At 37.7% G+C, this 133,966-nt stretch overlaps 8 protein-coding genes across 11 annotated transcripts in view; 3 read left to right on the plus strand and 5 right to left on the minus strand.

Moving 5' to 3' along the window:
- chrna4b (cholinergic receptor, nicotinic, alpha 4b) overlaps window positions 1-5,393 on the plus strand; it is a 7,051-nt gene extending 1,658 nt beyond the window's left edge. For both annotated transcript variants that reach the window (XM_079596808.1, XM_079596807.1), the window contains exons 3-7: window positions 1-151; window positions 358-402; window positions 545-654; window positions 2,211-3,597; window positions 5,065-5,393. The exon at window positions 1-151 is cut by the window's left edge and continues 1 nt beyond it. In XM_079596808.1, the coding sequence (XP_079452934.1) occupies window positions 1-151; window positions 358-402; window positions 545-654; window positions 2,211-3,597; window positions 5,065-5,190 (1,819 nt within the window). In that variant the 3' untranslated portion in view covers window positions 5,191-5,393. The remainder of the gene's footprint in view (window positions 152-357; window positions 403-544; window positions 655-2,210; window positions 3,598-5,064) is intronic.
- A 7,999-nt stretch (window positions 5,394-13,392) lies between these two features.
- dnhd1 (dynein heavy chain domain 1) lies at window positions 13,393-43,807 on the minus strand. The gene is made up of 41 exons (XM_079597350.1): window positions 43,697-43,807; window positions 43,411-43,614; window positions 41,178-41,288; window positions 40,960-41,068; window positions 39,527-39,778; window positions 39,286-39,429; window positions 38,002-38,077; window positions 37,663-37,892; window positions 37,276-37,519; window positions 36,428-36,585; window positions 36,272-36,343; window positions 35,866-36,142; window positions 35,648-35,775; window positions 35,373-35,571; window positions 35,124-35,215; window positions 34,788-35,016; window positions 34,555-34,680; window positions 34,366-34,457; window positions 31,173-34,278; window positions 30,879-31,005; window positions 30,456-30,642; window positions 30,074-30,353; window positions 28,030-29,752; window positions 27,137-27,369; window positions 26,853-27,039; window positions 26,189-26,291; window positions 25,085-25,234; window positions 24,820-25,011; window positions 24,308-24,739; window positions 23,788-24,196; window positions 23,597-23,707; window positions 23,326-23,496; window positions 22,403-22,581; window positions 21,295-22,302; window positions 19,701-19,878; window positions 19,504-19,617; window positions 18,449-18,644; window positions 18,283-18,374; window positions 18,052-18,201; window positions 16,711-17,333; window positions 13,393-14,129 (listed from the first exon to the last, which is right to left on the minus strand). The coding sequence occupies exons 2-41, from the start codon at window positions 43,533-43,535 to the stop codon at window positions 13,752-13,754; spliced, it is 12,993 nt and encodes a 4,330-aa protein (XP_079453476.1). The 5' UTR covers window positions 43,536-43,614; window positions 43,697-43,807; the 3' UTR covers window positions 13,393-13,751.
- Window positions 43,808-52,601: 8,794 nt separating this feature from the next.
- On the minus strand, window positions 52,602-59,221 carry zgpat (zinc finger, CCCH-type with G patch domain). The gene is made up of 7 exons (XM_079598351.1): window positions 59,065-59,221; window positions 58,176-58,777; window positions 57,359-57,492; window positions 56,926-57,093; window positions 55,220-55,336; window positions 54,722-55,127; window positions 52,602-53,245 (listed from the first exon to the last, which is right to left on the minus strand). The coding sequence occupies exons 2-7, from the start codon at window positions 58,730-58,732 to the stop codon at window positions 53,107-53,109; spliced, it is 1,521 nt and encodes a 506-aa protein (XP_079454477.1). The 5' UTR covers window positions 58,733-58,777; window positions 59,065-59,221; the 3' UTR covers window positions 52,602-53,106.
- Window positions 59,222-59,805: 584 nt separating this feature from the next.
- rtel1 (regulator of telomere elongation helicase 1) lies at window positions 59,806-76,025 on the minus strand. Its single transcript, XM_079596776.1, has 33 exons — window positions 75,666-76,025; window positions 75,084-75,282; window positions 74,788-74,881; window positions 74,075-74,156; window positions 73,911-73,971; window positions 73,702-73,777; window positions 73,462-73,546; window positions 72,761-72,826; window positions 72,518-72,671; window positions 71,786-71,824; window positions 71,580-71,658; window positions 71,346-71,443; window positions 71,201-71,256; window positions 71,043-71,114; window positions 70,376-70,457; window positions 69,705-69,837; window positions 69,505-69,618; window positions 67,901-67,941; window positions 67,717-67,802; window positions 67,303-67,380; window positions 67,088-67,165; window positions 66,844-66,990; window positions 65,464-65,579; window positions 65,255-65,378; window positions 64,996-65,167; window positions 64,461-64,615; window positions 63,199-63,294; window positions 62,291-62,486; window positions 60,950-61,087; window positions 60,732-60,854; window positions 60,403-60,624; window positions 60,178-60,300; window positions 59,806-60,075 (listed from the first exon to the last, which is right to left on the minus strand). The coding sequence occupies exons 1-33, from the start codon at window positions 75,765-75,767 to the stop codon at window positions 60,020-60,022; spliced, it is 3,543 nt and encodes a 1,180-aa protein (XP_079452902.1). The 5' UTR covers window positions 75,768-76,025; the 3' UTR covers window positions 59,806-60,019.
- Window positions 75,399-91,298, plus strand: txlng (taxilin gamma). 2 transcript variants are annotated; one of them, XM_079596778.1, is made up of 10 exons: window positions 75,399-75,417; window positions 77,157-77,221; window positions 78,353-78,590; window positions 78,737-78,828; window positions 79,570-79,740; window positions 82,019-82,213; window positions 83,516-83,635; window positions 84,941-85,108; window positions 85,611-85,706; window positions 88,565-91,298. In XM_079596778.1, exons 2-10 carry the CDS (start codon window positions 77,171-77,173, stop codon window positions 88,871-88,873), a joined length of 1,440 nt encoding a protein of 479 aa, XP_079452904.1. In that variant the 5' UTR covers window positions 75,399-75,417; window positions 77,157-77,170; the 3' UTR covers window positions 88,874-91,298. The 2 variants fall into 2 exon arrangements, with proteins under 2 accessions (XP_079452904.1, XP_079452903.1); XM_079596777.1 differs by lacking the exons at window positions 75,399-75,417; window positions 77,157-77,221 and adding an exon at window positions 77,229-77,499.
- Window positions 91,299-91,440: 142 nt separating this feature from the next.
- On the minus strand, window positions 91,441-105,922 carry rbbp7 (RB binding protein 7, chromatin remodeling factor). Of its 2 annotated transcripts, none has more exons than XM_079596780.1 (12): window positions 105,667-105,922; window positions 105,069-105,213; window positions 104,838-104,983; window positions 103,806-103,979; window positions 97,792-97,907; window positions 96,329-96,489; window positions 96,119-96,245; window positions 94,075-94,152; window positions 93,915-93,991; window positions 93,695-93,752; window positions 92,140-92,250; window positions 91,441-92,044 (listed from the first exon to the last, which is right to left on the minus strand). In XM_079596780.1, exons 1-12 carry the CDS (start codon window positions 105,680-105,682, stop codon window positions 91,976-91,978), a joined length of 1,278 nt encoding a protein of 425 aa, XP_079452906.1. In that variant the 5' UTR covers window positions 105,683-105,922; the 3' UTR covers window positions 91,441-91,975. The 2 variants fall into 2 exon arrangements, with proteins under 2 accessions (XP_079452906.1, XP_079452905.1); XM_079596779.1 differs by having other exon boundaries at window positions 91,514-92,044; window positions 103,806-103,982; window positions 105,667-105,816.
- A 428-nt stretch (window positions 105,923-106,350) lies between these two features.
- On the plus strand, window positions 106,351-113,641 carry zrsr2 (zinc finger (CCCH type), RNA-binding motif and serine/arginine rich 2). The gene is made up of 11 exons (XM_079596781.1): window positions 106,351-106,591; window positions 106,701-106,780; window positions 107,028-107,106; window positions 107,188-107,296; window positions 107,434-107,520; window positions 108,002-108,040; window positions 108,133-108,248; window positions 108,350-108,563; window positions 112,208-112,263; window positions 112,353-112,462; window positions 112,557-113,641. Exons 1-11 carry the CDS (start codon window positions 106,491-106,493, stop codon window positions 113,426-113,428), a joined length of 1,863 nt encoding a protein of 620 aa, XP_079452907.1. The 5' UTR covers window positions 106,351-106,490; the 3' UTR covers window positions 113,429-113,641.
- A 209-nt stretch (window positions 113,642-113,850) lies between these two features.
- Window positions 113,851-117,599, minus strand: ap1s2 (adaptor related protein complex 1 subunit sigma 2). Its single transcript, XM_079596782.1, has 5 exons — window positions 117,386-117,599; window positions 116,841-117,019; window positions 115,660-115,768; window positions 114,869-115,006; window positions 113,851-114,768 (listed from the first exon to the last, which is right to left on the minus strand). The coding sequence occupies exons 2-5, from the start codon at window positions 117,017-117,019 to the stop codon at window positions 114,721-114,723; spliced, it is 474 nt and encodes a 157-aa protein (XP_079452908.1). The 5' UTR covers window positions 117,386-117,599; the 3' UTR covers window positions 113,851-114,720.
- Between the last annotated feature and the right edge of the window lie 16,367 nt (window positions 117,600-133,966).

Raw genomic sequence — 133,966 nt, forward strand, 5'->3', positions numbered from 1 at the left:
GTTTTCCATCAGTCCAGCTCGTGCCCATGCGGAAGAAAGACTCCTCCAATCTTTGTTCAGCAACTACAACAAGCTCTCTCGTCCCGTAGCAAACATCTCAGACGTGGTTCTGGTCCACTTTGGCCTGTCCATTGCTCAGCTCATTGATGTGGTGAGTCTCAGATGCACTCCATTGCAGCAACATCTTGATTTTACAAAAATGTATGGACATCTGTCAATCAACTATAATGCTTGAGGCAGTGAAAGATGTTGTAATTTCTTTCAAAAATGTGCAAGCATTTGCTTAATGCCGAGTCACCCCCTTCTCGTATTACTCTCTTACACATGGGTATCCCACTTTGCTTCATAATAAACCAGGATGAGAAGAATCAGATGATGACCACAAATGTCTGGGTGAAACAGGTATGTTTTTATAAATAAAAAACAGCCCATAATTGGGCATTAATGAGATTTTTAATTGGAACTGGGCTCTTGTTGCTTCGCTCTCCACCCCTGTCATACCTGCTGGTTGTGAGCGGTGATGAGCGCACATGTTTCCCTGCAGGAGTGGAACGATTACAAGCTGCGCTGGAACCCAGAGGAGTATGAGAATGTCACCTCCATCAGGATCCCCTCCGAGATCATCTGGAGACCGGATATTGTGCTCTATAACAAGTGTGTAAGGCTTTTAACAATCCGGAATTCAGCCAAATCCATTTCTAAAAATCTATATCTTCAAAACACAGTTAACCTCCCACTGTTCCAGTATTGTAATGCGGTATTCTGTTTGATGGCAAGCTGCACTTTGGGTAACTGTTAATGGCGCTCAATTAGCTCTTTTCCTCGGGTTGATGTTGTGGTTCTTATATAGAGGAAATTGGTGCATGATATTTGTAATCTTTAATTATATCGTAATCTTAATTCTATCTTCTTGTTATCACTAAATGAACAGAACACATGCATTAAGCTGTCCTCCCTTATGAGGGTTCATATGAGTATTGATCTGCGTTGTCTCATAATAGACAAGGTTGAAGTCAGTGAAATTACAGACCATTCCGTTCAAGGTGCATTGCTTATTGTCTTTGCAGTAAAATAAACAATAGATCTAAAAGAGAGTCAAATTACAATTATTGATCAGAGATTGAGCATAATCGGTTGCCAGGTTTTAAATTTACAGCTAAAACATACTTTTACCGCTAAAAAATTTTTTGTCAATATACAAATGTAACATTTCTGGTAAAATAAGGATGTTTTATTTTATTTTCATAAAAGTACTACAATTATTACTTAGCTTAATCCACTTTGGCTTTTGTTCACACAAAATTGAAAATGCTGTCATTGTTTACTTGTGTATGGAGTTTTATTGAATTTCATCAACATGAGATAACATATACAGTAGGCTACTGTATAATGATCAGTCCAATTCACAAGCAAATGTCTTCTACTGTATGAGCCATTTACTTTAAGGAATCTTTCAAAAAGAAAAAAGATCAGTGTGATGAATTAACTCACTGAATCTTCCTGAATAAACATCTGCCTCACTTCAAGTTAGCAATACTTTCATTGGTTATCGTGATTTTGCCAAGTAAGATGTCATGTTTTTTTCCTGTCCAGAAATGTTGTCCTAACCGTATACCTACCCCTTAACCTAACCCTACCACCTAACCTTGGTTGATCTTGACATAAACTGTAAACTTGTCCTTCAATTCTGATTGGTTGATTTGAATGTTGATCCAGGAACATGTTGTACTTGGTGAAATCATGTTTACCACTTTGGTCGATGTCTGTATTGTACTTGAGGTTTGTGAAACTTAAAAATGTATCATTAATGGTTGATGTATTTTAATAATTTATTTTTATAAACAATATTTTAATAAAAACATTTTCAGTGACTAACAACTCCTAAGATTAGGATATTTTTTTGTAAGTAGTAAACAATGACAACATTTTTGGTTTAATTTTTTCTTATATATGACCTCTGATTGCACAATTGCATTTTAAGTCAATGCTTAAACATTATAAGTTCTCTACCATTCTCTTGATTCAAGAGACTTGCTCTCTCGGGAATGAAGGTTCTGAGAGTTGCGAGGTTCTCTAAACCCAAGCGTGTCAAAGACGACACGGGTTATTGATGGCTTGGCTCACACTGACACCACTTAAGCTGTCTTTCACGTTGCTTCACAGATATTTCATTGCAGGCACTGTCTGACAGAATTGTGTTTGATCTGCAGTGCGGACGGAGACTTCGCCGTGACTCACTTGACTAAAGCCCAGGTGTTTTACAACGGCAGGATAAAATGGAAACCACCTGCCATTTATAAAAGCTCCTGCAGCATCGATGTCACCTTCTTCCCCTTCGACCAGCAAAACTGCAAGATGAAATTCGGCTCTTGGACGTACGATCAGGCCAAGATTGACCTGGTCAGTATGGCCAGCGATGTAGACCAGATGGACTACTGGGAAAGCGGGGAATGGGTCATAATGAACGCCGTTGGCACTTACAACATCAAGAAGTACGAGTGCTGTACGGAAATATACCCAGACATCACCTACTACTTCATCATCAGACGTCTTCCACTGTTCTACACCATCAATCTAATCATCCCCTGCCTGCTTATATCCTGCCTGACGGTGCTGGTCTTCTACCTTCCCTCAGAGTGTGCAGAGAAAATCACGCTGTGTATCTCCGTCCTGCTCTCTTTAACCGTTTTCCTCTTGCTAATCACTGAAATAATCCCCTCAACTTCACTGGTCATCCCGCTTATTGGCGAGTACCTACTCTTCACCATGATCTTCGTCACTCTCTCCATCATCATCACGGTGTTTGTGCTCAACGTACACCACCGCTCGTCCCGCACGCACAGTATGCCACACTGGGTCCGCCAGCTTTTTCTTCACCTGGTTCCCCGTTACCTGTTCATGAAGCGTCCACCTGCCTCAGGTAAGAGGAACTGTGGGAAACTTATTGAGATGATGCACAAGCCGATGGAGGCACAGTCCATGTTTCTACGGACCAACATTCTGGATATCTCCCCGCAAAGTCCGCTCCATCATTTGGTCACTTCGGTTGACAAGTTGGATCAAATTCGGCAGGACTCTTCCCCCAAACCCATGTTTTTCTGCAGTTCTCCCAGCAGCGAGTATTCCATCCTGCAAGAAGAAACTTCCCAAACACCTCAAACGCCGGTCATCGGTTACACGTGCACATACACAAACAGCATATTCGCCTCCAGCACATCTTCATTTCCAGATACTATCATCGGTACTCTGCTGCACACTATCCCGAAGGATGGAGCCGAGTGTACAGACTGTGATATCCAAGGCCACAGTGCTGAGAATGTCTTCATGGAAGCCAAAGAGAGTGTTCAGGGAGCTGGGAGCTGTCAACACTGTCTGACTTCTGAGGGGACGAGTCTGCAGAAGCTTGATCACGATGAAGTAGGCAGGTGTATCAGACATAACATGCCCAACGCTCAGATCTTCAGCTCTAGCAGTGGTGGCACTATTGATCTGAATGCCGTGGAGCCGATGAGCAATCTGTCACAGTCGCTTCTCAAAGCCTTAGAAGGAGTTCAGTACATTGCTGACCATCTCAGAGCAGAAGATTCAGACTTTTCAGTAAGTTTTAAAGGAGTGGAAATCATTTACTCACCCTAATGTCATTCCAAACCCAAATTACTTTTTTTTTTTTCATTGGTGGAAGACAAAAAGAGATGTTCTAAAAAATGTTTCACGCTGCCTTTTCAACACAATAAAAGCAAATGGTTACCAAAGGCGGTAAAGACACAAAAATTACATCATAAAAGTAGTTCATGACTGAAGATTGTTTGACAAAAAGACCAAAATGTAAGTAATTTTTACATTTATCATAAAGATTTTTATATTTATCACTGGAAGTAACTTGATATGATCAATGAGTTATGATTATTGAATCCCCATATGGAGAAAAAAAATCATAACATTTATGCATTTGGCAGACGCTTTTATCCAAAACGACTTAAATTGCATTTCAAGCTACACATTTACATTCTTATCACATTTCAGAACACATGTAGTTCTTGCTTTCCCTGGGAATCAAACCCATGACCTTGGCGTTGCAAGCGCCAGCGCTCTACTGTTTGAGCTACAAGAAAGCATAAGATCAATAAGTTATGACAACATGTTTTTGCATTGCTTTTACTCATCAATTGTCAACTTTTTTATTTTATAAAAGATTCAACTGTTTTTAAGTCAGTTTAATGTCATTTAAGTTAAAATTACTTAAATATCCAAGTTGATTGTACTTAATTTAAGGAACCAACTTTTTTTTCTTTCTTTTTTTTCAGTTTAATGATTTATTGATGTAATGCAGGGTAATGGATTTAATTATGGTAACTCCTCTTAACTAATAATTTAAAAAATGATTCATTAATTTGCACTGTATATAATAACCAGCTCATAAGAATTTGCTTTTGAATTGGTGTAATGCTCGCACAGAATGTTTGCGTGCGCACAGGCCGTCAGGACAACTAAATAAAATACCTTTTTATTTCATGGTATGCTGTCTATTTAACAACACACACTACAAACCCACATTAACAACTTAGTATTTAGTATTTAGTATTTAGTCGTCACGCTGAAGATTGGCGAACATTATTTTGAATTCCTCAGTTTGTGTTTCTCGAAAGAAATGAATAAAGTAATGGGTTTGGAATGACATGAGGTTAAGTAGGTTACAGTTTTGTCTTTGGATGAAGTATCCCGGCAAAGACACAGTAGGCTACAGATGAAAGTAAAAAATAAAAACAAAGAGCTCCAAAGATAAACAGACTACAACTGTAAAAGAAATATGTTTACTTGCAATACGAACTTTAGATTCCTCTTTAGCAAGTGATTCTCAAGTTCTTCTGAGGCACTTTGAACTGCCCTTTGATACTGGTATTATTTTTTTATCACTGTTCTTGCTATACTACAAAAAAACAGAAAACACTGTGGTCTCACAGGAAAGTAGTCATCCAAAAAAAATCAATTCTGAGAGGGAAAGACATGAGTGGAAAAATATCATGATATCTGAAACGAATGAATCTCTTTTTTTTCCCCCACCAGGTGAGGGAAGACTGGAAATATGTTGCCATGGTGATTGATAGAATATTCCTCTGGATGTTTGTGCTGGTGTGCATTCTGGGGACGGTCGGGCTGTTCCTCCCACCGTGGCTGGCTGGAATGATCTAGAACGTCGTGCGGAGTCTTTGATTGGCTCTGAGTGGGTGGGGAATGGCCTTGTCTATCACACTTGACTTCAGTGACCTCATTAAACATCCGCTGTCATGGAAATTAAGTGATGTTTAATGTCAGTGCTTCTGAGTGCAACAGGAAGTTAGTATTGGGATTCTGTAGATTTAAAGACTGTTTTGGGTTAAATGGAAGTTAATTACAAATAAAATAAAATAAAATGAAACTGTGTTCGTTTACTCACCCTCATTTCTTTTGAAATATCATTTTCTTTCATCTGTGGAATAAGGAAAAAGTTTGATGATGGTCGCTCTTTTCAATCCAAATCTAAGTTAAGACTTAAAAAAAGGACACAAAAGTGTCATAAAAGTGGGACATACGAGTCGTGTGCTATATTCCGAGTCTTTTGAGGTCATACGAGGTCATCAGTCTGTGTGCAGTAACTTAACTTGTACTTGTAACTTTAAACCCGGAATATTCCTTTAAAGAAAGCTGGGTGAGTTGATTCAGTGTGTCATCTAAAGTACTACAAGTGCAACTTAATGCTTAACACTGAACAGATTTAAATTATTTGCATGAATAATTTTCACTTTTCTAAGTATTGCATCACAGCACATGGATTTCAGTATGTGAGAATGGCTTACAGGACATTTCAGCTGTGAAAGGTAACACAGGTGACAGCAGATAGTGTGTTCAAGTCTGTCTAGAATGAGATAAGAATTCATAAAGAATTCATAATTTCTCAAGGTCTGCTTGCATTTCAGTTAATCACATTTACAAACAATGAAATATATCAAATTGAAGATGGCAAAAGAATCGGGTCCATCTTACGCTATTTATGTCCAATAAAGTTTATTTTCAATAAATCAAATGTTTTGCAGGGGCTATTTACAGCAAGCGAAAGATGATGGTGTTTAAGATATTTACTAAACATCAGTGATGATTTAGTACAGTAACTGAATGTTAGGATTTCAATTGAAAAGCCATATGGACGAGTGATGAAACATCTTCAGATGAAAATAAATATATGCAAGTCATGTTATTGCAAATAAAAACCACATGAGATTTGTGTATTAAATCTGCCTTTCAAGTATTCTGTGGATTTAATATTTTGCTATAAATGCTGAAATTTCCCATTGACAGGTGTAGTAAGATATGCTCTGTTACTTTCCGAAATACCTGTCAGGGAAAAATCTGCTATAATAGCCTTCTCTCCTCTCATGTGGTGGATGAGATGACCTACAAGAGTAGAGGTCACAGGTTGAGTTGAATCAGTGGCTCAGGACAGATGGAAAGCTCAGGCTGTCAGAGTGAACCAATGCCGTCGTCCACTTCAAGAGCATCACCTCACCAATCACACGCTTAAAGCACCGATATTGGATTTCAGCATCCACAACAAAATGAAACCTGTCAAAAAGTTTTGGTTACCTTTGAAACATGTACCATTTATTATTCCTTTGTCTGTCTTTGTAAATAAATATTTGTTTTGTTTCAACACGCACACGCACACGCACACGCGCACGCGCACACACACACACACACACACACACACACACACACACACACACACACACACACACACACACACACACGTAAATATGCTTGGGTTCATATTTAAACAAATACCCACCAGCCAAATATAAATAGTCTGCAGAGTATTTCCAATAAAAAACCCATTAATTGTATATATTTGGTATAAAATAAAAATGTAATGATTTTATTTTCATTTCATGAAACAACTGGAAGTATGTGGCAAAATGCTGAGATGCTCTGAATGTTGTTATGCATTTTGGAAACAACCTCTCAGATCTGATTCTAGGAGATCACCACCTGTAGCTAGGACTGGGCTGGATAATTCTCAATTTTAAGAGAGGAATACCCTTTACCCTGCTGACCAGTCTGCTCTCTGTCATGTTTTGGATGAGGGTGTGCTGGTGTCTGACTTTTAGCTTGGCCAAGTTTCACTGTTTTAACCAATGGCACTGCTGGTCAAGGTTATAGAATAATTAAAAAATGTGAAACCATATTTAGAAGATGTTACAAAAAAGTGGTATGCAATATTTCAAAAGCAATTTATCATAGAAGAGCCAACAGCACTACTGTGATCATAAGGTAAAGAAGGGCATAAATTAGAGAGATTTATGCTTAAATTATATAACATTATTTTGCTATTTTGCTTAAATTAAATGCATGAATTAGAGAAAAGTGGGAACAGGAAATTAGTAAAAGCTACACACTGTAACTTTTGACCCTAGTGTCTTTCAGAAGAATATTGTTGGCTGTGATTCTACTCTGCTCTTCTATACACATAAATGAGGTTTGAGGCGCAGATGTACACAAATACGGGACAGAGCACATGAACAAATAAATAGCAGTTTATTTTTACAACAAATTCCATGGAGGTTTGCCATTTTGAATGTCCCATGGTCACATTTTTTTTGTTTGTGACTACCATATTTACATTTAATCATTAATCATATGTTTTTATCCAAAGCGGCTTACAAACGAGGAGAGCAATAGAAGCAATTAAACTGACAATAGGAGGACAACAATATGCAAGTGCTGTGGCCCTTCCCAGTTTAATCTAATTTATGCAGTATACATAATAAAAAAATAATAATAATAGATGTAGAATAGAAGAGAAAAGAATATGCCTATATTCCCACACCATGTACGTGCTGACATGTACTGGCGAATTAAGTACTGTAGTGTAGGCTATTTAAATTTTCAATTAAATCTGTCCCAACAGCTCTAAAATATAAATCATTACAGGTTTTTGAAAGTGTATTTGTTTTGTTAGATAGATTTGAACACTGGCTGGTTACGTACTTGCTAAATTTTTTATTTTGGATCATTTTTAACCCAAAAAAATTATGGACTGGAGCTGTAACATTACGCTGATAATAAAATATTAATTAATGAAAGAGTGCAAAAAAATCTATCTTCCGAAAACATGAACATGGAGCTTACAAACAGTGGTTACACAAAACAATACTTGACAAAGACACATAGCAAACATGAGGGCTTAAATACACAGACTAATGACAAGACAAGGGACACCTGTGAACAATGATCCGACAATTAACCAATGACAAGACACATGGCAGGATCACATGACAAACAAGGAATAACATGACAAGACACAGAAACATGATATGAACAAAACCAAAACGTGACACAATGCTGGTGTTGTTAACATTAACAATTTGAGAAAAAAGTATAATTTGCACGGTTTGACGTGATATGATAAGCGATCCTTAGATTTAATCGGCGTGATTTACTGCAATGCTTCCCCCCCCCTTAGTTGGTCAGAACAAAAGTGGATGTTACTTACTTGTTCATATGACATTTTCCGGTGAAAATTATTATGTTGGTCATACTTCCAAAAAGAATCTGTGATTCTGAATGACAGTATCCACACCGGTGCGGTGACATAAATAATATAGCCTAACGCTACAGCCGTACATCCTCCTCAAAACATTGGATTCATCCGCGCTGTTGGTAAGTTGAGAATTCCGCGAATAACTGCAATTGCAGATTTCAAACAGAGATGGCGACAAAGAGGAAAAGCTACAGACTGCAGCTTTAAATAAAAAAATGAAAAAAGCATTAAGGTCAGCATGAAATAAAAGTTGTGATGGCTGCGTCTGAAAGGCAGCTGCAGCTGACTTATCAGGCAATGAATTGTCTTCAGAGGCAGGGTTTGCGTATGAAGGTGCCTCGCGAAACTGATTTCGGACAGACTTCAGAGGCAGCATAAACAGGATAAAATAAGTGAGCTTTGGTGAAAACTAAGAGAATATTCAATTACTATAAAAGTAATTTCTCGATAGAAATAACATAAAAAGTGGAAAAAGTGGCCAAAAAACACATACACAAAAAAAAACACGGACTGAAACTGAAAACCAACAGCAATGTTCAGATGCCTTTTTTTTTTTTTTTTAGCATAACTGTGGACAGAACGGCACACAAAGTGGGATATCATAGGAAGCGACGCCGACGGATACATCTATGCTGCCAAAAATCAATCAGATGAAGGTATATCTCAGGAGACAGGAAGTGAAGATAATATAGGATTTGGACGTGCCTTCATATCTCTGAAGGCAGCAGTTTTCAGCTTTCAGAATCAGCCTGCGTCCCAATTCACCTACTTACTATGCCCTTACTGTTTTTGTGAAGAAAAAGTATATAGGCCTACTTTGTACTACACATAGACTGTGTAGCTGTAGCAGAAGAGTAGTCAAGATTTGGGACATAGCCTTCATCATAATTGTGTCTTTAATAGAAAGCTCTGTTGCTCAGTTACGTGCATCCTGTCACCGTTTAAACTGCCCGGTTAATCCTCTTGTCAGTTTAAATCCTACCAAAGTCCCTTTAAGAGAAGTTATTTAACTCGGCGGCCATCTTTGAAACGCTGCTCGGGTGCAAGTGCAGCTCCTATCTCTTTGAATGGGGAAACATCAAATTCTCCAAAACTGTTCGCCAAGATTACGATTAAGTTTCATACTTGAAATCACCAATGAAATCTGACAACAACTGTCTCAAATCAAATAAAAAAAACTCAAATCATGACAGAAAACTAAATTGTTCATGCTGGATAAAGCTAATGCGACTGTTTCTATCAGGTTTCTATAGGAACCGAAGCTTCTAACGGCAGCTGCAGAGACGTGATGACTTTACCCGTCGGCGATTGGCTCTTATTTACAAGGCGGGACTCAAAACAATACAATCTTGTGTAAATAGTCTTTGATCGTACACATTCCATTTAATTTAATTTAATTTCCTACTGTTTTGGAGAGAAATGTAGTAAGCCTAGCACGTTGATCTGCCAGTCGTGGATCTTTCATGCGGAGACTCTCCTCGTGTTTGCATAATGATGCATTTAAAAGTTAATGACCAAACGTATCATTACAAAAGGTCACAATCGGATAACATAAAAAAAATACATCTTTATCTTTTTAGAGACTGATAATGAATCACTCATAACCCTTTATCTAAACCTCTGTACTTAACCGTCAGTCTCGCACATCTGCCATGTTTGTAGTTTTGAAACACTTTTTATTTGTATTTGTAGTTCTAATGGAATCCTCCTCCAAAGCACATGGTTGTGGACAATATAAGCTGTTTGAGTGCGCACGGATCTGCACTTCAGATTCTAACTGGAAAAAGTAGACATACGGGATGCAGCAATAGTCTTTTCTCCCTATTGTGACGTATATCCGAGTGAAACGACTTCTCGAACAAGAAAAATTTAGGGCAGGACTTGATTTTGTCGGGAATTGATTGGATCTTGTTTGCTATTTCTGCGATCTCATGTGAGTGACAGCTTGTGCCCTCACGCCAGTAAACAGGTCATAAGAGATTTTTCTGCAATAAGGAGATGTTGTTTTGATTAAAGGTTATGAGGGCACATGACATTTTTTTTTAATATATATATATGTATATATAATTATGTGCATGGATAAATCATTTATTATATAATGGTGACTTTAAATCTAAAAATATTTTTCAGCTGTTTTCTTTAAGTTCTTTAAGTGTGATATAGTCTCTTATATAAGCTTGTTCTACCACAGAGATTGAAAAGTGTAGAAAGCTACAGTAACCAAATAACACACACACAGCCAAATATTTGTTATTCTGGGAGCCTGTTCTTACCGAAATGCTTTGATAATACAAATAGAGGTAGTGTGATAATCATTTTTCAGCATGCAAAAAAAGGAAAGCCCGTGAGACTCTAATGTCTGCGGAAGGACAATGCTCTAGGTCGGTGTGAAAAAAGAGGGCAGTGGTTCATTATTTTCGCTCATTCACAGAGACTGTTATCATTTCGAATTCAGTCGTCTTCTGCTCCTGAGCCTTCAGCCTGCAAACACAGCAGAATCCCAAAGGAGGAAAAAGAGGGAGCACAACTCATTCTATAGTGTGAAAAGGAACAGGAGACTGAAGAGGGACTGGAAGAAATAATGAGAGAGTGATAAAGAGAGAGAAAGAGAGGGGAAAAGGAGGAGAGGTGTAATGAAGAAGGTGAAAGTCTACCTTTCGTTCCATCTGCTCAGGGACTCGGTGAGCGGCAGGACTCTCTCCACATGAGCGACCTGGAGGAGTCGAGTGTTCAGGGAGCGTCTGGTGTTGCTCCTGCAGGTGTCCGAGAAAGTAACGGGTGAGTTTAATGAGTAGGAAAAATCTGCTTGAGCTTGCAAGTTCAAGTCACTGGGTCTCATTCTAATCTCACACTAATAATTGTGTGGATTATTCTTATACTATGAACATTTATTAGCACTAATTCGCCACATGTACATACATACTGTATGAGCGATTGCTAATTTGATAAATAAAACATGCCCAAACTATCATATAGGGCTTTCCGCAAAACCTTTCCCAGTTCCCCAGCTAACATTCTCAGAACTTGATGTTCTGGAAAGGTTCTCTCAAAAGTTATGAACAAACCTTCTCTCAGTAACATTAATAGAATGTTCGTTAAAAGTTATCTGGTCTTTAATAATGTTCTCAAAACGGTAGCACAAAAACGATATTCACACATTTCCTAAAATGTTTTATTTGGAGGCTGGTCCAGCGGTTTTTAATGTTACTGCTTAAGAAAGTTCAGAGAAAATTCAAAAGTAACGTTATGTTTACACGTTTTTAAAAACTGGACGTTTATAATGTTCAGAGAACATTTAAATTATGATTTCACTTTTCTAACTTTAGTTAGTGTGTAATGTTGCTGTTTGAGCATAACGTTAAACAACATCTGCAAAGTTATGACGCTCAAAGTTCAAGCAAGTTTGTTCAAAGTACAAACGGCTTGTAGGGACTAATGAGCTTTTTCAAAGGTTAGTGACATTACTAACCCTAAAATACATAAATCCTGCCCCCGGGAGCCCGATTTAGATTATAATGACAGAATATGCTAATTAATGATGACTAGAAGAGTTAACTCCACATCAGCAGCTACATAAATTCATCAACTAACCATTCAGAAATGTCCTGTCTCCTGTTGCATTCTACATGTTGTCACTTCTTCTTGAGTCTCTCCATCTTTGTGCCCAACTCCGGTTTGAACATAAAAGGCTAAAAGTTTTTTTTAAATTTCAGTGCTGTCTGTGTGAGGTAATCAAAGCTGCTAACAACACACACACGCGGCGAGCTCTTGAAGCTCCGCCCTCTGTCCCGGGAGCAGCAGCTCATTTGCATTTAAAGGGGTGGTATAATGCTCTTTTCACAATATGTAAAATAAGTATTTGATGTCCCCAGAGTGTGTAATGTAGCTTATGTGTAGTTATCTTCTAGTCATTGATTAGTATATTCTCTCTTGATAATCTATAAATCGTGTTCTGGGGGCGGGTTTATGTAAATTCTAGGTTTGGTGATGTCACTAACCCTGGAGGAATGTTGTGTAGTCCTTACCAGCCGTTTGTTGTAGTCCTTAAAAAAGCAATTTATTTAAAAGCAAATATCTCCCTTTGCTTTGAGCGTTGTAACTTTGCAGATGTTGTTTATGCTCAAACAGGAACATTACACACTAACTAAAGTTAGAAAAGTGAAATCATAATCAACCACCCCTTTAAAAGAACACACAATTTTCTTTAACATGCTATAACAAATATCTGTGGGGTATTTTGAGCTAAAACTTCACATACACACTCTGGGGACAAAATACATATTTTACATCTTGTGAAAAGGGCAATAGACCTCTTTAATGGTTATAGTTAATAACAAAACATCACATATATTTTTGTTTGGTTGGTTACAGCCTTTCAGCAAACATATGATAAAGCAAAATCAAGTGTGGAATCTCCTCAAAACCAGTTCAAACACAATAAACACCTCTTATACAGACCCGGATTGCAGACCATGATTAGCCAGCTATATATATATATATATATATATATATGCATTTTTATGCAATTTTTAATGCAGCTCTAGCTATAACACAGCTTTTCTTACTCGTTTACTATAGTGAATGAGACTCTCTATTATGTCAGTGTAAAGCTTTAAAGGTGCACATTGTAATATGTATGTTGCACTGGCCGATGTGTTCATCTAAATAACATTCACAAATCCCAACTGGACACAAGACCTGCAATAACTATAAGACTTTGATCAGGTTTGAATGTGTACTAGCATAAATGAAATTTGAGACATACAGGAGACGTACAACATCCCAACACTTTTAAGGTTTACTTTTTTTATTTTGTGGTGAAACATGACATGGACACTCTCTTGACAGGCTTTGTAAGCTTCGCCCACACAGATCTGTAAGGTGTTGAGGTGTTATGAACACAAGTGTCAGAGTCTTGAATTTGATGATTTGAACTAAGCTCTACGCACATGTCCAAAAGTGAGCAACCTTGGTTTAAGCCAACTATAGTTAATTTCTTGCTTTATTTCGTGGTTAATTTAACACACAAAACAATTACAGAAAAAGTTAATACTACAACAACCAAAATATAGACATTTTCACTTTTTCTCTAAAAGATTATTACATTTCTTTCCCCATCTGGTATTTATTTGCTATAACGTTGTTTTTTTCATAGAGCATAAGCCATTCCTTACAGGGTTTATTGTAAGAAAGTACTGGTTAACCTAACACGTCTCATTGTGCAGAGCATTGGATCTAGCCTTGTTGCAAGTGGAACATGTGTGATAATATTCTCATCAGAGAGACCCTGACCTTCATTTGCAGTTTGTCTGTCTACATACAGGGGGCAGTAGTACAGGGACGAGGAATTACAGCGTGAGCTTTTAGAAGAACAGATCCTGTCACGTTTGCTCTCTACAACACTGACCCAGAGGGGTGGGAAAGGTGAAGGTTTAGGGGACTGAGTGTCTGTAAGAACTCCAGAACCTGGATCCCACAGCGCCCCCTGCAGCTCCAGTCCAGACAGACATAAAGCACTTGGATGGATGGTGGATGGTGATACCGTATCATGTAGCACCTGTGTGAAAAAAAGGAGAAACAAGGTAGGCAAATCATATGGCACTTTCCATGAATACAGTATACTTCGGTGTCCCTTCATTTTTTAGCATTTGCGAAAAAGTTCCATGTTTGTTTGTTTTTTTAGTCTTGAAAGAACTACACTAACCGGTCACTTTATTAGGTACAATTGTTCAACTGCTCGTAAACGCAAATATCAAATAAGTTAATCACATGGCAGCAATTCAATGCATCATCAGATTAGGTATGTAGACATGGTCAAGACGATCTCCTGAAGTTCTAACTGAGCATCAGAATGGGGAAGAAAGGGGATTTATGGATGTGCAATCGAAACTTCCTACTTCCCACTTCTGAATTTGTGATTACAAGCTTTGTTGTCGGAAAGAGCAGGGATCACCAGGTTTATTCTTGCCTATTTATTTGGAAAATATATTAAAGACAAAATTATATTTTCGTCCCATTCATAGACAACCATATAAATATTCCGTGCAATCTTGAAAGTCAGCTTGCTGACAACAATCAAATTTCGGTCAAATACATACTATTTTCGGTGTATAAAACATACAATACGTTTCAAATGATTATTCATATATGTAAATATGCACTACTTAAACGACAAAACCAGGCGATGTAACTGATACCAGTAACAGCATGCAGCAATTGTTCTCTCCCCTGTCATATTTAAAGTTTATGGCCCACCCAACTTGGGAACTTTGATTCCTGAGCTGAGCTTCCCAGTGGTAAATACGACTTGAGAGGGCATTAAAGCAGAACTCGGCAACTCTAGTAATTTCTGATTTTCACTTTTGTTGTTGCATGTTTTCCCCTCGAGCTCCCCCTACAGCTGTGGGGCGTATATTTCACAATACTGTCTTAAAAAACTCACTTGCGGCACCCTCCTCCCCCTTTCAACCGCTGCTCATGTGCATTTGTAATGATCGGAGCAAGCCAACTTTATCGTGTGGAGCTATGTCTACCGAGGTGGGTAATACATCATTTACATTATCATAGAACATTGACATGTACATTTTGTATTCTGTTATCAACCATAAAGAAGTTTGTGTTTCTCGCTCGTTCTCGCTTCTCACGAGACTTCCAATTTCTATCTTGCCGGGACGGTAGTCCCCAAGTTGCAAGGTTGGTTTTCCGCCTGGGAATGCTGGGGGGAGCGGGGAAAGTAACCAATATCACCAGAACAGGTTGTTTAACCATCCAAATGATTTATAGACAGTTTTATTAAGTTAAAAAAGTTGTCAAGTTCTCCCTTTAATGGCAAAATTTTCCCTATGAAATGCATTTACGATAATTCCAATAGCACGTGAAGGCATTAGTGAGTGACTATGAACGTGGCATGGTTGTTGATGAGAATGGTCCAAACTAGAGTAAATATCCTGAAAATGCCTTGTTGATGCTGAATGATCAGACTGGTTTGAGCTGATAGAAAGTCAACAGTAACTCAAATAACCACTCATTACTGAGGTCTGCAGAAACATAACATGTCATGCTCTGACGCAGATGAGCTACAGCAACAGAAGACACACCGGTGACACTCCTGTCAGCTAAGAACAGGACACTGAGGCTACAATCGCACTGGCTCAACCAAGGTTGGACAATTGAAGATTGGAAAAACATTGCCTGAACATCAGTCTAGATTTCAGCTGAAACTCCAATGGAATTTGGCGTAAACAACATGAAAGCATGGATCCATTCTGCCTTGTATCAATGGTTCAGGCACCTGGTGGTGGTGTAATGGTGTGGGGGATATTTTCTTGGCACTTTGTACCAATTGGTGCCACTTAGTATGGTATTCACATCATGCAGCAACTGTGTGATGCCATCATGTCAATATGGGCCAAAATCTCTGAGGAATGTTTCCAGCACCTTGCTGAATCTATGCCACGAATAAGTAAGGCAGTTCTAAAGGAAAAAGAGGGTTCAACTCGGTTCTAGCAAGCTCTACATAATAAAGTGTACAGTTTATGTTTGATAAACTATTAAATAACGTGAAATTAACCTAGCATAGAGTTTCCAAATCCAATGTCTGTATTTTGCCATTCTCCATTATATTTTGTTCCATTTTTACACAAATTGAAGTGCTGACTCTATTCGTCAAAGTCATCAGTTACTTTAGTAACAACCCTTTTACTAAATTAACTGTGAGAAAAATGATAAAACAAATATTTGTATTCAATTCATGGTAAATTTAAGTATCAATAATTAAAAACCCTTATTGAGTGACAGCTTAATTTATGATACATTTGTAACCCTGTTGTTTTAACCATGTTATCCATTTACTATTAATAATAGTAAATGCCGTTTTTTATTAATAATATTTTAATTTGATAAATTTTTCTATTTTATTTTGAAAATCAGAGTAACAGAGTTGCAAAGATTGCTTACCTAATAAAAAATAAATTAATATTTAAGACAATCAACATTTTAATCTCTAGGTTAAGCACCTCTGTTTACTGACAAATAACAAAAAAACTATTTATAAAGAGTTTCAGATTATATTTTGTACCCTATTTGTGAAATTTATCTGGCTGAATTTTCCAGGATGTGTTTGAAAAACTGAGATTTACCTTGAAATGCAAAGAGTAGAGACTGATGTCCTTCTTTTGGATGTGGGCTGCATCTCTGATCAGCGCTACCAGAAAGCCTCTGGGATTGAGAAAGCCAGCCAGTCGATAAACATGAGGTGCAATACTGGATGACTTCTCCCACAGGTATGACCGGAGCAGGTCTGCTTGAGTCTCCAGACATGAGAGAGCTGATGATGTTAGATATGCAGCAGTGGAGCTTGTCATGTTATATTTAACTGGCTGAAAATTATTTAAAAGGAGGGAAGACACCAGCGAATCCAGACGCTCCCACTCTGCCAGGAAGAAACAACGCAACGGACCAAGAGAAGCAGATTCCATTCCCATGTCGATGTCCATTTTCCTCAGCTTGTCTTGTAAAGATAGCAAGCTTTCCCAAGCCGTTCTATAGTCTGGATGTTCTTGGGGTTGCATTAAAAGACTGGTGTCTCCTCTGACATCAGCATAAATGTTCTGTGACTGATGCAGTAGAATGTTGAGGGCATGACTTTTTAGCTTCACCAGTTCACCTGCCATACCTGGACTAAAGCCCAGAATTAATCCGTCCGTACTGCTAGTGATACTTTGAATATGATGTCTCAAGTCTTTCAATAGGCCTCCATTTTCTGGAAAAAATAAATAAAAAATAAATATGTGTGTGATAAATAAGTGATGCATTTAAGAACCAATTAAATGTTTAATTATTACAGGAAACCTAAAAAGTACTATATAACAGTGGTTCTCATTTAAACGTTTGACTCCAAGTCAAGTGTCCACAACAATATTCAAAGACCCCCTTCCCCTTTAGGCTAATAGGTTTCCTCTGGTACATCTGTAGTATTGACAAAGTTTTGTTTTAAAAAACTTTTTTTATTTTTTTATTTACAGAATCTTAAGAGATCCATAGATAACAATTAGTAACTTAAATAAGTATAATTAAAATAATATAATTATAATTAGCAATTCAGAATAAGCAATGTTTTAAGAGCTAAATATTAACAAATAAATGTTAATCAGTTTTTTAGCCAATTAATTTGCATTCCTTTTTCAGCTGTCTGCGATTTATTATACAAGAATTAAGGATTTAAAAATATATATTGTTTAACAATTCAGGGGGGGGGGGGGGGTAATTTCAAGGAGTTCAGAAATAGTGCTTACTGATATAGAGAATAACTCCCTTTGGAATTGAAAAAGGGTCCTCTTTAAAGCTTGTTTTCCCTTTTTTTTCATTTTTTTTTTTCATTTTGGACCACTTGGAAGTTTGCTAAGTGGGTCCCAGGCCCCCTGGCTAATAACCACTGCTATATAGTTTTTGGAAATTTAAGTGAGTGTGTGCTTGCATACCAAATCGTCCTGTTAAGTTAATGATATCTGAAAGAATGTGTTGGCCACGTCCCCATGATGTAGACGGCTGACTTAGACATGCCCTAACCACACTCTGCACAGCTGATAGATCAGCATGGTCTGACATGTGGTTCCCATAGACCAGGTGACCTGTTGAGAGAACAGATCAACCAACATAATTTGTATTGAACCAAGAAAATGATTTTAAAGCATTTCATGTGCAGGCCGTACCTGCTATGTACTCCAATGCTTCAGTGGGATCATTACAGTGTTTGGCTATGCGGTGATGTGCATCAATCAGAGCAAGTAGATCTTCCTGAGTCCTATGAAATGGAAGAAAGATTGAGTTAGAAAAATGTATAATGTATTGTACAGTGATGTGAGTTCAAATCCTCACCAAAGGTAAAGCTGTCCTTGACCCAGGTGTTTGAATGTTTGTCTCTGCAGCAGGACAGAGTGCAGGATGGCACACTGAATGTGCACAGTGTCTTCAGGAGAGAAGAAGAGTGTCTGTTTTACTGAGGACCACAATTCATCCTTCAGGTCCCAGGAGGAATCGCACACCACGTGCAGAGCGCTAATCCTAACAGCAGCTGTATCAGATAATAGATGATGTACATCAGAGATCATTTGTATGCTGTAGACTCCAGAACTGCAATCAACCCATTTACTTTCTCTGAAAAGGAACACATGCTTCTTTTTTTTCTTTGGACCTCGCTTAATACATCTGAGACGATTTGACAGATGCCAGATCTTCTAATCGTGATAATTGATCTCTGGTTAATTTGGTTCTTTAAACAAATTTGATTAAAATATCTGGATTAAGTTGTGTGATATTTCTGCGTGTTCTTGTGTTCATTGGAAAGGTCAGATACTATATCGATACTAGAAACCATGATCACCATTGACATCACATAATACAAAATCATTATTCAAAACAAAGGCGTAGCTTGATAACGCTATTAATAAGCTTGGATTCATGGAAGCTGTCAAATCCACAGGCGATGGAAAGGAATCCAACGGACTCTCTACATGAGCTAATGTATTAGATTTGAACGAGGTCGCAGGAGCGAATACTAATGAAAGAAAGACACGATCTCTCAGATTATGCTATGTAAGCCACTTGACAAAACTGTGAGGCATGGTAAAAACATGGTACTCGCGGTAAATCAAGAAAACAACTGATTCAAACAATAAGACTATATAACACTGATTAGTTTTCTGTTGATAAATGTATCCAAAGAGTTGCTTGCCTGTTTAATAAAACACGTAATATATTAAAGTGTCTTTGGTGATTCCATGGTTTCTATACATGGTAAAACTGGAAATAGAGGTAAACGCTTAAAAGCACATATTGTGCTTTTAAGAAAATACATTTTTCTAGTTTTATTTTATGTCGACCTTTTCATTACACCATGGTGCATTTTACTGATAATGATGTGTAATGCCTACCTGGGACTGAGTGAGGTCTGTCACCTTTAGTTATGAGCCACAGTCTGAACTGGGGATGCACAAGTTTTTCTACACTTCCACCGCTACGAAGAAGCCCACCATCTGTCTCCAAATCTGTCAAATGCACAGGTGGTTTACAATGAGATAATGAAGTTTGTGTACTTTGTAGGTGTAGTTTGAATGGTTATTAGAGTGACCTTTTGTAGTGCAGGACACTACTTGTGTTAACTTGTTCACAACTCTGGCATCCCAACAGTCCAGCAGATGACAGTTGTTCAGGACTAACCAGTGGCCATTTTGGACAGCGCTGTCCAGTGCCAAAAGAACAGCCTCTCGATGACAACCAGATCCAAAAGAAATAACACTCAGCTTCACCTGTTGACAATAATGACAGGCTGCTACATCATTTAAAGGCATAGTTATGTTCATTATAAAATAATGATCACCCCTTCGGCCATGATATCCTAAACATATTTTTCATGAGCCATTTTTCCACCGTCAACGAATCTAAGAACAGCAAGGAACGATTCCAGTTATTTTTCTACTTGAGCTTGAGCCCGTAATTCTCAGCACGGTATGTCACTTTTCTGTTGCCTGGCTACCAGTTTCTCTGTAACTGGCCAAGTGCACTATTTGCACTATTTGAGCAAAATAGACGCAAGTTAATAATAAAATTAAAAGAAATAACTGACCATCCTCCATAACGCGGTCGCTATAGTATAGACCTTATTCAGAGCAGGGCCATGACAGGTATGAAAGCGAGGCTGTGAGGGAGAAAACTTGTGTTTTCAATGGTATCCACTGTAAAAAGCTGTATAAAGCTTCTAGATCACTTTTAATTCTCCACAGCTCATGTTGTCTTGAGTTTTTTTGTCGATTGAAATTTCTTGGAAAGATATCTTTGCAGTGTTCCTTCAGCAGAACAATCCAAAATCACATTAAATAATAGTACAACCCACTGAAGAGACGGATGTCTATCCCTCACAGCCTCGCTTTCATTCAAAGGTGCTGCTGCTGTGAATGAAGTCTATTTACATCTCATACCATCTGTAAACTCTTGCGTTAACAAGGCAACAACTGACGCAATTGTATTACATTCCAAAGATCTCTGTTATCAGCCCCACACTGGATAATGAAACTATACAGCACGGAATGGAACGGTTAAGCAATGAGAATGGTTTGGATCGACTGTAGAAATGGATAGGGAGAGAGAAAGGTCATGAACTGATGAGGTGAGGAGGGGAAATGTCACAAGTTGGATTGAGCAGCACAGAGCACATGTACTAACCACTAGGCCAAAGCTCTGACTTTTAAAAATAGATATTTTTTTTATTTCCACATGACTACGCCAGTGAGATTTGTTTCCACAACATTCATAGAACAGTGCCATGACCTTATTAGATTGACAATCCCCCTGGAGTAAGTACCTTGCTCAAGGACACAATGGTGGCTCCTTGAAGGAATCGAACCAGAAACCTTTTGGCTATCAGCCATGAGCCTAAACCACTACACCATCCATGCTCATTTCTACTATTATTTTTAGTAGTGCCTAGTTTTAGTGCCTAGCCTTTAGTAGTGCCTAAATTAACCTAACCCTAAATGAAGTAACATTTTAATTTGTTTTTGTTCTTATTTATATTATTTATTATGATTTGATTTTATTAATTGTTTTTTGTCATTTTAGTACTTTAGTTAGTAAGTTGGTTAACGTTAGTTGCCAAAGCATTTTCAAAATAAATTTTTAATAATTTTTTCAGATATTTATATTTAATTTTATTTCACATAACTTACCCCTTTGTTGTCCGCTTGACACTGAGCAACTTGTTTAATCAAGTGGAGAGGGTAGATGCTTACTGGCACTTCATTTTTATCTGGTAAATGTACAACTACAGGACCTTCATTCTTGGACAAAAGGTTGGAGATCATTTCCACAGAGCCCATTGGAGGGTCTTCAGCAAATGAATGCAGCATATGTCCTTGCGCACAGGCTGTAAGGTCCTCTTCCACTGCTGCTAGCCAATGAGGACACAGCGTCTTCCAGAGAATAGCCCGCTGCATTGTGGACAAATGAGAGTGAGACTGACAAGGGACTGGTCCAATCACTGTGGATGAAGGAAACCGCACGTATTCCCGCCATAGCTTGGACGAATTTACCAGAGATGACACGAGACCCCTGAAGGGTGCAATCGTCTCTAATAGATAGACATCATCTCGAGAGTGTGTTTGAATCCAGCTCGGCAGCTTGGGGATAGACTGTGTGGATGGTGATAAAAAACACTCTGAAGATTTCCAACTGCTTAATCCTCTGAGGAAAGTGACTCGTTCTACTTCAGGGCAGCCCTCATTGTGCACAATAACGGCAACAGATATTAACAATCTGAATAAAGCAGAATGGGTCTGGAACAAGCGGGGTTTATACTGAGAAAAGACATGAGACACAATCCTGCAGGTAATCTCTGATATGACAGCTCTGGGCACCATCTCTCTGTGAAACCTCACGTCTGGGCTCTCCAGAGCTAAAGCTGACCGTAATGTGTGCAGGAATCCGCGAAGAGTGAAAAGATAACACGGTGAAAGTCGGGCCACGTCCTGGAGAGCGTTGTAAAGGGATAAGGTGAGCTCTGCTATTTGATAAAAATCATCCATCAGGGGTTTGTGCTGATCTATCTCTTGAGATAGCTCCTTGATTTCTGTCTCAAGTTCAATAGAGACACTCTGACATGTATACACGTGTGGAAGGAACTCAGGGTCCTGGAGAAGTGGTGCAGATGCATGCATGACATACTCCATCAAGGAAATCTGCAATCATAATAAAATTGAAGTTAGGACATGTGCTGTTAAGAATATTTCATAAAGCTTAGCTTTCCAAAAAAAAATCTAAACTTCTTGACCAGCCAACCTTGTTTTGAAAAAGTTTATGCTGAAGCATCTGTTTTTTTGTCTGTATTTGGTGATGCTGTTTCCACAGTTCTGAATACTCAGTCTGCATCAGTTCTGTCAAAATAAGGTCCCGAACTTCAGATGTGCTTGGAGAAAGATCAATCATTTGAACCTCCTCCAGGAAAGAAGGGTGAATTTCTAGCAGAAAATGTGTAAAAGAGTTGATTAAAAGGCAACACCTTACAGCAGGGGTTTTAAAACTAGTTAATTGGAAACCCAAATAGGTGCTGGGGGTCTATGTAAATATGTGAATGGGGGAAAAAAACTTTTTTTGTTAGGGCTGTCAAGGTTAACATTTTCACTTAAGGTATTAAAATACATGATTAACACATTTTTTTTTTAAAGAAGAGATTATTTATTTCCATTGAGAATACTAGTTACTTAATAGTAAGAAATACATTTTGTGAAAAAAATATTGCAACTATGGGATGAAAGGGAATATTCTCTGTAGAACTAATTTTTGTACTATATTTATTGTGAAAACACTACACAAATCATTCTGAATTCATCTAAATAAATTGCTTTTCAATAATCTATCTATGTAATATAATTACTATAACATAAGGTTTCACTTTATTTTGATGGTCCCATTAAACATTCAGGTGACTATAAGTAACATTGCACCTACATGTCTACTAACTCCCATTAGAGTATTAGTAGACTGGTAGGGTTAGGGTTAGAATAAGTTGACATGCAGTTGCAAAGTTTCTTATAGTCTGTAGAATGTCTGTTGGGGGAGCATCACAATATATACTGTAGTTAGCATACTACTAATACTCTAATGAGAGTTAGTTGACACGTAGTTGCAAAGTTACTTGTAGTCAACAGAATATTCAAAAGGGACCATAAAAATAAGTGTTACCCACATCCTTAATCACTCACCATGTATCAGAGTTCGGACTGGAAGGGAAGTGCTCATCACAAGGGGAAAGTCAGGATAAGCAGTTTTAACTGGGTGGCTCTGACCAGGAGAACTGGCTGGTGTAACAAACTCCTGAAGGATTTGTAGGTTTGATATTGCTCGTTCAAAATGTGTCACCAATAGTCTTAGACCTGCAGTGGATGAAAGCAAGGTGAGATTAAAATTATTCACAGTGTAGATTTAAAAATGAAACTGAAGATCAAAACAAAGAAGACAACGCAGATGACATACCTTTTTTTGCTCCGTGATTTAGTTTATCAAGTAACTCTGGATCATCAGCAGAAACTATAAGTCCATATTTATCCTCCTTATAGCCTTTTTCTTCACCTCTTGTATATGGACCTAAAAAGAAATTTCACTACAACTGAAAGATATTTCTAAGCAGTAAGACATATAAAAAAAGGACAGATTTTCATACTGACCAGGAGGAAACCGTGTCTGAGGTTCCTCATCTTTATGATGATCTGCTAGTAGAGGGCAGCGCTGAGCCCAAGCAACTTTATTCCCCCAGTGAAGAACTCTTCGGACCAGATCAGAGGAATCTCCATGGATGCGATGCAGACCTAGTCCAAGTATTCGATTTAAAGCAATTTGAAATGTCTTACTGATGGGAATGGCCACGTAGTGTTCACAAGTTGTGATTGGGGCATCATTGAAAAGTGCTGCACTTGGGTATTCCCGTTTCATTTGAATTTCACCAGTTAGACAAAGTTTGTGCCACTTCTGGAGCAGCTCTTGACGAACATCAGGCCCGAACGGACCCAAGTAAGTAACAGCAGCTGCCAAAATCAGGGCGTCACCTGCAATGCATTGTTTAGCCAACTCTGCTTCCTGTAATACACCAAAATATTGAGTCAAATAATGTCTTGTCTAGTTTCATTTGATCAATATGCACATTGCTTGAAAAATTCTGCTGAAATACCCATCAACAACTTTAGCTACCTTTCCTTCTGATGTCCAATCTTTAATGTGATGTTCAACCAGTTTGACTGCAGCACACGACTCTCTCTCTTGAGCCTCTGCGGTACTAAGCTGGGCCTTCAGCAACTCCATGTCTCGTCTGTTGAGCTCCTGTTGTCTCACCAATTCAACTAGTCTTTCCCGCTCTGACTCCTCCTGCAGCCTCGTAACCTTCAACCGCGCTAGACTCTCAGCCATGAGCTCATCTAAATTGCACTTTTTAGCCTTTTGAGGTGCCATGTGGCGCTGTACGCAAGCATACTTGTATACTGCTGTCACCCAGCGACACAAAGATTCACAAGCCTGGCTCACATCTCGCACAGAGCCTGGCTGAAAGGCTGGTGCCTGTGTTATATGACCCAACTTTTGAATCGTCTCATCATTTAATTTAGAGCAGTCGAAAAATTCCAGTTCCTGTTGGAGCACAAGAGGGAAATTATACAAATCTCAAAACAAGTATGGCTTCAACGGGTTCAGTAAGGGATTCTTTTTACCTGAAAGAAGCTGGATTGCACCAAAAGTTGTCTGCTACTGTCCCAGCCAGATGGACGGTTAAATAACATGCATATAATGTCCATGACCATGACGACTCCATCAGGCGGCATCCTGTAATGCCGCATCTCATCCAAGTCAGACTGGCTCAAAGCCTGCAGTGCATCCACAGCTGCTCGGTACAGCGGACTCACCTGCACACAACCAGCAACAGTGAAAATCCCATTTCAGTGTGTCCAATGGGTGATCATAATAATCAAACCAGACCTGTTTAAAGGCATCTTGAACTTGTTGCTGAACTCGATGTGACTGGTTCTCTAGATTGGAAAGCCACTCTTCTTCCCGCAAACTTTGGTGACGGGTTTGCTTCCAGATTTTTTGTGACGCATCCACCGATCTCTGCAGCTGGTCTAGACACTGCAATGATACACGAATGCATACTTTACAATAGTGAGGGGAAAAAACGACATTAGGATTATTTTGGATCTGAGCTATTGACACAAATGTTTCAGGTCCAACCACTGCTCCATTTTCTTCGAGAGCCTGAACAAAGTGAAGGGTTGGTCAAAATCTCTTGTCTCTTCAGTCAGTTATACATATATAGTTCATTCTATATCCTTTTGAATGCTTACATTACTTTTATACAAATCAATAATCAAATATATGCATTATCACATAATCATTTCTATATTCTTTTGTAAGCTATACAGTGCTTTACATGTGTTTTAAATGTATTCTGTCATGTATATTTTCTCTAGAGAGCAATGCCATTTCTCTGCCTTTCTTCCTGAGGAGCTATGTTTTGGCTAACTGATAATGCAGAGCTCAAGCACTCTTCGGCCTTGGTGATGTTATTTGGTGGTTTTCTGTGTGTGTGTTTGACTTTCTACATAGGCACTTGGGACACAACGCTCAGCCGCATCGGCGCTCTCCTCTAACCTGCGAGGTCAACGCTGACCTAAATCTAAGGATTGGCGACAGCTATCCTAACTAATGGCGATAGGCACCTTTTATCTGCTCACATGTGTGAAATTGTTTATGGTTTTATGTTCTCTTAGCCAATCAGATGTATGATGATGCTATGCTTGCCCTTGCAAAATGGTATAATTGGTGTATGATTTTGTGTAAGGTAGAGTTGGCTTGCGACCTCCCTCGTGAGACTTTGACGCTCGCTCTACCGATGAAACTGCAAACTATTCTTCAGTAAATTTTTATCTTTTTGATTGAACCTCACGACTCCTGGTCTTCTTTCATCATATCTGGTCTCGGGTCTTATAACTGTTACCCCCCTAACAAAAGTAAAATCACTTTTTGAACATAATTTACAACTACATACTGCTCCTCCATTTAACCATTGCCGCTGATATGTACCTTCTGTTTTTCTTCACATTTGGCCCTAAAGCTCAGAACGTCCTGAGTGTCCCTTGCAGCTGTGTCGGTCATGACCTTCAAATCTGCTAGCACTTTTGCCAACCTAATAAGTAAATAAAAAAACAAGAAACAAACACAATAATTGTTTTTCAAACATTTCATACATGCATATAATGTTAAAAAGTTGTATAATGGTTTAAAAGAAGTCCATTATGGTCATGGCTGCATTTATTTAATAAAAATACATTAATATTGTGAAATATTACATTTGAATGTATTTTAACATTTTAATTTATTCATGTGATGGCAATGCTGAATTTTCAGAAGGCATTACTCCAGTCTTTAGTGTCACATGACATTATCCTTCAAAAATAATTCTGTTTTGGTGATCAATATACATCTGGTTATTATTCTTATCTTATCATTATCACAGTTGAAAAGAGTTGAGCTAATATTTAGGTGGAAACCATTATATTTTTTTCCAGGATTATTTTATAAATAGAAAGCTCAAAAGAACAGCATTTATTTGAAATATTATAAATGTCTTTACTGTTACATTTGATCAATTTAACGCAGCCTTGCTGAAGAAAAACAAACTGACCCCAAACTTTTGAACGGTAGTGTATGTGTTTAAATACAATAGCTGTACTAGCAGTCCTCTCACCGGCTGTACTGAACTCCGCTTTGCTCAAAGAGGTGGCGGCAGAGAAAGAAGAAGTGATCCATCAGCTCTATGTAGGACCGAGGGCCAAACGGTTGAAAATGAAGCAGTGTGACAGCGTATTTTGTAGCCGATAGATGTATTCCTGCCATCGCCTTAGAAATACTATAAGCTAAGCTATCCTTGGCAACTAGAAATGCAATAAAAAAAACACAAACTCTTTTTTAAAAAATCACAAAATGACCCATTTGTTAAAATTTAAATATGATTATATTCAATAGATTCACCTGTACTTTCTGTCTCGGGTATCTGCTCACTGGCTTTTAAATGATACAAGGCACTTTCAGCTAAAGACTTAGAGGTCCATGGTTGATACACTTCTACACAACAGCAGAGACTCACAGCCTTGGTGACATGCATCTCTAAATCTGAAGATTTTCCGGTTTGTCTTTCACGATTGTCCGGGAGGAGAGGGTAAAGAAGGAATACGTGCGTATTTCTTTGGATGTTTTTGAAATACCTGCAAAAAAGGAAATTATATTACAATAACTTTACTTTCAATTAGGAATAAACGCAACATTTCAGTAGCCTACTATATCAGTTATCAGCCAATATTAAATAATTAATTGATCGGTATTGCTTGATACTGAATATTTAATTGTGCTTGTTCATTTCCCCTATTTTTACATTAAGATTACCTTTGCCGTTGTCAAATAATACATTGAGATTACTTTTGATGTCAACTAATTGAAAGGTATCTTTGAAAAAACATTTTTAGAAGATCTCAAATTAAAATTTTCATATGGTATATTATAATGTACTGAAAATGTGAGGCCTAAATTCACCTGTAGCATTTAAAATGATTGATTTTTTTTGTGATTTTTTTATTTAAACAAAATAGCATATAACATAAACTTTGATACCAGTCATTTACTGGTTATCAGCCACGACATTAAAATAAGTATTAATTTATCAGTGTCTTCATGAATTTTAATATTGGTTCATCTTTACTTTCAATGTCTTGATCTGCTTCAAAATCACAAGAAATCCAAGTATAAAAATGCAAAAAGATTTAAATAATGAGATACAAAATAATGAACAAATAAATAAGCTTAATTAAAGAATAAATTCAAACAACATCAGTATCTCAAATAAATATGAAATTATACTTATACCCTACATTTCAAGAGCTTGGTCATCCCTCAAATGACTCCATGTTTTCATCCTTAGCTTCACATTCTTCAGTTCTTCATCTGAATACAGTCCAGGAAAGATTCCATTTGCCATCATTACCAGAAGTTCATCCTTAACAGCCTGGCTGGTGTTCTCGTGAACCAGTAAAACCAAATTTCCACCATCCGCTCCAGTTTGGCTCCAAACCTCTTTCATCATTTCCCACAACTTGGTCTCATTTCCAGGATGAACCTCAATTAGTTGGTATCCTGTCAGAGCAGCTGCTAGACGAACAGTGGTCTTTCTGCCTGCTTTCTTTGTTGCTCCAAACAGAGCCCCGTGTCCACCAGGAATAAGAAAAGCTCGGATGACATGCACAAGCTGATGTATGTTCTGGTGATGCACAGCCCATTTAGGACTATAATAAGTGTCATCAGACTTTTCCATTTTATTTTCCTCTCTGCTTTCAATAGTATGAACCAGTTGGTCCATCAACATATCTACATCTCTTTCCAGATACACACAGTTGCGTTTAAAATTATGATGCTGAAGAATGTTGTTCAACGGCTCACAAAGTTCTGGACTGAAGATCACATTCTGGATGGAAGAAGTTGTTTCCTGTAGAAAATGCAGAAACTCTTCATGTGCAGCTGGTTTTTGGTTTATGTAGTCATACATGTTTTCACCAGATTCAGAATGAGAAGAAAACATCATTTGAAATGAACAACTAGATGATTCAGTTGCAGATTCAGATTTACACTCTGATGTTCCTGGTTCTCTCTCAACATGTCCATCATCTTTGACTTCATCTTTACTGTATGAGGATCCATTAACACCAATTCCTGGGCTATACAAGCTGGAGTTGTTCTCTACAACATAGCTCTCTTCCCTCTCTGTTTGAACTTCTGTCATTCCCAGCAAGGGAATCACATTCTCTTCCAATTCGGAAGGGGTTGAATCCAGTTGCTGGTTTACATTATGTGTGTTTGATACAGATGATTGATCTGTAGGGCTTGATATATCTGCTGAAGTTGTTTGGGAATCAGCTGACAATCTAGTGCCAAAATTCTTCTCAGAAACCTCAGCTATAATTGAGATACATTTTCGGCATGCCTCTTCTGAAGCTAGGCGATCACCAAAAGTACGCCAACACTCATGCATCCACAGACGGGCAATGTTGAGATCAAGAGCTACATGACCAACAACAGATGGAAAAAATACTTTTTTCTCAGCTGAAGAGAAACTCCTAAAACCCACATTACTCTGAAGAGACTGCTGGACATCAAGCCTTGGCCTCCAAAGGTACATCCCTTGAAACACTTTATGAATATCATGCAAAGAAAAGATGAAGTTTGAACTATGTGAAGCAGCAGTAAAACATGCACGCACTGAAAAATACATGTCAAGAGTTGAGGTTATGATGCAGTTTGCTATATCTGCAATCCTCTGCATGGGTTGTATTTCTTTCAGCCATGTTTGCAATTTCGAGGAATGAATAGAAAACAGGATTTCAGAAGTCATGCTTGGGAGAGACAACGTGGTGAAGAGTCGAGAGAGCCGTGGAGACATCCGACTGTTCTTGCCTGCATTAGGAGCACTGCAAGTGCCTAGAAAATAAATTGCTCTTGATTGAAACAGCTTGAAGTGAGTGCCTTCGGATATCAACACTTCACCTCTAGAAATACATTGACGCAATGTCTCTAGAGTCATTGATGTCTTTTCATAAGCATCTGCAAAAAAGAACAGAGGCGCAAGGTTAAGTGCATATATGTTTACCTTTTGTTAAAGGTTTTTTTTGTCAATGAAGTTGGAAAATGTGCATAATGATAATTAATTGATGATGTCTGAAATCAGATGAGAAGTACTACTAATTATGTTTTTCAAGAAGAAAATCTTTCAAGAATACAATATATGATATGATTACCATATTGTACTCGTTTATAAGTAAATAAATAGAAAATAATGAAAGATATATATGGATGATTGAGATTTTGGTTTATTAAAACAGATGTTCCAGCAGCTGACTCAATGTAACTTTTTTAAAGACTCACCAAATGGTGCTTCATTAAGGTCATCAATGAACAGAAGAAGGTCTTGCTGCTTTAAGACCTTCATGTTGTTTATTTGAGTCTCCTGATATCTAAGTTTCTTGAGTGCCTTGCACAAGTCAGAACTGTGAAGGCCTGGACTGGCTTGTAAATGCATGTGTGGTCTTGCTCGTGATATTAAAGACTTGCACAGCATTGTTTTGCCAGAGCCAGACTCTCCCACAAGAAGTGCAGGCTGTTGAGCATCCAGAAGCATGTCCAGTAGATATGCATGTATTCCGTACTACATCATGGGCAAGAAGTACAGATACAATTGAATCACCCGCTGAATGAGGAAAAATATAATTTTGATGTTAATATGTACTCTATGGGATAAAAGGCAAACCTGAGGCACAGACGTGAAGAAGAGCTGTGGACTCTTACGCCTACTGCAGTTGATGAAATTGGTCGTGTCTCTCATTTCACTGAATTCAAAGAAATGCTCAAATACTGTGCCTTCTGGTGGAGTCTCAACTTCACAATGGCTCTTATGTAGGGCCTCACGTGCAAAAAGATCAAAATGTGGCCAGTGTCTATAATGAGAACAGGCATATTATTTTACATTCACTGTAACAAAACAAGTATTATTGGAGAATGGAACAGGAAAATACTATTTCAGTCTTTCACTTCAAAATGTCTCCTTTAAGTTTGTGTTACTTTACTTTTCTTTGTAATTATTTGTGAAATTTTCTAAGTAAATCCTACACCATTTCAGTATATATCATAACTTCTAGAAAGTAGTATCTTCACACATGAATTACATGTATACCTAGGGTGCAAATGTCCTCCAAATCCCCAAATGTAAGCTACAATGAAAAGGTTTCTTGCTTGCAAGCCCCATTGAGTAGAGGGAGCCATGGCATCACTGCACGGTGGCTGGACAACTTGTGCATTATCTAGTGAACAGAGAATGTGAAAAGTACATTTATATGCATTGTTAACAAAAAATATTTATACAAATGTGATTATCAGTGTCTTTTTAATAAAAATCCAAAGCTGAAGAATCAACCATAATGCATAGATTTGTACAACTGATGAGATGGTATTGTGTGTGGAATTTTACCTGTTGTTTCCGTTTTCTTTGAAGTGTATTTCAAGTTTTCAGATTTTCCAGAATGCTCCAAAAGTACACGAAGAATTTTAATAAAGGACATTATTTCCTGCAAACCATCAGTAATCCTAGATGAATGTCTGCCTTCATATCCATCACTGGCCAGAGCTGGAGAAAGTGCTTTGTTTTTGAGAAATGCTAGTGTGTCAGAGAAAAGGTCTTCAGCAAGGTGACTCCACATTTCCAGAGTAATCTGGTCCATAATATGCTCACTAGAGAGCACATCCATCTCACACTTCCACACAGATCTCCACAGGTTATCTCCAGAAACATATACCAGACTACAATGTGTCACTACAGAGGGGGTTGAATTACCAAGGTTTGTGACCTCAGCTAGTATTTTCAGTTTTGATGGCTCAATTTTCTCTCCTGATGAAAGGTAAAGATAAGGATGTTCAAGATTGCAAAGAGTAGTCAAAGAGTCCAACCAAGCAGGTCTGCCAAATGGATCACCATCCAGCACAATCCATTTCACATGCTGTATTTGCAAAGTTTTGTTTTTTTTGAAAGGGTAGATGGGAAATGGCTGCTCTGAGTGTCTTAATGCTTTAGTGAAAGCTCCATCAGACCAGGAGTTATCCATGCCAAAATAACCACCAAAAAACTGTTTGTGGGACAAGGTATTGGGGAATATGACCTCGGTGCTCACAGAGGTCCAACATGACATAGACAGATCTCCTTTAGGATCACCAGCAGATGCAACCTCCAGACCCATAGAAAGTTTTTGAAATGCACTTACAAGGGCTTGATACAAAGTTGTTTTGCCACTACCTGCTGGTCCAACAAGCACTACAACATTGGAGAGCTTCAGAGCTTGATGCAGGATAAACACATTGTGAAGCATTTGTGTGTCTGCATAAAATCCTTTTTTATGCAACTCCTCTTTCACTGCATTTCTAAGCACACTTTGTTCCCCTTCATCAATGAACTGTTGTAGATTTGGAATGGACCTCACTTTTGGATAGATTTCCTCAAATATGGTATAAAACTGTGATGCTCTCTTTGGATCTGACACAGTATACTGCATAACTGACAGAACTCCTTTGATTGCTGCTTGCTCCTCTAACTTCACATTCATAATTGCATTGGACTTGACCTTCTCTGGCACTGTTTCAAGATTTGTATTTGTAGATCCGGTTTCATTTTGACAAAAAAATGTACGTTTATCACTTTCTTTCAAATGACGAGAGAGATGTAAATGTGCTCCAGAGGCAACAATCACGTTTTTGAGAAGGACAAGCCAAGAGGTCTGATTTCCACTGACAAAATCAGGGAGGCAATGTGAATCTTTAGCAAGGCTAAAGAGAGAATCAAGGCGGCGACTTATTGTAGCTGCTTCAGAGAATCCGAATGACACCAACATCACTTCTGCAATGATTCTGTAGTGTGGCTGCATCATTGCGACAGGCCTCATTGCAGCTCTCAAATTTTCTGGTATCTCGGTTGAGTAGCCATTTGCTGAGATTGTGATACATCCATAAGTTAGCTTGGCCCAAATATTTTTTCCAGCAATTTGACATTCCACCTCACTCACTGAACTGTTGAACTTTTTGATGAATTCTCCACTGCTACACTTTCCAACTGTGGAGGACAACTCAGGTCCTTTCTCTTGTGCTTGTCTTTGAACTGCTGATAAATGTTGATGAATTTCGGTCAAATGTTGTCCCAGCTCAGACAATGTCCCTTGTCCCAACAAATCCACAGAATCAAGCACGAGCCAAGCCCCAGTTTGTAAAGCACCTAGAAGCATTTGGAAAACAACTGAGGAACCAGTGCTTGAACAACACTTTAAGATAACCACTTGTCGTCCCAAAGCATAACCCAATTGCACAGCGGCATGCTGTTTGCCTGACATGTGGGGTCCACTGATGAAAGCACACTTGAAGCTTGATAGGGCAAGAATTATGCTCATATAAGCTTGCTCAGTTGAAGGGGTAGTCACCATCGTCCAGTTCTCAGGTCCAATGTATTCATAGCCATATGGCAATTGTGTGTTCAGAATATCAACACAGACAGACTGATCCTCTTGAGGTGGAAGTAAATCAGAAGTCGTTGCATTAGGATTTGGGATGATGCAATATTTCATAAGCTTGTTCCATTCAAAAGAGGAGTCCAAATCTCCTTTTACTTCAACAAGCCCATCGGTTTGGCCAGAGTGCTTCATGGTTAGCACAACCAAGACACGCAGAGCTGTCAAAGTGCGTTGGGATGGTTTCTCATTTGAATTTGCAGCTTGTTCTTTTATAAGCTGGCACAAATACTGCAGTTTTGCTGCATTTTGGCACTTGATTCTCATCCACATGTCAGTAGTAGTACAATGTGATGACTTCTGGACCATATTACACCACAAAACCTCCTCTGCCACCAAAATACATTGCAAAGGAAACTGTGATATTAGATTCAAAAGTGAAGGAGGATCATGAGCAACTTCTGAACTGTTACCCTTGCTATTCCCAATCAGGTCTGGGGTGCCAGGAAGCTTTTCGAGCTTTGAATTTTGCTGGACAGCTAAGCATTTCAGAAATGTCTTTCTCACTGCTTGATATAATTTTTGCTCAAAGAGACTAAGCCAAGCCACAGGACTGAGGTTTGACTCAAGAGGACAGACGAAGGGAACGTGTTCACCAAATTCTCCATATACACCATGAACCCACATTCGTTCATTACTTAGAACTGATAAATAATTTTCTCTGCAAACATCACCTTCAACTTGAACATCAAGCTGCTTCACTCCCTTGAAGCATTTCTGCACCAGAGGTAATAGGGAGGAAGGTGCTGGGAGCTGTAAAGAGAGAAGTTTCATCACTTGTCCATCACTGAGATAGTAGAGTCTAGGAAACTGGCTTCGTTGTGACTCTAAGACGTAGAGTAAGTGACTGGAAATCTCCTCCATTGTTGTGAGTCCATTCATTAAGGTAACATATAGACTCTGTCCTTGTAAACTGTCACTGGCCTTTGTTGTTTCATTCAGTCGAACAAAACTGGACACATTTGGGTCATTAACTGTGATCTCAATGATTTCACGAAATGCCTTATCCAGCGGGTGAAACTTCTCTTGCTACAATAGAAGAAAGTTTGATTAGTTAGAGAAAATCGTTTCACTTAAACTGCATTAAACAAACTAAGCATTACATCAAAAACATACCAAATCAGAGTTTTGGGAGCGCATTTCATTGAATGTTCTGTTTAAAAAGATCCATTTCTGCTGATATCGCTCAAATATATCAAGCAATTCATCTGTAGTTAAAGGCAAAAAGAAAACAAGAAATTAACATTTCCTTAACACCCTCTACTGTAAAAATTGTTGACCCCTATGTTGATCTCACAAATATACCTAGCTTTTGTAAAAGCAGCAGCCAGTGTTCAACCTCTTTCTGAAACTCAGCAACATGTGGAGAATGCAGCATATCAGAAAGGGTCAGAACACTTTCCTTAGTCTGAGCCAAAAGCATCTCTAAACCTGAACGGAAAAGTGAGGAAAAATATAAAAAAATTGCATGTATGTAACTGTACGATCTGTAATAATAGTTGAGATTAGCTGTATATATGGGAGTCTATATAACTTACCAATAATGGTGAAGGTTCCACCATCACTAATGTGATGCTTTGGTGCATTTTGAGGTGAGACATGGGAATTGAAATCATTTTTATCCTTTACGTCACCTAGTGAAGGACTCTGCTGTTGCTGGACAGTAATAATGAACCTGGTATGATGGAATTCTACCACTTCCCAGTGTCTCTGAAGTGCTCTGAATGTCTGTTCCATGTCTGCCTCAGCATTGGCATCTAAGTAGATCTGAAAGCAAATGCACATCCACACTCCATAGCTTATAATGATCGAAAAGCAGTTAATGTTAAGTCTTCACATTACATGTTTACCAGTGTAAACAAATGTTACTGAACCTTGTTGATTTTACTTTGATGCCTCTGTAGCTCTTTGGACATGAGATCAGCCAACGTTACTTTCCATTCCCGGTTATACGGCAGACCAACTCCTACAGATACAATTATATTGATGGTTGGTTCCTAATATATATATATATATATATATATATATATATATATATATATGTATATATGATATTACAGGTCCCTACTAATTATAAACTATTTAAAACTAACCTGACACTTATGTGTGTTTATGTCATTTACCCTTTGAAATATTTCTCCAGTGCTTCTGCTTCAGTGTGGGGCTACTCAGCGTACTCAATACAGGGAGTAGCTGGTTGAACCCCTGCAAAATCTGTAGGGTTTTCTGCAGCAAAGGATCATCGGAGGGTATAACTTTTGCAAATGCGTCTGCCTGTTGTAGCCATTCACTAACCTTGTCTTGGGTTTTAGCAACCACAAACTGCAAAGATAAAAATGCAGGAGAAGTTATAAATATGCAGGATCAAAATAACTGTTTGGTGTTAATAACTACATACCTTTCTGAACTTTAGGAGCTTCCACTCTTGGATTTTTGAGGACGACATGCTCATCAGCTCCCAGAGCCCTTTCCTTGCTTCAATATTCTGCTGTGCTACAGTCACAAAAGTGAGATCCAGTAGGTGACCTGAAAGAATAAATGAAACCCAAGACATGAAACCATTGCATTAAAACTACTGGAAGAGAGGCGTTTTAGATCCTGAGCGCATTATCTTACCTCTCAGAATATCACTGGCTCTGCTCTGATCATTCAACTGCTCAGCAATCATACAGAATTGACTGCACAATGGTTTCAGCTGGACAAGCATTTCTTTGCCATTCTGGTCAGGATCGAGATATAGTCCAGAGGTGGCTCTGGAAACCAGGTTGTCTAATTTGTTCACTAATGAGGAAACATTACTGTCCAGTGTATCAAGCATAGACGGAAGCTGCTGGGTAACTATGTCTGCAGCTTGTTTCAGGAGTGGAACAAACTGATTCCACAAGTGAACTACCTGAAGAAATAGTTGGTTGTTAGATTTTGCAACTCTGTGAAATCAATTAAATCAATTACATATTTTCACATGTACCTGCTTCAATGAGAGAATGTTGTTTGAAGCTATTTGAGTATAATTCCTTCTCACAGTTTCTTGTAGAGAGTGGAGGTCTTCCAGCCTCTGCTGCATATCTCCTGACATTCTCTCACTGTGCTTTACCTGCATAAATATAATCATGTTGAATGATTACTCCACAGTTTACACTGATTGACCAGTACGACAGCAGTATGTCAAAGTCAATACCATGTTTGTAAAAACTGTGAACTTGTGAAAAGTATTTGGCTCAGATTCCATGACTTCCACAGCTCTTTTCAGCTGAGAAGTGAGATTCTCAGAGCGTATCTGCAAATCTTCACACAGTAGCTTTAGCACATCCTCGTCAATGGTGATTAACATGGAACCTTAACACAAAAACAACAAATGAACATATATATACCTGATACCCATACATAATCACTTTGTTTTTTAAACTGCACAAGAGACTACCACTTCTATATAGAAAAATCCCATTTTCTTCATTGAGAAATACTTTTACATATGACCCATTTGAGACAAACCTACCATAAGCTCTGAGGATGTAAAGAAATGGTATATGCTCCTTACCAAGCATACCAACCATGATCTTTTTTTAAATCAATGATTTATAGTTAGTAATTTTATTAGTAGGCTATTATTGTGCTATTTACTATGCTTTGTGGAATAAGTAGCTAATTCTTAAAAATAATCTTCAAACACTTTTTTGCTACAGATAAACTTTTGTGATTGTGGTGAAATTATGTTGTGAAGTTTTAAGATAGTTTTATAGACTTTCCACTACTTTTTTTTTTCTTTTCTTTTCTGAGCACTCTCAATGAATCCTGTGATTGTCTAATGTAACAGCTGTAACTCATTCATCTAGCTGTTTTATCATTACTTAACAAAAAATGATGCACAGAGATCACAAATTTCATTATATTATTGCAGATGTTTTGCAAATGCCTGATTTTTAAAAGCATACATTTGACAAGCCTATGATGCAGTAGGCATCTCAATTTGGTAAAAAGAGAAAAAAAGAGAACACATCATTGGAATTTAGACACTTGAAAACACACCGATATCCTTTTGGATGTTGGAGAACTCGACAGTGAACAACTTATTTGATGTAGTAAAGAGCTGAGGCATGCTCTGAACTTCGTCCATCCAAAAATGAAGTTTCTTGATTAGCTCCTCATATTTCAGAGGGGAACATCCACGCAAGGTCTCTAGAGAGGCTGAACCCCACTGACTGGTGAACAAATGAACACCTATCAACCAAGAGTGGCTCTCACACAGCTGGTGCACCTCTGTCATGGCGTCCTACACAAGAAAATCATGGCATCAGAACTGCAATGTTTGTTTTGTGGAGTAGTAAAGCTTCTGGACATATTTGTACTCTTCTAGGCATGGTATTTATTTGAATTTAAAGCATACACAATGTCAAGATGGAAAAGTCAGAATACCTGTGCAATCTTTTCCTGCTCATTCTGGATCTCTTGTGCTCCGACGTGAGCTTTTAAGTTCCACTCCAGCAGTCTCTGTGGCAGAGGCTGATAATGGCCTTGCACTCTTTGTGCCTGAACTCTGAGAGAGTTCATTTTGACTGGCACTACAGTTTGGGGTGACATATAACGCTTCATTTCGGAGGAAAGACTGTAAGGACCTGTTACTTTACAACCTTTGGCTTTAAATTCTGAAAAGAGAATGCAAAATATGATAATGTTATGCTATATTCGTCGTACATGCTGATTGTTAAAGAAGAATGTTATTTTTTATTTAATAGTACATGCTCTGCTGAGTACCTGAAATGAGGTCTTCAACACAACTGTTGAGAAAACAGCCTTTAGAGTCACATGACAAACTGCAGGAGTCAAATACCTGTGTGGGTAACATCAACAGTTTAGCATACCCTTGTGAAAAAGAAATGTGCTTAATTGTATTGAATATGCACTTAGTGTACTTCAAATTATTAAAAAATGGCTCCACAGGCTCCACAAACGGCAACAAAAACAAACTGGGCCAACCCGCACCACGAAACATAACAGTGTTCCAGCCAATGACCGACAAGAATGATTTTGGGGTGGGGGTTGGTGGGTTAGTGCACGTGCACATGAAGGGTGGTGTGGGGAGTGGAGGAGAGAAAACCATGAAGAGGGAAGTTTCATCGGAAACTAGGACATCTCTCCTCTAGCTAGAGGAGTTAAAACGTAAAAAAATTATATTCTTTAGAATTTTTATATTATACGACACACGACCAAAGAGACGACGTTCCGATGAACAAATAGCAAAGAAGAGGGAAAAGGAGAAGGAACGCGCAAAGTCCTGAATTTACATCGGGAAAGCGGTCAAAAGGTGGCGAGAACTCCGCTGGCAGAAGAGCTTCCAATCCGACATTCAGGTGGCTCTGTTTTTGCTGGACAGGTGGGAAAATCATGACTGTTTCAGGAAGCACGGAAGGGAGGGGGAGGGGACGGGATGAGGAGGAGGGAGGGTCGAGCTAGCCTCCGCTTTGTTTGACAATACTTCGAACGTCAACAGGGGGGGCTTCAAATATTGCTGTGGACAATGGGGGCCCTTGAAGTCAAAAAGGTGGAGATCCACTGCCTTAAATGCTTGTCAGTATATTCAGTTGTACACTTTGACCATATTTTATAGAGGTAATTATGAAATAATATATAAAGATGTACTGTACTTACGTCCTATTTAAGTGGGTCAAAAAAAACTCTAAATTCAGCTAATTGCATTTGATATAAGTTTAAACTACAATACATTTTCATTGAATTGCAATTAACATTTGTCAACTAATTGTACGAAAACATTACATTCAGTTGACCCTAAAGAATATTCTTATAAAGTATATCACATTAAGCACTTCTTTTTTACATCAATGTGGTGAAAATAGCCCTTATTTGTAGCAGAGTAGATTAATACTAATAAAAAGGATTAACACTGCTAGCACAACGGTTACAGATAAATGAATAAGAATGGGTATGAAAAACATTGGTAGAATGATAAATAAGTGAGTGTAAAATATGAGTTCTTTCCACATTATAGCATTTTTCTTTGACCAGCTGGTGACATCTCACCTGCAGGACAGAGTCTGCTACTGATAACACCGCTCCAAGCAAAACCTCTTGAAACAAGTGCAATGGAGGAAAAACAGTAAGCTGATCGTCTGCTCCAAATATAATCTCTGCCTGGAAGAGACCACCCTGTTGCTCCCGTTCTCTCTGAAAGTTTTTAAAAAAAAGAACATTTGTAAAGGAGAAAATTAACTCCTAAAAAAAAGACTACATTTATTTCCCATATTAAATCCTTGTCACATACTTTTAAAACATTGTGTAGGAATGCTGTGATCTCACGCTTTGAGATGGTGACAAGGTTTTGAATAGTCATGTGGTCAGCTAGAGCAGCGAGGTTTCCCAGCGACTGTATGGCTTGCTCTGCCTTACTGAGCTCTTTCTGTAGGGTTTTAAAGTATGTGAGCTGAAGGTATAGCGATGGACTGCTCTGGTAGAGCTTTATTTGTTCCACTTCCATCTGGAGCTCCTGATGTGCTTGGTAATTCTTATCCTTCACCTGCAAGTAAATAATCATGTTAAGTGCATATTGTATATTTATTACATTAAACAGGGATAGTTCACCCAAAAATGAAAATTATTTATTTATTCACTCACCCTCATGTCGTTACAAACCCATAAGACTTTCGTTAATCTTTGGAACACAAATGAAGATATTTTTTATGAAATCTGAGAGATTTCTGTCCATCCATTGACAGTCTACGCAACAACCGATTTGACACTTAAAAAAGTTCATAAAGAGATTGTAAAACTAATCCATATGAATAAGGCAGTTTAGTCTAAATTTATATTGATGAATGTTTAAGTGATTAAACTTTTAATTTAAATCTGTTCATCATATAAAGCAATCGTGTCTATTCAGAGAATTTGGACTAAACCGCTCAATTCACATGGCTTAGTTTTTGAACTTTTTGAAGAGGTAGTTGCATAGACTGTCAATGTAGGGATGAAAATATCTCAGATTTCATAAAAAATATCCTTCATGTGTTCCGAAGACAAAAGACTTATGGGATTGGAATGAGCAATTAATAACAGATTTTTTTATTTTTGGTTGAACTGAAATTAAAATTCTGTCCTCAATTCTGTCATTCTGAACTTGTGTGACTTTCTTTCATTTGGATAAAGGCATGTGTACGCCAAGAACGGTAACTATACCATAACGATAACTATATTAGTGAACACAACCAATGCACGATATTGTTATGTTTATTCTAAGCGTTTACTGCAGTTACTAACTGTCGTCTACTGTTTTAAATGCTCAAGCTCTTTAAAGCAGGATGGATTCTGACTGGCTGTCACTGTTTTTATCAATCATCAGCAGGGAAAAAATAGTTCTGAAAGTGATAACGATATTGTTGTTATCTTTATAGTTGTAGTGTGGACTCGATTTTTAGAACTATATTTTTATCATTATCGTTATAGTCCTTGGCGTGAATGGGCCTTAACACAAATGGTTCTAAAGAATGTCCAATGACACATAACAAATTTGTTGTTCACAAGTGTGAAAACAATTTTAAATCATTATTTAAAGAATATCTTACTTGACAGTTATGGGGTTAAGGCTAGTTTAAGTTAAGGTTTTGAATGACATGAGGAAGAGTAAATTAGTGAAGTGCAACTGTTGTACCATACCATATCAAGTATTGCAGCACGGCAATGTAGAAAACTATGTAAAGAAACTTGAGCTGTCCGATTCTTTTCCAGAAGTGCACTTTGGAAATCTAGGAGTGTGTAAGTCCTTAAATCATCTTGTGGCAGCCAATTGACTTGCTTTAGCTCTTCAATTAATCTAGGAAAAATAAAAGGCTTTAGAGATAAACAAAATGCTAATATTTATAGCAACACAAATCTTTAATTGATTTTAATTTCACTTTTAACATATTTTGGGGGGCAAAAACCTGGAGATATGTAATAAGGCATCCCTGAACTGGGGCACTGCTATCAGCAGCTGTGACGGAAGGAAGTCAATCCTGCGTTCGACAGTAACCTTGTGTACATTTCTGTGCCATCTGAAAAAGTTGTCAAGTATACAGTTATATAACCGCTTTTATATAGGCCTATATAATCAGACATTCCAAACTTAACATAACATTAAAGGGATAGTTCACCCAAAAATTAAAATTCATTAATTACTCACCCTCAAGTCATTCCAAACCCGTAAGACTTTCGTTCATCTTTCTGATGAAATCTGGGAGCTTTCTGTCCCTCCATTGACAGCTACGCAACTACCACTTTGACACTTTAAAAAGTTAATAAAGAGATTGTAAAACAAATTCATATGAATTAAGCGTTTTAGTAAAAAGATTTAAGAGACTTGATCGCTTTACAGTATATGATGAACAGATTTCATTTTAATCACATTTAAACTGATCAGCGAACATAAACAGAAGCTCAACCGAACCATGCGAGAACAAACCTCAATGGTTCTTGTGGAAGCTCAAACATGCTGCGTAACATGAGAATGAACCCCATTGGTTCTTGCTGAAGCTCAAACGTGCTGCGTAACATGAGAATGAACCTCATTGGTTCTTGCTGAAGCTCAAACGTGCTGCGTAACATGAGAATGAACCCCATTGGTTCTTGCTGAAGCTCAAATGTGCTGCGTAACATGAGAATGAACCCCATTGGTTCTTGCTGAAGCTCAAACGTGCTGCGTAACATGAGAATGAACCCCATTGGTTCTTGCTGAAGCTCAAACGTGCTGCGTAACATGAGAATGAACCCCATTGGTTCTTGCTGAAGCTCAAACGTGCTGCTTAACATGAGAATGAACCCCATTGGTTCTTGCAGAAGCTCAAACGTGCTGCGTAACATGAGAATGAACCCCATTGGTTCTTGCTGAAGCTCAAACGTGCTGCGTAACATGAGAATGAACCCCATTGGTTCTTGCTGAAGCTCAAACTTGCTGCTTAACATGAGAATGAACCCCATTGGTTCTTGCTGAAGCTCAAACGTGCTGCGTAACATGAGAATGAACCCCATTGGTTCTTGCAGAAGCTCAAACATGCTGCGTAACATGAGAATGAACCCCATTGGTTCTTGCTGAAGCTCAAACGTGCTGCGTTACATGAGAATGAACCCCATTGGTTCTTGCTGAAGCTCAAACTTGCTGGGTAACACAAGAATGAACCTCATTGGTTCTTGCTGAAGCTCAAACGTGCTGCGTAACATGAGAATGAACCTCATTGGTTCTTGCTGAAGCTCAAACGTGCTGCGTAACACAAGAATGAACCCCATTGGTTCTTGCTGAAGCTCAAACGTGCTGCGTTACATGAGAATGAACCCCATTGGTTCTTGCTGAAGCTCAAACGTGCTGCGTAACATGAGAATGAACCTCATTGGTTCTTGCTGAAGCTCAAACGTGCTGCGTAACACAAGAATGAACCTCATTGGTTCTTGCTGAAGCTGAAACGTGCTGCGTAACATGAGAATGAACCCCATTGGTTCTTGCTGAAGCTCAAACTTGCTGCTTAACATGAGAATGAACCCCATTGGTTCTTGCAGAAGCTCAAACGTGCTGCGTAACATGAGAATGAACCCCATTGGTTCTGGCTGAAGCTGAAACGTGCTGCGTAACATGAGAATGAACCCCATTGGTTCTTGCTGAAGCTCAAACTTGCTGCTTAACATGAGAATGAACCCCATTGGTTCTTGCAGAAGCTCAAACGTGCTGCGTAACATGAGAATGAACCCCATTGGTTCTTGCTGAAGCTCAAACTTGCTGCTTAACATGAGAATGAACCCCATTGGTTCTTGCAGAAGCTCAAACGTGCTGCGTAACATGAGAATGAACCCCATTGGTTCTGGCTGAAGCTCAAACGTGCTGCGTAACACAATAATGAATCTCATTGAGCTTCTGTTTACCACAACTGTGTGAGTTAATGACTGTTTATGTGAATAAAAAATAAATTCAATCTGTTCATCATATAAAGCTGTCGTAATTAGTTTTACAACCCTTTTATGAGCCAGAAATCTCTCAGATTTCATTAAAAAGATTTCATTTGTGTTCTGAAGATTGAACAAAAGTCTTACAGGTTTGAAACGACATGAGGGCGAGTAATTAATGTTAAGTAATGAATTAAAATTTTCGTTTTGGGGTGAACTAACCCTTTAAGACTAAAGTTAAGTCACCGTTTGAAGGTCTTGCGCAGTAAAGAATCTCGGAAAAATGGGATGTCTCTCAAAGCTCCCCAAAGCACAGACTCTCGATACCACTCTGCCAAGGTCCAGATTTCAATGCAGAAGCCATCCTGCATATGTATTATAGTTGTGGGGGAGAAGGTGTAGTAATCTGCGCCCGCCGCACTGCGTGAGACCACTCGCAAGTCATATGCTCTGATAAAAAAATAATATATTTATATCAAACTAAAATATTCTACTGCACAAAATGAATTTTAAATAAAATAATGACTGGCACCTGTAAGGACCATCTTCAGAAGCCTTCAAATAGTAAAATTCACGTTCCCCCAGATGCCTTTTCTTGGCTAATATCTCAACTACCTCAGTTCCAGTGAGTGGTTTGTATTTGGGTTTGCATTCTTTCCCTGTTTTAGTGTTTTCCTTTGGGACTGCAGGCTTCTCATGTTCAACACTTGGAAAAACAGACAAACTAATTACAATCATCAAAGCAAAACAGAGAATAGGCTAAGTGAGGGTCATGGAATCATCCAAAATGGAATCATTTGGCAATAGTCAACTTACCTGAATTGTCCGACACTTGAGTGCTGAATTTCTTTGACAGGAGTCACAAAACGGGGTCCTTCTTTCCACGCAGTCTCTCTGACTGCCAGTCCAATGCCCATCTGTGATACCAGCTGAGGTAGTTTAACAACAGACGGATCATTTTGCGGTGGAGACAAGGTCCTAAAACTCAAGGTGCGAAAAGGTGAGGGTTCTCGCTTAAATGCTGGTGTGGCAGAAAGAGATTCACGACTTAGCAGTCGGGGCTGAGAGGCAGCAGATTCAAAACTGCAGTCTGATGAGCAGTCAGACCTGTTTCCTCTTTTGCTTTGGGTGATCGCAGGTCCTGCAAAGCCATTTCCTTGAGGTTCTCTCTTCGGTGATGACATTACTGATTGCACATTGAGCTCGTGAGGAAGTCTTCTTCAAGCCCATCTTCTGGAAGAAAAAAAACAATCACTGTTTCATGTTGTCCAGGCAACATGAATCAAAGAGCAGTATATCTGTCCAAATAATGAGCACAGATCAGTTTACACTGACCACTTAATACTGCATTATTACAAATAAAATGTCCATGACTACAGTAGGCTACAATTAGCCTAGTAACTTATTTAGGCCCACAGCAGCCTACATTTTAGAGAAAATATTAAAATTAAAATTTGTCTAAAATAATTGAAATGGTGTAACTTAGTTGTTGGAACTCGAGTCCTTACGGAATTTAACCATGCATGTTTTACAACAAATAAAATAACATGGTTAATATAGTTAACCATGGTAACCACAAAGTAACCATGTTTTTGCTATACTAACCATAGTTTAAGCATGGTATTTGTAAAACTGTGGTTATACAAATCATTGTAACGTTAATCAATCCGCAAAAAATACATGGTTAGCCTAACGTTAACTTACTGCACTTTTACTATAGTAGTGTGATGAATAGAAGGAAATGGTTTGAATTAGGGGTGATTAATGTACACGCCCCCCTTTCATCTCAATGAATGGGTATTGCCTAATTGAATTAACGTATACAGCTGAGGTGGGAGGAGATGAGGATTATTTAAGGACGTTTTGAGTACTGCTCGAGAGAGAGAGTCGGGGGAGCTCTCACTTGTGGGGAAACGCTAAACGGCCGCTCGGGATAATTAGTGTCTCCGGCGGTGAAGACAGACAGTTAGTGGGGGGTAAATGTGCAAGAGAGTTAGGGAACGACTGCAGGCTAGGAGAGCTCCTGATCGATGCACTCAGAAACAGTACGCACAGAGAGACTGGAAGGACTGATGTTGTCTGTCAAGTGACGAAATTGATAAGGGGGATATCCTGTGTCTCCTCCTCGCCAGACGTTGAGCTCATCTGCCTGTGGACCAATAAACAACTAAAAGGGGGGTAACGTGTTTTATGTGATTGTGTGTTTTAACAGTTAATAAAGTATTGTGTGTTATCTGCTATCCGAGTGTGCTGGTCTCTGCCTCCCCTGAAGTCCGTTGGTTGTTACACTGGTGGCAGCGGTGGGATTTAATCCCTAACGATAATAAAACAACCGGACGATGGAGGGCGGAGCTGGGCACCGGGATGTTTTAGTGGCTACCCCTTCTACCTCAGCGGCTGTTGCTGCACCTCCGTCTGTAGCCACAGCGTCATCATCAAACGTGTCTATGGCACGTCCGGTATTTATGCCGGAGACCTTTACCGGCACGGGTCGGGAATGGTCTGATTGGAAAGAACAGTTTGAGATGGCAGCTGTGGTGAATAATTGGAATGACGGAATGAAATTGAAATTTATGGCACTTTTATTATCAGGGCGCGCTCGAGATATTTATAGTGGTCTTTCGTTAGAGGCCAAGCGCAGCTATGTTTTATTGAAAGACGCTTTGGGTAAATGTTTTGAACCATGTGAAACCGCAGAATGGAATCGTGTTAGTTTCTCGTCACGCAAGCGCATGCCGAATGAAACCTTACGTGAGTTTGGTAATGCGCTGCGGAGGTTAGTGACTAAAGCGTATTCTTCAGTAGGTGCAGATACCCAGGATTTATTGGCCAGAGATCATTTTATTTCACATGTGGGAAATGGGGAGACTCGTATTCGATTGCGCAGCATTAAACCTATCACTTTAGAAGAAGCAATAAATATTGCAAGCGAATTCGAACTTATTCAGGGGTTAGAACAATGTACGATTACCCCTGATGCTCGAGTGCGTGGTTTACATATTTCTGCGGCAGAAAGTAAGGTAGATGCGCTGACGGAGGTGGTGGATGCGCTTCGTAATGAAGTTCAGACTTTGCAAAAATCTGTACAACAACTTTGTGAGACAGTTCCCACATTATTAAGAAATAGCATTGTTGAACCGCCAACTATAAGTGGGGTCGGGAAAAGGCAGGTGCAACCTTTAGGGGGTGGTTGTTGGGAATGTGGATGTAATCGGCATATTAGGAGAGAATGCCCTTATGTGCAGGGAAACGGGAGGGGGCAGGCATCATAGGCCGAATGCCTGCCCCAATGCAGGATAATTTTTTTCAGTTGGCCTCATTTGTCCCAGGCAATCCGGGGATTTACCTTGCTGCGAAATTAGGTGGGTGTGATGTCAAACTTTTGGTTGATACAGGCGCACAAGTCTCAATAATACCGAAACATAGGTGGCTTACTATTACGAATGGCGGGGCTCACCTTGAACATCATGAGGGTGTGGTTAGAGTGGCTAACGGGGGGAGGATGCCGATTTTGGGTCGTTGGCAGACGGTATGCCAATTTGATTCCCTATCTGTCATCACAGAGTTTCTTGTGGCAGATTTGGAGCCTCAGGAAATTCTGCTTGGCTCTGACTTTTTACTAAAATATGGCGCTATTATTAATCTCGATCAAAAGAGCTGTCGATTGATGGGAAAACAGATTCCCCTCTTGTTTGGCAATAATAAGGGTATGCAGCCCTGTGATGTGATTGTGCACGTTGATACATCTGTTCCACCTCGTAGTGAAGTTTTGATTACAGGGGCGGTGGAGGGGGCGTCTGATAGTTTACAGGGCATGTTAGAACCTTCTTCCTCCCTTTATAACCATTGTGACCTTTTGGTGGCAAGGGTAGTGTGTAGGGTGGAGCAGGGTATTTTGCCCGTTCGTGTAATCAATGTCACTGATGACACTCATATTTTAAAGCGTGGGATGAAAGTGGGTAAGTTATTTTTTGATGTTGTGGTAGAGGGAGGAGACGTGGCTATGGGTAATAGGCCCACATTCTCTGTGGATACGCTTATAGATCGGCTGAATTTACATGAAAAGGGCTTTGGGGAGGCTGAAACGCGTGCAGTGCGTGAGTTATTGTGCAAAAATCTATCCGTTTTTAGTGTAAATGATGCAGATTTAGGACGGACACAGTTAATAACGCATCAGATCGAGACGGGGGATGCCAAACCTATTAAATTACACCCGCGTCGTGTTCCCCTTCATCTGCAAGATGAAGTAACTGAGCATATTAAGGATATGCAGGTAAACGGAATTGTACAGCCGTCGTGTAGCCCGTGGGGGGCGCCTGTGGTCCCTGTGCGAAAGAAAGACGGGACCCTTCGATTTTGCGTTGACTATAGGCGGTTGAATGATGTAACGCGGAAAGATGCGTATCCCCTACCGCGTATTGATGATGCGCTGGATAGCCTTGCCCATGCTCAGTGGTTTTCTACTCTTGACCTGGCCAGTGGATACTGGCAGGTCGAGGTAGACCCTAGAGATAAACATAAGACCGCGTTTATAACACGACAGGGGCTATTTGAATTTAATGTTTTAAGTTTTGGGTTGTGCAACGCACCAAGCACATTTCAGCGCCTTATGGATTTGGTGTTGGCAGATTTACAGTGGACCACTTGCCTTGTTTATCTAGATGACATTATTGTTTTTGGGAGAACATTTGGGGAACATCTACAACGGCTGGATGAGGTCCTGGGTAAATTACGCCACGCGAACCTGAAGGTTAAACCATCTAAATGCACATTGTTTGCTACTCAGGTCCGTTATTTGGGACACGTTATATCGGCTGAGGGAATACGAGCGGACCCAGCTAAAATAGATGCGGTGAGACAATGGCCTGTACCAAATAATCAAACTGAAGTTCGGAGTTTTGTGGGGCTGGCATCTTACTATCGGCGATTTATTGAGGGGTTCGCTGAGATTGCGCGGCCATTACATCGCCTTACTGAGAAAGGTCGAAAATTTAAATGGGATGGTGAGTGCCAGCGGGCGTTTTTACAGCTTAAAACAGCCCTTGTGACAACTCCAGTTCTTGCGTATCCTGACCCGCACAAAGCATTCATTTTAGACACTGATGCGAGTGATATGGGCATCGGTGCTGTTTTGTCACAAGAGGTGGATGGCTTAGAGCGGGTTGTGGCGTATGCTAGTCGAGCTTTAACGAAACAGGAACGTAGGTATGCCACAACGAAAAAGGAGTTGCTTAGTTTGGTAGTATTTACTAAATACTTTAAGCATTATTTGCTTGGGAAAGAATTTATATTGCGTACTGACCATAGCTCCTTAAGGTGGCTTCATAATTTTCAGGGGCTGGAAGGACAGCTGGCTAGATGGGTTGAACAGTTGGCCAGTTTTCAGTACAAAATTGTGCACCGCCCCGGGAAAAAGCATGTTAATGCTGATGCGCTTTCACGCTTGCCATCATTTGGTGCCAAGTGTGAAGATTTTTCAGATCCATGTTTGGAGGTTAGTGCTTCTGTTTGTGCTGTATGTGAAACTGCTTCTTCGGGAGAAATTGATGATGAGTTGGTGGGGGCGCAGAAGAAGGATGCCGTTTTACAGATGGTAGAACAGCTGCGGTTGCGGGGGGAGGAGGGGCGTGCTGAAGCACAGACAAGAGAAGAGGTGAGAGGGTTTTTGCCCGTGTGGGAGCAGCTGGAGTTTGAGCGAGGGCGGTTAGTGCGTAAACCGCCCCTTAATACAGATGCTGCATCAAAAATCCAGGTGGTCCTTCCAAAGGTGATGGTTCCAGAGGTTTTGAAAATGTTGCATAATTCTGCTACGGGTGGTCATCTGGGTGTGCAAAAATTGCAAGCGAAAGTGAAAGACCGGTTCTACTGGCCCGGGTGGTTTGGGGATGTAAAGAAGTGGTGTAGGGAATGTACGGAATGTGCATCGCGTAAATCTTCAACACCGAATGTTCGTGCCCCTTTGCAGCCTTCTTTTGTTTCTCGGCCTTTTGAACGGGTAGCGGTGGACATCCTGGGCCCTTTGCCCTTAACGGGAGAGAAGAATAAGTATATCCTGGTAATTGGGGATTATTTCTCAAAGTGGACAGAAGCTTTTGCGCTTCCAAATCAAGAAGCAGTGTCCATAGCTAAAGTTTTGGTGCAGGAGTGGGTGTGTAGATTTGGGGTCCCACGCAGTATTCACTCGGATCAAGGTCGAAACTTTGAATCAAAGTTATTTACAGAGTTGTGTGGCTTGCTGCAGATGCATAAAACAAGAACTACAGCTTATCATCCACAGTCGAACGGGATGGTGGAGCGGTTTAATCGTACTTTACTTTCCATGTTGTCTTTGTTTGTGGATAGTAACCAGCAGAATTGGGACACGCTCCTACCATACGTTATGATGGCTTATAGGAGCAGTATACATGCTACTACAGGGTTTTCGCCATACAGGGTTCTGTTTGGACGAGAGATAGTTTTGCCTGTGGATGTTGTATTGGGAGTGGGGGAGACGGAACATTTTGAGTCAGCAAATGAGTATGTGGAGAAAGTAGCTGAAAGCTTGTCTACGGTAGTAGAGGCTGTGAAAGTACATCAACTGAAAGCATCAGGGAGGCAGAAACGATGTTTTGATATAAAGGTTTCCCATCAGTTTTATGCAGAAGGGGAATGGGTGTGGGTGAAAAATAGGGTGCGTAAGCGTGGGCTGTGTCCGAAGTTACAAAGGCATTTTGTGGGACCATTTGTTGTCATTGAGCGGGTTACGGATGTCTTGTATCGAATAGCGCCAAAAGAAAAAGGGCTTGAGCGAGTTGTGCATTTTAATCGTCTTAAGCCATACGTTTTTAATTTATTTGCAGGAAGGCCGGAATTGCAGAGTGTTGGGGGGGAAAGGAGTGCACCGCATCCTGACCCTGCACTGCTGACTGATTCGGCACTGCATCCTGACCCTGCACTGCTGGCTGATTCGGCACCGCATCCTGACCCTGCACCGCATCCTGACCCTGCACAGCTGACTGATTCGGCACCGCATCCTGACCCTGCACTCTTGGCTGACTCTGCATCGCATCCTGACCCTGCACGGCTGGCTGATTCGGCACCGCATCCTGACCCTGCACTACTGGCTGACTCTGCACCGCATCCTGACCCTGCACGGCTGGCTGATTCGGCACCGCATCCTGACCCTGCACTACTGGCTGACTCTGCACCGCATCCTGACCCTGCACTGCTGGCTGACTCTGCACCGCATCCTGACCCTGCACTGCTGGCTGATTCGGCAATACTTCCTGGCTCTGTTCTGCATCCGGATCCTGGGTTGGATGCTGTGATGCCGTTTGTTTCCAACCTGTTTCCTGCCCCTACATTGGATGTGTCTGCAGCTCTTTCTGGTGACAACTCTGGTGTGGCTGTGCCTAGTGGATCTGTAGCCCGTGAGTCCTGGTCTGAGACAAATAAAGGATTTACTGAGGGACGTTTGCCGCGGGCCAGGAGGGTACCGGCCCGGTTTTTGGACTATGAATTATCTGCTTGACTCGAGGACGAGTCTTTTTCGCTTGGGAGGGGGGTGGTGTGATGAATAGAAGGAAATGGTTTGAATTAGGGGTGATTAATGTACACGCCCCCCTTTCATCTCAATGAATGGGTATTGCCTAATTGAATTAACGTATACAGCTGAGGTGGGAGGAGATGAGGATTATTTAAGGACGTTTTGAGTACTGCTCGAGAGAGAGAGTCGGGGGAGCTCTCACTTGTGGGGAAACGCTAAACGGCCGCTCGGGATAATTAGTGTCTCCGGCGGTGAAGACAGACAGTTAGTGGGGGGTAAATGTGCAAGAGAGTTAGGGAACGACTGCAGGCTAGGAGAGCTCCTGATCGATGCACTCAGAAACAGTACGCACAGAGAGACTGGAAGGACTGATGTTGTCTGTCAAGTGACGAAATTGATAAGGGGGATATCCTGTGTCTCCTCCTCGCCAGACGTTGAGCTCATCTGCCTGTGGACCAATAAACAACTAAAAGGGGGGTAACGTGTTTTATGTGATTGTGTGTTTTAACAGTTAATAAAGTATTGTGTGTTATCTGCTATCCGAGTGTGCTGGTCTCTGCCTCCCCTGAAGTCCGTTGGTTGTTACAGTAGGCTAACGTAAACCACGGTTCATTGCACGTAACTTACATTACATTAACGTAAAAGCATAGTACGGTATAAGTACACTGCACATGCGTTATATATATTTGTCATTTTCACAGTTTAAAGGCCTAACGTTACTTTAATTTATATACTCCCGAGGCAGTGTAACGTTAGCCTATGTTGCTTGGATACAAAGAGAGAGAAACAATCGCAAAGTTGGTTGGTCAGACAAAAAGATAACGACTGTGCTGTATAGCCCGATTTGTGAATAATAATAATAATAAAAAGTAATTCAACATCATTCAAATATAAATACAACATAGTGAAGTAAATTTGTCTTACCTGGGATCAAATCTCAGCGCATCGGATCGGTTACGGGTTAGTAAGCACTGTTCCCATGGAAACAGCCCCAAACGCTACTCTGTGGACGTTAAAATACTTATTTGGCAAATAAACTATTATGTACGAGTACGAATATGGAAAACAAATTCATATACGGCAGGAAAATTAAAACTAACCTTTGGAAAAGACCCATTTAAATGGACCTTCGAGTCAATCTGTTGACAAATAAGTTACACATGATAACGTTAACGTGATTAGAAATTCTTTAACATTAGGACTGGCTAAAATACACAATATTAATACATATTATCTGTACAATGGTAGAGTCAAAAGGCTCACCGTAGCCTACTAGTTGCATACAGTTATTATCCCTATGGGAAATATACCTGGCTGCTTTTAGAGGGGTTTGGTGAGAGACCGAATTACCCATCAAACAATCATCGGCTATGACAGGCTGTGAAGGCCTACTGTGGTGTCTGTTCCATTAAGCTTATTGACCGGCATTTTAGATGGATTAATAGTTTAACAATAGACTGTCCTTTAGGCTACTGTGGCTTAAGCTTTACTTTTTACGCCTATCTATCTTGCAGAAATGTATCCTCTCCAGAAACGTAACGTTATGCAAACCACATTGTTTTATAAGTGCAGTTGTGCAAATGGACTGAATCATTAAAATAGATTTTTTAATAAATCAAATGTAAATTCATGTCCCAGTTAAACTTAACATAATCACATTTTCCTGGTTACATAAACATTATTTTACATTACATCAAAAAAGAAACCAAATACAATTATATTTTTGTATTGTTTCATTTATTAAAACCATGTATAGGTTCATCTCATAAAACATGGTCACTCACAGACACGAAGATGTATCTCTAATTTCCCCAAGCTGTTTACCCATCATCATGTTTTCAGGTCATTTCAAGTTTGATTTAGACGTGACAAAGCGGTAATATCTAAGTGGCTGTGTTGTTTACTTTAAAAAAAAATTAGTATTCCCAACACCATCATAATTTGTTCGTTCAGACGGACACATAGGATTTATCATAAAACCCAATCATAGCACAATGGAGGCATTGCCTCCTCTCATGTGACTTATATTCATTCTCAATTACCCCCCACTAAACCCTCTGCACGCTTCAGGGGGACTGTTAAAACTCAATGGGCTCATGGGGGGCACGAGAGACGAGGCGTCCCGCTGTAACTACCTAAGTGTCGCTGTTGGACAGTGTTACTTTAGAAAAAAAGAAGTGACTTATACACTTTTTTAAATGTAATTATATAATATTTGCATCGTTTTATTTTTATAAAATGGATTGGATTTATACAATGGCACTGCATCCATTGTAAAATGCAATGATAAAAATGTATTTCACAAATTCATCATCATGTAGATTGTTTTTTAATACCCAATAACTGTATTAATGTTTGAACACACTAAACAAAATTCCAAATAACAGTATATAAAAAAAAAAAAAACAGTAGATTTGTCAGAATTCAGTCATTTTCTTATGCGTGTCTGCTTTCGTTTGCTCTCTCTGGATGGACTGTTCCTGAGCCTTAAGCTGCTCCAGCAACTTGCGGGAAGCAGCGAGCTTCTCCTCCATTCGACTGATCAATGTAGCATCCCTGAGGACAGAGAGAAAGGAAAGACTTAAAGAAACTGAGAGAGACACAAAAAATAACAGTGAGTGTTGGGGAATAAAACTGAAAGCATCAAAACAGCTAACCTCACTTTTTCCAGCAGTGACAATGGGTAATTAACAGCAGTTTTCACGATTTTTGGAAAGCTATTATATGAGCAGCTTTACGGCAGAGAAAACGAAGGTAATCAAACATGCTCTCCCAAAAAAATTGTTCTAAAGGGTCTGATTAATTTTAATGGATTGCTTTGTTCATACATAGATTGTACAGCTGTTTGAGTTTTTTTCTCCAAATTCATTCAATATTCATATATTTATCGATGTCTAGTCAACCAGTTTGTCCGGGCAACTCATTTAAATGGTTTAATTAAAAAATTAATAGTCATAATAATTAATCGTTTGAACAACTTATTTAAATGGTCTACATTCAAAAATGAGTCGTCAGAAAGTCTGAGGCTGCATACTTCCATACTGTATAGCAAGCAAAAAACAGTATGTGACAAAAGTAGTATGTCCAAATTCACAGTACTCATAAAAAAGTAGACAAAAAGTACATGGATCTTCCGGCGAGATTGAGTGTGCAAAAGATAGACACTTTAATATCCCATGAGGCCACAGGAGAGGATTTGTGAATGACACTGGTAGGTCACATGATAATACGGATTACATCCATCCTACACACATTCATACTATATAGAACGCACTGTTTTAGCAGTTGTGGAGTAATTACTTATTCAAAATAAGTAATCCAATCAATTTGTTTCTCTGTGGTGAAAATCAAGCTTTTAATGTTGTTTTTATGTCTTTGTGGTGTTTTTAATATTCTTTAAGACAAACCATGGGCAAATTCATAAGTCAGCATTAGTATTTTCTCTTTAAAAGAGTTAAAACTTTTGACAGTCTCAAAAACGTGGTTTGAAATCGCTGGTTTTTCCTGACGTCACAAACGAAACTACCTTTTAACCAATCGCGTCAACGCGTGGATCTCTGAGCTGGTGTGGGTGGAGGCGGGGCTAATTTGCATATTTATAGAACCGCTTATACTAAATGAGGCATGGGCGTAGAGTTACATTCAGATCAAAAATGAGTTTTAAGGGATACAATTATTGACTAGAGGGACTTTAAATGAAAGAAATGAGTCATCAAACAGTCAGATTCATCTAATTGATTCATTTGGAAAACTCATTGAAATGGTCTACATTCAAAAATGAGTCATCAGAAAGTCTGATTCAGCCAATCGGTTTGTTCAGACAGCTCATTTAAATTCAGTTTAATGCTACCTAAATCAAACTAAATGATTTGTTCAATTGAAATGAGCTAAATAATTTGTATGCCCATAAGTCTCCAAACAGGTTCAAATTTCAAAAGAGCAGACGCCAGTTGAACCGCTTCCGCAACGCTGATAAGGGTAATATTGAGAAAGAGGGGGTGATGAAAGGGAAAGAAAATGAGGAAAGCATACCTTCCATTCCTTTTTTTAAGAGACTTAGTGAGTTGCTGGATCTCCCTCTCCACTTGAGTGACTTTCTCGGTGGCCTGGAACAGACGAACATTCAGTGAACGTTTGACGCTCTTTCCGCCCCTGTAGGCCTCTGCGCCAGTGACGGATGAGCTTGATGAATGAGATGCAGGCTGAGATCCGCCACCAAGCTTAGAGTTCAGGAAATCAAAAACATTGTGGCGCGTTGATGTGGAGGCCTTTCTCTTCCTCTGTTTAGCCTTCGGTTTACGTGAGGCCGGGTTATCCTTAGCGATAGCGGCTGCAGTCTTTCTCTGAGTGAGCTCAGCACATATGTCCAATGAGCGGCCCTTGGGAAGAACCACTGCCAGAACTGGCTCTACACGACCAGAGAGGGTTTTCCCCAAACCTATGCATACACAGAGACACTAGTTAGAAACTCATGCACAAGACAGAAACGTGTTCTGATGGTTTAGACTGACGTCTGTTATGGTCACCTACCTTTGCCAAGCTCATAACCCATTTGCAGCATAAGCTTGGAGCCAATGCCACGTGTGTGAGCCTCCCAACCGCAAAATTCTGCACCGTTTACCTGGGCCATATCCTCTGCTATTGATACTGTAATGAGATACAAAGTCAAATTGATTTCAACAATACCCTGTAAATGTGTTGAATAGCTCCAAATCTATGCATCTGTATTGGGCAGTGAACCTGCACATCTTCTCTAATAACTGTTAAACTGCAGGTAGACATGTTATTGTGGGGTTAATTCATTTGACCCTTGAATTGAGCTGACATTTTGAAAAATTATTCAGCAAAAGGTCCATGTTGCTTAGCTGGAAACAGTTAACATGCACGCTGACATTGTTAATTGTAATCTGATCATAGATGGGTAAATCTCACAGTAATTAATCCAATTCACACTTTAAAGGGAACATAACATGACTTGAGCGCTTGAAAACAAGTCCTCTAGATCAGTGTTTCCAAACCGTGTTCCCTTATCTGACCCATATATTTCTGGTCTTTGAGTCTTTACTGATGAGTTGAATAAGGTTTGGGAAACACTGCTCAAGATAATGCGCACGCGTCGAATGTGTGAACTTTGAGAGCTTTCGACGGAGCAAAATGTGGAAAATTAAGTATTGGAGTGCATTGACTGTTTAAATATAATTTAAGTGGAGCAAATTGTAACCCTCCTAATGCACAAGTATTATTTTATAACACAACTACTGCATGACCTAATTCTACATCTCTTAATGCTACCCCATACGTAAACTTAAGTCCCCCTGAGGTTAAATAAAAAAAGTTTTTAATGTTGTTTATATGTCTGTTTGTGGTGTTTTTAATATTCTTTAAGACAAACCATGTGCAAATTCAGTATTTTCTCCTTAAAACTGCAGTCAACCAAAGACAGTCTCAAAAACGCGGTTTAAAAATCGCTGGTGTTTCTGACGTCACAAAACTACCTTGTAACCAATCACGTCAACGTGTAATCATCAACGAGAGTGGAGGCGGGGCTAATTTGCATATTCATAGAGCATGTATCTTAAATTAGTCAAGGGTGTAGTTACATTCATTCTATTTTAAGTCATGAAAAAAAAATCAAAGAAAAACATTTTATATTTTGGTGATCAAAGATGAGTTTTAATGGATCAAATGATTGACTACAGGGGGACTTAAGCAACCTTTCAAACTAATAAGTAGAAATTAAGTGTTTATTGAGGCAAAAGTCATAGCTAATAGTTAGGTAATAGTGAGAATTGGACCCTAAACAAAAGTGTGACCTTTTTGTGAATTGTACTGAACTCGTATCGAGCTGTGACCCCAAAACCAAGGTACGTACAGAACCGAGACTTCTGTGTACCGTTACACCCCAAACAAACACTTTCATTTAAATATACATTTTTCACATTGCAGCATGATAACAATATTGCTTTATATGTTAAATTAATGAGAATGTAGGGGAATATGCTTTTTTGTTATGAAAATGATGTCACAGTCAAAAACCTCTTGATGGTTTTAAAAATATTCTTTGTTTTCTTTGTTTATCTTTTTAGCAAAATAAAATTTATTTATTTAGTTTTTGCAGAGAAATAAGAAAACCTGGACAGTTCTTTCAAAGGATTCACACAGATATATTTTCCTCAGACTGTGCATTCTAGTATATAATGCACATCCCAGGAAATGGTGTAATTACGCTTTAGCACCTTTAGCATAGCCGGCATCACACTGGTCAGTATCATCCTCAGAGTCCGATGAGGAAGAAGAGGAATAATCATCCTGACGAAGAGGAGGAATGATCCCATCAGCCTCCAGCACAGCCTCTTTCAACAGCAGCGAGTTAAATTTCACTGTGTAAAAACCACCTTCAATTTCTGGAAACAGAGAAGCACAATGTCCCATGCCCGCTTGTAATGTCTTGCACTGTTTCACCAGATCGAGTGAATGCACTGTTGTGTTTTTGTACAGTCTATGTTTGAAGCTGCAATTTTCCATTAAATGTCCCCTTGGGGATCAATAAAGATTCTCTCTCTGTCGTGTAAATTGTGGGGAAGGTAACAACAAAATTATATCATGTAGCAATATCTGTTCTTCCTTTTATTTTATTTTGTTGGTGGTCAAATAACTCTGGTTTTGTACCTGATATTCTGGCTGGATACCAGATGCCATCTTCATGCTTGGCCAAACACGCAGAGCCCGACTCCATGTTACTGATGTCAGCCTCCAGGAAGTCTCTGAGCTCTGATACACACACCACCTCACCATGAGAGAACCTGATAAACACACACTCTGGTCATGACGGTGGCAAGATTAATACATTTCTTAAAATATCAGATCACTTTTTATGAAAAGACAACTAGATTAGTGTTAAAATGTTATCTGGTTTAACTCCCCCAAAAAATGTAATTTTTTGAACTCAAGTAATTATTAAATGTATGATATATATATATAATTTTATTTTTTTTAAATGTTTTACCTTGAAAATATAATAAAAAAGTTTCATATATTTTTTTATTTTATTTAGGTAATTATTCCATGCATGCTATTTATATATATAAAATATTTTTTACCTTTAAAAAAAATATATTTTTTAAGTGCTGGGCAACGATTACATTATACATTTGTGCTGGGCATCCAAAATAAAAGTTTGTGTTTCCATAATATAAGTGTGTGTACTGTGGATAATTATTTTGTATATAAAAATACACACACATGCTTGAATATATTTAAGAAATATTTGCATGTATATACCGTGTATAGATTTATATATAATTTATATTATATATAAATATCTTATATATAAATAACTAATTTTTCTTAAATATATACATGCACGTGTGTCTATTTATATATAAATATAATATATAATGGAAACACAACCCAGCACTAATATATATATTAGGGGGGAGTGTGTGCTGTGTATGTGTGTGTGTGGGGGGGTAATAAAATGCAGCACCTGCAGTTGTCCATGAAACGGCACTTTCCTTCAAGGTAGAAGCCGCAGGGTTTCATAGATTTGTGTGTGGGATGAAGGTAAAACACCCGGACTCGGGCCTCTTCTTCTTCTTCTGGCTCTTCATGGCAAACCACCATGGCGTTATGGTACTCTAGGGTTCCCCATGAGGTACGGTACGGCGCACATACCTTAGTTCCACTTATATCCTCCTCTTCAGGTTCAGGTTCAGGTTCAGGTTCAGTGTTTTGTATTACCTCAACAGAGTTCTTTGACAGTTCCGCATTGAAAGCTGCAAACTCATCATCCAAAGCCAACTCCTGAGTAAGCGATGTGGGATTTTGGTTTGTCGAGTGCTCCTCCAAAGAGGCCAGCAGTTGGCTTTTTCTGACAGACAGCAGACTGGATTCTGTGAGCTCAATGAGCTGCTGCAGGTCCTCCTTTAGCTTCAGCAGGTCAGCCTGCTCCGCTGAGCCCAAACCAGCAGATAAAGCCACATCCACCTGCTGAAGCTGAGCGCTGTAGGTCTTGATGGCTTCTTCTAGACTGCTTTCATCCATAGTGAGGATCAAGTTCTTACATGACAGGAGCTTACTGTGGCAACACTGCAGGAATAGAGCAGGCAAAGAAAGGGATCGTGCAAACGTCACATTATAAAAAACTTTTTGCAGATTTCAAAATCAGCTCCTTATTTTAAAATGATTAGCTGTTCGTGTGTTAAATACGTGGGATATCTCATGAGAAAATATAATGAAGCCGGTTAGCTTTAAAGCTACGTTAGACAGCCCAATAGTTAACGTTAGCACTCTCTAGCTAGTTTCATTTCTATCGTAATTCAAATACACTACTTTACGTTTGTACATGTTACAATGGTTAAACATTACAGACTTACATTTTAAATCTTCCGTTGATCGTGTTCATGGCATTGTTTTGTTTCTGTTTGGACAGAGACGGTGAAAATTTCTTCTACTGGGATTCACTCAACTTTGACCTCAGATACGTCATCAGTCAGCGCTTCCTACAAACAGCTTATTTACGTTTTTTTGCATTTTTTTATTAGACTAAAAATTATACATAAACAAACTGTGAAAAAGTTCCTATGAAACAAAATCTAAATATTACTCATTCCCAGACACGTCTTTTATTATTTTGAGTGTATAATTAACACACAAACACACACACTATTTGTCTTTAATTCATACAGTTTGTATGTATTCGTGTATTTATACATTTAATGCTTGAATATATTTTTTTTGAAAACTAAAATAAAACTGTATTTCCAATTAATTTTAACTTCTAAAATGTGTTTATATATATATATATATATATATATATATATATAAACACTGTACATTATTAATAATGATATTATCTTAGCATTGTACTTTGCATTATATTAAAAATGAAAATAGTAATGAATCATTCATCCCAACATTTTCCCTGTGATTTGTTTATATAAACACATTCAGGAAAATATATTTTCTTGGGAGAATATATTTTAATCATTAAGGTCAATACTATGCTACTTCATGGTACAGGGAACATAAAATTGTCAGATGACTGAAATCACACAAACCGTTTTTCATTTAAAAATGAATTAACATTCATTAAAAGAACTTGTGAAACACAATTTAAAAGAAGTATAAAACCCATTTATTAATTTTTAATATGTAACGTAAATAATTTAATGAAAAACACATACATATGTCAGTTTCTTTTCATTCATTTATTTTTTAAATCGGTTCATTATTATTTTTTTAACATTCTCCTGCATACATCTCTTCATGCATGATACATGTAAAAAAATACAAAGATATTGATTCAATATCTCAAAGTCCTAGCAGCATTCACGAAAAGAAGGATGATATCTTGCTTTGAGTCTTTCCCGCAGATAACGGAGATGCTGTAAAGAAAATAAAAAAATATTAAGAATAATTAGAAAACACTCATCTACTATCCCTGTTGCAGAATACAATATTTACACACTCTAATTAAAACAAAATACCTTGATTTGGTGGACTTGATCCCATGTCTGTATCCTGGTTTGCTACAGAATCAATTCCAGTCAAAGCTTTTAACAGCTCGCCGAACTGCTTCCTGTGCTGTGGTCGAATGAGCACAGATAAACCTAGACCAAACCCAACAAGTTCAGCCTCTTTCCCAACAGATATTGTTGATAGATTTTGATAAAGTAAAATGTTTATGATGAACCTAAAAGAAATTGACTAACGTTCTAGTAGAGCGATGTCCTCATCCCTCTCGGTCAATAAACTCACAACAGTTGACACCATCTGTTCATAATTGTTTGACGTTTTATACGCCTGCAAGGCTAAAAACATCTGACGGGTTTTTTCTGCACCGATGGCCTGTTTTATGTCTGACAGCAGAGAGGAGCACGATGGACCTTCTTTGATGGATGTTTGTGGCTTCTGGTCTTCACTTCTTACATTCACTGTTAAAAATTAAACAAAATTAATCAGTTCTAAATATACACATGCATTTAAAAGTGAGGAGCAGGCCTTTTTGAATAACAGTTGCTATCAATAAGCTCCAATATACCTCCAATTTGACCATCCCCTCCATTAAGTGCTACGGTTCCCAAGTGAGGACCACCTTGGTTCAGCTGTTGACTCGAGTTCAGCTGCTCGTTGGGTGGATTTACAGGCGCCATCTCGGCTTTTGCTAGAAAAGTAACAAAACATTGTTATTTATGATTATGGGGAGATAAAATAAGGCCTAATGTAACTGCTACACACTATTTACTAGTTAAAGGTTACCTGTGTTCTGCCCAAGAGCCTCTCGCTCCTCCCTGGACAGCGAATGCTCTTGTTTATAGCCACAACCTTCACCTGTTAACTCCAAGCAACGCTCATCAAAATCTTTCTTATGGTGTGGTCGGATGAACTGATAAAGACCTTAAGAAAAAGATCAGGGGAAGATCAGTTAAGATCAGAGGGGAAAAGGCCAACTTAATTTTATTTAAATTTGTTTTTAAATAATTGATAATGACACAAGTCATTCTGGATGGATAAATAATCAACATATATTTAGAAAGCTAACACTTGAGAGTTAACAGAATTACTCAGACTGTTATTAATATGGAAATATATGTTCAAACATGAAAAACATATTATATAAATGTGGTATAACAACTTATAACCACAATTAAATTGAAGCCACAAGTGTGGTTCATTTCAAATCTGAGGATTATATCTCTAAAATTATGCATTTTATGAATTAATAAGACCATGTTATGTGTTTTTAGAGAAGGCTAATAAAAATGCTAATGACATAATTTATTGCCCCTATAACTCCCCTGCACTCTGTCTGGAGCGGAGAACTGCCCGTTCACAACTCTATTGTCCTCTCTCGACGAATGTTAGCACCTCTGCCGGTATGAGACTTCATTATTCTTTTATCATTATTCTTTTGTTTTTATTCAGCCATTATTAACCTTTATTCTGGCATTACATGGCTTGCCCATCAAAACCACTTTCATCCCAGATTCGTTAATCCACCTATTATCATCATAAGTCTTAAAAAAAAAAAAAAAAGAGGCTTATTCTTGGGACCTTATGTGAATTCTTGTAACAAAATAGATGGTGAAATAGCTATAGCTCCTGGCGCAACAGGTGCATTAGAGCTACAATTAGCATCAAGCTACTTAACACAGTACTTACTTTAAAAGATTAATATTACGCCTCACTTCAAACCACCAATGAGTGTTTGTAATAACTTCCGATTGCAATCTAATATGAATTTTGGTTACAATGTTGTTGAAATATTTTATATTTAGCATTTTATATGCTGCTAAGCGCTACACCTGCTTAGCATGTATACTGTAAACATACATTTTTCATACGAATATACCGCAAAATCACATGATAATCACACAAAAACCATATACTATCGTAATTGTGTGTTTACTCGTTTTTTTTTTTTTTGACGTGTTGAAACATTTTTTTTTTTACTTTGTTTTTCACAGAGCTCAGAAAGAGGAAGTGCACAGGACAGCGTCATCCAGAAGGGCAGTAATTATGGTTACGTTGACAGCTGATAAAAAGCAGTGAAAACATAACTCGCATTACTCATGGGATGGATATGCTGAGATTCCGCACCTCTGAGCAGATTGTGTGTGTTGTGGTCTTGTATGAGGGGTTCAGCCACATTAGCCAGAAGGTTACTCAGGTCATCGGTCGTCTTGTACGACTGTAACGCCTCCATGATGAGCTTGAAGTTCTCATGACTCAGGCATCGTCTCAGCTCTATCATGAAAGCTTTGCCTGTTTTTGCAGTGCAGGAAGCCGTTGTTTTCTGAAACGTAGCCAGCAGAAAACAGAATACATTTACTTTAATCAAAATGATTAAAGGAAAAGCATGGCATGTTCCTTTTAATGTCCAATTCCATTTATTTTGGTAATCTACTAAATTTGATGGCAAAGTGTAATAAATGCATCACCAAATTTTGAACGGCAAAAATAGTGCCAGTTTGAGGAAACCTATAAACAGCACTACAATTAAAAAGTTTGGGTCTTTAAGATGTTTTTTTTTTTTTAAAGAAATTAACACTTCTAATAAGCAAGGACACATTAAAGAATCAAATGTATCACAGTTTCCACAAAAATATTAAGCAGCACAACTGTTTCACAACTGTTCAACATAGATGAAGAAATTCTTCTTGAGCAGCAAATATTTATATTAGAATGATTTCTGAAGGATCATGACACTTTGAAGACTGTAGTAATGGCTGCTGAATATTTATCTTTGCAAATACAGTATATAAATATATTAGGGCTGTAAACGATTAATCGCGATTAAACGTTTACAGCCCTATTATATATATATATACTGTAGAGATATATATATATATGTATGTGTCTATATATTCTGATATTGTAAAAGAATGTGAATTTTCTATTTGAATCTCTGTTCAAATAATCCAGTTTCTGCATAGTCAAGTTATCAACATCATATTGAGGAAGTCGACACCAATGGAGCTCACAAAACTTCAATCAAGATGCCTCACCCGCTCTTGAACCACTTTAATTTTCCGTTTCCCACCCTTCGATTCATCATCCAGACGTTTGTCATGCTGGAGGGAAAGGGTAGACAAGCGACTCGCCTGCGGGGTCACAGACCAATGAGAGAAAGGGAAAATTAGCAAAAAGATTTGCTCACATAGTTATGTTACGGGCATATGAGAAATTTTACAGACCTGCACAATGAGCTAATCTGATGAAAGTAGAAAGATTTGACAAACACATAAGGGATCAAAAGTGTCATTCAACACCTTGATCATGATTTATGAGGCAATTCTTCACCATTCATATCTCATTTAGTCAGCAAAAACTCATTTTCTAGGTTATTCACTTCCAATTTCCCAAAGAAATGTGATGTATCATGCATATACAAGTGCTTCTCACTGTAAGCTATCATGAATTCAGAAGATCTGGAAAATGGTGCAAACTTTGCAAGGGACTACTTTTTTTAAAACTTATTTTGGGGGGACCATGGCAGTTTTACATAATTAAGAAAAGATCTGCTCTGACATTATGCATTACATCTCATTAGGTGCTAAACCGTAGAGAGAAAACAACACTGATTCGGAAAAAAGTGCAACTAAGGCCCTGTTTACACCTGGTATTAAGATGCGTTTGGTCGATCGGATCACAAGTGGACGGGAGACACATTCCCATTTTACACCTGGTGTTTCTTGTCCACTTTCAACCTCTTCTGTCCTGATTTCTTCGAGTGGAGGGTCTATATTTGGGTAAATGTATGGTCTTTTTCTGATCTTTCGATCTTCTGGATGAAATAAGCTCATCCAGTTTGCATTATAAATGCGACTGGAGATGGCAGAAGAACATACGGAGAGCATCAGCTTTCATTTCTGCTCTGTTAGCCGCAAGACCACGCCGAATGCTGTGAGTGCGTGTAGAAATCAGAAATGGTGAGAGAACATTGTGCTTGGTACGTTTTTCGTCTTCAAACCAAACTTAGGTCTTCAAGGGAAAATTGTTTAATCCTGTGTGGCTAGTGTGCTTCCCATAATGTTTACGCATTAGGTCAGTAGGTGGAGAGTAGGTGGTCTTTTGTAGTTGTTCGAACACATTCTACCATATGTGCGTCTACACCACAAAAGTAATCTGGTCAAATGCGTTTCCGGCAACCTCTGGAAGTGGACAAGCTCAAAACGTTGTCCACTTCTGATCCGATCAACCAAAACGCATCTTAACACCAGATGTAAACAGGGCCTGGATTTCTTTCGCAATGTAATTCTTGTCTTACCCTTTCTTCCCCGACCATGGCGTCGTCCCTCCCTTTGTTGGTTGAGTCATCCAGGGCGTCCAGCAGGCTGACTGGTTTCCTTTTACTTGTCATTTCCATCTCATATTGAATGCAAAGTCTGGCTGCCCCATCCCTTCCAGAATGCTCTTCTGACTCTAAAACAACAACATATTTGCTGACTTGTCTTGCACTGAACTTAACTGACAACAATGAATTTATTATAAACGATCAAATCTGAGGGCTCTGCTTCGGTTAAAAAAATAGAATAGGCTCCAAACATTATCTAATGTTAATGTTTCATTTGCTCAACTGTGCTTTTCTTTAAAACAATCTCAGAATGAGACCAAATGATAACTTATTGCTTAATTACTTGACTTTTATATTGATTATTACTGTTTAAAGTAATTAGGAAATCAATGGCGACATAAACTTCCAAGACCTGGCATATATGTCTTAATGAAAAACACATTCAACCAAGAGCCTTCAGACCTCATAAAAAGGGCAGAACAAAAAAGACAAATAGAGGTGATCTCACCGAATTTTTTCCTTTTTAAGCTGGGGACGTGCGAGTCTAGTGTTTTGGCCTTTTGAGATGTGTCACTGAGCCAGACACTCTTAGCAGGACCGCTGGAGCCTGTGTTGAGCGACCTGGTGTCTGCATGATTCTCACTGGTCTGTGTTTTTCCTTTCCTAACAGGAACTGGTCTCTGATACACAAATCAACCAATAAATATCTAAAACCTGCCTTGCAGATTTTCATGGTACAGGAATACACGAACAAGAAATAAACATACAGTTTTCTGCGCCGTCCGAAAGAAATGAGCCGCATCACGGACCATGGTACCGAAGTTATCGTAAATCTTAACGTATGGCCTCACCCAAGAAGGAAGTTGATTACGGGCTTCGGTGCCTCTGAACCTGGATTACAATCCCAGAACATTAATATTGGAGGACATGCTCTCCAGTCAAATTGTGAATTGCTGATGTAGTATTTAGCGCTGACCTGTGATCACAGAGGAAGATGGCTCCGTAGTCTTCTCTGTGGCGGATCACTCTGCCAATGGCTTGATTCACAGCTCGAGAGGCCTGCTGTCTGTACCACTCCTGCCCAGACAGATACTGAACAAACACAGACCATAAGAACTAAAATATGTCATTTATTAAATAATACAATATTTAAAAAATATTTGAAGGTAATGGTAATTATTAATTAATACATTAATACATAAATATCACTGTGTATTTGAGGAGTTGTACAACATGACATTTTACAACCTGAACTAGCCCTGCCATGTCAACAATAGGTAATATTTGATAATTAAAGAGACTTCCTCTCTATTATATCATTACCTGTTTTATATTGCACCATATGACTTTGATTGATAATAATAATAATCAAATATTTATTAAGTTTTGCTTTTCAAGAATTTTATCCTTTTTATGGCGGGATTTTCTTTATGATTTTCACCTTGTGCCTCAAATATCAAAATGAATGTCAGTTCAGGAATTAAAAACATGTTCATTGTAAAGGAGCTGCATTCATTGTCATTACCGGTATATGTATGAATTGAATGTAATTTTGAATTAATAATAATTAATGATGGTAACACTTTTGTTTAAAGCCTTTATGTAATCTATAATAATAATATATGCATTATACAGATATTCATAATGTATGTTATAATGCATTATACCTTTTCATAAATAATTGTAACCAAAGTTAAAATGCATTATAGTATTTGCATATTCCTTGTTACATCTGAAATTGGTTGTTATGTTAATGCATTATACTTTCTAAATGTGTAACGTCACAATGAATAGATAAGTATTATAATGTATTATAACGGTGGTTACAATTCTTCATGAGACCATACAATGCATTATAAGGTGCATTAATACTTTTAAAATGCTTTAAGTAAAGAGTTACCTTAATGAATAATTCATTAATATATTAACTAGTGTTTAAAAGACTGGCATGGTTAAGACTTTTTGTTTATGAATGTTTTTAAAAATGCAATTGCATTTACTGCAAACACATTTAATTTGATTTTTAAACACAGTAAAAATGGCAATATTGTGAAATATTATTAACATTTAATATAACTGGTCTGTATTAATATTTTAAGAAGTAATTTATTCCTGTGATGGCAAAGCTACATTTTCAGCATTCATTACTCCAGTTTTCATTGTCACATGATCCTTCAGAAACCATTCTAAAATGCTGATTAAATAAGGATTTAAATCATTCTAATTGTATTAAAATTACAATAAATTATCATGTATTAACATGCAATGTAAATGTTATATGTCAGCAGATGGTACATAGTCACAATATCTGCATTCCATAAAAAACCCACAGTCGAGCATTTTGAAGAGCAGGTACCTTCACTCCACTAATTTTATTTCTGCACATCTCGTCCAGATACTGCATTTTAAGCACCACCCTGGGGTCCATTCTGGGGGGGAAGGGAAGTCCAGTGATCACAACCCCTCGACCGTACGTGTCAGCAAAATCCAACCCTTCACTTGCCTTGGGGAAAGATAGAAACCAAAAACAAGTGTGTTGATATTACTGGTATTGGTTCATAATAAAGTATTTTTATGCCATCAAATATTTATAGTCTCACCTTTCCTCTACATACAGCGAAAAAGCTTCCTCCGCTGGAGTTTGGGTCATTCACCTTGTCATAATAACCATCAATCACCTGCAAAAGAATCCAATTTCAGAGCAGCACTGACTGGCAGCTTGTGCAGATCAAGCTATGCTGGCATTTTGTTAGCATCTATATCAAATCATACTGAGTGCACAATTATTAAAATGACTGATACCAGTAGCCTTTACCTCAGTAAAAGTGCTTTTACCCCTCGGTTCTACAAACATGGGCTTCACATTCTCAATGCGATCTGCATGCCCATTTGCCTGAGAGTGAAGGGAATTGGTACATAGTTACTTAAATGCTAAAGTTGGCAAGAGATGATCGAGGTAATCATGAATCTACATACAGTACATTTTAAAGTTAGAAACTTTAGAGAGAGAAAAAAAAATCACTGGTAAAATAGTATTTTATTCATTTCGTAACAAACTTAGCAAGTGTAAGAAACATGCTAACTCTTAAATTGTTTTGGTTCTCTTCAGTGAATCAGCTAAACCATGCTCTGAGCTTTTTATCCGAATCAGTCTGAATCTGAAAATGGTTTGAATTGGTCAGTTCGCTAAATACTGTATCTTTAATGCGGACAGACTGAACACGCTCACCTTCCAGAACTCCAGAGTTTTATCCATCACTGGATACGAAGGGAAGAACACCAGCAGTCCATGAGGCACCACCCGCGTCAGATTGACTGCACACCCAATCATATCACACTGATAATTATGCTGGTCATCATTATTGATTAAAGAGTTTAAGATCATATGTTGTTTCAGTGTAAAGATTTCTCACCGAGAGTGTTTCCCATAGACGACATGTTTTCAGGAACAAACCTTCAAAGACAAAAGAACAATATTTACACATCTCCTAATGGCTCATATATCAGACACCTCACAATATAGCAAGAGTATAAACCAGTGTTCCTCAACTGGTGGGTCGCAAGACTGAGTGAGTGGGTTGCAGAGCGTTCAATCAAAGAAACCAAAAAAACAACGTAATTCTGTTTTTCTGTTGCAAAACTTTTATTTTGAAAGACATGTATGAAAGCTATTGACTCTTTTATCAGACGCAGTTTAAATAAAGCGTGTCTGAGATTTTTTTGTTTTTATATTTAATCCACAGACTCAGCAAATGGTCCCGAGCGAGTTCATGGCGGTCTGGAGTGTGAGCTTCCTGTTGAATAATGACGTATGCGCGGGAGCAAACCAAGCGGCAATCTTTCGGTCTCTCTCTTGAATCCAACACGGAAGTGACTTAAACTGCAACTCATCGACTGACCGCTAGAGACAGGCTCCAAAAGCGAGTCAATCCTATAGACCCCCATGTTAATATGCCCAACTTTACAGCAGAATTTTTTTTTTACAGCCTGGTACAAAAAGTGGTTTTGGTCTATATAGCTAATTTTGCCCTTCATGACAACTGTGAGGAGGATGATTTTTTTTTTTAACACATTCGTTTAAATTATATTAAGCCATGAAGTTCTGCATCATTACAGGTGTGGCCACTTGACTGACAGGTGGATTGCCACTCCTGTCACTACTAGCCGGTTGTCTGCTGTCTGTTAGACGTCACCTCAGCTAATCCTGCCTCTTTGCCCATTTTTGGTTATTGACGAGTGACGCACGGCCAAGATGGTGACGGCCGGCTCCGCCCACTTTGGGCTTCAAAAATGCTCTTCAGAAACCTACGGGTGACGTCACGTACACTACGTCCATATTTTACAGTCTATGGAGCAATCTCCATCTCATTCGGGAAGATTGACTTTTCACAGATTCCTAACGTTTGACTCCAGACTGGACTCTGAATCACAGAAGACCACGGCTTCAGCTAAAAATCTTCTTTACTGTTCTTCTAAAAGAAAAAAAGTCACCTACATCTTGGATGGCCTGAGGGTGAGTAAATTAACATAATTTTTCATTTTTGGGTGAACTATCCCTTTATCAGTTCATGTTGGTATATATACCATGTTAACTGTTGTTTAGTTAACCCAAAAATGCCCCTTTATTTTCACTTATATTTTTGTGTATGACTGTGGTTGCTCATAATACCAACTTTTTTGTATTAACTTTATTGTATTAACAAAAACTAGTTTGGGACTGCTATTTTATAGCCTTACCTTATAGGCTACTGTTTATTCATCAGTATTAGTCATATTTTTACAATTTATGTGCGTAAATTAGCGGCCTAATGATAATGGGAAAATGTGGGACCCATGGCCAAACCAGTGGAGAACCACTGATATAAACTACTTCTATGGTACTCTTTGGACCTTGACAGCCTACGGTCAATATAACTCACATTTCTCAGATTAAAATTATAGCACCTGGGATTAAATAATAATATTAAAAAAATAATAATAATGACAGTTCAAAGCAGGGGTTGTTGATGTGACTCACCTCCTGTCAAAGGCTGTGCTCAACTGCACGCCGTCCGGACCTTTTTCGATGATACTGACGAAGATCTGATCTCGCTGGATGACATGAGGATTCTCCAAGGATATGGGAAAAGGACTGCAGAAAATCAGCAGAGAATTAGCATCCAACCAGCATCCACTCATAAACCTCAGCGGGGACAGCTAGAGGAGAAGAGCACGCACATTTGCATTTCACAGGTGAAAGAGGAGAGCGGCGAGAGAGTTCCACTGGTCAGAATGATGCTGCGTACTCCCTGTCCGAGCAACTCCTGCATGCTGAACCCCGGAGAAAAACACCAGTAACTCAGCACATTCCCTATAAAATATACACAACACCATTTCAATCTTTTATAGTTTTGGCATACAAGTTTAATGTGCAAGATCACGTTTTTTAGCATTTCATCGTGGAAGAGGTTTTCATGTGCACCATCAAGGCGACCAAAACATGTAATACTGAAGCAATAATACACATTATGGCCTAGTTTCACAGACAGGGCTTAGATTAAGCCAGGATTGGGCCTTAGTTCAATTATGGCATTTAATTAGTTTTTATAAACGTGCCTTAGAAATAAACATTACTGGTGTGCATCTTGAGACAAAACAATGGCACTGACATATTTTAAGATCAGTTCAAGTTGCTTTCAGTTAAAACAGCTCAAACATGCATTTTACTCTGAGACTAGGCTTAAGCCTTGTCTGTGACACTGGGGGAATACATTTCAGATTCTACATGACTAGAAAACTACATATAAAAAAGAGAATGTGTGCTCCAGTCAAAAGCAAGTTAGCAACTTCCCTTTGAAAACATTTTGCTACACATGTGGTGTCTCAGAGATTGAATAAGAGTCTCATACCTTGTTTCTTGGTAGAGGAGGAAGCCCATACATCAGTCACCTGTTTCTTCTTGAAGTTGCTGGTGTCTGCATGAATGTGGACCTGATATCAAACACATATTTGGGAATCAGAAGCAGAAATGGGAAATAAAAGACAATTAGAGGAACTATCGTCTGACTTAAACTACATTGTTCGAAAGTTTGGGGTCAGTAAGATTTTTTTAATGCTTTTGAAAGAAGCCTTTTGTTCAATAAGGCTGCATTTATTTGATATAAAATACAGTCAAACAGTAATATGAAATATTACAATTTACTAATTTATTTATGTAAAGCAGCCATTATTCCAGTCTTCAGTGTCACATGATCCTTCAAAAATCATTCTAATTTGCTGATTTGGTGCCTTTCTTTATATCATATCATATCATATATGTTTAACAATTGTGCTGTTCTTTTCAGGATTCTTTGATGCACAGAAAGTCAAATAGAACATAATTTATTTGAAATAAAAATCTTTTGTAACATTAATTGTCATTACATGTCTTTAAATCTTAAAATGTACACTTTTGATTAATTTTCTTTTATTATCAAATTTACAACATAGCATTATCACTCACTCCAGCTAAAACCTGATGTCTGCAGATATGTAACAATGAAGACAGCATGAATGTGAAAATCTATTGAAGCAAACCTTAAATTCCTTCATGTCCTTTGTCATCTGTGATTTCTTGCTGCCCTCTGTAGGTTCATCCCCAAACACCAACTGATTCAGGACAAAGTGACAGACAAACACAATAAAAATATAGAAAATGGCCAATTGAGCTCTGTAACATGCTGTACACTTCTTGCCTGGATTATATCTGCTACTTTCTGTAGTCCGCTGGTGTTCAGAAAGACACCAGGCCCTGCAAAAAAAGTAATCAAATACACAGTAAAATGATGAACTGATAAACAGAAAAGGTCAATTATATTGAGGAAGGTTGTTAACACTCACTCCCTGCTAAATATCCTGTGATCTGCTCCATGGCTTCCACTACAGAGTTTTTTGTTTTAAAGTTCACATTAGCCGTTTGAAAAATCTCATATATGAAGCTTTAAAAGAAGAAGAGACAGAACATTAGCAGTTCAGTTAAAAATGGTGATTTTATAGTCAATATATTAAGGTCACTGATACACATTCCCAGCACTAAACTGAATCAGATCACAGGTTCACTGATGCTTCACTCACCTGCCGGGTTTGGTGATTCCCTGATTGTTTGCTGGCATCTCAAAACCGTTAATGGAAGATTCCAGATCCATCAAAATTTCTATAAGATTATTAAGTTGCACTTTCAGCTAAATGTTTTTCATTACTGAAAAAGGGATTCCAAATAACTCCAGAAATCAAATATTGTATTAAAATAAATACATTTTAATAATTGAAGTGTAACCTACGTTTTATTTTTGCGATTGTGGTAATATCCAGTTTCAATCCTGTAAAATCATATATAGGATAAAAATAAGTTATTTTTTGGGATATATATATATACAGTACATATATATAGTACCGGTAAAAAGTTTGGAAACATTACTCTTTTTAACGCGTTTTCTTATTATAAGTCTCTAGGTCATCAAGCATTTTTTTAATAAAAAAAAATACAGAAAAGAAAATGTAATATTGTGCATATATATATTAATACGCATATATTAATACAATTTAAATAATGGCTTTCTATTTTTGATAAATGCTGATCTTATTAACTTTTTACTCATCAATGACTCTGAAAAAAAAGTGTCACAGGTTCCAAAAAAATATTAAGCAGCACAACTGTTTCCAACGTTGATAATAAAATACCATATTAGCATAATGATTTCTGAAGGATCATGTGACTAAAGACTGGAGTAATGACTGCTGAATATTCAGCTTAGCATCACAGGAATAAATTATATTTGAAAGTGTATTAAAAAAGAAAACCATTATTTTAAATTTAAATAATATTTCAAAATATTATTGTAGTATTTTTTATCAAATAAATAAATGCCTGATGTGCATAAGAGACTTCTTTCAAAATATTAAAAGTAGTAATGTTTCCAAACATTTGACCAGTAGTGTATATACACAAATATATAAACCATTTATTTATGTAAAAAATTACATTAAAAAAGCCAGTTTTTTGCTAAACTAACCTGAACTCAGTGATTCCACATTAAACTCTTCAGCGGAACCTGTTTTGCTGATGTCTGAGGCATGTTCCCGCAGCTGTCGATCTACAGCGTCAATGGCAGAAATCAGGTCGTAAGGGGTGAGGTCAAACGAGGTGGACTCTTCACACATCTTCTCCTGAAAATGGACACAAACAGTTGATAGAATATAAAACAAACAACAATATATAATGGCTATGAGGTCTCAAGCAACATCAAGACACTTACAACATTATGAGCTTCATCAAAAATAACCACAGCTCCTTTCAGCTCTATGTTGTGTGCTCTTCGACTCTGTGAATCAACAGGAATCAAAATTGTGAATAAAAAAAAGACGACTATCATAGAACAATACTATTAAATAAAAATATATAATTATTACAAAATAAATAAATAAATAAATATATATATATATATATAAATAAATAAAATACTATTAAAAAAGTTTGGGGTCAGTAAATAAATTAATTTATTTTTAAATAAAGACTTACATTTAGCGAGTGACAACAAATAATTTAAAAAATGTTACAAAAATGTATATTTTAAATAAATGCCGGTTTTTTTTAACTTTCTACTTCATCAAAGAAATGTATCGCACTTTCCACAGAAATATTAGACAGGACAACTGTTTTCAACATTGATAATAATAAGAAATGTTTGTTGATCATCAAATCAGCATATTAGAATGATTTCTGAAGGATCATGTGACACTGAAGACTGGAGTAATGATGCTGAAAATTTATTTAAAATATATAAAAATAGAAAACTGTATTTTAAACTGTAATAATATTTCACAATATTATTGTTTTTTTATTATATTTTCAAATCAAATAAATGCAGCCTTGGTGAGCATTAGAGAGCTTTCAAAAACGGTAAAAACATTTTGAACAATGGTGTATCTAATGAGATGGATAAGGTAAATGTCTCACCTTTGGGTCAAGCAGGTAGTTATAAGGCATGAAGATGACATCAGCGTGTTGTTTGATTGAGCGGGACAGGTAGTACGGACATACTCTATGGGAACGAACAGCCTGAGCAATGTCACCATTTACAAACACTCAAAGAAAAGATTCCCAATGGAATCATGTCAGGCGATGCATCACGAGTACGAAGAAAAACAGTATTTCTTTCAGAATTCAGTGCCATTGAAACAACGTGCAGAGCCTCACCTTTGCTTTTTGCCTGTTTTTACAAGATCCTCCACATCCAGGATAGAATTCATGATTTCTTTGTCAGTGCTTTTCTCTTTAAATACCAAAACAAATAGTCAGCAAGTTCTCGTAGAGTAGCACATTAACTAAAACCATTATAATTGAAACTCTTATTTGTAATAAAGTTTCAAATCTCTATTGACAGGTCACCAATGTTAGTCTCATACCATCAACATTGTTGTAGAAGACACAGGAGCGGGACGACACTTTTGCTCTGCACATGTGGACCTTGAAATAAACCATAATGCCTCCATTAATATGGTGTTGAGATACAGCGCTGGTATTTCAAGCGTCAGTTGTGTCACACATACTGAGGTACTGATCATCATACCTTAATGTGGTTACTCTCTTGACGCATCACTTCCTGGTTTATGCAGAGCTGTTCTCTAGATCCCAAAACACAAATTTTTGGCCTATAATAAAGAACAATACTATATGTTAGTAAAAAACAAAAAACAAAGTACACTCCTTTTTTGTTTATTATTACTTTTAATTAGCAAGGATGCATTAAAAAAATTTTTTTTTAAATGACAGTCAAGAGAGAATTTCATTCCAATAAATGCCGTTCTTTTGAACTTTCTATTCATAAAAAAAGATAACAAATTCCATAAAAATAAAAACATTATTTAACATTAATAATTAAAAAAGAAATGCAAATCAGCATATCAGAATGATTTCTTCTTTTGTGATCAATTGTTTTTTATTGGTTTTACAAAAAATTATAATTTATGAATGCAGATAACATAATAATGATTTATGAAGGATATATTAAAATAGAAAAAAGTTATTTTAAATTGTAATAAAAGTTCCCAATATTACCGTTTTAACTCTATTTTTGATCAAATAAATGCACGGTGAACATTAGAGACTTCTTTTAAAAACATTTTTAAGATGTTCAAACGGTAGCATACTGTATGCATTACCTATAGAATATGCTGAAAAACATTTTGGTAGGATGTAATCATGTTTTCATATTCTCAATGATCATGAATGGCTGACTGTACAAAATCCCTTAAATGTGTGATGTTGACTCGGATAGCTGACCTGTATGATGTGTTCTTGAGCTCATTTATGACCTGTGTTAGTTGGGAGTGGGTTCTGGAAGCATATATGATCTTGGGGATGTCCGTGTAATAAGCTAGAAGCAAAAAAAAAAAAAACGGAAAAGGCAAAAATCATGATTTTGTTTACTTGTGTTTTGAAATATAATTCTAATGGCTGCCCAGAATGTCAACTGTCAATATGATTTGGCTTATAATTCATACAACAATGCAGCCTTGGAAAACACAAGAAATGTATGATATTGAAAATAAATCAAATCAATAAATGAAGGACACTACTTGGAGTGTCTCCGTCGGTGGCTGCTGTTCCCCACGATGACATTGGTCTGTCAGGGAAGAGCTCCGCGCCGCCCATTTTCTCTGCTATCTTTCGGGCAGAGATTGTGTCTTTAAAGTGCTCTCTCCAGCCCAGCGCCGAACACAGCAGACAGAGCGTTTTACCAGTGCCAGTGGGACTCTCAAGAACACCATTGACTTTCTGAAAGGGTACAAGTGCATGTCATTCTTATTAACAGGAAATGAAAAGAACAATGTGACCTTACAGGAAGACTTTAACATCTTTATTGTATTAGATTAAAGCGCCACAGCCTTCATGTTATACATGAATCAAAGGGTAAGTAAAACAAAAATGTCATTCTACCTTCAGTAAAATGTCATTCTGCCATTGCATTTTACCTCTAATGGAAAAAGTGATTGAACTTACAGAAAGTGGCAGACTTTTGCCTGTTGACTATAATCTTTAAAGCCCCTGAAACTTTCAAAGTAGTTGGCAAATTAAATCAAAGGGTGTTTCAAATACTATAAAGAAGAAATATCGCCGCAGTACATGCAAGGGTTGTGTATGGTGACTGGGTTTCTCACTTTCTGCAGGCACTCGATGACTTTGTTCATGTAGTCCTCCTGGCACGGGTACGGAGTGAAGGGAAAGTCCACAGTGACTCCTCTCAGCTTAATATGAGGCATTTTCAACCAAAACACAATGATCACATTTGCAGAGACTATAAGTCACCCACTCTTAAGTCTAACCCCAGAGACAACCACAAGCTCTTAACAAAACTCGAAGAAATAATGAATCATTCTGGTCGGCACTTTTTACAAATAATACAACGATGTTAAATGCACTAAAATATGACATCTAAGCCAAGTGACAACTCCAGTAGCGCGCCATTTGTTTATCTCTTCTTCTTTTCCGCTATACATGTAAACTACTGCCGGGAGTGTGATTCTGCCACCTATAGGCCTCGCTAGAGAAGTGCAGCCGGTAACGCACAACAGCAGGTCATGTCGCAGCATACAACAAAACATTTGCTTTTCTGTTGCTGAGTTGCTTACCTGCCTTCTCGCAAATTCAGAATAAATTCGAGAACTTACAATTTTACAATTATAACTTAATAAAATCTTAATTTAAATAAAATTGCAATATCACTGTAATTAACTAATTAACTGTGTGCTGCATTTACACTGTGTTTACGAAACCCCATTTGTCACACGGGTTTCTCATATAACAACTGAAATTAAGGAAATTATTATTATGAAATAATATAAAGGTATCTAAAAATATGGCCATAAAAATACGACCTGTACAAAACAACATGGTCTATGGCTCAACTTGCCCCATACATGATATGTTAGGTAAGTTGAGTCAAGTCAAAAGCATTCTAGTAAAAGAAAGACTGAACAATTCACTTTGACAGGGAAAACATTGCGATATAAAAGTTGTAAAAATACATTAACAAGTATATCATTTTCCATTCAAATCCCTTTTTGCATTTTTTTTTGTGTGTGTTCTTGTTTAACCAACATTGAGAGGACCAAATGTCCCCACAAAGATAGTAAAATTAAACATTTGAGATGCAGAACGTTTTCTGTGATGGATAGGTTAGGGTTAGTGTAAGTGTAGTGTAGTGTAAAAAAACTGATTGTTTCATCCTTACATTTGGATTTATCTATAATGCCCCATTTATAGTATACTGCAGCCCAAATAAAAGCAACTTATTGCTATTTATATTTATATAATTAAGTTAGTATCAGAGCTCCATGGGAATGAAAAAAAGTGTCTTTAATTTTGAAAGTTTAATCCACAGTTAATAATAAGATGCCTATCTACAGTTAAGTTACTGTATGTGAATTGTGATTATGATAGGATACATGAGAAATGTACGTGTGTGAGTTCAGGTGTGCGATACGCACTTTTAAAGCATGTCAAAATAAAATAACGAAATGAAATAATAGCAAAATTAATGAATGGTTTGAATTTTTTAAATAAAGCTTTTTGTATATATAATAAATATGTTTGACTTGATTTTTACTTGTGTTCATCCAGTCTGAGTTGCCTTTATTTTCACTTCTCAGTATTTCGTCACAACATGGCGACGCACTCAGATGCCAGGCTCGAATTAAATACTGAAAACACACAGGTACTGTACCTCAACCTGCTCGCTGTTGAACATTTATTTCAGATATAACATCATTAACATGTCTAACGCTATGAAAGATTTGCTATACGCACAGGAAGGGAACCTGTCGCCATAAATGTGTGTTATTTACGAAGGAAGTAGCTTTAGCCCGCTAACCAGCAGACAAGCCAACTTAAAAAAGCACTTTCAACTTAACGTTACGCTATCAAAATATCAAGGCTAACCTTTGCGATTTACAATAGCGACGTTTTACTTTTAGCGCTGACATAAGAGTGACGGTATGGATTTTTTATTTTGAATCCGTGATAATAAGATAATAAATGTGTTGAATGCACGCGCATGTGTGTGTTTAACAGGGTAACGTTAAATGTGGAGTTCGCGAGTTAGCCTGAGGTTTACAGCTTTACTGATTTCACGACAGTATTATTTTTGGTGTTAATATTTTATCTGAGCTTTAATATCCTTAATAAATAGATATTTTAAACTCTTAACCCAGGAAAATGTATGAATATGAGGCTCGTTTGCCACTCATTTAGAGGTTTGGCTTTCCATAAGACATGATAATTAATTATCTGTCTAATTAAACAAGACTGCTAGCATATGTTAGGAGAGCTACGTATGCTTGAATTGTAATAATTTCGTATTCATAAATTTGTGGTGTATAATGTAATGGTCAGTGTTGTTGACGCATTTTCTGTTCCACAGATTATTTGGCACGTGCTTTGAATAAATGCCTCAGTGGTCTCATTTGTTCATGTCTTAACCCGTTCCCTCGAATTTAGCTTGTTCTGGTTATAATATAACTTTCTGGCTGTGGCTCAAAGTCAAACCCTTGTCAGGTGTGTGAGAGATGCTGCCTATGTAGGGAGCTCACTGGGAGTTAAGACAGCCAGATTCGCGTGTGGCTGCTTTCTGTGTGCAGCACGTGTTCATTTCTGTTACTGTATACTGAGCACTTGGCTCTGTTTGCAATAAAAATCTTGGTTAGTGTACTAGATCAGGCATCTTTGTATTGGATGCGCAATATGTCACTTAAAATCAACTTAAATGCAGCGAGTCAGGGGTTAATGCCCTTGTTAGCTCGGTTAACTTAAATTAATCTCAAAAGTTTTTTTGCATTTACACCATCAGGGCACTGAAGTCATGGAGGAAATCATCGGGGTCTGCGGTTTAGAGGCCAGGGGACTCGTTGAAGGGAGCAGTTCACCTCTGGATGTGGAGACTCCATCCCAGAATAACATTGATGATTTTGTGGGGCTGGTGAGCAGTGAGGAGGAAAGAGGGGTGACGCCAGGAAGGGAAGACAGCAACCCTGACCCCCTCGAGTTGGACCCTAACGCTGAGAAAACCAAGAACCAAAAATCCTTCGGTTAGTATTCATCATTAAAGGAATGTTTCAGGTTTAATGCAATAAATAAACAGGGCTCCAAATAACTTTTAAGCAGTGGATTTTTTAAAAGATGTGATAGGATGACACTGGTTATTCTATGCATTTTTCTTCCCTTGTTGTCATAGGCAAAGAGGTTTTGTTGCTGATGCAGGCGCTTCATACTTTAGCCACCCCAGAAGAGAAACTTGCTGCCCTTTGTAAGAAATATGCAGACCTGGTATGTATTTGGGGTTAGATAAATGATATTGCACAACAATAGACATATTTCATAATTAATGTCTTTACAGAGAGGGTTCACTCAGAAAACTAAATTTGCAATCCAAACACGCATTATTTATTTTCTTCCTTCATTGAAGACAAAAGGAGATATTCAAAAGAAGATTTTTTTTACACAAAGTATTAAACAATTCATGCAGTATGAAATAGTAACAGTGACGTGCTGAAATGCATTGTTTTAGTGAAACAAAATGTAAATTTTTATTTAGCTGAAAGCTGAAAATAAAGTTTTAGTAATTAAATTTGGTTGTGTAATTACATTTACATTTATGGATTTGGCAGATGATTTTATCCAAAGTGACTTACATTTAAGGTATACATTTTTTTTAATCAGTTCATGCATTCCCTGGGAATCGACCCCATGACCTTGGCATTGCTAGCACCATGCTTTACTGTTTGAGCTAGAGGAGTCTTTTAATTGATTCTGGTATAGTGTTCAGGATATCGTGTTCTCTGGTGATAAATTTTTTATTTTTTTTGGCAGTGAGCTGCCTCAATATTTTAGCCAACCAATACCTAAGCATTATTTTTGGTCCACATTGCTGACATGTTTTGCTACTTTAGCTTTTCCTCATTCTGTGCATGAAATAGACGTCGAAACAGTCAATACATTTCGGCTGAATATTTTGGGTTGCTGAAATTTCAGTGCATTACTAAATACTAATGTGTCTTCCTGGGACAGCTGGAGGAGAGTCGCAGCATGCAAAAACAGGTGAAGGTGTTGCAGAAGAAGCAGAACCAGGTGCTGAAGGAGAAGATCCACCTGCAGAGCGAACACAGCAAGGCTGTCCTGGCACGGAGCAAACTTGAGTCTCTTTGCAGGGAGCTTCAGCGCCATAACAAGACCCTGAAGGTAGAGCCACCAGAAGTCATGCACATTTGATTTAAAGATTCATGTTGGCCGGGACACACCAAGCCGACGGTCAGCGAGCGTCTGTCGAGCTAGTTTTTGCGGTGTGTTTCACACGTCCGCTCTTGTCGGGCTCAATTCGGCTCTGTTTTCCTGATTCAGCATGTTGAATCTGCGTTGGGGCCATTGGTGAGAGTGGGAACTCTGATTGGATATTCAGTTTAGCGAACGAGTCGGTGCACGAGAATTAAAGGGTAACTAAACCCCTGGTCAGAGCCTAACTCCACCCACTGGCAATATTTGAAAAACGCTGGAAAAATGGGTAGAGCCCAGTGGAGACGGGGATGAACCGAGGGCAAAAAAATTAATAAACGGAGTTATCGTTTACAATCACAGTCTTATATTCAGTAATTTTAGAGACTTTTAAATGTTTATAAATAATATTAGTGACACGAATGTTCTCACAAAGCAAAGAATCTGCAGCTCATGCTAGGGGTGAGGTTAGTGAACCGTTGGCAGAGCCAGCATACGTCACACGGCACCACAACTTCCAATAGGAAAATTCAACTGCAGTAGCCACCGTTCAACCTAAAGAGGGCAGCACTCAGAAGTTTTTACACCATATATTGTAGAATTAAAACACTTTATACCCTAATGTCAAAACATTTACTAGAATCAATGAACAGCAGCACTAATAAAGCCCCAGTCTTACAGATCATTAACTAAAAAAAGTTGTTTCAGGGTTAAGTTAACCTTTAAAGGCCCACTGCAATGCCTTGGAACGCGCAGTTTTGTATGATGCATTGACGTAATTTCCACTGAAACAGGAAGCTAAGGCGGGACATATTGAATGGCTCCTCCCCCTTTTCAAATAGCCAATAGCGTTTAGGTCACCTCACAGTTGCAAGTTGTACTTGACAGCACCATGGAAGAGAATCCGAGCGCTGATCATGCGTTGGATTCAATAGTAGAGGTGTGAATAAATTTGCTTGATTTCTTTCAAAGATCACTTTGGCCAGGTGGTATTTATAGGATAGGGGGCGGGATGCTTTAGATTCTAGAGAGCGTTTGATTGGATAGAAGATGTGATGAGAAGCTGAAGTCCACGGCGATGTCATAAAAATACGTGATCCATTTTAGCGGAAGTGTGAGACTGTAAGTTTTGAATGCTTATATCTCCTAAATGTGAATTTTGTCATTGTTTTGGAACACACCAGCTTATTCATAACCTTAAGCAGAACATATTTAACTACAAGCTAAAAAAATGACATTTTGATTTCAGGGGTCCTATAAAGCGAAAGAGAGCAAGTCAGTCAAGAACGCACAGACAGAAGGCTGATCTATTGTACCCGAGCATTCCAATACGTAAATATTTCCATGACAACATGAGCTGCTTAAAATGAAGAAAGTTATCAATATAACTGATATTCAAAATGGTAAACAAGCACTCCTTTGTTTACGTATATCATCTCGTATATCCTTGTTTCGGTTTCTCCGTTTGAAGGGGAAATATAGACTGTATTGATACCTGCTGATATAGACGCGGAGGCTCGGAAAGCAAGTGCTAGTTTCCAGTTGGCTGTAGTCTGTGCTGTGTGTTCAAGCGCAGCTTTTTGGTCCAGATGCAGCCGACACAAGGCGACAACACCATCAAAAAATTTTTTTTTAAATTGCAGCAGGGGTTCAATCTTCAGCTGGCTGGTAGGAGCTGCCAGTCTGATTCTGGCATGTCACGTGACCTGTCGGTGGCTGGCTAGTTGTCTGACAGTCTGCCTTTGGCAAGTTTCAGAAACCATTGATTTTTGGCAGTTTTTGTGTTTTGTTCCTCCCTCTCTAGATCTGTTGATATGATTAAATGTTCTTTTGCATGATTGGCATTTTCAAGAATTGTATCCCAATTAAGCCAGTCAAATAGCCGTGATCAGACTGGTTGCTTACTGACGCTCAATCCAGCCAGCCGCGGCTGAACTGCGAGTATAACGCGTTGCCTGACACTCTCGCTGTTAGGAAATACATTGTTTTCTTTTTATGAATGTAATCTCATGAATCTATTATTTAGTATGATTGATGTTTTGGGGCCAGTTATCCCAATTAAACCAGTCAAATGGACATGATCAGACTGGCAGCTGCCCGCCAGCCACTGACAGGTCACGTGACATGCCAGTGGCAGCTCCTCCCAGCCAGCTGAAGATTGAACCCCCACTCTGAAATTGCTAGTTCTTTGAAGTCGGCTTGGTGTTTCCCAGGCGTAAGTTTAACCAGATTACCATTGTGATGACAGGAGGAGAACGCTCAGCGGTTCAGGGAGTACGAGGAGCGGCGCAAGGAGGCAACGCTGCACTTCCAGATGACGCTCAATGAGATTGAGGCCCAGATGGAGCAGCACAACTTACATAACAGCAAACTGCGGCAGGAGAACATGGAGCTGGCCGAGAAACTCAAGAAGCTCATTGAGCAGTACGAGCTCCGGGAGGAGGTGAGGCAACATCTGTCAAATATGCAAAATGCCTGTTATGCTCTGGTTAAGTCCTCAGAGAATTATGAGGTGCAGAGGTTTCATTTGTTCTGTACTCTGTAAATGTTGAGGTGTTTTTTTATTCATATTGCTTCTGAGATATGACATTTTAGTAGTCATGGCTGGTTTGGTTGGTGGACAATGTGACAGCCAAGAATATTTGCTGCGGTTTCATTTCATGGTTTTACATTATATTTGCTTGATTCTAAACGTGTTCCTCAGACATGCAGTGTCCTCAGAGATGTTTTGTATGTTGAGCTCGTTCCAAATGTGCAACCTCAAATGAAATCACAAGGCAGCATTTATTTGATCAAAAGTACAGTAAAAAAAATAATATTGTAATTATAATAAGAAAATCAATATATTAGAAGGATTTCTGAAGGATCATGTGGCACTGAAGACTGGAGTAATGATGCTGAAAATTCAACTTTGCTGTCACAGGAATAAATGTAATTTTAAAGTGTATTAAAATAAAAAAAGTTATTTTAAATTCTAATAATATATTTATCACAATTTTACACAGCAGCTTTAAGAAATATTGATCATTCCTAACTTTGAACAGGTAATGCATATGATCACTCTACCAGGCTTTAATGTGGATTCAGAAACTTGAGTTTATCACAAATAAAAAGAATATTTGAATTCAAAGAAAATTGGTCATGGTGTTTCAGGCGTTGAGTAACAGCTGAGCAGATTTTTTTTTTAAAAGGGGACCTGTTATGCAAAATTCGAATCAATTGACCATCAGCAGGCGCCCTGTAGAGTTTAGTTACTGAATTAGATATTTGCACTACGATTCAGTTTATGATTACAGTAAATAAAAAAATATAGATGCAAGCAGCAATTAACAGGGTTCAAGCGTTTTAAGCACATGCAAAAAAAAGTATAACGTTTTATCTAGCAAGCCTGTAACCACCTACATTATAGATGGAAAAGACCATTTACAGCAAATACAGGCAGTTCATGAAGGAAATATGTTTTTTAACAGTTATAGTGCCACTTATGGTCCTATCTCATTTGCTATAGTATTTCGCACTTGAACCCCTAAAAATCCCTACAAAAACAATAATTTCAGCGCATTGCGTTTGAAACCCTAATTATATGACAACAAATTCAAGTTTGCAGTATCGTGCAGCATAATTTACTGTTTTTCTATAGATAAAATATCTAGAAATGGAATAGCACTGGAATCCTTGCATATCTTTTGAAGATTTTTTTGATGTTTTGAAGAATAATGTGAATGTGACATTTGTCTTTACCCAGCACATCGACAAGGTGTTCAAACACAAGGAACTGCAACAGCAGCTGGTGGATGCTAAACTCCAGCGGACGGCTGAACTGATGCGAGAGGTGGAGGAGAAACAGCAGAGGGAAAGAGAGTTTGTGAGTATCCTTGTAATAATCCTAATCCTGTTTTTGAGCTAGGCTTAAAGGAGAACTCCGGTCAATTTTAACATTGAGCTCATTTTTTTGTACATTTGGAGTGCTGTCAATACAGAGAACAACGACAAAAATCGGTGTTGCCTACACCGTGTTATCCTCTTTTTAAAATTTGCACCCTGTTGACTTCAATGGGGCAAGTTGTTTTAAACCTGCTTTTAGCCTCTTAACATCCTTAATGTTTCATTACAAGTGCCCAGCCATGTTAGATGATAACTTCAGAGTGAACACGAGTGAATCTGACTGCTGTAGATGTGAAAGATATGAATAAAAATGTTGCTATTTCAGCCAGCGCACATACCTGTATTTACATCCGGTTTTCGGTCGAAGTCCAAAGTAGTCGATTGTCGAGTTCACGCGCGTGATCACGCGCATAGGTTTAGTTACCTATGATCACGCGCGTGAACTCGACAATCGACTACTTTGGACTTCGACCGAAAACCGGATGTAAATACAGGTATGTGCGCTGGCTGAAATGAGTTTTCTTCCTTCCTTTTCTTTCTTTTTTGCACTTGAATGGGCAAATACACACAACACTGTCAAAATATTCCCGTAACAGTCAGTTATGTCTTGAGTGAACAACATAAACAGTTGATAAAGAAAACGCATGTGTAACAGTATTCTATATTGGATCCATGCTGCTCTTAAAGCGACAGCAGCCTCAAATTCCTGCTGCCGTCTCTATAACAACGTTAATCAAACAACAAAAGATAAAGACTGTATTCGCTCGCTGTTCTTGACTGAATCACTTTTATAACTATATTTGTAATGTACATTTCATTTATAAAATGCAGTGTTGTTTTACATTTGAAAACAGTTTCTGTACCTGAATACCTGCAAATCTTAAAACATTGTTTATTTTAAGTGTTTGTTCAGTTATATTTATTTGTTCTTTTTATAATGCTTGAAATTTATGTTAGTTAGGCTAGTTGTTTTTGCTATGATATTTTTAAACCGTAGGCCAAAGTTCCTTGTGGAAGTGTTCTTTAGACTTCTTTTTTAGATTTCTAGACTTAGATTTTTGTTCATGGTATTGCAATAAGACTTAGAATAAATCTGAATGATGTTTTCTTTTCTTATTTTTTTTTTACTTTATTGTAATTGAAATTGGGTATATATAAGAATTGGGATCAATAAACAGAATTGGAATCGTTAAAATTCAAGCGATACACAACCCTACTAATCACTCTTGACTCCAGGAAAATTGTCATCATAATGCTGATTGGTCGATCTATATTCTCTGTTCAGCTTCTGAAGGATGCGACTGAGTCGAGACATAAATGTGAGCTGATGAAGGAGCAGGAGCATCAGTTAAAGCAGCAGCTCACTCTGTACATGGACAAGTTTGAGGAGTTTCAGACCACCCTGGCTAAAAGTAACGAGGTCTTCACTACCTTCCGACAGGAGATGGAGAAAGTGAGTGTGCAGGAAGGGTGAAGTCTTGTGCTCACCAAGGCTGCATTTATTTGATAAAAAAATACAGTAAAAACAGTAATATTGTCAAATAATAATACAACTTAAAACAACTCTTTTCTATTTCTAATATATTTTAAAATTTGTATTTATTTCTGTGATGCAAAGCAGAATTTTTAGCATTTTTTTTACGCCAGGCTTCAGTGTCACATGATGTTTTAGAAATCTTTCTAATATGATGATTTGTTGCTCAAGAAACATTTCTTATTATCAGTGTTGAAAACAGTTGAGCTACTTAAACTTTATTTTGTGAAAACTGGTACATTTCATTTGTTTCTACATTTTCACATTCACATTATTCAAACGTAAAGCTTTCGGACAATGAAGTGATTAGGTCTTATTGTTTAAAAGACAATCAAAGAAAAGCTTGAAGAATATGATGTTATAATGATCTGTATGGAAAGGCATGTTTTGCATAACAATTTTATTTTCTGTGACTGATCAGATGACAAAGAAGATCAAGAAGCTTGAGAAGGAGACCACGCTATGGAGGACCAAATGGGAGACTAACAACCAGACTCTACTGCAGATGGCAGAAGAGGTGAGAGGAATAATAGAGCTGTTGTGTTTTTTAAACACACAACATATACTAAAGGTTTGTGTTCAGGGAAGGAGTCGGCGGGAACCGGCCGATTATTAAAGTTAAACATAACTTTAATAATAAAATAAACACAAAACTAAAGTAAAGCAGCAGCTGCAGCTCCTCATGGACCACTGCAGCATTTACTAAAATAAAGCACCAACATAAAGTCCAGGCCTGGTCCTCTCTCCTCCTTCACTGTCGTCACTCCTTCTTTTATCCTTCCGGAACTCCTCCATGGGACTCGAGACCGGTGTGTTGCGCAGGTGACGATCCTTAGCACTCGCGCGACCGACCTTGCTCCATTCCCACTGCTCTTGGCCCAGCCATGCTTGCAACAAAGTTGTAGAACAAAATGTACATTTACAGTACAGTACATAAAAGTGAAGAAACATTTACAAGTAATTTTAATTACAGACTTAATTGAAAACTTGAACTGATGGCACAAAAATGCATATTCTCTTCCTGGTTTTAGGACGACAAAGCGAACAACTATAGTATACACAATGTCTTGACCACTCTCTTATTACCGTAATAAGAGACACACACACACACACACACACATATATATTATATATATCTGTAGTAGCATACATTATTCATTATTTTAAATAATGAATTGCCTTTTTTTAAAACTGGAGATAAACATATTTTTAATAACTATAGACCAGTATCTCTCCTACCTCAATTTTCTAAAGTGTTGGAAAAATTCTTTGTTAATAAATTAGATAACTTTATTGAAAAACATGAATTATTAAATGAAAATCAGTACGGATTTAGGTCAAATAGGTCTACAGGCTTGGCTATCGCGAAAATTATTGAAGACATAACAACCGCAATAGACAGAAATAAATACACAATAGGAGTGTTCATTGATTTGAAGAAGGCATTTGACACTATAGATCATCAAATTCTTATTTCTAAATTATATACTTATGGAATTAGAGGAGTTGTACTGGACTGGTTAACCAGCTATTTACAATAACGACAACAATATGTTGAGTTTGACGGTCATAGGTCAGAATGTATGAATATTGAATGTGGACTTCCACAAGGCTCAATTTTAGGACCCAAACTTTTTATTTTATATATAAATGAGATTTGTGAGGTTTCAAAAAAATTACACTACGTATTATTTGCAGACGATACAAATTTATACAGTTCAGGAAATAACTTTAGCTAATAATATTGAAGATGAAATGGTTAAACTAAAATTGTGGTTTGATGTAAATAAATTATCTTTAAATTTGAATAAGACAAAGTTTATGATATTCAGCCAATAAAAGAAAGGAGGAAGTCAGCTTATCTATAAATAATGTAAATATTGAGAAGGTGTCTGAAATTAGATTTTTAGGAGTCACCTTAGATGAAAAATTGACGTGGAAAAGTCATATATTGCATGTAAAAAATAAGATGGCAAAAAGCCTATTTATTTTGAATAAGGTTAAATACAGTTTACCGTATAATACAATGAAAATGTTATATTGTTCAATGATTTTGCCTTATTTAAACTATTGTGTAGAAATATGGGGAAATACATATCATAGTAACACTATGCCTTTATTTATGTTGCAGAAAAGAGCCATTCGCATTATTTTCAAAGCAGGATATAGAGACCACACAAATCCACTCTTTATTAGGTCAGGATTATTAAAATTCAAAGACATTGTAGAATTACAAACTTTATTAGTGATGTTTAAAGCTAAAAGCAAAGCTCTTCCACATGACTTACAAAAGTTATTTGTTTTTACTTCTGAAGATGGAAATCACAGACGGCCGTATGACTTTAAACATCTAATAGCACGAACAAACCTGAAACAAATGTGTTGGTCTGTTGCTGGAGTAAAAGCATGGAATCTTCTAAGGAAAGATTTAAAAAGTTGTAAAAATATTTTGGAATTTAAAAAGAGTTATAAAAAGAAACACCTTGAATTATATCAAACTGAATTGTGATTTGGACTGTATGAGGTCAATGTAAAAAGTTTAAACAAATATCAGATATGTTGGATATTGGGTGATGGTGGAGGGAACAATGCTAATGACATCTACTATTTATGTTAATATTTATGGTGATGCTACTGTCATCTACTACTTATGTTAATACATTTTGGGTGATGGTGGAGGGAACAATGTTAATGCCATCTACTATTTATGTCTATAAAGGGGGCAGATAAATATAAGAATATTATTCTTCCATCTGCTCCTTTCTGATCATGGAAATGCAAAGAAAAAAAATGTAAGTGAATTGTATGTGATTAGTACAAACAATGCATTTTCATGAAAAGACTAAAAGAGAAATGAATTATTAGCGTAATAGTTTAGTATGGTGTACACCTCAGATTTTGTGACATATAGGACTTTGTCCCAACAAAATCTGGACTGTACATGCTCCCTAAACTTTATTAATAATTAATGTGTACTAAAATTGTTCATTTGTATACAGTATGTCTTTAACAAGAGAATGGTCAAGACAATGGTCAAGTTCAGTTGATATTATGTATATATACTACTGTTCAAACGTCTGGGATTTTTTTAAAGACTATGGTGTCGCATGATCCTTCAGAAATCATTCTAAAATGCTGATTTGATGATCAAGAAACATTATCTTATTTTTATCAATGTTGAAAACAGTTGTGCTGATTAATGCTGATTAAACAATTTTTTTTCCCCCAGGATTTTTTGATAAATAGAAAGTTCAAAAGAGCAGCGTTTATCTGTAATGAATGAATTGATTTGATCTTTTGCAACATTATAAATGTTTACGGTCCCTTTTGATCAATTGAATGTGCGCTTGCTGATTACTTTCATTTGTCTCGTAGAAAACAGTGCGGGACAAGAATTACAAGGCCCTCCAAGGCAAACTGGATCGTCTGGAGAAGCTTTGCAGGGCCCTGCAGAGAGAACGCAACGACCTGAACCAGAAACTCCTGGCCCTTCAGGGCCCGGCGAAAGATCCTGAGGAAGAAGGTACAGGGCCTCCTGATCCCCAGCCACAGGTGCTCTCCAACCCAGAGATGGAGAGAGAGGTGGAGGGAGAGATGGAGGGTTTGGTGCCTGAAACAGAGAAACTTGGGCTTCAGCCTGAGGAATCAGACACCACCTCATCCAGACAACTCATTGACGACTGAGCCTGGCCTTCTGGTGCCCTTTCTTTTCTTTTTCTTTTCTTTGAGGAGGTATATATTTTTGTCTAACAATTATTATCTTAAAATTTGTGAGAAGCAGGACATTAGTGAAGACGCTGACTGCTCTATACGTTGGTAATCGAGCACTTTTTACTCCCTGTTTTCTATCACATTGTATTTTCGTAGGAAATGGTCATGTGGTCCAAGACGGCCGCCATGCAGCTTTGTTTCGTATATTTTTCTTTTTTCTCCACCCCGCCTCCCCCCAATCTGTTTCCAGCCCTTTCCTGTTCAGCTGTGCTGTGGTTGCACATCTTTCGTTTCTCTTTAATAAAATGTAGCTCTTCGCTCTGACCTCTAGAATCCTCTGAATAAATCATTTTGGATGCATATAATGTTTAATATTGCTATTTTAAAATAACCGTACATAGTCAACTAGCCAGTCCAGCTCTAGATGACCAGATAACCTTGAGACTGGAGAAACAGGGCATTAATAATAGAGAGATACATTAACCCACACTTACCTTCTCATTGGCACTTTGAGTCGGAGCCAAGACTTGTCCATAAGTCACACTTCTATTGCTTTGACTAAAATGGACATGAAATGGACTTTAAAGGAAGATACATGTCTTCAAATAAGAGAGGGGTCAAGACTTCTCACCGCCTGTGACTGGTTTTCATATGAGAATCTGATTAAGGGCTAGTTTGGCTTTGAAAAAGGCTGCTACATCTCCAACAATTATGTGAAATACTAGGGCAGGGTCAAACAGTCTCACTGAAATGTTGACGGTAGGGACTTTTTTGTTGTATGACAGATGAAGAGAAGCGCATTACCAACAGAAAATGTAAAATGTCACGTGCATTTATATTACATTAAAATTCACTTCAACTTTGCAAACCCATTTATTTAAGAAACAGGGTAGTTTTTATAGAATCAGGGTATCCAAGCCACTTCAAGCCAGTAGGATGTTTTTTTTTGTTTTGTTTTTATTAATTGGTTGATTTTTACATTTCTTCCTTTGCAAAAATCTCTTAATACTTAAGATTTTTCGAATAATGGCATATTGTTTGCTGAAAGGGCAAGATCAGGTGAGAATCTCCTTCCTTTGGTTTGTTTTATTATCCAGATTCTGCTGTTGATTAGTCCTAATAATAGCTTGTTTTAATTGGACTTTTTTTTGTTAAAAGGGTATTTCATCCAAATATCATCATTTATTTGCCCTCATGTCTGTCTAAACCTGAATGACAATTTTTTTCCCCAAAGAGATTTCAAAGATTTTCAACTGTTTTTGTCCATATAATGAAAGTCAATCATATAATAATTGACTTTCATTGTATGGACAGAAGACGAAAATCTAAACCTTTTATGTCAAAGGTTTGGAACAAAATGAGGGTGAGTATATGAGTAATTATTATTATTATTATTTAATTTTTTTGCCTGTCTGAAATGGACAGGTCGCAATTTTTTACTCTAACTTACCGCAAAACTTTCACATTTTAAAAGGGGCCTTGACACATTTGATACTGAATATTCTGAATGTGATTCTCTTTTTTGGACTTTCTAATGAACAACAATAAAATGTCTGTTATTCAATACTTTACATTCAATGCTAAAATGTTCTGAAGAGCATTCTCAATATTGCTAATGTGAAACTTTATGTCGAGAACTGAACTTATGAATGTAGAAGATGCCAATTTCCTGTCTAAACACACAGCCTAAAAGCCCTTTAAGATCCGGGTTGCGTTTCTCAAAAAAATCGTTAGCTAAATTGCCGTAATTTGTGGCAACAGTTCTACGATCTACATATGCGTACGAGGCTTTTGGGAAACGTAGCACTGGTCATTATCACGTCGAGGACACAGGGTCTAGAAACACTTGCCTCTTCAGGTCCATTATAACCTCTGGCTCTGTTCATGTTGATCCTCACCTCACACTGGCCAATACATTCCTCAACACTGAATCCAACAAAACTCACAGCATTTTTATTCAGTGCGCATTGAACGTGATAATCTACTTTTAGTTGAACTAACCACATATGCTGTTTTGTAACCAAATGTAATGGATGAATGCAGTCGCATGAGTTTAGAAGGGCAAGATGTTTTCTGAAAAAATGGGCTGACAGGTTTCAATGTGTTTAACTTGCCAAACTGTAAAGCTCAACAATGGAAAGGTAAATCTTCACCAGCTTCCATCACTTCTGTTTTTGTTCTCTATATAAAAATATTGTATATATATTTTTTTCATTACCTGATCTCAAATTGTGGATAAGAATGTTGTAAGTTTCACCTCAGTCAAATATTTTCTCATCTGCAGAAGTCTGTGAGCTATTATTTTGGGTCATGCTCATCCTAAATTTGTGGAGTTGCTGGTAGTCATTTGTATCGCTACTGCTTTTTTTTTTTTTTTTGGCACTACAGATTCTCAGGTTATGCAATAAATCTACCTCTTCAGGTAAGACATACTGTGAAAGAAGCTCAGAGCTTTTCTTTCTCCCCCAACTCAGCCCGTGACCCCTCTGAGATTGTACAACGCTCTTGTAGTTCTGTCTTGCTTTTCAATAAAACAGTTTTGTAGAATCTTCCTTAGTCATGCTTTGTTTCACCTCATCTTCACGTGCCCAGACACAGTACTATTTAATTACTATACAAACCAGCATTCACACAATATGTCGCTTCAGATGTCGAAACAAAATAACCCAACAGTTGATCTGTAGTTTATTTTCATAAGTGAATTAAGTACAGAAAATTATCAACAATTTAGGAATACAAAATCATTCTAAAAGTTATTACAAAAGATTTATTGCAAATTGACACCAGGTTTATGCACAAAAACAAATTTGAATTGTGATGAGCCACACCAGGCCGTAACTTCTCAGAAGTGATTGAACAAGTGGTGCAGTCTTTCTCCAAACCATCTGAGGACAAACTTCTCTGCTGAAATGGGTGTGGGCTGAACATTTTAGTCTACAGAAGGACCCTGTAATGGATAAAGTATCTGCTGTGTATGGAGTAGAAAGTAAAAGGATGGACTTTACTGAATAATGCTGAAAAGCAAAAGCTGGAGTAAGAAGCCATGAAAGGGTTGTAGATTTTTAATGAGATCAGTTATGACGCCTGTCCCTCCAGCTCTGACGCAGGGGTGTCTGGCTCTTCATCATTGTAGATGTTCTCAGCCTAAACGACAGAAGTTTATAATATCAGTGCAAAGTCCTAATATCAAATACATAAGAAGATAAGAATAGAAGAATCTAAAGTTTTGCTGTACTTACCATCTGCCATACTTGCATGATGTTGTCTTCTGACACAGAACAGATTACCCAGGGTTCATTTGGGTTCCAGGAGAAATCGGAGATCTTAGCTGTATGCCCACCATGAATGAACTGGCAAAACGAAGAAAAAAAAAATGGATTATTAGACTGTCAAAACTGCCTCTTTGATACCAAGCAGAAACAAACAAACAAAAAGTTTGTACAGGATCAGTAGTGCCGTTTACTCAATTGTAGTGTTGTCATGACAATGGAATTTCTAACTTGCATGAATAATGCCATGTTTCAATATTATCTCACAATTTTTGTACATGCATTGAAATTCGATCAATATTTTCAAGCTTCAAAAGTTATTAAGCGAGTGATTTTCTCTTTTCTTTTGTTCATTGATTAACAGACGGCAGCAGGACTATTAGGCTGCGGTCACATTAAGACCAAATGCATGGATCCAATACACTGATACACATGTGTTTTCTTCCGTTTACCTTCAATCAAGACACAACCGACTGCGTTTATGTAAATACTCGCCAAGACGAGCATTTTGACAATTTTCTCAAGCTGTTTAAGAGGCTGCTTTATGAGTGTGTGTGTGCTTTGGGTGTGACCGTGAAATCTGTGAGAATACCGGTAAGTAAAATGATGCGCTATACTCACAATCCCGCATTAAAATTCATGCCCTATAACACCAACACTACAGGAGCGTATTGAGACGAGTGAGGAGAGGAGGCAAGTGTGTGTGTGTGTCAACTCGCTTTCGGAGAGAACAGAGAGCAATAAAGTGCAGATGGTATCGATGTATTGATACGGCAGGAATTTAATATTGGACCATATTTAACTTAAATTTACCATTTCTGACAACACTAAAGATAGTAATACTTTTATTCAGAAAGGATGTATTAAATTGATCGAAATTGACAGTAAATACAATTCTTACAAAGATTTCTATTTTAAATAGAATCATTCTGATGAATAGAAAGTTCAAAAGAAAGCATTTATTCATTTAGAATTTCCATTCAATCAGAATCAAAAATGCATCAGTTTCCACAAAAATATTAAGTAGCACAACTTTTTTCAATATTGATAAAAATCAGAAATGTTTCTTGACCATCAAATCAGCATATTAGAATGATTTTTGAAGGATCATGTGACTAATCACATGTAATGATAATTTCAGCTTTGCCATCACAGGAATTAATTGCATTTTATATTAAATATAAATCTGTTATTTTAAATTGTAATATTTCACAGTATTACTGTCAAAAACTGTATTTTTGATCAAATAAATGCAGCTTTGATGAGCATTAGAGATTCTTTCAAAAACATCACAATCTTACAAACCCCCCAAAATTTTTAAATAAATAATCCTATATTAATAATCAAATAATATATATATATATATATATATATATATATATAAATTAAATGTTATTTACACTAGTATTCAACTTTATACTAGAATATAGTGTGTTCAATAGTGTGTTTTGTAGTGGTTATCAATAATCATATCATTATATCTCTATCCGTCACAAATATTTTCAGCAAATCTATCTCGACTCACCAGCAGCTCAGGTGGCCCGTCCTCGGCGTCCTCCGCGGACTGCTCTTCTCCAATTTTACTGAAGGATATAAACATAACGATGCAATCAATATATGATAAAGACATTTGTGGATCAAAATACAGTTAGCAAAAATAAACGGTTCAAATTAAACCAGGAATGTGCATCAAGAAAGAAAAAAAGTATATTTTCAGGATCAATTATAAAATAGTAATGCCATACCTCAGGTCCCAAACATTGAGGCGTCTGTCTGTGCCACTGGAGGCCAGGATGGTCTCGTTATGAGGAGACCACTGGACCTGTCAAGAGCATCAGCATTATTATTACTACACTATTGTTTACAGATTGCATGTTGTTATATTGTAACAGAATCTTGAGTTACCTGGAAGATTTCATCCTTATGTGACTCAAAAGAGTGAAGCTTCAACTTCAGGTTACGCAGATCCCACAATGCAACAGTCTATAGCCATAAACAAACAATGAGCATGTCATTTAAAAAAACAAAAAACATTTAGATATTTTTTTTCTGAATCATGCACACTATTGAATAGTAGGGATGAGTCACGATTTTCGAATAGTTGATTTTACTATAGATTTTCGAATAGGTTTATCGTCTTTAAAAAAAATCCCCATGTTTTCGGTTCTGATGCTGTGGTGACACGTTCATGTAACCAGAGGGTGGCGATGCCAATAAATCATCTAAAAGATGTCAATCAACTCTCAGACAACAGAAGAAGATACACATTGTCTCACACCAGAGCATGTGAGGAGAGTGGCGATATTTCCAGAGCGGAGAGCGTCTTTCTGGACTCGCTCAGTCCACTTCGCTCAGAACGCCCACAGTGACATGCCGGTTGTGTAAGTAGGGCTGCCCGTGCACAACTAAAGTTTTTTTCTAGTCGACTAGTAGTAGTTCATTTAAGCCATTAGTCTAATCGCATATGTATATTAATTTAATTATTTGAATATATATGGGAGAGAATACTAAACCATAATGAGCATTTTCATAATATATTGCCTATTCCGCATCTCAAGCGCATGCATTAAAGGATAATTCCGGTATTTAACACCTTGAGTCTATATTGTAGTTTGTTTTGGATGAACAAGAGTGGTGGACAACATTTTTTTGACAATGGTTCCTGTCTCGAGTTTTTGACTATAATAGAATTGGCCATGGACCCATTTAACATTGGAGTCAATGGGCATGTCCGAAAATGTCATTAAAACAGCCAATAATGTTCGTTTACAAAACTGTTAAACTCACAGAGTGGTTAGTGGTGTTCGTTGATGATTATAAACAATATATCGTCGCAATATATGATTCCAATCCGTTTATTTTGCTATAGTGGAACTATTTTTTCAGACACTTCACAACCGTGTAACTTCCGCTCAATATTTGAATCTGAAGCGTTAGCACACTCCCGACCACTTGATGGCGATAACCGATGTTTATGTCTCGCGGGACACTCACTGTCACAGTCGAGTTCAACTTCATATTGCAAGTAACAATTAATGAAGGTTTTGTTTGTTTATTTCGCTTACTCTCCCGGAGCACAGTTGCTCTGCTCGCTAGCCTTATGAGAAACGGAAGCGAGCAAAAAGACTACATCGACCAAATGTAAACAGCCCCCTTTCCGTTTCCGGTAGCGCATTTATATTAACGAGCACTCAGTCCTTCAACAGAATTCAATCGGATTTTACAAAATGACGAATAAAACACGACAGAAACTGTATTTCGCAACACTTTCTGTTTCTGGAACATCAACTAACATCACTAATCACTCGGTGAGTTGCACAGTTTTGAAAACTAATGTTAAAGGTTGTTTTAATTACATTTTCGGACATGCCCATTGACTTCAATGTTAAATGGGACCATGGCCAATTCTATTATAGTCAAAAACTCGAGAGAGGAACCATTGTCAAAAAAATGTTGTCCACCACTCTTGTTCATCCAAAACAAACTGCAATATGGACTCAAGGTGTTAAATACCGGAATTATCCTTTAAGCTTGCCACAAAGAACCGGCAAAAGTAATGATTATGCGTGAGACATATTAATGGTTTATTAATAAACTAGTGTTTTCTGTGTCAGTGTCGGCTGCAAAGATAATGTTGACGATGATGACTATGGATTCGTTTTACGATCTCTTTATTAACGTATTAAAGTGTCAATGGTAGACTGTCAATGGAGGGACAGAAATCTCTTAGATTTCATTAAAAATATCTTAATTTGTGCTTTGAAGATGAACGAAGTCTTACGGGTTTGGAATGACATGAGGACGAGAAATTAATGACAGAATTTCTATTTTTGGGTGAACTAACTCTTTATGGGGATTGTGTCCCCTCCGTATAAGGAAGGATCTCTAAAGCAAATTTCCTACAGATGAGTGTGCATGTGTGATTATGTAGATCGCAACACGTACAGACCTTGTCTGCTGAGCCACTGGCCAGAATAAACTCGCTGTATGGGTTGAAGGACAGGCAGTTGACTTCGGCCGTGTGGGCGTCCACAGCGTGACTGGGCTTTGATGTGTTATTGGATCGTGTGTCCCAGCTGTAGAAGACAGACATTTCATCATGTAATACAACTTAAATGTTTCTCTTTTGTATGTGGAGCAGTACGCTTTGCTTACTCACATCATGAGTTTCTGGTCATCAGCCACAGAGCCAAACAGCGATTCGTGTAGAAGGTGCCAGGACACGTCCTCCACCACAGCTGTGTGCCCTGTGAAGATGGTCTTGGCATCTACTATCTTCCCCTCTTTCGGAACAGCACTGATATCCCACAGACAGATTGTCTAAAGTTGAAGAACAACAGATGATCCTACATCATACAAATTTTAAGTAGGGTAGAGTTGATCCAATACTTAAAATCGGTCCGATACGGGCCTTTTTTGTCGGAGTGGGTATCGGTCAGTCATGGATCGGATAGTCCGATACTGTGCGCTATGGTTGTTACTCTCAAGCTCTATAAAAGCACCATAAGCTTTTCGTGCATTATATTTTGAAGCTTCTGAAACCATTTGATAAATGTAACATTATTTAATATTTCTGTTCCTCAAATAAAGCGAAGTTCACAGAAACTCTTCACTGCAGCAGTCACGTCCTTCTGCATTCAGCATTTAAACCACGTGCCGCATTCGGTTTTGATAGTCAGCAAAACTCTCTCCAAGATGTTTTAGTGTTTCCATTATTATGCATCATCTGTACGTAAAGGTCTGTGCTTTTGTTTAAAAGGACTGTATTTCCACTCGCTGCCAGGCGTGTTAGATTAAGGCACTGGAGTAGCAGACTGAATGAAACGTGTCATTCACGCACATATAGTAACTGGTATTTGAAAAAGCCTCAGTAAACTGTTGGGTAGATGCAATACACTAGGTGTTGCGCACATATAATATCTTTTCTGTTTGAGTTAAACAGCCTTTGGTGGAGATCGAAACAGCCGATTGAAATCGTGACACCCTTAAAACTTATCAAAAGATGGAGCAAATCCGACCTTTCGCGAGTTGGGGAGCGCAATGTCCCATCATGACACACCGATATACCGCGTGAATTTCTTGCTTTTCAACCGCGGTAAGAAAAAATCTATACCGTCCCAGCCCTAAGCGAGACCGCGATAAAGATGATAATCAAAACCAATGTTTTAGTGTTTGCCAGATTATCTGATGCGTGAGCTGTAGTGGCTCCGCCCTCTTCTGGAAAGCAGCAGCTCATTTGCATTTAAAGACACATGCTCGAAAACAACATGTTTTTCCTTCATGGTATAATACAACATGGTATAATAAATTATCTTTTGGGTATTTTGAGCTCAAACTTCACAGACACATTCTGGAGACACCAGAGACTTATTATGCCCCTTTTTACAAGATGTAATATAAGTCCCCTTTAAGATTTTACCAGATGTAGATGTAAAAGATCTACACTATTGTTTGATTTAAGAGGTTTACTGGAGGATATTAGGCCTATGTATTTTTTTCTGTCATCTTTTTTTATAATGAAGACCTGTACAGTTAGCAAGTAAGTGAGGTATAGATTTTATAGATATAGATATAGAACTGATCAAGAAAAAAAACACTAATTCATATTCATTCATCACTCACATGGTCGTCTGATGCACTAAGTAAGTTTCCACTCAGGTTGGGGTTCCAGGACAAACCGTATCCCTCCTTCTGATGTCCCCGCAGTCTCAGGTCTGGACTGCACTCTCCACTGGGGTCTGTAATTGGACAACTCAGGCATATTAATCAAAGCAAGCGACTTCACACATGATTTAATATAGGGCTGCAACAACTATTTGATAATAATAGACTAATCGGATTGATTAATCGCGTCTGTGTGCTATGCTGTCCGACAGTCACGTCACTTTACCGCAGTGAATAACAATTCTCTTCACAAAAACGCACCTGAAAAAAGGCCAGAGTGTGAGCTGATGCGAGACCCAAGTTGTCCTAAAAATGAGCTTAGAAGCTTTAAGCTTCAAACAAACTCAGTATTTAACACGATTTGTCCTGTTTAAGATCTCAGCATAAAGCGTGAGGTGTTCAACTAAGGCTGCACAATATATAGTTTTTGATTTTGCGATATTGCAATGTGTGCATCCGCCAGTCACATCGCAGGATGTGCAATGTCAAGCATAGGGATCATAGTTGATCGGTTCCTGTTCAGAACGCATGTGATTTGATTAATTGCTAAGTTTAACCATCATAGATTGAAAGTTTATCATTTGCATATGTTTTAAGTCCTGTCAGTTCAAACATCAAGCGCAAGAAGACTCGCGCGCTGTTTTCTGTGCACGCACACAGAGCCACGCAAACAGCATGTGAGCCCTGAATTCAGGTCTCTTTCTCTTCTTTTGAGCGTGAGCGCCAAATTTTGAGCGCAAAATTAAGTCAAAATGCCCGTCTCGGTGAGTAACTATCCCCGTAAACAGTCGGTTATGTGTTTTTAACAATTGAGAAAGAAAACAGATGTAAATAATTATATCGGATCCATGCATTCATTTTAAAGTGACAGCAGCCCAATACATGTAAATCAAACAACAAAAGAGAAAGAGAACATTTTGTAGTATTAAAGATAAATTGTATTAATTATACTTAATTTATACAGTGAAGACTTTGCAGTGTTATTTTACATTTGATTATTCAATGTCTGTACCTGAATACAGTTAGATTTACCTGAAAAACAAAGCACTACTTATTTCATTAGTATCTTTGTTCTATTGTATTTATCTATGCTTGTAATTTGTTTATTATTTTCTATGCAGAGGCACTCTTCTACAAAATCACCTAAATTATTCTAGAATTATACATTTTTTACAGATGATGGTGAAATTGTTTTCATATCACAATGCATATTGTATATGCATATCATATTTGCAGAAAAGCAAAATATCGCAATGTCAGTTTTTTTCCCTCAATGTTGTGCAGCCCTATATTCAACACATTTGAGACATTGTCACCAACACAAAATAAACCAATAAGCCCCTTGAAGCCGTGTTTTACAGTGGATTTAAAGGGCACCTATTATGGAATTTTGAAATTTACCTTTCATGTAGTGTGTAACATAGATCTAAGTGAACAAAAACATCCTGCAAAGTTTGAAATATGAAAGTGCACCGTATATAAAGTTATTGTCTTTCAAAAGTAAGAGTCGACTCGGAGTCATTTTTATGAATCGTTAGAAGACGGAAGCTTTTTCTCTGACTAGATGATGTCAACTTGTCAAGTTATTTGAATACGATACGCCCACTTATTGCGCTCCAAGGCCAGGGAAAATATCATGGCGACGAGACGCTGTGTTCTGAAGTGCGGCTCAAAAGCCAACTTTTTTCATCTGCCCAAGGAGGAGCATTTGAAGACTAAGTGGCTACAATTCACTATACCACAGAAGTATAGTCCGAGCCTTGTGCTTTGTTCGCGCCATTTTGAAGACGATTGCTTTACCAACTTAAATGCAATCAAACTTGGATTCGCGAGCCGGCTGATATTGAAGGAAGGTTCATTTCTAAGTGTATTTGCATCAGCTTCCTCCTCCGTATCACAACCTGTAAGTGTTATTAATAATTTTTGCTTTTATATTTTATGTAGCAAGCTTAATAATTATTTTGTTTGTTGTGTAAGCACCGTTTAGCTTCTAGGTCTTCAATGACAATTGTATTGAGATATGTGATAAGTGTTTGTCGTTGTTTTCGGAGTTGTCTAAAGAATAGAGTAATACCTCGTAGTAACGTAACTGCATTTTTTTTTTGTGTAAAAACGTTATGTTTATGCATCGGGCTAACGCAAACAAAGACGGATTGTGCTTTTACAATATGAACTCTGGGCTATGCTCGCAAACATAACATTAAATGATTTATCTTATTTTTCGTTTTTTACTACAAACTATAAAGCAGTGGACTATAATCATTATTATAACACAATTTAATTGATAAAAGCATCATTGTACTCCGTGTTAAAAATAAGTATTATCTCTGTAAACACTGCTGGGTCATCTGACCAATCAACGCAGATTAGCGTCGCGCAGAGGAGGGGTTTGGAAAAACGAGTCGTTGAACGAATCGTGAGCAAATCAGGTAAAAATAAATGCATATTATACGACAACAAAAGTGTTTTTTGTCATTGCATGCATGTAAAACTGTTGTTGGGGACTCCCTAAACAACATTAGGAACATTTTAAATGTCATAATAGGTGCCCTTTAAAAAAGCTAAGGGGCGTAGTTAGGCACGACGCGGAGTAACGTTATAACACATTCATTCCTCTGCCAAGCAATGTAGTTCCAAAGAGGTTGCTAAGCAACACATGCAGCAACAAAGAATCACAAATGGAAGTTGCTCAGTAATACTAATGTAATGCGGTCACAGCAGGTGTATGTTTGTTGAGTAATTTACAACGGCTTCGAACGCAGCTCAACCAATCAGAATCAAGGACTGGAACTATCCGTTTTATAACTTACATTTGACTGTTATATCCTTATCTGTTAATGTTTTAAAGTCACAAGAATTTTCATTTTGCAAAGGCTCATCCTGACATCAAGCAAGTCTACATTAAACTTCACAGACTTTAGTGAACGAGCACCGGCGCACATACGCACCAAACAGACTGTGCACACTGCACAATAGAACAGAAGAGCAATCATTCTGATACTTTTTGTACATAAATTTTGTTAGATTAAACATGCAGTTTGCTGGACTTGTTTTACATGCAGCATTTTAAACATTCAAGTAATTGTCTTTTATATGTATAATTGCGGTTTTGTTTTTCTTCATTATTGTGCGCAAGTTTTACCACGTTATTTTAAGTTTTAGAGTAGACCCTTTTTTTGTGCCAGAAAATTTATATCATAGTCCACATAGAAACAATCACAATTTTTGTTCATTGCCTTCAATTTGCATGTTTTAAAGGACAACATTGGGAAGAATAACTTATAAATAAATAACTTGAAAATAAAATGTGGCTCTTTTTATCTGATTTATCAAAGATGCAATCAGCCAATTAATCGATAATTAAAAATCATTATTAGTTGCATCCCTAATTTAAAGATAAACTATGTCACTTTTTTTTGTCCCAAATGAACAAAATTTAAATAATGAGTCAATACACCATCAGTTTTTCTTCCAAAAATTGTTTTTGTCTTACCCTGAGTTAGCCTATTATAACTTAAAACTAAGTTAGCCTATTATAAGTGTTCATATTTTAAACCTGGTGGGATAGTTTTCATGGGAAATAGCATACATTCGTCACTCGCCCATGCATGTCTCGTCATATCCCTAAATAGAGAAAAGTTGCTCTGGCTACTTTGACGCGTGTATGGTGTGGGAGTGGCATAGGTTAGTTGTCACAACGGGTGAGACATTTTTACATGGAGCAGCTAAATCTCGAATCTCCGGGGAATCACCCATTTAAAAAAACTAAAATGCAGAACAGGGGAGAGTCTGCTGGCAAAAAGAGAACTCGTAATAAAATAAGAATCAGCATTGCCTTGGCTTTTCAGAGATAGTGAGAACTGAGGGATTTGAAATGTTGTAAAAGTGATGCAGATATGGCGTTTTTATTACTCAACGGCTGAGTAAGGTATTTTATTGAAAAGAAAAATTGCTATGTGTAGCTGTCTAACAGAGTTCATTGTAAAGCATAATCTATAGGGGATTATCACGCTGATACGTAGTACTTCCACATTCAGCGATCTTTGTGCACTGCCACTTCCGGTGAATCACTCATCACTCTGGCGAACCCATGATGGACGACCCCAAGTTTATTTATACTGCATCCCTGGTAAAATTAACCCAAAATAACTTTTCTGACGTACATCGACTAACTGAACAAGTGCTACATTGTTTTATTTTAAAGTTTGGCCCTTCATCCCGGCGAACCGCTTTAATCCACTTCTTCCTTAGACTCAGTTCAGTCGGGAATCCATGGAAACTTAAAGGGCACCTATTATGGAATTTTGAAATGTACCTTTCATGTAGTGTGTAACATAGGTCTAAGTGAACAAAAACATCCTGCAAAGTTTGAAATATGAAAGTGCACCGTATATAAAGTTATTGTCTTTCAAAAGTAAGAGTCGACTCTGAGTCATTTTTATGAATCGTTAGAAGACGGAAGCTTTTTCTCTGACTAGATGACGTCAACTTGTCAAGTTATTTGAATACGATACGCCCCCTTATTGCGCTCCAAGGCCAGCAGGAAAAATATCATGGCGACGAGACGCTGTGTTCTGAAGTGCGACTCAAAAGCCAACTTTTTCCATCTGCCCAAGGAGGAGCATTTGAAGACTAAGTGGCTACAATTCACTATACCACAGAAGTATAGTCCGAGCCTTGTGCTTTGTTCGCGCCATTTTGAAGACGATTGCTTTAACGTTACCAACTTAAATGCAATCAAACTTGGATTCGCGAGCCGGCTGATATTGAAGGAAGGTTCAGTTCCAAGTGTATTTGCATCAGCTTCCTCCTCCGTATCACAACCTGTAAGTGTTATTAATAATTGTTGCTTTTATGTTTTATGTAGCATGCTTAATTATTATTTTGTTTGTTGTGTAAGCACCGTTTAGCTTCTAGGTCTTCAATGACAGTATTGAGATATGTGATAAGTGTTTGTCGTTGTTTTCGGAGTTGTCTTAAAGAATAGAGTAATACCTCGTAGTAACGTAACTGCATTTTTTTTTTTTTTGTAAAAACGTTATGTTTATGCATCGGGCTAACGCAAACAAAGACTGATTGTGCTTTTACAATATGAACTCTGGGCTATGCTCGCTAACATAACATTAAATTCTTTATCTTATTTTTAGTTTTTTACTACAAACTACAAAGCAGTGGACTATATCATTATTATAACACAATTTAATTGATAAAAGCATCATTGTACTCCGTGTTAAAAATAAGTATTATCTCTGTAAACACTGCTGGGTCATCTGACCAATCAACGCAGATTAGCGTCGCGCAAAGGAGGGGTTTGGAAAAACGAGTCGTTGAATGAATCATTTGGGAGTCGGTGAGCAAATCAGGTAAAAATAAATGCATATTATACGACAACAAAAGTGTTTTTTGTCATTGCATGCATGTAAAACTGTTGTTGGGGACTCCCTAAACAACATTAGGAACATTTTAAATGTCATAATAGATGCCCTTTAAATAAGGTTGGCGTTGTTTGTTTGATTGACAAAGTGGAACAGAGCAGTGACATCTAGCCTTCGTTTCAGCCATTGTTGAACTGCGCCAGAAGTGGACATGCACAAAGTTGAAAAATCCCGCCCATGAAACCCGGAAGCGTGATAATCCCCTATTGTGAAGGGTCAGTTCATTATGGGTTGTTGTAGCTCTGTACTGAATTTATTTACCAAGGAACCGTGTCTGGGTTATAATTATTAATGGGTAAAGCTACACTAACGTCTTCAGCTAGTCAGCTTGAGATCCTTTCCATATAAACTGGTTATTTCTCTAAAGTCTAGAAGTGTATATTCATCCGCACAGTCACACAAAGCTGAGGCACGACTAAAACAATGTTATTCCGCAAAATACATGAGGTTTTTTTTAACCACTAAGGGGACAAAAGTTACAGAGTGTACCTTTAAAATATATAAAGGGCTTTTTTGGATCAACTGAAAGCCACTGACCTGGTTTAGATGGGTGTTTGGTGTAGTCAAACACCAGCACGTCAGAGGTGGGGGTCTTGGTGGCGATGATGCAGGGGTTTTGTGGCATGTATCTGGCTCTGTTCACTTCTCCTTCATGGTTGATCTTAATCTCAATCTCTATCTTTCCACTCACTGACCCAAACCCTCCAAACTCTGGGGGGGGGGGGGGGGGGGGGGAAATGATATACAATTATTTTTGTCCATATTGTCCAATATCTGTCCTAGTTTTATTAACTTTATTTGTGAAAAGTATCAGTTTGAAGCATTCAACCAAATAAAAAATGAACTGTCAAATTCATTGGCCCAGTTTACACTTGGTATTAAAGGGTTAGTTATGCCAAAACTGAAAATTGTCTCATCATTTACACATACTCATGTCATAAACCCATAAGACTTTCATTTATCTTTGAAACACACAAGATATTTCTAATTAAAGCTGAAATCTGTATGATTCGAGCGGTTTAATCCAAGTTTTCTGAAGAGACATGATTGGTTTATATGATGAACAGATTTAATTTAATCTTCACAATCACAATCTTCCAAACAGTGATCAACAGGAATTCAACCATGTATGCTTTTCATATGGATTACTTTTACAGTGGCTTCATATACTTTTTGAAGCTTGACATTTTGGTTAAATTTTACTTTCAATAGAGTGAGCCTTAAATATTAAAAATATCATTATTTGTGTTTTCAATAATGAAAAGCCTTATGGGTTTGGAACAACATGAGGGTGAGTAAATGATGACAGAATTTTAAATGTTCAACTTAACTATCCCTTTAACATCCATATAAACACTAAATACAGGTATAAAAAAAGATCCATCACATTCTAAAGTTGTCTAAAATGCATATTTGTGGAAAGATTCAGTATTGATCAACTGAATCTGGATTTCCCCCCAACGTCCTGACCATACCTGCTGAAGAAACACATACGCATGATTTTAGTATAATGACTTCAACACAAAAAATACAAAATTAGCATTCATTCATTGTCAGATCAGCTCTAACCTCCTTTCTCGCTGTCGTAGTGGGACGCGTCAAACTGAGCATCGTCATTAGGGATCTGGACACTGGCGATGACTAAGTGGTTCTGCTCATCCGAAGTGTGTGTGCCCAACACCAGCCGATGAACCGCATAGTCCTTTCCCTCAGGCCTGCACAATCATGATAGACAATGATTTGTAGAATGCTAATCGTCTGTTATGTTTCAGAAGGTGGACAGGATAGTTATTGGATTACCTGTTCACATCAGGAAGCCACTGCACCGTCAAACTCGGCCACTCGAGTGCATGTGTCATGACAAGATCGTACAGGAATGGTGTGTTTTTCTTCCAGATCTTGTATTCCTCATTTATTACTCTCTCCTCCACTGCATCATCATACACTGAGGAGAGAGAACAGAAGGATAGATTCGGGCCAAATGCATTCAAATTACCATTTCTCAATAAATGCATTGTGGGAGTGCAGTGGGCAGTAAAAGCTTGCTGTATTCTAATAAATTAGCAGAAACTGAAGTGTAATATGGTAAAGTTCCTCAACTTATAGTTACACAGCAGCTTATGAAAGATGGAGGGAAATTGGAGAACAACAGCATTTCGATCTGCTTTGAGAAACCATTATCTGTATTATTCAAGTTAGTAGTCATTTATTAATGCCAGAGACTTTAAGTTAACCAAAGTAAACCGTGAGTACTTGGTAAAAACGTGCTCAGGTTGTGACACTCATTCATTCTTATGCTAGAATGTGGGTCACATCCATTAGCACTTTAGGCTAAAGCTAGCAAACTCTGCCAAAGAAAAAAAAAAAATGCACGTAAATCACAACGAAAAAAGTTTACCTTCTTTGTCTGCCATTTTGGCGTGCTTTTCTGCGGGTTAGCCACTTGAATGAATTGTAGGGTTTAAAGCCAAAGAGCAGAAAAAACAGGTTTTTAGGATTTTACGCTCACGACTCCGTCACTTACAACAGAGCGCAAAATCTAGCTGGTGCTGTCCGATTCAAAAGCGAGTCATTCTTCTGAACCGACTCTTATTTATGATTTGGACAAACCGATTCACAAAGAGTTAGTCAATCACTTACAGATGGCCTTGTGTGGTGTTAAAACTAGTGATCATTTTTATTTATTTATTCATCAATTATCATAATTGCTGATTATTATATTCATGACGTCAAATGGAATGTAATATTTGACATTAAAAAGTATCTGTCTTGTTTGTACAATTTGCTTGGTTCTCTAAAAAAAGTCTGAATGTCTAAAAGCAGATGGCTTTGAGTAGGAAAACTGTGAAATGTGCTCATTACTAAATTTTTAAAATTATTCATAGGAAGTATTATTATTATTAATAATACTTGTCTGGGAACAATCCTGGAGACAATGATGGAACCAAAAAACAGAATTCATTTCAGTTCATTCAATAGATTCAAAATTCAATCGAATAGGTTGAAACGAGCTATTCATATGAACCGATTCGCTGAAATGAATTGACCGCCCAATGCTAATTTGAGCATGCGCGATTTACACGCGTTTAGAGTACGACAGACAGTAAATGTGATGTCATCTTTGCGCGCGCGTCCTATGATCGGTGTGAAATGTGTTGCCTACATAGAGAGCCTTTGCTGCTGTTGTTGTCTAGCTACGTAATGTGTAAATAGTGGTTTAAAATGACGGATAATGATAGTTGCTCGTTGCAGACAGACCCGTCAGAGACGCAGGACTTGGAGAGTCGCTTAGATGAGTGTGAAACTGCTGCTCTTGTGCTCAGGTGTTGTATGGGCTTTGTATTCTGTTGCTATGTTTAAATTATTATCAGAAGGTTTTTTTAAATAATTGTTTTGCTATTTATTTATAACCATTTATAAACTAATTTTCAGTCAAAAACAACGACGAGCTGCTCTTAAACGAGAGAGAAGGAAAAGGAAACGTCAAGCTCTTGCTAAAATAAGAGAAGAAGGTAATTTATATTTCAATGTATGTTTGTGTGTGTGTGTATATATATATATATATATATATATATATATATATATATATATATATATATATATATATATATATATATTAGCAGCACATCATTTATTCATTTCTCACACTTCTAAAGTTAATCTTAGTTCTAGGTAACACCTGCCTATGCAAACATAATCCTGACTTACTCCTTAGTAGCATTTGTTGTCAGCTGTCAGTAACAAACGCATCTTTTTCAGCTGTAGTTCATTCACAAAATAAAGAGAACCAAGAGTACAAGTCTGAAGATGAGGAAGAACAGAAGGCTGATGTGCAGAGGTTTGTCATCTTAAGTACAGTATGATAAGCTAATATTAATTGGACAAAATCCAAAATATGTCACACTGTTTTACAAACCAGTGAGCGATTACACCAGGATTGGATGGAGAGAGAAAAGATTGCACAAGAAGAATTTAGGCTGAGGAGGGAGAAAGAAGAGGCAGTGCAAAAGAGAAAGGAGGAAGAAGAGGTGAGCCATTTCTGGACCACACCTATATATATAATTGCAAGAAAAGTCCAATTGTAATTGACATTCTGCAATGGCCTGGATAAATCTCAACTAAAATACATATAATGCTCCAATATCTTGTTTTTCTGTAACCAAAGCGGAAAATAAGAGAAGAATGGGAGGAGGAGCAAAAGAAAGAGAAAGAGAAGCGGGACAAGAAGGAACAGGAGAAGAAACAGAGAGAGGTGATCCCTTCACTGGGAGGATAAAGAGGCTGATGTCTACATATATCCTCTGTCAGATATCAAAACATTTCATGCTACCTGCAACAAATCAGCCTTTAAAGTTTCACCCAATCATGGTTTTACATACACACCACATTCCAAAAGTATGTTTCATGTGTACATTTTGTTTGTTTAGCAAAATATTGTCTTCATTTCCTTAACTAAGATACACAAAATCGATTTAAAATGCAGCAAGTGTCCACATCCAATGAAGAACATGTATCTTTTCGTGTCAGCTGGGTGTATAGTGATAATGTTGCTTACTTATGCCACAATAAAAAACATGTGTTGTGAACAGTCGAATTTAGTTACAAAATACTGATAATATCAGTCCATAATGTACAAATGATCTGCTAAATTGTCTTAACCAATTCTAACAGACATGTGCTTGCACACCACACAATTTCACCCGCCATACTGTGTATGTTTGCACCATTTATAGGAAGCGGTACAGAAAATGCTGGATGAAGCAGAGAGTCAGGTAACATCTTGCTTTCCATGTCACATGCATGTTGGAAAATGCAGTTCTGTTTGCAATAATCATGAAAAGTCTCCTTATTTTGTTGCATTTAGCTGGAAAATGGTGTTCCTTGGAAAAACCCTGATGCCCCAAAGGATTATGGGACTGAAAAGGACAGGGCAAACTGCCCCTTCTTCCTTAAAACGGGTGCTTGTAGGTTTGGAGACCGGTAAGTGTTTGCAAGGTTTTGACTGACAGTCAAAGTGCAATTTCTGATCAGGTTCTACCCAGATGATGATTTTTTTTTTTTTTACTGTGCGTGATGAACAGGTGCTCCCGAAAACACGAACACCCAACATCCAGCACCACTCTGATGGTGAGGGCGATGTTTGTGACGTTCGGGATGGAGCAGAGCAGACGTGATGACTACGACACTGATGCCAGTCTTGAGTACTGCGAGGAGGAAACGCAACAGCAGTTTCTGGATTTCTTTGAAGACGCTCTGCCAGAGTTCAAGAACGCAGGGAAGGTGTTGCAGTTCAAGGTAACTAAAATAATCAACATAAATAAAAATAATTATTGAAATGTATCAGTCTGGTTTGGTGCTTCTGTGTCATGGAGAACAATTGAGGAATCGATTGTTTAATCCGTATGAATGGAAGCATCTTGCTTTTTCAGGGGTCGCTGCTTTTGGCAGTGTAAATTACAATTTGGTCCTATTGTAACTCTTTTCCTCTCCACATGGAGGATAGTCGAAAGGCGATCGCAACAAGTTACAATCAGTCATTGGCGTATTTTTCAAAATAATAATTTTTTGTTAGGCAATGTTCCCTTTCAGTGGCCACAATGGGTGCACAACAAAGGAAATACTTGATATTGGAAATACATGATAGTGGTCTGAAATCCTTTCAGAACATTAAAGCCCAATATTATTTACCAGGTACCTATTTTTTATGTTTTTGCATATCAGATCGGCCCTTCGGACATTTGGGGTGCCTTGGGATTCCCAATTACCTATTCACCTTTTGCGCAAAATAATTCTTCTTTCTGAGAAATATCCCTCTTCTGTTTCAGTTATTTATATTTATTCCTAAAGGGGTGGTTGATTAGGATTTCACTTTTCTAACTTTAGTTAGTGTGTAATAATGTTGCTGTTTGACCATAAACTACATCTGCAAAGTTCAAAGCAAAGGGAGATATTTCCTTTTAAAGAAATTGCTTTTTAAGGACTACAACAAATGGCTGGTAATGGACTACACGACATTCCTCCTTGGTTAGTGATATCACCAACCCTATAATTTACATAAACCCCACACCCTGAACAGGATTTATAGATTATCAGAACAGAATATGCTAATCAATGACTAGAAGATAACTACACATAAGCTACATAAATTTATCAACTGACCATTCAGAAATGTCCTGTTGCATTCTACATGTTGTCACTTCTTGAGTCTCTCCATCATTGATGTCATTGACTCCGTTGACATCATCTGACTCCGGTTTGAACATAAAAGGCTAAAAGTTTTTGAAATTTTCAGTGCAGTGTGTGTGAGGTAAAATTACATAAGCTGTTGAAGCTCCGCCCTCTGTGCCTCGAGCAGCAGCTCATTTGCATTTAAAGGGACAGACACAAAACGGTGTGTTTTTGCTCACCCTCAAAAAGTGACAACTTTAACATGCTATATAAAAATATCTGTGGGGTATTTTGAGCTAAAACTTCACATACAAACTCTGGGGACATCAAATACATATTTTAGATCTTATGAAAAGGGCATTATACCACCCCTTTAAACATTCCATAATAAACCATTATCTTTTACAACTGTTTGGGCCTAGGATCTTAATGAGGATGTGCATGATTCTGATCAGGTATAGGGTATGTTTAAGCGGTCTTCAAAGAATGCTAACCATCAAATCTATACAACATAGCGTTAACATAATTTCTCTGAAGCGATACTATGTGAATATGTCCTCCTCTCCTAAGGCCCTGTTTACACCTGGTATTAAAGGATTAGTTCACTTTAAAAAAAAAATTGCTGATAGTTTACTCACCCCGATGTCATCCAAGATATCCATGTCTTTCTTTCTTCAGTCGAAAAGAAATTAAGGTTTTTGAGGAAAACATTCCAGGATTTTTGAGACAGAATGGACTTCAATGACAACCATCTATCCCAATGTTCAAAGAAGGTTCAAATGTCCGTCTCAATGCAGCTTCAAAGTCTCTACACGATCCCAGTCGAGAAATAAGGGACTTATCCAGCGAAACCACCTGTCATTTTCTAAAATAAAATAAAAATATATATACTTTTTCACCACAAATGCCCGCCTTGTACATATCAGAAATGCGCCACGTATCGCATCACGTTGGAAAGATCACGCTCTTTTTTATATATATATATATATATAATAAATTAAAACAAAGATGTCGGACGATTTTGAAGTTGGAGGAGAAAATTAGATTTTCGTGCTTCCCTACCTTTTTGAACCGGAGTACACTGACAAATAACTTAGATAAATGATGTAATACGTGGCTCAGTGGTTCATGTAGGTTATCTACAAACCAGAAGGTTGGTGGTTCAATCCCTGGTTCCACCTGACCAAGTGTCGAGGTGTCCATGAGCAAGACACCTTATAAATGCAGTCCATATTTACCATTGGTGGTTAAAAAGTGTGTATATATATATATATATATATTTATTTTTTTTAAATGACCGATCGTTTCGCAGGATAAGACCCTTATTTCTCGACTGGGATCGTGTAGAGACTTTGAAGCTGCATTGAGACGGACATTTGAACCTTTTTTGAACATTGGGATAGATGGTTGTCATTGAAGTCCATTCTGTGTTGAAAAATCCTGGAATGTTTTCCTCAAAAACCTTCATTTCTTTTCGACTGAAGAAAGAAAGACATGGATATCTTGGATGACATTGGGGTGAGTAAAGTATCACCAAAAATTTTTTGAAAGTGAACTAATCCTTTAAGATGCGTTTTGGACAATAGGATTATAATTAGACGAGGGAGACACATTCCTGTTTACACCTGATGTTTTAATCCACTTCTGTCCTGATTTCTTCAAGGGGAAGGTCTATGGGCAGGTAAATGTATGGGCTGTATCAGATTTTTCAATCTAATGGACAAAATAAACTTGTGCAATTTCCATATAATGCGCCTGGAGACAACTGAAAAAACATACGTAGAGCATCAGCTTTTGTTTCTGCTCTGTTAGCGGCAAGACCACCCCGAACAACTGTGAGTGCATTAGAAATTAGGGATGGTAAGAGAACATTGTGCTTTTTCGTCTTCAAATCAAACTTGGGTCTTCAGCCGACAGTTTAAATCCCGTCTGACTAGCGCGCTTCCCATCGTTTTTACGCATTAAGTAGGCGGAGAGTACACATTCGACCACATGTGCGTCTACACTACAAAATCTATCCGGTCAAATACGTTTTTGACAACCTCTGGAAGTGGTCGAAAGTGGACAATCTTAATACTAGGTGTAAACAGGGCCTAAGTGTAATCTATGTTCTCAAAGATCTCAGGGAACGTACTTGTGCTTCTGAGAGTGTCCCTCACTCTCACCTCACTCATATCTGTTAGGCACTGACTCCATGTCATTTCTTTTTGAATGATTTTGGGGATCTTACCTTATCCGTTCAACAAAGATGTTTACTGTTAGCTGCTCTCACAGCGGCAAAAAAAAAAAAAAGATAGTTAACCACTGGAATCCTCCTCACACAATGGACAGACGAATGTGGACTGTGTCTTTGTTGGACATTGTCAATGGAACTCTCAACCTTTCGTATACGTGGATCCCACATCAAGACTGTGAATATATTGCATGCTGCTTTTGATATTTCCAACTTTTTTCATCTTCTTTGTTGACCTGTATTTTCTTTTTTTAGATTTTGTGTCTAGATTCTGTGTTTTGTATTCTATTTACTATATTATTAAAGTCTTCCAGGGGTGGGTTCTAGGTTTGTATAGTTACTTTTTGCTTTCTATTCTTGTTTTTCTCAATACAACGGTTGTTTAAAAAAAAAAAAAAAAAAATGTATTGTTTAAATGTAATTTTATAATTTTAATAATAATTGTAAAAGAATTTAATGTGAATGTTATTTATATTAAATTAATCAAAAATTCAGATTTTTGTCAAATTAACCAGATTATTTACCCATTTTTTAATAGGTGAGCTGCAACTTTGAACCTCACTTGAGAGGAAACGTTTACGTTCAGTATGACACGTAAGTCCCGTATTATTAGTCATTGCTGTAGAAGAAGTGTATTAAATATTATTTTATTTTTTATATCTCTGTTATATATATACCTGCAGAGAGGAGCAATGTAAAGAAGCTTTCATGATGTTTAATGGCCGCTGGTATGCTGGAAAACAACTGCAATGTGAATTCTCCCCAGTAACTAGATGGAAAACAGCCATATGTGGTAAGAAAATGAGAAGTTTCTTTGTAATTACTTTAAGTCTTTCTTTAGTTATCATTTAAAACATGCCTATATTCTTTTTCTTACATGTTCTCAGGACTTTTCGACAGACGGAAATGTCCGAAAGGGAAAAACTGCAACTTTCTTCATGTCTTCAGAAACCCAGGCAATGAGTTCTGGGAGGCAGACCGTGATCTTCATATGTCCCCTGACCGCGGTGGAGGCTTTTCTAGTCGGCATTCGGGCAGCAGGGATGGAATGTGGTCCCAGCGTGGAAATAGCCCTGAGCGATCCCAGCGCAGGTGGACGGATCGAACGAGTCACAGCCGTGAGGGGTACAGTTACAGGGGAAGGCGGAGCCGTAGCAGAGAGAGGCACAGTCGAAACAGGGAAAGGTGGAGTCGTAGCAGAAGCAGAGAGAGAAGGAAGCCAGAGCAATCAATAACAAGGAGGTCTCAGAGAGAGCAATCCAGGAGGAGCAGGAGTCGATCCCACAGCAGAGACCGGTTAAAGCAAAGCGAATATTCATCAGCAGACTCGAGAAGAAAGAGGTCAAAATCAAACAGTCCGGACCACGTGTCCAAAAACGGGTCTGTGAAACGGAGGGGTCACAGGAAGGAAAGCCAAAGCCCAGAGAACTCTGACCGAATGGATACACATCAGCACAAGCACTCTAAAAAGAGCAAGAAGAAGAAAAAGGGTAAAAAGAAACACAAAAGAAAGAAGAGTAAATCACGCAGCTTGAGCTCGTCTGCTGGATCTGGTGAAGATTCCCACAACGAGGCGGGTAGCAAGACGCCGTCTAAATCAGAAGCTCCCGCTGAAGAATGTACAGCTGCGGCATCCAGCGCAGGTTCGCCAGAAGATAAAGTAGAGACCGCAACTTTGGGGGTTTGTCATCCAGATGAGGAGATCCAGTGCGCGCTTACAGACTCTACCAAACCCGATAGCATCACACAGTCTCGATAGATTACATAAAAATACATAAACTGTTTGTGTTGTCTTAAAGCAGCTGTTGTTATTTTAGTTTGCATAACAAAATGCCTAGTTTTTACGAGTTTTGCTGATGAATACATTGCCTGTACATTTGTAATTAAATCTAGCATTTTCTGAAATCTTGTTGAAAGTGTGGTACTTTTTTATTTTTTTTATTCATTTTCAGTTGGGGTGCTCAAGCATTACATGGGTAAGCAGTTCTTAGGAATTATTAGACATTTTGCGATGTAACAGAAGTAGCGACAGATCATTTCTTCCATCGGATGTACATCCGAATGAAACACATTAAGTGTTGGGTGGGAAATTGGGTGAGGGGGCCTGAAGTCAAGAAGGATGAGGCCGCTGGAATTTAGATACATTTTGTTGCCAACTACAAGAAAAAATGACAATACATATCAAATTATGTTCTTTATTAGTAAGAGATCGTCAAAGATTTGGACAACACGCTGCAATATCTGACTTTATTCATCATTTGTTTGTTTTTTATGCTTCAAAAGACATTTTTAAGTCCAATACAATAGCATACAAAGATGATTTTATGGGAAAAAAAGGCATGATGGTGGAAAAAATTCTTTGGCATTAGAAATTAAACAACTAATGAACGGCAAATGCCTGATATGCCTGAACCAATTAAATGTTCACAGAAACCAATCGTTACAGTGTTTTTGGTCAGGAATTCACTAATACTGGTGTTTACTTGTGCCTTAGTTAATACAATCATTGAATTTATGCCAAAAAATTCTGAATGTCTAGTTTACATTATCTCTGTTCCTCCGTCTGAATGAGAATGTTTGGTCCGTAACACTTCAGCAAGTCTTGGTCTTGAACCTCTGACTTCTACTGGATCTACTGAGAGTTGCAAAACAATACTAACAAACTGTGTGTGAGCTGGAAAAGAGTGTTTTAAGGCAGCTGAAGGTAAGAGGTAATGTTTTAATACAGAGAAGACGTCATGGGAAAAATGGGGACACTGACGCTAATCTTTGCTACACATGTACTGATCCAAACCTGAATTCAAAGTCAAACACTGGGAAATTTGCATAACTGCTAAGATAGTGGCACAGATTAACTTTTTGATGAGCTCGATTCCCTCAGATGTTTGGCAGTAGAAATGCAGGCATCAATACCTTACCAGGAAGTGCTGATTATTTTAAACACTATTTTGCATGTTAACCTAAAATACAGATATAGAGAAAATGCCCACAGAAAAAAAAAGAAAAGAATATGTGTGTTAGTGTTTTGGTAGGTTTGTTAGTCCTCAACATTTATGTCAGTCCAATCTCCTCCAGAACGCTACGTGGCGTCTCGGCTTCCTGTTAGAGGGAAAAATCAAAGAAAATCCATTCTTATACTAAAAAACTGCCAGTATTTTTCCCAAGCATGTTTAGAATGAGAAGTTTGTGCATTCCTCACCTCCTGCAACATGTCAGCCTGCTCTATGGCCTTCAGAACATTCTTCTTCGATGTCTCCTGGGCTTCACCACCCAGGATAAACTCATCCAGTATGTAATAGGCTTTCTCAAAGTTGAAGATAATGTCCAGTTCACACACCTGGTTTTCAAACACACAGCGATTTAACAATGAGTGGTTACGAGAGTTTTATCCGAAACTGTTAAAATATAGCAACAGATCTGGTCATTGGTTTAAAGGAATAGTTAGATGAAAATTCTGACATTATTTAATCAAAACCTTTCAAAACCTCACTTTCTTTTATTTTGCTAAGCTGCTCTTTTCAATACAATGAAAGTGAAAGTTGAATGGTCAAATGTCATTATTTTCCTCACACAATGCTATCATTAGGCTTCAGAAATTTTGAAATCAAGCAATATGGACTTGTTTATTATGTTTTAATGGAATATGTTGTACTTTTTGGAGTCATTTAGTCATACAGCTTTGAAAAAACATGTTGTCAACAAAGCAAGTTGTCATTCTTTTGGGTAAATTATTACTAAAGTAAGCATGAAACGGAAGGTCCGATAGTCTTTTCTTCCCTATTGTGACGTATTGTATATTCGACTGAAGAGACATACGTCATGAAGATTTTGATTAAAAGATTACAAGGGCATATGTATTTTATAATAAGCACTTCAACATTATGTAAAAAAAAAAAGAAACAAGAATTGCCCATTTTGATTTCATGGTGACTTTAACAAGCCAAAAACCTTTAGGCCGAAAAGCAAAAGCTGACATAAATCTTAACTCACACTGCCAAAATATTTGTCCAGCAGTTCCACGTATCTGTGGATGATCTCCAGGGTTATCAACTCGTTTTCTTGGTCTTCCACAGCACAGCAAAAGTACAGGCTGGCATATCTGAAATGCAAAATAAGCTCACCTCATAAATAGGCTACTAAAAGTACAAAGAAAGTGGACCGCTTTCCTCAGTTCCTCTTTCTGTTGGGACACAGTACACAGTTACAGTGTTACAAAATATCAAAAACAGGATCTTTTTGTTCTAAGCAGTCCTTCTTACTTACCTTGTTGACAATATCAAAGATATATGACTGTTACTCTCCTATATACTATAGTTAAAGTAGCACTAGGCAATAAAATACACAGAAAGTTGAGATTTGACTGCAACAACTTACATTTGTGTTAAATGTAAATTTAAAAAATAAACTCAACCACAGGAAATTGCACTTTCCACAAATAAAGAACCAAGTAATATTATGTCCTTATTACTGTAATAAGGACAACTGTCTGTGCCTGTAAATACAATCAAATTATATAATATACAATCATAATACTTTAATTCACAATGCTTTATGGGATAATAGTTTTTCCCAATTATTAAAGCTTTTAAGACACAGTCTTGTACCTTTTTCTTTTCCCCCAATTTTCAAATATTTATTTGCTTCAAATCCAAGTTTGTAATGGCAAGATTAAACTTGTAGCTGGTTGGTTTGGTTGGCTTAACTCTTTAACAATAACTTTTTAAAAATCCCTATGAAATATAAGTAGAAATATTTCCAACAGCTGAAAAAAAAGTGGACTCTAATGAAATAAATGTAATAAAGAAATGCTTTTTTACTACAATGGACTGAACACTGAACATTCTTGTTGTTTTAATAGCTGAATACAGTTGAGAAGGTCAGGATCTCTAAGATGGGACGGACCATGTTTACCATTTTAAGGGGGATATACAGACATTTGAAGTGTTTAAAACTAGCTAATTTTCTTGCTAGGTTGATTTATGTCAGATAATAGTTTATCAAATATGCCTTACAAAACAAAATACATGGGAGTTGCGCCTTTAATATTTATAAAAAATAAAATAAAAAAGTCAGGGAACACCCAAGTCTACCATTTCATGGAAAGTGCCAAATACAATGGATCTCTGCAGTTCCGTCCATGCAGTCCTTATCATTCAGTGTCGTTTTCTAACCTTTTATAGACTATTTTCAGATCCCTCCATTCCAGGAAACTGCACATTTTGGGTTTGCGTGCCAGCACCATCTGAATAACCTCACGGGAGATCTTTTTCTTCTGTACGTCAGACAGCGGCACGTACCATTTCTGAAGACGTAGCTTCCCCTGCCTGCTAAAGAGCAGCATAAACTGCATCTGAAAAGAAAGAGAAACAAAAAAAGAGTCTCAAACCTAGACATCGTGTTTGTGCATCACCATTATATGTGCTAGTCAAGCCAAGCCAAAATAGTATCCAGTAATTCCAGCTCTTCCGCATGGAAACGTTCGTCATGTCGCTTATTTCAAGTCAGTATATTAAATAACCAAACCGAAGTCGTGTTTCGTGAATTACTTCTGTTTGTTGCAACAAAAGAGGAAGGATCGCGTTAGCAAGAAAGGCTACGGCCGTGTAAATGATACATTTATAAACTATCCACACTATTCAACCATAAGTATTTGCACCAGCAAGTCCAAATAACCCGATACTATCCATCAATGCAAGAGATAAAATTGAGCTTTTACCTTAAAGTTTATATTACACTCGATTCCGCGAGCATGGGCTTTGTGGCTGATGGCAGTAAACGCAGATGTGAGGAGTCCCGTTACATGGACGGACGCATCTCTCTTTCGCTAGATCACTGGAATCGTGTCCTCTCATTGGCTCCGAGACTCAGCGATGACACTCTGTATTGGTCCAGACTCGAGCAGGATGGGTGAATTAGCTCTGCCTGAGACCGAGGTTTTTGTTATGCAGTGAAATTTATCATGAAAATCGTGACTCTGTCATAGAAAAAAAATAGATACATTATAAGATCCTATCTGAGATTCATCGACCTGGTGATTGTTTAAAAAAATATATAATTTAAAGGTTAGAAAGGTTTAAAATAGTTCCCTGTGACTTTTTAGAGACTTTTTTGCGTCAAATTACCTGCCAGTAAAAGTGATAATATTCTTTTTTTTCCTCTCTTTTTTTAAACAGGTTATCCTTTTTTGCAGTGTTTCAGACTAAAAGTATAAAGTACCCTAAATATAATTTGTTTTCTGAATGAAAATAAAATTTTAGATGCTATGATATGTCGCACTGGACATAGATCTATAGCATATAAAATTGATATTGAGTAGGCCTATTGATATTGACATTAAAGTGTATGTGTTTTTTGTTGTTGTTTTTTTTTGGTTTTTTGTCCAAATTGACATTCACACAGAACACGTGTTTACATTCAACTGGGATTCTTTTCCATTATTTTTCAATGTAAACACGCGCTAGACAGACGTATTTAACTGTTGTGCTCATGCCCCTTATATACTGTCTATGCTCATGCCTCGCATCCTTGCATAGGGGGCATCCTTGCAGTGTCTCGCACATGATACTGGGTTCTAAAAACATGGCGCACAAATTAAAAATGCGGCGAAATGCGGATGGTGTACCTCAAATTTTTATGAGTTTACTTTTTCTGTCTGTTTATCTTTATATTATTAACTATAACCCTTATTCCTCTACACACCTGAGCTCATGTTTTGTTGTTCTTCAATAAAAAAAAACAATTAACAGATTTTACCAGGGTTTCTTTGTCATCAAAAATTCTAGTAAAATCGAATGTTATACAGTTTAAAAGTGAATATAAAGGGCATTGCTATAGCCTCTGAAGATTTTAATTAGCTTTTTGGAAAAGAGTACATGATAAATGGGGAAATGATTGGTGATTTATTTTTATGTAATCTAAGGGCCGCCCGATCGGTCCAACGACAGTTTCCGATAACAAGCGGGTGAAGGTTCACTGCGTGTTACTGTCTTCAGCGTGGCAAAGTAATTTAATTCCAACTAAACTTTTATCTGACGCCATTTTATCACAACCTCGAGTTTAGGTTGGAATACCAATTGGTTATTGGTCACATTTGATTATTTTATTTAACTCCTATCATACATCCGGCGCAAGTTTTTTTTTTCTAGTTTCAGCCCGACGCAGTTATCATTTTCACGTCCTGTAAAGTCAAGTCACCTTCATTTATATAGCGCTTTTAACAATATAGATTGTTTCAAAGCAGCTTTACTGTGATAATAGGAAATTAAAGTAACAGAGATTGTTTTGGCTTTACAGCAGCTCTAGAACAAAGTTATTGTTCAGCTAAAGTTAGTTTTGATTGATTCACTTCCATCGCAACAATCATTAGGTATTAACTTAGCTAACTTTTGCAAACACGACACCATTCTAAGAGAAAACCCTTAATGCGATCTGGCCGCTCATCCACACAAAACAGTGACTGGCGGCTCGAGAACGCAAACCATGAAATAGGTTTAAAGGTACAAGCCTTGAAAAATGTATAATACAGAATTTTTTTATTGCTTCCGCGTAGCCACGTGAACCAGAATTATCCCGACAGCGTTTTATCTGTAAAGAGAAGGGAAGGAGGCCTTCACAGGGGATAGACTAGTTGACACTTCAGGACTGCGTTGTCGTCGTGTCCAGGCGCAGGTCCTTCATCAGATCCGGATACGGCCTGGATCCAGCGGACTGCTGTAAACCTCGGGTTAAACAGAGAGACTAATATTGGCGTAGACGCCATTCTTCTTATGATGTAACAAGTACATCAGGATTAATGTGAAGTGTTCCCGGTTCCGACTGACTTAATCTATGCAGCCTACCATTGAATTATAGAAGTCTGTTATTTTTATGCTAGGTCAAAGAGATGTGTTTCTAGTCTAGATTTGAACTGACAGAGTGTGTCTGCTTTCCGGACAATGTTAGGAAGACTGTTACAAAGTTTTGGTGCTAAATAGGAAAAGGATCTACCGCCAGCAGTCGATTTTGATATTCTATGTATTATCAACTGCCCGTAATTTTGACGCTAACCCATTTAGTACTTTGTAAGTAATCAGCAATATTTTACAATGTATACAATGTTTAATAGGGAGCCAATGCAGTGTTGACAGAACTGGGCTAATATGGTCATACTTCCTGGTTCTAGTAAGAACTCGAGCTGCTGCGTTTTGAACTAGCTGTAGTTTGTTTATTAAGCGTGCAGGGCAACCACCCATAGCATTACAACAATCTAGCCTTGATGTCATGAACGCATGAACTAACTGTTCCGCATTTGTCATTGAGAGCATATTATGTAATTTAGATATATTTTGTACACTTGCGCCTTGCGCTTAGTTTAGACCATGCGCTTAGATCGTTAAAATAGGGCTCTAAGTACACTTGAACTAGTGCAAAATGTTAGCTCTAAAATCGGATTTTAGTCCGTTTAACCTGACGCAGCTTAGTCCGTTACCTGCGGTAACAATGGATACACGTAATCTACTAGAATCAATAATTTCAGAGTAAGTCAGAATAAAATTAAATGTAACAATTTATTATTAGTCAGGTAAGTGTGTCATGCCAATTACAGAATCAATTCAAAGATAATCAATACAAAACATCAAATGCTCTGAAGTAAAAGGGTAAAAGATGCATACATGACTCAGGTAAATAGTATACATATAGATGGACTTAATTCACTCCAGAGCTTAGGACCTCTAAAATAAATATTAAATTGATGTCTTGCAGTTTGTGTGTATGGTAAGAGTAAAGTATTATTGCTATGTCTAGTTTGATATGAATGTACATGTGAAATAGGGATAAACAAACTCTGAAAAGTGTCTGGTAGATCTTGTTTCCTATATATAAACTTATGCATAAGTAGACATGTTTGATAAATATTTACCTTATCAATAGGGAGAACTTTGAATTTATTATAAAGGGGTGCCGAGGGTGCATATCTATTAGAATGATAGATAAATCTAAGATATTTCTTCTGTATGACTGTTAATTTCTTCAGATAGGTAGGATAGCTGCCCAAACAATATTGCAATAATTAATTAATGGAAACAAAAAGCTATAATATAAGGTTAAAAACGCTGAGGAATATATATTTTTTTCATACTGTATCACAAATGTAATTTAGATGTCAATATTTGACGGATAGCCTAATACATGTTTAATGATCAAACAGCTGAAAATCTATATACAGCAAATGATTAATTGGTTAAACTAGATAATTTTATTTAAAAAAAAAGAAAGAAAAAAAAGTTAACCTGATGTATTAAAATGAGCTATAAAAGATTAAAGGGCACCTATTATGGAATTTTGAAATTTACCTTTCATGTAGTGTGTAACATAGATCTAAGTGAACAAAAACATCCTGCAAAGTTTGAAATATGAAAGTGCACCATATATAAAGTTATTGTCTTTCAAAAGTAAGAGTTGACTCGGAGTCATTTTTATGAATCGTTAGAAGACCGAAGCTTTTTCTCTGACTAGATGACGTCAACTTGTCAAGTTATTTGAATACGATACGCCCACTTATTGCGCTCCAAGGCCAGCAGGAAAAATATCATGGCGACGAGACGCTGTGTTCTGAAGTGCGACTCAAAAGCCAACTTTTTTCATCTGCCAAAGGAGGAGCATTTGAAGACTAAGTGGCTACAATTCATATATACAACTATACCACAGAAGTATAGTCCGAGCCTTGTGCTTTGTTCGCGCCATTTTGAAGACGATTGCTTTTTAAATGCAATCAAACTTGGATTCGCGAGCCAGCTGATATTGAAGGAAGGTTCATTTCTAAGTGTATTTGCATCAGCTTCCTCCTCCGTATCACAACCTGTAAGTGTTATTAATAATTGTTGCTTTTATGTTTTATGTAGCATGCTTAATTATTATTTTGTTTGTTGTGTAAGCACCGTTTAGCTTCTAGGTCTTCAATGACAGTATTGAGATATGTGAAGTGTTTGTCGTTGTTTTCGGAGTTGTCTTAAAGAATAGAATAATACCTCGTAGTAAAGTAACTGCATTTTTCTTTTTTTTGTAAAAAACGTTATGTTTATGCATCGGGCTAATGCAAACAAAGACTGATTGTGCTTTTACAATATGAACTCTGGGCTATGCTCGCTAACATAACATTAAATTCTTTATCTTATTTTTAGTTTTTTACTACAAACTACAAAGCAGTGGACTATAATCATTATTATAACACAATTTAATTGATAAAAGCATCATTGTACTCCGTGTTAAAAATAAGTATTATCTCTGTAAACACTGCTGGGTCATCTGACCAATCAACGCAGATTAGCGTCGCGCAAAGGAGGGGTTTGGAAAAATGAGTCGTTGAACGAATCATTTGGGAGTCGGTGAGCAAATCAGGTAAAAATAAATGCATTTACGAAAACAAAAGTGTTTTTTGTCATTGCATGCACGTAAAACTGTTGTTGGGGACTCCCTAAACAACATTAGGAACATTTTAAATGTCATAATAGGTGCCCTTTAAAATAAATAGGTTACGGAAAACTCAGCCTAGGCCTACATGTGGTTAAACAGCTATACATTCAATTTGTGTATTGTGCTGAATTAATTTAGCTTTTTTTTTAAGTTTTTTTTGAAGAAAATGAACCACTTACCATAAACAGTAGCTATCAAAGAGATTGTAAAAATATTTAGTTCAAAACGCCTAATCGTTCCCTATAGTATTTTGTTTTCATACACTAGAGGTCACTGTGATCCACTAGATTCAGTGTCAGCGCTGATTCTCACAGCTCTCGCCGGGTGCAGTGGCGCGCGCCTGTGATCCAAGATACTGGGAGGCTGAGGCTGGAGGATCGCTTGAGTTCAGGGGTTCTGGACTGCAGTGGACTATGTCGATCGGGTGTCCTCACTAATATCGGTATCGATATGGTGCTTCTGGGGGAGCCCGGGACCACCAGATCGTCTAAGGAGGGGCGAACCGGCCCAGGTCGGAGACGGAGCAGGTCAAAGTCCCCGTGTCGATCAGTAGTGGGATCGCGCCTGTGAATAGACACTGCAGTGCATCCTGAGCGATACAGCGATACAGCGAGACTCAGTCTTTTGTGTGAATAGTTATTCTGTGGGTGTCTAAACAGCAGCAAAAACGAATGAACACAAAATAAAGCCCTTTATTGGCCAAATAAATTCATCCAGTCTAGTCTTCATTTATTTTAATAAAGCACATTTTTCTATATAGCTACCCTGTTAGATAAATTTATACCAATGCGTTATATTTTTCTACTGAATATCACAAATGTAATTTAGATGTCAATATTTTACAAATAGCCTATAATACTGATCAAACAGCTGAAAATCTATAAAGCAAATGATTAATTGGTTAAACTAAGATTTTTTTTTTAAGTTAACCAATTAGAATAGATTAAGATAAATAGGCTGCTCATATGGTAGATAAAAAAGTCAGGCTAGGTCCTACAGGTGGTTAGACAGCTATAATTTAAATGTAATATGCTAAAATAATTTAGCAATTAAAAAAAATGTTTTTGAAAAAAATTTACCACTTACCTTTAACATAGCTACCAAAGAGATTGTAAAATGCTTTAGTTAATCGGATCCCATGCCTAATCGTTGCCTGGAATTTTGTTTTCATACACTAGATGTTGCTGTTAGCCACTAGATTCAGTATCAGCGCTGATTCTCACAGCTCTCGCCGGGTGCAGTGGCGCGCGCCTGTGATCCAAGATACTGGGAGGCTGAGGCTGGAGGATCGCTTGAGTTCAGGGGTTCTGGACTGCAGTGGACTATGTAGATCGGGTGTCCTCACTAAGATCGCTATCGATATGGTGCTTCCGGGGGAGCCCGGGACCACCAGGTCGTCTAAGGAGGGGCGAACCGGCCCAGGTCGGAGACGGAGCAGGTCAAAGTCCCCGTGTCGATCAGTAGTGGGATCGTGCCTGTGAATAGACGCTGCAGTGCAGCCTGAGCGATACAGCGAGACTCAGTCTTTTGTGTGAACAGTAATTCTTTGGTTGACTAATAAACAGCAGCAACAACAAATGAACACAAAATAAAGCCCTTCATTGGCCAAATAAAGTTATCCAGTCTAGTCTTCATTTATTATAATAAAGTACTCAATTGTTCTTAATGGCTACCCTGTTAGATACATTTACACCAATGCTTTATATTTTTTCATACTGTATCACAAATGTAATTTAGATGTCAATATTTTACGGATAGACTATAATACATGTTTAATGATCAAACAGCTGAAAATCTATATACAGCAAATGATTAATTGGTTAAACTAGATCATTTAAAAAATAAAAGTTACTCTGATGTATTAAAATGAGCTATAAAAGATTAAGATGAATAGGCTACGGAAAACTCAGCCTAGAGCCTACATGTGGTTAAACAGCTATACATTCATGTTGTGTATTGTGCTGAATTAATTTAGCTTTTTTTAAAAAAAAAATTAAGAAAATTAACCACTTACCATAAACAGTAGCTACCAAAGAGATTGTAAAAATATTTAGTTCAAAACGCCTAATCGTTCCCTATAGTATTTGTTTTCATACACTAGATGTCGCTGTTAGCCACTAGATTCAGTATCAGCGCTGATTCTCACAGCTCTCGCCGGGTGCAGTGGTGCGCGCCTGTGATCCAAGATACTGGGAGGCTGAGGCTGGAGGATTGCTTGAGTTCAGGGGTTCTGGACTACAGTGGGCTATGTAGATTGGGTGTCCTCACTAAGATTGGTATCGATATGGTGCTTCTGGGGGAGCCTGGGACCACCAGGTCGTCCAAGGAGTGGTGAACTGGCCCAGGTCGGAGACGGAGCAGGTCAAAGTCCCCGTGTCGATCAGTAGTGGGATCCTGCCTGTGAATAGACACTGCAGTGCAGCCTGAGCGATACAGCGAGACTCAGTCTTTTGTGTGAATAGTTATTCTGTGGGTGTCTAAACAGCAGCAAAAACGAATGAACACAAAATAAAGCCCTTATTGGCCAAATAAATTCATCCAGTCCATTCTTCATTTATTTTAATAAAGTACATTTTTCTATATAGCTACCCTGTTAGATAAATTTATACCAATGCGTTATATTTTTTATATAAATGTAATTTAGATGTCAAAATTTTACAAATAGCCTATATAATACTGATCAAACAGCTGAAAATCTATAAAGCAAATGATTAAACTAAGATTTTTTTTTTTTAAATTAACCAATTAGAATAGAGTAAGATAAATAGGCTGCTCATATGGTAGATAAAAAAGTCAGGCTAGGTCCTACATGTGGTTAGACAGCTAAAATTATAAATGTAATATGCTAAAATAATTTAGCAATTAAACAAAAATTTTTTGAAAATTTTTTACCACTTACCTTTAAAATAGCTACTAAAGAGATTTTAAAATGCTTTAGTTAATCGGATCCCATGCCTAATCGTTGCCTGGAATTTAGTTTTCATACACTAGATGTCGCTGTGATCCACTAGATTCAGTATCAGCGCTGATTCTCACAGCTCTCGCCGGGTGCAGTGGCGCGCGCCTGTGATCCAAGATACTGGGAGGCTGAGGCTGGAGGATCGCTTGAGTTCAGGGGTTCTGGACTGCAGTGGACTATGTCCCAGCCAACACAGCCATGTGGGGCCCACATGGGTTTGACCTGGGCTATCTAACTGGGACCCAGACAGTTTTGTCCTCGGTTTCCATGGTGGCCCTACATGGGTTTGCCCAGATGAAATGAACCCTGCTCAGTGTGCACACTACAGGCTGTTAAATGTAACACTGATCAGTGTTGGAGTTAATGAGATAATTCATTGATTAAATAATGATTGAGCCTTAGTGATGAACACCTGCTGTTAACAAGCAGAACCACTGAAGGAAAGAGAAACACAACTACTTCCAGCCACAGCCTTAGATGAAATCAACTGAAGATAAAATACACTAAATCCCTCAAGATCTGATTAAACAACTCCACAAACAGCATTACCAGCTTCACTTATTACTAACCAGGTTGACTTAATTTCTGTCAGACGTCTACAGAAGGTTAAGATGTTGATGATTTATTGAAAATAATAGTTTGGTTTGATGCCACCATTATGGTGATCAGCGTTTGCTTTAGTTGGGCTCTGACTTATTAGCATTAGTTTTTCTCTGCTCAGTTGTATCTGATTGTTATGTTGAGAACAGCTAGAGAAAAAGCAATCAGATGCTATAAGCTGATTGATGATACAAATATAATCATCATGAAGTGGTTTAACACACTGATTTTGTGCGTGAGCTTTGTTCAGATGATATGTTATTCATTTTGTTGTGATTCTACTGCAAGAATTCCAGCACATTTTTATCAGAACATCAAATGATTCTCAAAACACCATTTAAGCATTTTGGACTTATGCGGTTTTTACTTCCACACAGACATCAATAATCAGCATATGAATCTCAACAATGGTGACATGCTTCATGGTACAATGCATTCTGGGTGCATCATACGAAACTTATCCATGGCTCCAAGAATGCATTGCACCATGAAGCATGTCACCATTGTTGAGATTCAAATGCTGATTCTTGATGTCTGTGTGGGAGTAAAAATAGCATAAGTCCAAACTGTGTAAATAGTTTTTTAAGAATCATTTGATGTTCTGATAAAAATATACTGAAATTCTTGCTGTACACTGTAAAAATGAAAACATAGATTTCATTTATATCTAATTAATAAAAATGAGGCAACAGATTACAAGCAATATTATTAATTAAATTTAACAAATTAGACTTGAGTAATAATTAATCAAATTAATTCCTTAAATGTTAACCACACTGTTAGCCCTTACTGTAGAAAAAGACCAAATTATTACAATATCATACCATTTTCCATTAAAACAGTAATATACAGGAATATACCTACAGGAATATACTGTGAATTAACAGTGCTCAAAGTCGACACTCAGAGGCTGTTTTCCCAATCACACCCTATACCCTCATTCACTATTCCCTACACTAGTTCACTAATATAGTCCACTTGACAGAGTGAATGAAAAGAAGTGAGTGAATTGAGACACTGATGAACACCTGATAAGCAGAATCACTGAAGGACAGAGAAACAAGAACAGAAAAAAAGAGAAACGCAAGAACTACAACTGACTTCCAGCCATACTAAGTGTGAAACCAGTTTAACATTATTTATTTCAAGTTCTTGTTGAGAATGAACAGGGATTTAGTTAATAATAAAGTTTGTTGTCACCATGATGGAGATCAGTATTTGCTTTAGTTGGTCTCTTGTACCTTGACTTAAAAAATGTCATCCATTCATCTCTCTTTGACTGTTGTAACAGTGAGTTTATAAAGCTCATTTGTTACGGCAATAAAAAGTCAAGAAGTTGATCAGGAGTTTTTGGTTTTGTGATGATGTCATAATCATTAATGAGTTGATGCTCATATTTATTTATAAGCTATGAATATATGGGTTTAATACCATATATAAGATAATCTACAACATGAAAATCCAGCAATATTTCTGTACTCAGGTCAACTGAAAAATTTAGAAATCTATAGTGCATTAAAATTGTATAAACTGCTGCTTGACTCTGACACACACAGACATCAACAATCAGCGTATGAATCTCAACAATGGTGACGATCAAAAGTTTCATGTTGCAATGCATGCTGGGTACCAGGATAGTATAAAACTCCCAGCATGCTCTGCTGCATTAATAATAATTAAAAAATATGTATTCCCACCATTGTTGAGATACATGTTCTAATTTGTGATATTTCTGTGTTTCTCTATAACAGTGTCGCTCTGTTATTTTTGGTTATGCTTGTGTTAGAAATAAATTAATCATTGTTGCTGTTGTTTCACAGTGGTGTTAACGTAACACTTTTGATTGACAATTAAACTCGGAATGAGTGAGAATTAACTTCTTAGTGGATGGACAGGCTATATAATGATTTTGCCATGATAGTGAATATAATCGCAATCATTCACAAACTGAGTGTGTGCACAAGTGTGACTTGCAAAAAAAACAACTCAAGCAGCAAGAGAAAAAATAATGTGTCGGCATCAGCAACCCAACTAAAGCAAACACTGATCTCTATAATGGTAACTTCAAATCAAACATTTTCAATTAAACATCTCAATAACTACTTCTGTAGAATGTATGACAGGAATAAAGTCATTCTGGTTAATAATAAGTGTAATAATGTGTTATGGCTGGAAGTCAGTTGTAGTTCTTGTGTTCCTCTTTTCTTCAGTGATTCTGCTTGTTAACAGCAGGTGTTCATCACTAATGCTCAACAATCACTTACATATTCACTCAATTATCTCACTGCAACACTGCCTCAATGTTACTTTTTACTCTTTGTAGTGTGGATTTTCCTGTGGGGTTGAAAGGGTTAACAGTGTAAGATAAAAAGACACACCCACGAAAAGTATTTAAACAGTAATCAACTGTAAGTTATAAAACAGGTTTATACTGGCAACACTGTTGCCAGTAGTTTACTGTAAAATTTAGTGTTTTGGGTCACCGTTGTGCTGAAGAGTAGAGCCTGTGCTTCAGTCCAGGAGAAGATCTAGAAACATTGATGATATGCTGCATGTTGCTTTATTTAAAAGGCGGGGACTGTGTAGTTGCTGGTCCAGTGGAAATCTTTTTATGTACTTAAGTGGTTTTTAATGAAAGTTCTTAACTCTTAATGCATTACACATTTTAGTTAATACATTTAAATGACAGTTGGTCAATTTAAGGCAGTCGGTTTCTGCAAGTGAAATTAGTTTTAACTCGAGTTTTAATTTAGTGCATTTTACAGTAACAAACTGTATATTACAGTAAAATACTGTAGATTACAGTAAAGAACTGTACAATTAACAGTAAATTACTGGCAACAGTGTTGCCAGTATTTTACTGTAAAAAAACCCGGTAAGGTCTAACAGTGCATTTAAAATGAGTAAAAATTACAAAATATATGTTATTGCCAACATTGAAGACACCTGATGTTAACAAGCAGAATCACTGAAGGAGAAAACCATAATTAAAGTCCCCATTATGGAGATGAGTGTGTGTTTTAGTTGGGCTCTTGACCCTTAAATTATTAACTTTAAGTTTTGTTTAGCTGCTGTACATGAGTTATAACAGCCAGAAGAACAAATAGAAACGTTGATCTAATAAAAAATATATGTTTTTTTTTTAGGCGCACACAGACATCAATATTTAGCGTATGAATCTCAGCAATGGTGACAACCTCTGATCATAAGCTCATTATTTATTCATGCAGCAATGCATGATGGGAGCCATGAATGAGTTTTGAATGGTGCAAACCAGAATGCACTGCAACATGCTTTATAAATGTCACCATTGTTAAGATTCACAGGCTGATTCATGATGTCTGTGTTTTGTTTTTTTGTACAAGAGAAACTTTTTAGAAGTTATTTGGATTACCTTGTAAAAGTTAAAAATATTACGGTGTAAAATGTCCGTACTTCTATAGTTAATAAAGATAACTTAACTCATAAACTAGACTCCATTTGAGTTCAGTGATTCAGGTCAAATGATTGTGAAATAATGATTATGTTAAAACACAACCAACACCATCAGATCACCGTTTGTTCATCTGGCTGTTATAATTCATGTACAGCAGCCAAACAAAAATTAAAGTTAATTATTTAAGGGTGAAGAGCCCAACTAAAACACACACTCATCTCCATAACGGTGACTTTAATTATGGTTTTATCCTTCAGTGATTCTGCTTGTTAACATCAGGTGTCTTCAATGTTGGCAATAATATATATTTTGTAAATTTTACTCATTTTAAATGGTTAACATTTAAGGAATTAACTTGATTAATTATTACTCAATTCTAATTTGTTAAATTTAATTAATAATATTGCTTGTAATTTGTTGTCGCATTTTAATTACTTAAATATAAATAAAATATATGTTTTATTTTTTTACAGAGATTAGACTTTTATCATGAGTCAGCTTATAGCATCTGAATGCATTTTCTCTTGCTGTTCTTAACATAACAATCAGATACAACTGAGCAGAGTAAAACTAATGCTAAAAAGTCAAGATCCCAACTAAAGCAAACGCTGTTCACCATAATGGTGGCATCAAACCAAACTATTATTTTCAATAAATCATCAACATCTTAACCTCTGTTAAATCTCAATAAGAACTTATTTAGACGTCTACCAGAAATAAAGTCAACCTGGTTAGTAATACGTGAAGCTGGTAATGCTGTTTGTGGAGTTGTTTAATCAGATCCTGAGAGATTTTTTGTATTTTATCTTCAGTTGATTTCATCTAAGGCTGTGGCTGGAAGTAGTTCTTGTGTTTCTCTTTCTTCAGTGATTCTGCTTGTTAACAGCAGGTGTTCATCACTAAGGCTCAATCATTATTAAATCACTTAATTACCTCATTAACACCAACACTTATCAGTGTTACATTTAACAGCCTGTAGTGTGCACACTGAGCAGGGTTCATTTCATCTGGGCAAACCCATGTAGGGCCACCATGGAAACCGAGGACAAAACTGTCTGGGTCCCAGTTAGATAGCCCAGGTCAAACCCATGTGGGCCCCACATGGCTGTGTTGGCTGGGGTAGATTGGGTGTCCTCACTAAGATCGCTATCGATATGGTGCTTCTAGGGGAGCCCGGGACCACCAGGTCGTCTAAGGAGGGGCGAACAGGCCCAGGTCGGAGACGGAGCAGGTCAAAGTTCCCGTGTCGATCAGTAGTGGGATCGCACTGCAGTGCAGCCTGAGCAATACAGCGAGACTCATGCTGCGTTCCAAACCGCATACTCAATGAGTAGGTACTTAATTTCAATAAGTACTTACTTAACGAGCGCTAAAAGAGTAGGTACTTTATAGCCAAATCTCGTTAAGTATGAATGCGAACCGGACATCTGCCATGTTGACGTTATCATGTGACCTACGACGCGTTATCACAAGTGCAACAACTTAAAAGATTTGAACGACACGTTTAATTCATCTATCTGTAAATATCTTGATATTGATTAAACTGCTCATTTTATGGCCTTTTTAAAGAAACTGCTGCCCATTTATTTTGAGAATACATTTAGGGTTGATTTAAGTTCTTATATTTAACCCTACTTATGTGACCCACCGTTTTATCCTTAACGATATTATTTATTTTTATTACGAAATCCCAAAATTGTCATCTCTTGAATATGTTGTTAATTTCTTTATTTTATATCCAAACATTTTCATCCACAAGCAAAAGTGGCTTACCGTGACAAATACTGACCGATACTTAATTATATTACTTTTTACTGAAAAAAATCAATAAAACAAACAAAATGTAATGTATGTCATATGACATAGCTATGCATGAATACACTCTAGATGTGTATATTGTGAACATATCTACATTTTCATTCAAACAATTAATTAAATAATGATATTTTATTTACTGACAACAATGATAAATATTAATAAAGGAGTAAATGAATGAATGAAAGTCACCATCACACAATAAACAAATGCAAGTCAACACATGAAACAAAGCTTTATTCAAACTACAATCATGTATATAGGCTACAGGCACTGAACCACATCTACTGCCATCTCAACACAGCGGTTCCCATTCTGCGGCTTTATTCTGATGAACCAGCCGACCGCCAGAGGTGAGCCGTGCCGAAGGTTGTTGCGTGATGTGTTGTGCTTCACAATCTGAGGCAATAAGGGCCGGTGGAGTGATGGAGGGACTCATAAGGGCCGGTGGAGTGATGGAGGGACTCATACATGGCACCATCTCCAGGATTCAGCTCTGTGCTCCTCATCCTCAGTGCTCACACCAGTCTGCTGACATTTCAGATCCTACAAAAATGCACAAACATAACACACAAGCAGTAGTTTTAACAGCACAATGTCATTTGATTTCAGTATTATTTAGCAGACAAGAACGCTTTTTTTCCACAAATGCCGCCATCATCTTTCCTTGCAGGTCCTGCTCCACCACAACAGCTGTGCAGCAAATGCACAGAAATCAAGAATCAGAAAGGTGCTGTAATAGCTCTGTTTGAAATTACAATAATTAAAATAAACTACAACTTAATATTTAAATTATTATTAATTTCTGTAGTATACTCAGTACTCACTCAAAGCCTTTGATGACAGCATCAGCTTCATGAGCCTCTCTCCACCGGATAAACCCACATCTGTTCATCTGTCCCTGTAACATCCAGACAAGACTCCCATAACCTCTGTGATTTATGAGCTCAACACTACATTTACATGTTGAGGTTGTTTTAACTTTTTATCCAACATACATGTTCCTCAATTTATCAACAGTACTAATGGACAAATAAAATAGATAACTTATGTTTAGTTACTTTATAGATATGTTCTACATAATAGCACACATATCACTCAGATGTATATTTCATGTTGTGATGTGCTCTTCTGCAATACTTATAAAAGATGTTCCTGTCAGATGTAAATAGACGTTTAAAATAAGCGTCTTTAAGATGTTTATGGTTTATGTAAATCCCCTTTAGAGACGTAACTTACGTGTCCTTACTGGAGCTCCTGTCAGCTAGAGCTAACGTTATACATAATAAAACGTGTTTTTACAGCCAAATCACAATCATACTATACTGTCTAACTCCTTTACACCTTCAACAGTTAAAACGTTTACTCTATAGAGCTGGTAAGTCCCGCCCCCTCCGTAAAACCCCGCTGGACCTCAAAGTTGAAAAAGCGTCAATGCAAGTGAATGGGAGAAAATAATTATTTTCTGGTCCCGTTTGAATTGTGCCATGAATGTGAACATATGTTGTCTGTGAATTTTTTATATAATCTTTCATGTTACAAGTTTGACAGTATATGGTATGATTCGTCGGCTAGCAGTTGTGGAAAAGACATAACGAGAAAGACTACATGTCGCCTATGTGACGTCACCCCATAAAGTTGACTTACCCGTGATTTTCGCCAACCTCAACGATTTTGTCCTCTCCCTGAAAGAAGGCGGTGAAGTGCACCAAAGACACAGCCATGTCTAGCGGGATCCGTGAGCTAGAGCCGTGTGCTAGTGGTGTTGACGTTTCAAACGCGTCGAAAGCAGCGAAGAGTTGTAGTCCACAAAGTGCTCTCACACAAAGTCTACCCGTATCAAACTTCTACCCGCTAAATTGTAGCATTCTTCACACGAAAGATTATATAAAAAATTCACAGACAACATATGTTCACATTCATGGCACAATTCAAACGGGACCAGAAAATAATTATTTTCTCCCATTCACTTGCATTGACGCTTTTTCAACTTTGAGGTCCAGCGGGGTTTTACGGAGGGGCGGGACTTACCAGCTCTATAGTAGTTTAACACATGCAATTTTAACACAAGGAACCGTGTTTACTCCATGGTTTACTCACATTTGAAACCCCGCGCGTCGCTGATCTCCGTGATGTTTGATAATGACGTATCCCCTCGCGTGGCCTCCTGGGATAGAAGAGTATCCACCGGTTGAGCACTCAAAAATCTGGCTGGAAGCAGTAAGCCATCCGGGAACTTCTCGCCTACTCTTTTATGACGTACTGCTTCCTTCACGTACTGTTTTCGCCTACTATATAGTAGGAAAGTAGGCATATTGGAACGCACTTAAGTCCGAATCTCGCGATAATTAGTACGTCCCCCAGGTAATTCTCGCCTACTCTTTTGGATTCATGTATACTTTTTCGCTCGCCTACTCTTTTTCCCATACTAAATAGTAGGGAAGTATGCGGTTTGGAACGCAGCATCAGTCTTTTGTGTTCACAGTTATACCCAGTGTCAAATCAATTATATTACAAGAATTCCTTATTTTTAACTATAGTCTTTCAAGATTGTAAATTAGATGTCAATATTTTATAATAATAATAAATAGCCTAGGCCTATATTTAACAATCGAAAAACAACATCTGTAAAGATAGCCTATATAGCCTAGCAAATTATTCATTTATCAAACTAAAATCAGTTTGATTCAAAAATAATCAGTTGCGTTAAAATGAATGCAGATGACGATAAATACTCTTGGTAGCCTATATGCGCTATGAAAGGCTAGATTAAAGTTGTGTCTGGAAAACTTTGGCTATATGGTTAAACGCTTATTGTGTGATTTTAAATATTGTGCTCAAACAACCTGAGGCATCAGGATTTTTAAAAAATGCAATTTTGAAGACACTTATCTTTGACCAAAAAAAGCTACAAAAGAGATTGTAAAAAGCTTCAGTTCATCGTGCTTACGGTAGTCTAACAGTCTGCTTTCATACAGGGTGCTATGCTATGAACAAACACTCTTATGTGAATTGCATAATGAAATGCAATAACT

This window comes from Phoxinus phoxinus, assembly GCF_949152265.1.
Source record: "Phoxinus phoxinus genome assembly, chromosome: 22".
NCBI lineage: Eukaryota > Metazoa > Chordata > Actinopteri > Cypriniformes > Leuciscidae > Phoxinus > Phoxinus phoxinus.

Coding starts and splice junctions, on each gene's coding strand:
- dnhd1 (XM_079597350.1), bottom strand. CDS start 43,535: ATGCAGGATGGCTTCTGCATTGAAATCTGGACCTTGGCAGAGTGGTAT. Junction 24,197..24,307: donor ATTGGACATCAGAAGGAAAG/GTAGCTAAAGTT, acceptor GGTGTATTACAG/GAAGCAGAGTTGGCTAAACA. Junction 19,879..21,294: donor GTCAAGCGGACAACAAAGGG/GTAAGTTATGTG, acceptor TATTGTCAACAG/GTGAAGCTGAGTGTTATTTC.
- zgpat (XM_079598351.1), bottom strand. CDS start 58,732: ATGGATGAAAGCAGTCTAGAAGAAGCCATCAAGACCTACAGCGCTCAG. Junction 57,094..57,358: donor GTATCCAGCCAGAATATCAG/GTACAAAACCAG, acceptor CTCTGTTTCCAG/AAATTGAAGGTGGTTTTTAC. Junction 55,128..55,219: donor GGGTTATGAGCTTGGCAAAG/GTAGGTGACCAT, acceptor GTGTATGCATAG/GTTTGGGGAAAACCCTCTCT.
- rtel1 (XM_079596776.1), bottom strand. CDS start 75,767: ATGCCTCATATTAAGCTGAGAGGAGTCACTGTGGACTTTCCCTTCACT. Junction 73,778..73,910: donor CTTCTACAACAATGTTGATG/GTATGAGACTAA, acceptor TGGTATTTAAAG/AGAAAAGCACTGACAAAGAA. Junction 61,088..62,290: donor CACACACAATCTGCTCAGAG/GTGCGGAATCTC, acceptor CTTTTTCTTAAG/GTCTTTATCAGTTCATCCGA.
- txlng (XM_079596778.1), top strand. CDS start 77,171: ATGGCGACGCACTCAGATGCCAGGCTCGAATTAAATACTGAAAACACA. Junction 78,591..78,736: donor CAAGAACCAAAAATCCTTCG/GTTAGTATTCAT, acceptor TTGTTGTCATAG/GCAAAGAGGTTTTGTTGCTG. Junction 82,214..83,515: donor AGTACGAGCTCCGGGAGGAG/GTGAGGCAACAT, acceptor GTCTTTACCCAG/CACATCGACAAGGTGTTCAA.
- rbbp7 (XM_079596779.1), bottom strand. Junction 94,153..96,118: donor CCAGTGGCTCAGCAGACAAG/GTCTGTACGTGT, acceptor TTATGGCTATAG/ACTGTTGCATTGTGGGATCT. Junction 93,753..93,914: donor CTCAATGTTTGGGACCTGAG/GTATGGCATTAC, acceptor TATATCCTTCAG/TAAAATTGGAGAAGAGCAGT.
- zrsr2 (XM_079596781.1), top strand. CDS start 106,491: ATGACGGATAATGATAGTTGCTCGTTGCAGACAGACCCGTCAGAGACG. Junction 107,521..108,001: donor AGGAGAAGAAACAGAGAGAG/GTGATCCCTTCA, acceptor CACCATTTATAG/GAAGCGGTACAGAAAATGCT. Junction 108,041..108,132: donor TGGATGAAGCAGAGAGTCAG/GTAACATCTTGC, acceptor TGTTGCATTTAG/CTGGAAAATGGTGTTCCTTG.
- ap1s2 (XM_079596782.1), bottom strand. CDS start 117,019: ATGCAGTTTATGCTGCTCTTTAGCAGGCAGGGGAAGCTACGTCTTCAG. Junction 115,769..116,840: donor CTGAAAATAGTCTATAAAAG/GTTAGAAAACGA, acceptor TTTGCATTTCAG/ATATGCCAGCCTGTACTTTT. Junction 114,769..114,868: donor AGGCTGACATGTTGCAGGAG/GTGAGGAATGCA, acceptor TCCCTCTAACAG/GAAGCCGAGACGCCACGTAG.